Source organism: Lissotriton vulgaris, chromosome 2_2, assembly GCF_964263255.1.
Source record: "Lissotriton vulgaris chromosome 2_2, aLisVul1.2, whole genome shotgun sequence".
Classification (NCBI taxonomy): Eukaryota; Metazoa; Chordata; class Amphibia; order Caudata; family Salamandridae; genus Lissotriton; species Lissotriton vulgaris.
Window position 1 is genome coordinate 301779294 of NC_141688.1, and position 144179 is coordinate 301923472.

Consider the following 144179-nt stretch of genomic DNA (forward strand, 5'->3'; position numbering starts at 1 on the left):
TAGAAGTTCTGAGAGCACCGGCAAGGACGACAGGGAGTTCTGAGGAAAGCCGGTAAGGGTTGAATGAAGGTTTCAAATGTCGCTGCGAGGAATGAAAGCGAGCAATGAGAACAAAGTCAGAATATCAGTTGGGCAAAATCGAAAAATGTGAAAAAACTGACTCAGATATCCTCATAACAGTACTCTCAATGGGAATCAGTCGCTTAGTTTTTTTTCACAGAAAGTTGTATTTCTTCAAAAAATCATTCGATCAATCCATTCCTTGCAGCAAACACAACGAGAGTCCAGCAGAGTTAAAAATGAAGATGAAATCGTATGAGTATAAGACTAAGGTGTAAAATAAATCAAAATTTGAATAAGGGTTCAAGATCTATGAGCTTGCATGGAGATTAAAATAGTTGTCTATTGAAAAGAGAAGGATAGACAGACCAATGCAGTATAGCTCGCAAAAGAAAGTAGAAAAGTAACATATCTTGATGACTTATCTTAGTCTTGGATTCATTTATCTTGGAAGACTCTTCAAGCCGGATCAAATGAAGCAATTCAGAAAGGGCACTGTAGTCTGGCAGTTGTAGGTAAATCTTGAAAAATTTGAAAGTCTTTAGTTGGATGTGGGGCCAAAGAGGGCTGACTTGACCACCTTGTCGCCAAATTTATGTTGCATCCAATGAAGATAGATCCAGTCCAATAGGTTAAATAAGATTTATTCATAAGAACAAGAACAGCTCTCAAACTGCCAGAGTGGCACTCAGTCAAGCTCCAGTCTCAATTGAGCAGCAAGAGCCCCAGCATTCCAATATTGCTAAGCAACGATGACATAGATAGGAATAGCCTAAAGCAGTACAACTTAAAGGAAAACACAATATATGTATAAGATTAACATTAGGACATATATAAACTAAAGAAGACTGAAAGAAGGGATATAACACCTACACAGTGGTAAGTTAAGCTATATGAAATCCTCAGCTAGTCTTAAAATGGTGCTCTCACTTCTCTTATCTGAGACAAAGAGGGAAGGTAGACCATGCCCTTCCAACTATCTAGGGAGTAATTAAAATACTCACAGATAATGCGTAATCGAACCCAGCTGGCGAAAACGAATGATCATGTACCAAACAGGGAGGGGTCATCAGAATTTGCATCATAAACAAAGCAAACAGTAAACAAATGAACCCTTGTTGCAAATGAACTATAGACCATCTTCCTCTAGTCTTAAATGAGGCACGTAAAACTTGCCTGGAGCCAAGCTGTGCAAGTATAGTGCCCCCCCTTCTATATAAACCAGCTGACCAGTAGAGGTCAACACCCGTGGTGTAGCGAAAATTGAGCCCCTCGCCAACCCCCCAACTCACTGTATCCAGTCAGGAGCTCTCAGGCCCACCATGCATACTGCTGGGGTGAGGGGCCCTAAAACTGTGGGGGCTATTGTTACGTCACTGGTAAATACATGATATCATACTTGCTTTACAAAACCTTGTTCTTTATAGCATAGATGCATCTCTAGGAGACAAAATATATCAGCCTAAAAGTCCTTAATTTCCTCAAAAAACAACTGGCATATTTACAAGAAAGTGATTAAGTGAGTTATGAAGCCAAGAAGGCTAACCACATGCTTCATCATTTCAGAAACGCAGGGCTGAACCATATTTACTAGAATATGGTACAGCCCTGCGATTCCCCCAGCGCTGGTGCTAAGTTTAGCTGCCTAGCGCCAATGCAGGCTCCCTTGCACCATAGTGCAAGGGTGCCTGTGTTGAAGGGAATATTTTTAATCTGCAGGATGGTCCCACTCCCTGCACATAAACAATCTTGAAATGCAGTTTTGTAACTTCTATGTGTTCTGCTTAATGCAGCACACATAGAAGTTGCAAAACAGCATTTTTTAAAGTGATTTTTATTGTTTATGTGCAGGAAGGAGAACCTTCCTGCACATAAACAATCATTGGCCAAAGGCAGCACACATAGAAACAGCAAAAACAAGCAGAAATAAAGCATTACTCCTCGTTGTGCCTGTTAACCCGTTCCGTGCTCGCGTCGGCGTGTTGCGCACAACCAACGGCTGATGCAGCACTGCCCACTGCATAGAACTCCTGCACTAAGATGGAATGTCCGCCACGGTAAACTGGTTAATACCAGGTTTTTCCTGGTCTTTTTTTTGGTGCACCCTCCTATATACGCTACTATTGTAAATAGGGAACAGCCTCAAAATCAATGGGTGGTGCGGTGGAACGCCCACCACACCACCCATTGTCTGACAGTTTCACGCTAAGTGTAGCATGAAAGGAGGCCTTTTACAAGGCAGTGTTAAGCCACATTAAATGGCTTAACACTGCCTTGTGAATGAGGAGAAACTCCTAGCACCATCACAACGTCACTAAAAGAGACATTGTGGTGGTGATAGGTGCTTGTATATATGTACCTAAATGTCTCTTCTAGCTTAGTTTAACCCCTTAATACTTTATCTAGGTTAGGCCCTTTAACTCAGCTATTACAGAGAACAAGAGTTCTTTGAAATGCTGCCAATAACATCCTTTGCTTTGCTGACATGTGGCTAGTTGGCTTTCCCTTTTTTTACCTACTCCCCATATGTGCCACATATCCCACCATGACCAACCACAGCAAGCTATATTCCACCTTGGGTAGAAGCCCACCACCCACAGAAATATCACCCCTCGTTTAGGCTGTCAGACCGCTGATAAATACCTTGAATATAGTGACAGCCAAGGGGTGGTCAATCGAGGAACACTGATATGTGCCATGTCAGGAGGATTTACGTCATTGTAAAGACTAGCAGAAGAGTGCTTCTCAAGCAGTCAGTACTGAAGCTATTCAAAACATCTGTGTAGAAAGGATGAGATCTGTTTATTTATTCACGCCCTGATATGATCAAGGTGTCCCATCAGTGTGATGAAGCACTGACTGCTGCTTGTCATGAACACTGTGACAGTACCCATGAAATCTCTTGTCTTTTCATCATGGGTTTCCCTGCAGACACTCATAGCTCTTTCTATTAGTGCGTGTGAAGTCTAGACACCTGCAGAAGTGTGAGCATCATGCCCTCTCCTAGTCAGGCTGACATATGTTATGGTAGCTGCCATGTTTATAGGAATGTTTACAATGTAAGCTAAAAGGTCTGCATCTGAATTGAAATGAGCCACTTATCGCCATACTTATTGTGTCTCATTTAATAGTATCAAACTTTATCAATATGAGATGAAATAGGGAGGCAGATGGTAGGACAAGGACAAGCCCAGGTGCTGACCATGCCTTGGATAGGCTTTGCAACTGACTTATCGGGCCAGAGGTCCCCCAGGCTTGCTGCAAATCAGTTCAGTCGGTTCAGTAATGGCAAAGAGAAGGGTCAGTCAGTCAAGCAAAGAGAAATGGGCTTTGGCCCGGTACTGCTTATCATTTCTGGGCAAGGGCTGTGACAGAAAACAGCTGTTTCATACTGAGGTAGGAGTGCGTGGGTCTGCTACACATCTGGAAATTGAACAGTACTGTAATGCATTGCGAGCAAAATGAGTCCATGTCTTGTATGTATTGTATGTATTGCGTACTTGTGTTGCGCAGACTGTCACCCAAAGGGTATCCTGGCGCTTTGACTTATACAGACCAATACAGAACACATGACTACACTGCCCTGGGGAATAGGTGGGACTTCAGCCCTTTTTTAAATGAAGAGAATTCCCCCGTGCTCCTTTGGGTCATTGGCAGAGAGTTCCAGAGTTTGGCCGCAGTATATCCAAAGGAGCGGCCTCCCCTCCGTATCCTCTGAATCTTAGGGATTGTAACCAAATGTGCGGATGAGGAGCACAACGTTCTGGAGGTAGAGTACCAGGAGAAAAGCTCTTGTAGTGGGACAGGACCCTGATCATGTAGCGCCCTAAACACTGCTCACATACGCAGTTGTGTAAGCTGTTATCATACCAGCACAAGAGTATTGAGCTGTGCTAGTGACAGCATATCCAGGAATAATGTATCTGGGCAAAATATTCATGGTAATGTGGTTACACTTCGGTACCCAAAATCAGAGAAACGGGATGTATGTAGGTTGATTGTTGTAGGTATGAGTAACGAATCTCACAATGTGGGTATTCCTTCCAGGTTAAAAGACTGTTTAATTGAAACATTTTGATTAAGGGGAGATAAGATTAAATATATCCTGCTTTTTGTATCTTTAAAATATTCTTCTTTACAAGTTGCCTGGTAATAGGGAGGCAGAGCCGTGTCTGGTGGCTTGGTGGACCAATGCGAGCCTTTGTTCAACATCTTGGGCACAAGTTCCTAGCAGGTCCACTCAGCCCTTCCTATCTCTTCTGAGGTCTATAAATGAGTATCATTAGTTGGGTAACAATAAACATCTGCCATTCAGCACCAAGATACCCTTGGGTGAGTGTGCTCTTTACAAATGCACATTATGCTATTATTTTCTGCATGTGTGCTGCATGCATGCACTTTGTGCTAATGCTGAGTTGTGGATTGGCTTAGGAATAACTGTGTGAAGTAGCTTCAAACTGCATTTGTGTTGTTATACTACTGTACGGCAGTAACAAATTGGGCTGTGCTTTTTCTTGTGTGTTTTACCAAATGACACCCGAGCTCTACTGAGAAGAGAGTAGCTTTACTTCACGTCCCCATGTATCTATGCTTCCATAGGCAGAACGCTACAGAAAAAATGGCATGAAAAGAACATAGCTGGGGAACCTATTAGTGTTCATAGTCTGTCTGAACCCCTCCAGGCCATGAGGGGTTGAATCAGCCTGCCACACTACTAGGTCTAACACTACTGTAGATTAGCCCATCGGTACAGCTCTCCCCTTCCTACACCCTGGTGTGAGTTGAGTAACCCAAACAAACACATCAGACAACATGCATTCCCTCAGCCTCACTCACCACTCCACGGCAGCTATAACACAAGGCCAACAATCATAGGACAAGAGACTCAAATGTAGATCCTTATGTGAGTAATCTGGAGCCCTTTCTGCTGGCACCCTGGGAAGCTGCCAGACTCTTAAACCCTCCTCCCTGCTACCCTCCCCTTTATAGGACATGATACGTAATTTGTATTGTGTATTCTGAAAACATAGTTCAACTAGTCTTATTTCACATGTCAATGTAACTTTATTTGGATATTCCTTTCTCAAACTCATGTATTACAGTGAAGCAGAGTATACATTTCAGGCCAGGGCTCCATAACTCAAGCTGGGTGATCAGAGCTCTACAAAAGAGGAATAGCACAACAGCACACATTATCAAACCACTAGAGGCTTGTTTCCCCTTGCTGTTGCTCTATTGAAGGCACTGACACTCTGCTGAGATGCTCTGCTGAGTGTGTCCCATCCAATGCAACTGCTAGGAAAATATATTTGCTCTTCAAAAACAAACTCCGAAAGCAAGCTCTTCTTTTTGAAAAACAAAGCACTCTGGGATGTTGAGGTCATGTCCTTGGTTTCATCTCTGAGACTAGAATGATCACCCTAAATGAAGAGTGGACAGTTTGAGACACTTTAAGAAATGGCCTATTTTCCATCTGGTCAAGGTTTCTGCTTGGGGAGCCAGTGGGCGGTCCACCAATGGAAACATGGCAGTTCTAGGACTCTATATAGAGCCTGGAAACTCAGGTTTTGACGGATGGAATATCCACCAATTCTTTTGATCAAGTGTCCCTTCTAACAAACTCTAAATGAGGGCCTCTATTCACAACACCAGGATGAAAAGTCAAAACTATGTGACGTGTCAGACGATGTAACATAAAATAATGTAGGGGCTTCTTCTTTTGAGATGGAGGCTCTGGTAGATTCTTCTCTGAGTCAATGTGTGCAGCATCTCTTCTTAGGCTTACACTGCAATAATAGAGAGGGAGAGAAATGTCAGTTGTGGAGTTGGTCAGGGGTACACCTTACCGGAGAGGGTTCATAATTGTGGTCAGAGAGCTAGTCACGTACGTACAGGTTTAGATCTATTTGACATAAAACATTGTTTCCTCCCGATCAGTTCAGATTTATGCAACATTCAAGTCATTAGGCTTATGATGATTAAAGGCTGTCCACAGTTATTTGACTGATTTCTGCTGAGTGGATGTATCTGAACACCACAGCTCACATATGAGAGTGTTGCATGTGTAAGAAGGTTGTCTTGACCCATTCCAGCCTGAAGAAGGACTCCTTTCCTCCACTTCAGTAAAGCTGGTGTCTACAGACCCCCAGGTTCTTCCCCTTGCCAGAACTTCACTGATGGGGAAACTGCTTCTTTGCAGCCATGATGTTTGCCGTTCGACCACATTTTAAGAAAAATAGATTCACTAGCTGATCTAGGCTGTTTGCAGTTGGGCCAGGGTATGTCAACAAGCACTGGAGTTGTAAGGGGCTGATTCCTTGCCCAGTCAGGCACAGACTGAAGTTATACGTAGCTCCTAAATACCAGGTGCAGCAAAGACCCTCCTGGAACCGGTAAACACAAGTGTGCAGTTAAAACTACTAAGGTGACCCTTAGAGGCTTTTAGGTCAGGCAGCTGAATATGTGAGGTGCAGGGTGGGATATAAAGCACTGCAATGTGTCATGTGACTGGTAGTGAGTTTTTAGACTATAGACTCCATGTAACAGCCATCTTAATGGTAGACTTGGAGCTAAAACTCTTGATCTTTAGATTTAGAGAGAGCGACTGCCCTCTTATTTCTAGATGTGCTACTATAATCCTTTTATTTTTAGACTTTGTGCTACATCCTCAATTCTAGAATTTGTGCTATAACTTTTTCATTTCTCGACCCAGTACTATGTTCCTCTGAGTTCTAGTCTCAGGGCAACAAATGTCTTAATTCTAGACTCAGTGTTAAAACCCTCTTCTATATTCTATTATATGACCCTCAACTCTACACTCAGTGATTTATGCTCTTCTACTACTAATTTCAGTGATACTCTTCTAGCGCCTATAGTCAGTATTATAACCCTCCTAGCCTCGATCTATGCTTTTTAGTCCTCACTTTCCGGTGTCTCATGACAGGTGAAGTAATTTGGTGGAGAAGGAAATGGCTGATGTAGACTGACTAGAAAGAATGCTGAGTTTATCCAGCGATGGAGAGGTAAAGTAAATAGATAACATTGTTCAGTCCAAGTTAACGATCAATGATCCAATGTAGGCAGAATTAAAGCAAAACTAAGTGGTGAAGGGTTGCTCCTGTCGGTGCACTGTAAGAGCTGGCTTCGTGGAACATTACATGAAAAGCTACCTATGCTCCAAAAACGTGTAAGGGACTAGTACCCAACATACTCACTCAAGAACCCTGCTAACTGGACCCTGGGAGCTTTGTGCACTTTATCTACAGTGGAACTTCTTCCGTATATTTCATGTTATGTTATATAATATTGATTTGTATAGCTATCTAATCACCTGAGAGGGTATTCAGACGCTTCCTGATATTGATAGAGCTCAACATCGGAAATTAAATACCTCAAGATACTGGGACTACATGATTTAGCAAATTGGTTTGTGAATTACAATGCCCATAGTGTGAATCCATGTGATTCGCAAGAAGGAAGTGGCATGAAAGAAACATGACGGGGACATGATGGAAGGCTGGGCCGGCTGGAACGGCTTGTGTGTGGGGAAGGGCATGCACTGGAGGGCGGGGTAGATGCGGGCTGCATAAAAAAAAGAATGAATAAAACTTACCTTACCACCGCCTGGTCCACCGTCTTCTTTTCTGCTCAATTGTGTCCCACTAGAGGTCGGAACAGGAAGCAGGCAGCCAGGCTCCCACCCCTAAGCCAATCACAATGCTCTATGGAGCATTGTGATTGGTCTGAGTGCGGCGACACGGCGCTCACCAAGGGGCTGGAGGGGTGGGCATTTTCTCTTGCAGGCTGCAATACAGCCTGCATGGAGAACTGGGAAGTGCGCATGACTGTTTTGAGTGGCCCGAGAGGCCCGCCCAAACAGTCATTGCTCACTCAGGAGTTGGCAAACCACTCCTCCCCTGTCCTGCTCTGAGAGCAGAGCAGCCCCACCCACCCGCCCACCATAAAAAAACATAAAATGGTAATAACTAAAAGTTGTTACCATTTTATGTTTTTGCTTCTCGCACTGCGAGAAAGCAGTGAGGCGATGCTCCTCCGTCATAGCGGAGGAGCCACCACTGATGGAAGGACATGTATCAGTGCTGTGTAATCACAATGTGCACTACAAAGGAGAGGTATCCACTCACAAAGTAGAACCTGACCATAACAGGTGCTTGCACTTTGTGAATGAGACATGCTAATATTGGGGCAAGGAGAGGGAGAGCCGACAGGGGTTCAGGAGCCTGCTGCATGTGTCTCCAAAGTTACAGATTAGTCTGGCTGCTGCATTTTGAATGGACTGCAGACACTGAAATATAAAATCAGCCATTCCAAAAGATAGAGCATTGTCATAATCCAGCTTATTTATAATCAGTGCCTGGATGTCTGTCCTTCATCATTCCACTGGAATCCAGCGAAATATATTACAAAAATGTGTATGGAGACCAAAACATTTGCCACAGTTAGCATTTACCTGGTCCTGCATGGAAAGGGAAACTCCAAAACCAAGAGAAAGGAAAATCAAGAATCACAGATTCTTTGCGGCTTTCCTTGGTTCTGGTACAGTCGCCGTGGTTAAAGGCTGTCACAAATCGTCCCATATACTACAAGCTGCGCCAAACAGTAAGATCTCCGGGGCATATCATCAACGTTCAGTGATAAATATTGCAGAGCGCGCGTAGCAAGATTTTGTTTAACGCCGGCTATTGCCAGATTTGATCGCCGAGATATTGAGTTATTTACAATGCTTATCTCCACAGCGATGAAAAATCCGGCGATAGTGGCGAAATGCAGGTTTATCGCTGTGAATCCAGTGATAAACCTGCATCAATAGAGGAATCCTTAGTGATGGGAAATGTGGATTTTGCAGTACAATCCACCTCCCATGCAAAAGATAGTCAAGTCAGGATTTTCACAGATGTAAAATACCGGTGATAAACGCAGTTAGCGTGGCTTTCAATATCGCTATATTTGTCCTGGGCGAGCTTGTAAATACCCGAAGGCCACATAGCGATATATTTAATGTTGTTTGCTAGGGAACGCCTACTTTGCATCTTATTACAGATGCGATGCAAGGCGTAAGGAAACCGGAGCTTAGACAAGGAAACATGTGCTAGCATGTCCTTACTCATACTGGTATGGCTCTATCGCCCCTTTTCGGCCGAAAACGGCTGCTAAAGCGGCGATATATGCTTGATAATATGCCCCTTCGTCTTTCCTGTATTAAGCTTTAAACAGTGCACTTGCATCCAGGTGGCTACTTCTGACTAACATCCAATGAGGTTCTCTCTGGACCTAATGAGATATGTGAGGGCAGTGGGAGCTCTTCTGTAAATAAATGCAAGACATCTTGCTTTGGAATAGGACAAGAGTGTGTCCGAAGCACCAGCCGGTGCTAGAGGTGCAACTGAAGTATTGCATCGTAGTGTCTTAACATTTGCATTGCATCATAATAGTAAAATTCATGTTGACATTTTATTGGTTTGGGAATAAATATTAAGTTGCTACAGTGTTGTGTCTAGACAACATTCCCTAGTGGGAGGTGTTTTTTCTTTCCTTTTTTTCCCACCTCAGTAAACTGAAACCCTTCCAGAGTCGTCATAGTGATTTGTAGTTCCAAGTATCTGTGGCCAAGTTTAGATAAGAGCATTTCAGTTGTAGGTAAACTTTTCATCTGCAAGATGGCTATCTTTGTGACTATAAAGTGGTCTTTTAATTGTAGCGGAGTCGTGATAAAGATTGGAACATGATAGTGAGTATGAGTTGAGGGTATGAGAGAAGGAATGCAAAGAAGTGCCACAGTCACTTCAGTGATGGTTATGCATGGCTCTCACACTGTTTCACAATCACATTATGGTGCTTCAAGCCTTCACCTAGAAGTAATGGACAGTAGCCAGAGGTGAGCAACTAAGGCCAGGAAGGATATGATGGATCCTCGATCATGGTTTATGGTTCTCATGGATGGTTGAACATGTCCCATTGCCTTGAGGCATGCTCCTTGAAGACCCTGTCCTGTCCTTTTGTCATCAGAGATCTAGTTCAAAGGTTTTTTTGTGAGATGCCTAAAAGGAGTTGCTACGCAGTGGTAGTCCATCGTTTGCAAGTATCATTGTCCTTTGTGCTAAAATATTTTTTGTGAGTGGTGGAGTTCTTTCGATTTGATTTTAAACCCTACTTGAAACATGGTATAGGGACTTTAAGGTGAGTTTCTTTTGCTCAAACCTTCTATTGTAAAGGCAAGTTTAGCTGTGTGATTTTGCACCAGTGATTCTTGTCACATTATTTATCAAACATCAATCGTTGTATTTTATTTTGTGGGTTACCAAAGAATGAAAATTGTTCGGTAGAGTCACCCAACTAGTAAATTGAATTCATGGTTAGTACCTGAGCAGCTTCTGTGGCCATTTGTGGTTAGCTTGGCCTGTTTTTCTTTAAGTTCCAAATGTTCCGGAAAACATTCTTACATGAAACGTGTAATAAAGTACCACACAATACAATACAACATACCAGAACTCAACACAACTTAGCACACCAAAGCATTTAGCACTTACCGAAGGTGTAGGTAGCCTGGAAGCCTTTCTTCTGGTCTGAACTGTCACTGTGGAACTGGAGAAGCAATGAGTTCCCACTGGACACTACTGATGGGACTGGACCTGATCCACAATATCGTCCAATCAGTGGGTCCTTGTTTGTAGGGCCGTTGAAGATGACCAGGTAGTCTGCGCGGCAGGTGGTCACGCTGGGCTCCAAGTCAAAGGAAGTGAACGTCAATGAAATCTACAATATGAGACACAAAAGAGAAGAGGAGTCTTATTCAGGAGTAATGTTGTGTCATCCCAATCTTCTACCAATTGACTCTTCCAGTGCAAAAGTAAAGAGTGTGTTGCGCTACTGACCTTGTTCCCTGATGGGGCAGAGATGTAGTAGGCACAGTCTAAACTGGCTGGGTAGTTCTGAGGATAGTTTTCTGATGTGACGGTACCTGGTGAAGTGCTGTACGCATGGGCACAAACGACTGGAAAACAAAGAGAGACACACCATCAAACATCCAGATACCTCTATGTGCAACCACCAGCTATGTTCCAGCTCCACCGGTTTGTTCCAAACACTCTCCCAATAAGCAGTATGATTCACAAGTGCTTGTAAGAAGTGACATTATTTATTTATCCATTCATTCCCACCTAACCAATTTTTTAACAGGAGTACAGGCTGCATCGTGCTGCTTGGTGACAGCAGTGGCAGGCATGGTATACTCACTATAAGGGTAGCATGTCAGAATACCATTGACAAATCTACTGTCTGACATATATGTTGTGTCTTGAATATTGTTTACAAACATTTCAGATTGAGTGAGATTTTCTATTATGAACTCCAAAGTGGCAATATTTATGTAATTCCAAGGTGATCTGGTATCGTACGGAAGGACTGGGGACACTTCTTTATACGTATGAATGGCGAAAGCCCTGCACATGAATACGAACAATAAGAAGTCGTACTCCGTAACTTCACTCGCTGAAATTTTACTTTGACGCCGTAATCGTCCCTTACAGATACCCACTGCGGGTTGGAAGTATCACCGCAAAATATAAACGACCACTTTACTCCAAAGAGCCTTGAGAAAGTCGTGGGTTACATTCCCAATACGACGAAACACGTGTTGGCTGTGAGAGTTCGAGAATAAACCTTCACAAGAAACAACCCGATGATATTGACGCAATTAATTTTTGAATACAAGAATTTGAAAAGAATTTGAATTTTGACGTGTCCTAGTGAGTGTATGTGCTTATGTATAGGCCCTTGCCTAATTGAGAGGGAGTTGGGGTTCCCTTTACCCCGTAGCACCGTTCTTTGAATACTAACTGCACCATATTACTAGTGAGATAATCTGATTGGCGCCTTAGGAACCTATACGTAAAACCACTGGTCTGGTGTTTTCTTTCAGACCCATGATAATAGCATACACATATAAATTCCATACATGTAAATTCCATCATGTCTCATAGTCTCATAGTGATAGCTTATCCTGGATGGGCACTTTGCCTCGATGATCGTTTCACTCCTTTTTTATTACATGTATCTGTTCTTTCAATAAAAACATTGTATGAAGAATTAGATAGGGCCAATGCTATCACAATGTGTTTTAAAGTGATTCAAATATTAGTCTATGAAGGTGGCATGAGCTAGTTTTCCATTCAAGCACTCGATCACCTAGTGACTATGAGATAAAAAACAGAAAGTCTCCTACCGTTCTGGTAGTAGGCATTAAACCCGCTGGCGGAGATGGCTCCATTGGTAACAAACTGCAGCAGCATGACATTTGTTGAAGACACCACTGGGGGCACACTTCCCCTCCCACAGGCTTTGTTGAGTAAGACAGGGGAGTCTTTGGTCATCCCATCATAAACCCTGACATAATCAGACTCACAGTTTGGAGAGGATTCAATATCGAAGGCATTAAATGTGAGCAAAATCTGGAAGACAAGGTAGAGAAGGGGCTTGGCATCAGGACACTGTCCTTGAGTCTTCTATATCAAGGGAGTCTTTCATATTAAAGGTGCAAACCTCCACCGTCTGCGAGTTTAATGGTCAAACACAATTAACCAAGAAAGAACTTACTGCAGACTTACCTTTGCAGCATTAACTCGAATCAGATAAGAACAGTCAGTATTGCTTGGGTACTGTGAAGGGTAATTGGTAGAGTTCAGAAATCCAAAGCCCACCCTCGAGATTGTGCTGCACATATCTGAAAAGGCAAATCAAGAAAAAAGGGGCCTTTAGAGAGCAGGCCTCAATTACTGGAAAAAGCAGTAAAACACATGGGACAATTAACACTTACATTTTCCTGATGTAGGTATTTCAGATAGAGACCATGATAACACTATCATCAATATCAGGGCAGCAGCAGCACCTACACTCTGTAGCAACGCAGAGGAAACTCTGATAAAAGGCCTAAGTTGGGGGACACAGCACTAGCAGTACTGACAGAAGAGAGTGTTGATGTCACAAGGAGTGGACGGTGCTGCGAACAAGTGGTAGGAGAGAATGTTGAGACCACTAGAAGGGCAAAACGATCACGTCTTATGATAAAAGAAAATACTGCGATAAAATGGAAGGAGAAAATATTCAGATCACATGAGCAGAGAAAATTATTGGAAACAATCTGAGGGCTATATGATGGGGTAATGTGCAGTTTGGGATGTTGGGATCACCTGGTGAGAAGGATCCTGAGATCACAAGCAGGAGATGTTGCTGGGATAACACAGAGAACAGAAACAACGGACAGGATGGTTAGATCAAATGCAGACCACAAAGCTGGAATCACATGGAAGAGAGGATGTTGGGATCACGTGCAGAACGGGAACTCAAGTAGCATGGTGGAAAGGATGCTGGGATCATATGGAGAACATGCTGCTGAGAGCCCATGGAGGAGAATATTCTGAGGCTACTTAAAGAACAATCTGCTGGGATCACATGGAGGACAGGATGGTGCAATCACATGGAGGAGATGATGCTCACCTCACACGGTGCACAAGGAGAAGAGGACACTGTAATCACGTGGGGAAAAGGTTCCTCAAGTAACATGTAAAGGAGAGTGGAGAAGGTGTAGGATCACTAGAAAAGAGATTACGGACACTGCTGGGAAGAGAGGCTGCAAGGATAACACAAGAAGAGAGGAAGCTTAGTTCACGAGGATGAGAGAATGTCAGGGTCAACTGGAGTGCGGGATACTGAAATTAGATTATGGGATCACTTTGAGTAAAGGATGGGCTCTTGACACACATGGAGAACACCATGACGTGGTCCCACAAAAGAGAGGATAAGTGAAGAGAATTCTATGATAAAGAGAGATCATATGAAGTAGAGGATTCTGGGACAAATACCGAGAATGGGATAGCGAGATCACATGGAGAAGATACTGGTCTCAGTTCTCAGGACTGGACGCTGGGATCACATACAGCACAGCGAGCAGAATGTGTTGGCATCGCTTCAACAATGTAATGCTGGGAATGAACAGAGGAGAGAATACAGAGGTAATTCACAGCAGAAGTGGGATCATATTAAGGAGGGTTCTGCGACCACATGAAAGAAAGTGATACAGGATTGCCTGGAGGAGCATATGATGAGATCAGATGAAAGGATCCACAAGAGACGGGGATGATGACCTCCCATAAATGAGAGACTGCTTTCATCACATGAAGGTAGGAGATGCTATTATCACATGAAAGAGAGATTTCTGGGATCATATGAAGGGACAAGATGCTATGATCACATGAACAAGGGAATATGGGATCATATGAAGAGAGAGGATGCTATGATCACATGAAGGAGAAAATGGTAGGATCACATGAAGGGAGATGATGCTACGATCACATGAATCAGTCGATGTTAGAATCTTGTGAAGGAGTAAATGCACGCGAAAGATTCTGATATAAAGTGGAGATGGTGATACTGGGTTCACTTTGGAGAGAATAATGTAGACAGACTGGCCAAGATGATATTGGGAGCACATGAAACAGTGGAAGTTGGGTTCACATAAAGGAAGATTCTGTGATCACATGAAAGGAAGTGATATTAAATTACATGCAGCAGAGGATGTTTAGATGAGATTAGAAGGCATGGAGAATGTTTAGTTAAGGTGTGACTACAAAGAGAAGAGGATACAGAAATCACATAAAGGGAATGATGGTGATCTATGATGGTAGTGAGGCATAGTAAATGAGAATGCTGGTATTTATTTAATCTCCGGGATGGGTGGATACCGCCTAGGAGCAGTAGGAATGACCCTGGGATGCCATAGGTGAAGAAGAATATTGAGCAAATCACAAATATCCAATTTAATCACAGAAAACTGCTACTTACCACAGTTATATAGCCGGTTGATTTTAGCAAGATCCAAGTTGCTGAATCCAACTGTTTGCCCCATGTCTGCATTAGGGTTTTTTAAGGAAACGATTGTTGCCTGTCCGCTGGTCTTAGTGAATGCATACCTGGGGGAAATAAAGGCACAATCACTATACCCTCAGCATCACATTTTGTAGATTCAGTATGCATGCTGGTGCTCTGCGATAGGCTTGAGTGTAGTTTATTGTGATTTATGTAGAAAAATCAAGCTTTTTGCAAGCTTCTATTCTTTACTGACTTGAACACATCCAACATGACGTTCGTCTACTGTCTAACTAAGATAAAAACGTAATCCTACTAGCACCAAGCACCAAGCAGACTTGTTGTCCTCTTCCTGAACAGGCCTGGAGTCTGACCTAATGCACCCTAATAGATCAGTCTTTAAGAAATCCTGGTTCAAAGAAAAACAGATCTGAACTTTCTACATTTCAAACATTTCTGCAGAATCTTTGGCTCCAAATATCCTAAGTTTTCAAATGCGGTTATAACACCATTTATTTTGAGCCTTGTTAAAATACATAACATATATAGTTAATCCATGTTTCGACATCTTGACTGGTGGGATGTTTTTTACCTGAACATTGCCTTTTTCACAAATACATCGATTTTGGGCAGTTTTGGGTAGCACTCAGGCCGCTGGCCTCATAGACAGTTGAGTTCACAAACATGGGTTCACTTTAATATCAGTAAGATGCTCCACAGACTAAATACTCTTCTACTAATATTTGAATGTGACTCACAGAAAAGTTCTTATTGAATTTCTGCATAGTTCCATATCCAAAAGTGATATATAGATATCAAATTGTGAAGCTGTTTCTGCCTGGCATAGCAAATAGAAACGAGTTTTACTGCTTGTTGTAAAATGTATTGGATTCTAATTTTCGGTAGTGCCAATCTATCACACAGTTCTGCAAATTAATAAAATACATCTTTGCTGCTATGCCTGTTTCTTCCTTGACACACATCCTTATTTGTCCTGCTCTAAGACCGATCTCTCTCTTCCCTCCCCTTCTTGATTCCCATTCTCTATGGACATATTGCTGCCCAGTTGAAATGGTACACATTCTGGATTAGCTCTCCATAATTTTAACCTGCTAATTTAGGAAAAGGGCATTCTGAAGTACAGCCCCAGTGAGGGCAAATGGAACAACAGTGTTATTTAACACCATGTGACATAAGGCAAGGGAGTAATGTTCCACTGTACATCTAGTATGTGTGTGTGCATAATATATATAAATGTATATATTCATATATGTATATATATATATGATGATAGATAGATTTTATTTATTTATTTATAAAGTTTTATATAGCGCAAACTTTACCCAAGAGGGTATCAGAGCGCTTTACATTCAGGATCGTTGCGTTAAAATATACATCAGATACCAGAGCATAGTAATATACAGTACACATAAACAATGTTTCAAGACTTCGTAGGAGGGAGGGGAGGAAGGAGTAATAGCGGGGAAACAAAGAGGAACTGTGCCCAAAGTCTGGCTGGGTTGGTGACAGTCAAGGTGGAAAACAAGGCCAATCTCCTCATTAGCTGTGTAGCAGATCCACCGGTCATCAGCCATGTTGCTCAGGTCTCAGCGTTCAGGAAAACCAATTTTCAGTTAATTTGATTTGTGGAAGTTATATAACGCTGTCTAGACCTGGAGGTATCAGAGTACTTAACCAGAGAATTGTTGCATTACAGGGTACATCAAAAAGGATTATGTAGTGCTGGCTAGACCCGGAGATATCATAACGCTATAACAGAGGAACATTGCGCTACCAATTACAACAGTTACAATAGCCTAGTAAGGTACAATAAATAAACAACGAGGTTGAGAGAATTTGTGGGAAAGGAGGGGAAGAAGGAGCCTTAACAGTGAGACGAGGAAGAACTGTGTCCAATGTCCGGCTGGTTAGGTGGTGGTCGAGGGGGAAAACCTGGGACAATCTCCTCATTAGTTGTCTAGCAACTCCACCGGGCATCAGCCATTTTTCTCAGGTCTCAACGTTCAGTAAAAACAGATCAGACGAGGGTTGATGTAAAAGAAGTCCTACTGGGGGTGACATGTTAGGGTAGGGAGCAGCAAGGCCTCCAGTTGTAAAGGGGGAGCACAGGAGAAAGCGCAGCTGAACTCACCGGATGAGCCGTACTCTGTGCAGTCGCCGGTTCTGTTGCAATCCTGGGGGAGCCGATGGGGCTCCGCAGGGCGTGAGGCCTCAAGGGTGACAGAGTCTCCAGAGAGGCAGGTCGAGCATAACTAGTACTGCAAGGCATTAATCTCGCCACTCGGAGCTTTGGTTCGTGCCTGATGAGGCACTAGTTGGAGGCTGAAGAGCACCCTCGAGCTGCGGCTGTCTGGCCATCTTGCCTGGCGTTGTCCTTACATCGAACGAAATGGTAGCCTCACCGAGGCTCCCGCCTCCTGATTGCGCTCTGGCTTCTGACTGTCCCCTGTGTTGGAGGCCCCAAAGTAGCTGGATACCTTGTTAGTTTGCACCTTCTGGGGGGCATATGGTCAGCTCCCAGCCCCACACTTCTCCTTTCACGCACGTGTCTCCTGCTTTGGAGAGGATGGGCCATATTGTCATATGGATAGCTTTGAGGGCCACCGAACTCAGACTCCCCCCTATTCCGTGAGTAGGCCCCCTGATTCTCAGGAACTCTTCGGCAGCGGGTTGCCCCGTTGGTAAAGAGCACTGAGGTAAACAGATCTCTCAGAGTGTGCTGGTGACTAGGACCCAGGGCACAATCTTTAGGTCAGGCATGGGATCAGGCAGGTCCCTCTGGGGATTCCACTTCATCTGGTGCACCCCAGGATCCCACAATGTCCCCCCCAGGCAGTCTATATCCCTATTGCGCCTACTGAGCAGGGGAATCCTCTGTGGTGCAGTGCGTAGGTGCCATCGCATTGCTGGGGTGGGGGCGGTTGCTATCACCAGGGCTCAAGGAGGTCACAGATGCTTACGGGTTCACTCCCGCAATGATCGCAGTCACTGGGGCTCCGTCTCTCGCACCACGATCATCCGCTGGCAACCGGTGCTCTATGCTCCTCCTGGGGGCTCCCTCATCTCCGGGCCGCGTCTCAAAGGAGACTGCCATTTTGCATTGGCAGAGGCGCAGCCCCGCGATGTCCTCAAGCCACCGCCACCTCCTCTTCGCTGTGTGCCAGCAAACTGCCGGTCTCCAAATTACCAGAGGAGCCATCGCCGCATTGTCGTCCCCGCCAGCTGCCAGGTAAAAGATGTCTTTTGGGAGCGGAGCGGAACTATCTGTAGCGGGTGCCCAGCCGCCATGTTGACTAGGCAGCTGCTCTCCTGAGCCATTCTTACTTTGCCACTCCGGGCTCTCCCCTGATAGATAGATAGATAGATAGATAGATAGATAGATAGATAGATAGATAGATAGATAGATAGATAGATAGATAGATAGATAGATAGATAGATAGATAGATAGATAGATAGATAGAGTAAACATTGATTTTTATACTGAAAAACAGCAATGCAATATTAAAAAATAAATGGACTGGAACATTACACCATTACCATCTGTCATATGGTGTTAAATAATACTGTTTTTTCAAAGTATATACATATTGTCAGGGAAAATAAATCTGCTCAATAGCATACAATATTTAAGGCAACTGTGCAAATAAACTTACATTTTTGTAATTATTTCGATAGTGGAATACTCAAATTCAAGGTTCATTTGACATTACCACTCCACCCTACGTTCTTGTGGTTTGAAAATGTTACCAGAACCATTTACGAAAACCCTATATCCCATACATAGATTTCCCATTCATATATATAGATGTGTGCATATTCACTTATAACAAAGGTTATAGTTAGGGTAGGTAATAAGATTTCAGATGACATTTAAAAATTTGTAGAAATTCACTGAAAAAAACACAGTTAAAGTGGATAGTTTCAGATAAAAAAAGGGGCTGGCCTGAGTTTAACCAAGAAATTTCCAACAAAAAATGGGCTAAAGCAAGGATGCGTTCTGGCGCCGTGTCTTTTCAACCTCTACACGGCTAATTTAGAAAACAACCTTAGTCTCATTCATGGAGACCACCCCAAATTGGGAAAGACACCAATAGCAAGTCAGAAATATGCGGACAACATCGTGTTACTATCTCAAACTCCGCTTGGTCTACAGCACCTGATCTCTCAACTAGCAATATACATTTCAAAAGAACAACTGATAATCAATCCAAAAAAATCGAATGTTTTATGTTTTTCCAGCACTCATAAAAAACGCCCCAAATTCATCTGGAGGATAAACGTATTTTATCCCAGGTAGAAGTATATAAATATATGGGGGTTCTTTTAGATCGCCATTTAAGTTTCAAACAACACCTAGACCATGCCAACACAAAAACTAAAGAATTATGCTTTGCTTTCAAAACTTTACAGAGAAGCCTAATAGCAGCTCAACAAACCATCTCCTAAAGGTAGTGGCTGCAAAATGTTTGCCACCGATAAGATATGGCTCGGAAATGCTGAATACTAAGGACTCCCAAATGTGGACGACATTGTGTTACTCTCTCAAACTTCGCTTGGTCTACAGCACCTGATCTCTCAACTAGCAATATACATTTCAAAAGAACAACTGATAATCAATCTAAAAAAATCGAATGTTTTATGTTTTTCCAGCACTCATAAAAAACGCCCCAAATTAATCTGGAGGATAAACTCAAGTATTTTATCGCAGGTAGAAGTATATAAATATCTGGGGGTTCTTTTAGATCGCCATTTAAGTTTTAAACAACACCTAGAACATGCCAACACAAAAACCAAACAATTATGCTCTGCTTTCAAAACTTTACAGAGAAGCCTAATGGCAGCTCAACAAACCATCTCCTAAAGGTAGTGGCTGTAAAATCTTTACCAGCGATAACATATGGCTCGGAAATGCTGAATACTAAGGACTCCCAAATTCTAAATCTAGCCCAGTCCAGATTTTATAAAAAACTGTTTCTAATCCCACAACACATCTCTCAGTTGCAGATACGCCTGGAATATGGATTAACGAACCAGACGCAGGCTAGACAAGATGTCCTGGCCAAATATTAATAGCGTATGAGGGCTGCGGAAGACACCACGCTTGCCCATCACTGTTGGGAGGAGGTAGAAACACAATAAAGGAACAAAAATTCTATATGCCAAATTTTAAAACGAGCGCTTCTAGTGCTAAATCTGGAGAAAGCCTGGCAAACACCCATGTCATACCCTGTATTTAAAAAAATCACAAACAAATCAATAAAAGAATTATTGTTTCAAACTGATAAAACCATATTTGCCGGTAATAGTCATGCATGGTTGGTGATCCTATCCTATAAGCATATGAAACTATAGCCCAATCTGCAAGAATGCTTCAGAGACCACTGCAAGCGGAAATTGACCTTACTGAGATTGGGTTAGTTTTCAAATAAAGATCTCACCCTAAAATGGCTACAGACCTGGCTATCCCTAGACTGCCGCCTCTGTGGCAACGGAGCGGCGTCACTACTACATCTATTGTGCATCTGTCCGGCTCTTCATAACCTAAGGACGTCACTTTTAAGTCCAATCCTAGGAGAAACTCAAATTGGGACTTGCAGAGCGGCTGTCATGAAATGCCCCAGCGGTTCTTCAGTTCAACTGTCTTGTAACACCGTCAAATTTTTAGTTTGTCCCTAGCAGCACAAGAACTAGAAAAGAAAGAAACAGCACAAAACCTTAAAAATAGGAACTTGGCAGTAGGGTATAAAGTAGCCGGCCTAAGTCTTTTTCAGACCAGTTTCTGTACTCCCTTTCTTCCAAAGCCCCTTTCTATGACAAGCCCTAGGCATAAATATGATCTTACCAGTAAATGTTCCAGGATATGAAACTATAGTGACTTAAGAAACTTGATAGAAAATTATTCATGGCAGTTTTAAACTTTGCTCCCTCCCCATTCCTTTGGCATTAGCACTTTAATTTCAACAGAAAGCATGGACATGTTTACATTTCTGTTATAATAATCCGCTGCTCTTTGGTTCCATCCCACACAAGGGTTACGACAACTAAAAATGTTTTAGTGTAATTTTAATTCTATATCTGAATTATGACGTTTACATCATGGCGGTATGTTCCACTCTTTTTTATGATTTTTAACAGATCAAATAAAAGTATTTTTACAGTTAAAGTGGAATTATAAATAGGTATTGTTAAACTATAAACCCTAAAAAAATTTTTTTACATCACTGAAATTTACCAGTTATAGTTTATTGAGCCAACTATAACTTGCACCCACCATTTACTGCTTATGACCTCATATATTACATCAATCATGGCGTGTTAACTAAAATAATTAATGAAATCACTAACGACATCGCAAATTACATCATTGATGACTTCACTGGGCTGCGCATAAGTCCCACAAGAGTAGCAGGGGAAATGTGGCACGAAAACAAAATGGCACTTGGGGGTGGGGGGAATTTTCTCTGAGTCCCCTCAGAAATGCCAGGGGTTGAGGGTGTCCCTTCCCTGCCCCCCCCTTCCTTGCTCCTCCTTTAGTACACAGTTCAGGACATGCAAACTGAATCCCTGTGTCCTGTCCTACAATGTTATTCTTCATCTTCCCTTTCTGACAGATTGCTCTGTTCTGAGGCACTTTTACCCATCCTGAGAGACCAAAAAGAGCAACAAGAAAAAATGTTTCTTAACCAATCAGATCACTCTGTTTTTCAATGTGTGATTGTATTTTGTAAGTGAGCATTTAGGACTCCTTGGGACAGCTCACAGTGTGTCTCGAACCACTAGCTGGCAGTCCAAATTGTGAGACAGAGAACATGTACTAAATTTGTCAGGTTGAAAAGCGCGAGGAAACAGCCAGTAGACCCTTCCTTCAACTGCTGGAAGCAACATCTCAGGGTCCCTTGTGGCTATCAGCAGTGATATCTCAGACTCACCTTCCGTAGTGCATGATAGAGGACAAGTCATATTCCAGGCCCAGGTTATTGGTGTTCTCTTTATTAAAGTTGGCCAGATTTCCTGCAGTGAGGAAGAGATAAAAAGAGACAGCGCTGACAAACACAGTACTCTTGCAAGACCACTGGATCACATTTAAAGAGAGGATTGCAGCATGCCCTCCATCGCTATGAAGAGTTTTGTCTTCTGAGAGGTCTTAAAATGAATGCCGCTAAGACAAAGTTTATGGCATTCAACCAGCAGAGATCGTTCAAAGGGAAAATGATGATAGATGGGCTCCCCCTGGAGAAGGTTGATGCTTTTGGTTTATCTGGGCATCAAACTCCAAAAGGATATGAGATGGAAGTCACATATTGAAGTTATGGCAATAAAGCACCAGCAGTTAGCTGGCACCCTTGGAAAGGAAGTTAAAACTTCCCTGACAAAGCTCGTTAGCTTGTCACTTGAAATTTACAACGTGTCGTGAGTACAGTCCTCTATGAGGCTGAGCTGTGGGGTATTTTTTCATGCGATTACTAGTTTGCCACAGAGGACACCCAACTTCCCCCTAATGAATTACCTAGGTAAGGAAGCCCTGAAGGATTTAGCCAGGTTATGGCCAATTCTATTCTGGCAAAGATTATGGTGCACTCAGGAACTGGCAGTATATACAGAGGGCTTATGGGGATATCATTAATCTTGATCGCTTTCACAAAATTAGGTGGTTGCAAGATCTGAGAAGTTTGATCTATAAAATGGGCTTATCACACTTGTGGTATTCCCCTTCTACCTCAACATTCCCGTAAAAAAAAGCCTTGAAGAAACCTACTGGGAAATGATTGCACATGAAGAATTTAAGCACTATGACCCCACTTCATTCTCTGGGCTCTTTCTCCAAGACAAAACCATGTCCGAGTCTAGAGCAATAATGGGATATTATTAAAAAGCCTTTGGATCGAAAACTCGACTTCCAATTTAGATCAGGAACTTTGCCCCTGAAGTGTTTTTCATCCAAATGGTTACCCACCGGGGACATCAAATGTCATGTGTGCGCCAAATATATAGACTCATATTCACATGTGCTTTTTGCCTGCCCTGCAAACGCTAGCCCGTGCAAAGCTTGGCAGGCCCACTTTTGTAATAATCTGGGCACAAGATCACACAACATAGCCCTGCGATTCCTTTGCTTTGATCCATCACCTAGCTATGCAATCCCGGTGGCAACATTTTTGAGATGGATGTGGTACATTCGTTATAATCAGGGCTGGTAAATGCTCATGATGAAATCCTTTAAGACTGAAGAGGTGCATGTGGGCACATCAGGACTTGTGCGGCCCACCGCGTCTGCTAGGGTGCACGAGACTGTTTGCACTATGTAATGTCTGATAATGAAAGCTCTGATTGCTTCTTTACCCAAATGTTTTATTACAGATTCTAATTTTTGCACTGTTGATCTTTTTAAACCTTTTTTTAAACTTTTATCTGTATGTGCTTTATGACTTGTATAGTGGAATAAAGCTTTTTTGGTGACAAAATAAAGAGGGCCAACAATCATCTCTCCTCATTGAGTAATGCACATCAGTTCAGTCTCACTGCTAGGGGAAACAGAACCCTAACTTTCTTGCAAACTTTCTACTATAAGAACCAGGTGGTTTCCTTCTCGCTTCTGCACTCTGCCCATACAGCACTCTTCACCACTCATGTGATCTAACTTGACTCTTTTACCCCAACATCTGCTACAGAACCAATCTGCAAACTCCATTTGGCAAACCTAATGGGTGTTATGGCTAACTTGTTCTCATTCTAACCAAAAGAACCAGAGCCCAAAGGCAATTAGTGTCTTAATCGGTCTTTCCATACCGTTTACCACCCAAACCTCTATGGGCCATGTGCAGAATAATTTAAATATTTGGCTATTCTATTGCCTCTAAAATTGCTAAAACTTGATCCCAACAGCATTCCCTTTGTTCTATAAAACCCTGAGGGACTGCCTTGTCTCAACCATTAACTCTTGTTTTTAACACTACATAATACATTGCCCCCTGCTTTCCTCAACTTTGCTCCCTGGAAACAGCCCTTACACATGTCTCTTACTTCCTTACTTCTCACCATCATAAACACTTTTCCACCATCCTCATTCTCCTAGTCTTCTCGGCAGTGTTTTACATGATCAGCCAGAAATCTTGCTTGTGTTCCTATCCCACCTAGGCACCCTGGGTAATTACACTGAAATGTGATCTACATATCTCTGATTGTTCTCAGTCTCCTGTTTTTTTTTGCATCACTGCCCTGATCAGTCAGTCTTTCTGCATACCCAAAGGTACAATCTTGGGACATCTTTATTCCCTCCATTTGGGATCATCTTCTCATTCAGCTTCTCATACCACTGATATGCTCGTGATGTACACATTTTTATAACCCTTTGTTAACCCTTTGTTCCTCCACAAACTGTAGCACAACTGTCATACCCTGGATGGTCTCTACTCCCTAAAGGTCAAATCCTGGCTTATCAGCTCCTCTGACACTCTCCCCCCTGTCTTCTATGCCTCTAGACACATTTACACCTTCTCACTTCACCACTATGTCACTGGAGTATTTTACTACCCCCAACACCCATTGGCTCGGGTTCAGCGCCTAAATATCATAAAAATCCACCACCACCAGAAATTATTGGGGAGAATCGATTAAAGCGCTGAATGCAGAAAGATACTGTTACGAGCTCCGGCATCCCCTAATTGATTCGTTATTATGGATATGTACATTTCGGAAAACTCTTGATGGAACAACTGTCTTACTATTATCATAGCCATTGCATCCATATCATGGCGCTTCTATTATTCATTTGCACATCGTGGTTTACCTTTTTCTAAAATTGTGAAAACCAGAATGCTGGGCAATTCTGCTAATCATTTGCACATAGAACGGTCTTGAATTGAATTTGAAGAGATTCAGAAACATAGGAGCAGCTATAAATTCTGGAGAATCTTTTGTTAGGTAGCAGCCATTTTCCTCTTTTGGGATATCAAGAGTTACCATTTTGAGCAGGGCGCTCTCTATTCTCTCGACTCTTGTACTTAAAGAGAGGCGCTGCGTGGACGCAGTAAAGGCTCACCGCCTTTCCTCTGCCAAATTCTTTTTTCGTTTCATGATTTTTTAACCTGTTTTTAAAAACTGTGAAGTAATAGAACCCTGGGCCCTTCTATTATTCATTTGCACATCGTGATTCAACTTGTTTTAAAATTGTGAAAAAACAGAATGCGGGGCAATTCTGCTAATCATTTGCACATTGAACGGTCTTGAATTGAATTGGAAGGGTTCAGGTGGGAGCAGCTACAAACTCTGGGGCATCTTTCGAATGGTAGCAGCCATTTTTCTTCTCTTTTGGAACATCAACAGGTGCCATTTTGAGCAGTGCGCTCTGTGGTCCCTTGACACTGGTACTTAAGTAGAAGCACTGCGCGGACACGGAGTAGACACACACAGCTGGGCGCCAAAGGCGCACCTATGGCAAGTCCATCTGCACCTGTCTGAATCACGGAAGCGACCAGCGCCAGCTACTGTGCCAGTTTTTAAGCAGAACACCTGCCTGAAATCACTATTACCAACTCTCTTATGCACAGCCGAGCCCCTAATTAACCCAGCAGGCCACACTGTCTGCCCTCCATTTTGAGGAATGATCTCCTCTGCACTATCTGCAGTTGGACCACGGAAGCTCCAAACACGAGTAAGTCCACTACCAACATGCCTAGAGGGGGTTAAGAACTGATGAGAATTCAGCGGTTCTTCTAAATGTATGTTCAGTGCAGAAACACAAATTGTATGTTGCTCTGTTACTTGAGGATGAAAAGCCAGACCTTATGTTTCTTACAGAAACTTGGCCTACTGAGTTCTCGAGCCCAACAATAGCTAATGCCATCCCTAGGGGCTGTAAAATTTTCAGGAAAGATTGTGACAAGTGGGGAGAAGAAGGAGTAGCCGTTTCATATGAGTAAATATGAGTGTGCGTCAATTCCTATAGATGGAGTTGAAGATGCGGAATGTCTAGGCTTCTGCTGTTTGCCATCTCCACAGCAATCAGTAGCAGGGGCCCTTAAATAGAGACCCCCAGGACAAACCGAACAGTTTATGGGATGCTTGAATAAGGCATTAGCCTTGCAGTCCCTGAAATATGCTCACTTCATGTCATCAGCAGCAGACTTGACTACGACAATGCACTCTACGCCGGAATAAATAACATCCTCACCCACAAGCTACAATGCATCCAAAATGCCACTGCAAGACAGGTCCTCAACCTATTAAGACACTGCCATATCTCCCAGCACCTACACACACTCCACTGGCTCCCCATCGAGACTAGAATCCCCTTCAAGATTCTCACCCATGCACACAAGGCCCTCCATGACACTGGACCAGCATACCTGAATAGCCGACTCAAATTCCACGCATCCCAAAAAACCCTACGATCAGCCCAGCTCTCCTATGCTATTTTCCCCCGCACCAGAAAGACCAGATCGGGAGGCCTCTCCTTCTCCTTCCTCGCAGCCAGTGCCTGGAACGAGCTACCGCTCCGCCTCAGACAGACAACATCACTCCCCATCTTAACGAGAAGCCTCAAAACATGGCTATTCGACAGAGCCCCTCCTTGATGGACTGGTACCTACACCCCCCACCCCCAGCGGCTTGAGACCCTTATGGGTGAGAAGTCACGCTTAAAAAACATCTGATTGATTGATTGACTAGATCACATTTTTTCGAATATGATAACTGTAACAGCTGACCCATTACTAATGGCCTGGACGGAATACTACTTGATCAAATTCAGTTGGGAGGAACTCATGAATAACCAGCTGTGCTTGAAAGCAACAAAAACCACGACTAGAACTTTTCACAAAATTTCACCGGTAGATTTTGCAGTGCTCTAGAAGCGAGCCCCCCTGCTTTGTCTGAAAATCCTGAATCAGATGCAGAGCGCACTGAGGACTGAATCTGCAAAAATATTAATGACCAAGGGCCATATGTAGGTAGCTAAATACTGGTCGGTAACGGACGAAAATCAGTAATTATCCTGTTACCGGCTGATATTTCGCATTTTCTGATGTAGGAGGCAGGTTTTAAGGATTCGGTAATTTACTGATTTCTTATTTTATGGAATCGGTAAACTACTGATTCCTTATTTTAAGGAATCAGTAAATTACCGAATCCATAAATGCTATGTAGGAGGCACTCAAGTGAGCGCATTTTTGCATTCAGGATTCGTTATTTACCACCAACTACAAGTTGGTGATAAATACCGAATAACTTTGAAAAAGCAATAATTTGCTTTTTTCAAGGTGCCATGTGGCAGACATACATGCCCTTAGAGCATGTATGTACGCCACATGTGCACTCATTCACGATTCAGGGGTGCAACCCTGCCACCCTTCAATATGCTCCCCCTATTACTGATTCAGTATTTACCAAATCGGTAATAACGAATATTACCGAATCAGTAAAATTTACAGAATTATTACCTACATTAAATTTACCGATTCCTAAATACCGAATCGGTAAAATTTGGTATTTAGGCATCAGTAAAATTAGATTAGATTATTATGGCCCTTAGTACCTATCATCAACACACAATCCTCTCTAGCCAAAAAATCATCCCCCCTGGTTCAATGAGAACCTGAGGTCCTGCAAAAAACACTGTAAATGCCTTGAAAGAAAGTGGCAAAAAAATGATAAGGTGTTGGATAAGGACACCTAGAGACAAGCATTAAATGAATGCTATCTCCAGGAAGGAATAGAGAAAAATAATTTCTGTAAAAGGAAACGAAATTTTGAAAATCGTAAAATCATTTCTTAATTGACAGGCGATAATCAATCATCTACATGCTTTAGGCGAATGGTGTAACCAGCTGGAAGAGTATTTCCCCAAGAAAATAACTACAGTCAAAGCTGATTTGAGTAAACACCAATCAGCTAGCAGATAGCACCATTGTAGTGGCAGATTTACACAGACTCAGGAAAACTCAGATGATGACCACGCTTGTCTTTCTCCCTCGGATTTCGATTTAGGAACTTTGAGAGGAACTTAAGTCAGGGCTCCTGTGGATCAGTGACCCCACAGCCTTCTGGCCGAAGTAGTTCTGACCATTAACAAGGTATTGAACAAAGTTTTAAAACCTTGAATCCTAAGGCAATTCATCCCGGATGCTGAACTCCCTTGAATCCCATTGTTCATGACGAGCTCAGCTCGTCATAAGCACACAACCAGTGTACTGCATGACGAGCTGAGCTCGTCATGAGCAGGGAAGGGGTTAAACGAATCATCAATGATTGGCACAATGCTCGTAAATGGAAACATGCAAATATTCTTTCTCTACTGAAAAAGCCCACGGCCTACCCTAAAGTTCATACTAAATACAGGCCAATCTCACTTGTTTCAGTATTCTCTAAAAGCTTAGAGAAGCATGTTAGCTAGCACATTTCAAGTTACCTGGAGAATTGTAATCTCCTCCACCCAAGTTAGTTTTGTTTTAGAGCTAACTGTAGCACAGAAACAGCCTTCCTAGAAATAACTGAACACATTAAAGACACGCTAGACAAGGGGGGCAAGGATGCCCCGAGACTGCTGTATTCATACGCAGCCTTCAATATTGTGCCAAAGGAAAGAGTACTGACCCACATTCAGGATATTGGATTCGATGGTCTAGTCTTGAAGTGGCTTCCCTCATTCTTAAACAACAGGAGTGAAGAGGTATGAATCCCTCCATATGCTGCCCCTATTCGAGAAGAACTATCTGTAGGGGGAACATCACTTACAACGCATTTTTTACAACGCACTACCATTACATCGCAACCATTACAACGCAAACCATTACAACGCATTGCACTGGGGGGCGCTCTAGGATAAGGAATATATTTAATTTACTATCCAACACCTTCCCTGCTATCCACGGGGACTGGAGTTGGAATAGTAAATTAAATAATTCACTATCCAGCGCCTAAAAGCATTATGCGTTGTAATGGACTGCGTGGTAAAAACTGCGTTGTAAAGGCATGCGATGTAAAAGCATGCGTTGTAGTGACACCAATCCATCTGTAGGAGTGCCTCAGGGATCAGCACTGAGTCCCACATTATTTAACGCATATCTAACTCCCCTAGCTGTTCTGGCAGAAGCTCTGGAGGTGAAAGTAATATCATACGAAGACGACACTCATCTGCTTTTTTCCTGTGAAAAGGGAACATAATGTGAGGAAAGGCAATTAAATATTATTTTTACAATGGGTTCAACTAGTTATGACTTCACCAACTTAAATGTAACCCTGATAAAACTGAGATGCTGTTCCTCTGGGACATCTCCGCTGCAATATGGAGAATCTGGTAACCATACGATACTCCTCTCTGGGGCCGTACAACAAAAGTAAGTACAAAATTGGTAAATCAATATGGATAGTGCCCTTTCTTTCCAACCAAACATCTAGTCATTGGTGGACTCTTGTTTTGGGATCCCACGCCCCCTAAAGAAATTATTCCTTTTGCTGTCATTTGAGACTAGGAAAACAGTGACTCTAGCTCAGATAACTTTGTGGCTTAATGATGGAAATGCTCTTTACTGGGGCCTTCCAGACTACTTGCTCAGTTACTTACAAGTAGTACAAAATGAGGCAGCTAGAGTAATTCCTATTTTGGCTCCTAGAACTTGCCCGACTCCTCAGAGGAAGACACTACACTGGTTGCCTGTCAAAAAGAGGATTTATTTCAAATATGGTCCTGACACTTAAAGCTGTCTATGGGAAAGTGGTGATTTGCCTTGCAGAAACAGGCGGAAGATTGTTTTCCTTCCTTGGCCCACAGACCTGGAATAACGTCCTGAAAGAACTCCAGCCCATTTAAGAGCTCCCTGTTTTTAGGAAAAAATTTCAAATGTGGCTGTTTCAGAAAAAGAAATAATACAACCACATTTGTTTTTGCAGATGTCAGATTTCCTTTACACCGCCAGTGCTGAGACACTACTTGGAGTATATGTTTATAATACAAATGCCTTTTTAATTTTTAATTAAATTTGTTAGCAAGATTAAGCCATGGAGCTATCAATTGTTAATGAACATTTTCAGAATTTGAAGCCCTGCAGATGGGTCATGATGCAAACCGTGTTAGCCTTGAAACACTTGCCTAGAGGGGGTTAACACGTTTTGGCATTCCATGGTTTTAAACAGAAAATAGAACTGTAGAAAGAGCTAGCATATTTCCTTACTGATAGGTGATTTGATCACATTTCCTCAGGACTTTGATCAGGTGAGCTGCAGCAGGAGGGATGCCTTTCAGGTGAGCCAGCCAGTCTGGAGTCACCTCTGAATAGGGCTTTGCCTCCATCAAAGTGGCATACAAATAGTTCTTAAAGTGTTGACCTGATTTTCAGTAAGGGTAAGTAGAGTTCCCTTTTTTCAAGAGTGAATGCTATTTCAACACTTTCTTTGTTTTCTTGGCAATACATTAATTTGAAGAAAGGTTACTGTCAAGCTTGAGTTCACATTAGTTATCGGATGGGGAGGAGCTGTGAAGCTTCATCTTTTAGCCAGAATTGAACCAGGCTTCAGTCTTTGGTTGCTGTCATAGTTGGGGTGACTTCGGGTTAGTTGAGGAACATCTATTTCTGAATGAGCTTGAATCAAGATCTGAGTCTTTGAATGTTATCCTGTGATGAGATTATAAAGGAGAGGTTGTGTCATTCAGATGGTTCCTTGAGGTTGGTGAGGTAGGGGATGAACCATAGCAAGATTGTATCAGCAAAGACCATGTGTGTCTTGAGAGGTGTGAATATTGGTATTAACTTTGCATAGTAGCTGTTTCTGTGCTGCAATGAGATCTGAATTTGGATTAGAAACACTGTAAGAGGCTGTTATTGGTTATCTGCTCTTGAAGTTGTAGGGTGACAACATTTAGGATGGTCTTTCCAATAAAATGGAAGTGAGTCATAGGATAGTAGTTGGTAAGGTTGTGTGGGCCTAGGATAGGTTTGTTTAGCAGAGAGAGGATGTGTCCTAGTATGAGGCTCTCCGGAAATGTTTATTAGCTGAGGGAGGCATTGACTGTGTTGATAAGAGGTATGAGGAATTCTCTCTGAAGGAGTGCTGCCTTAATCGAAGTAGCCTTGAATGCACTGAGGATGTCAGTCAGACTGGTGATCAAGAAGAGATTGAAACCTGTGTCATTGAGAATAGAGGCGTATGGGATACCTGGAGTCTTTTATGTCTTTTTTGTGTCGTTGATCTGGCGTTTCTTATGTTTTGATTATAATTGGATTGATGCACAGCTTGTTTTGATTCAAAATCCGTTATTCTCCAGTATTAGGGGTGTCTTTCATAGATTCACATGCTTGAATATTCCCCGTCGTCGAAGTGGGAGTCCCACGGTACATAAAATAGCAGTAATATATGCATGTATATATGAGAAGTATTATAAATAAAATATACATACATATAATGCAATAAAAATGTAAACTTAAAAAAGTACCATAGAACAGAATAGGCCCATTGAAAAGCCCAAGGGAGAATTCACTTTAGTACCTTATAGGAGTCATTATGTGTTGGTCCACATTCCAGCCAATCAGGCTGTAGCCTCCTCTAGAACCTTCTCCTCAGAAGCCCAAGTCCTCAGATTTTCTACCGCACGTCGTGTGAAGGGAGTCTCCCTGAGCTCTGCTCAGTTTCTTCAAGTTTCTTCATATTTTTTCTTCAAAATGTCTTCTTCAAAGAAAACTCTGTTCAAGGCTTGTCCATCCTGTGGGAAACTTCGCCTTTTTCATGAGGATCCACACAGTAAGTGTATTTACTGCCTTTATCCGGACCATGTTGTCTCTACCTGCAGACTCTGTCGCAAATTTCCTCCTAAGACTTTGAGGGACAGAGAGGCTCGTCTCCTTCTGTGGCTACAGAAGTTAAAATCATCTGATAACATCGTGTCCGATGCTGAGAGTATGTCATCTGGTTTTTCGAAAACCTCTCAGAAGCGTGGGTCTGAGACTGAAGTCCCCTCTCCTTTTCTTAAGAAGAGTAAAAAGTTGGGATCTTCCAAGGATGTCTCCTCACAAGAATTGCTACAGGGCGCGCCTACGGGACCTGGTTCTCTGGCGTCTCGCCCCAAGACCATGCCCTCCGTTTCTAAAACGGGCATTGGCTCGTCGACGGGCTCGTCGACGCGTCCGTCGACGTCTTCAGCGTCTACGAAGTCTGTTTTGGCATTTTCCACGTCGACGACTACTTCTTCCATGTCGACTAGTTCTGCCACGACGATGATCATCTCGTCGACGAGCAGCCAGGAGGTGAGACCCATCTCATCCATTATTATGATCTCGTCAATCAAACCGTCGGCGAAGAAACCACCGTCGACGCATCCATGGTCGACGGCTCTCCCGTCGACGAAGACCAAGGCTTCATCGTCGACGACCGGATCCTCGTCGACGACAGCCCCGTCGACGATACCATCGACTCAGACGATGAACCCCCCGTCGACGGCTGCTCCGCCGACGACTTCCTCGTCGACAGCAAAGACTGCGATTCCACCGACGGCCTCGTCGACGGCCTCGTCGACGGCCTCGTCGACGACCAAAAAATCATCGTCTACCAAAATTAAGATTCCTACGCCGGATGCAGCGGCGCCAACGAAAAAATTACTAGATGGTGTTAAAGCTATACAACTCTCGTCGACGGGCTCGTCCAGGACACAGCAACCACTACAATCTGCTACCACCTTCAAAGTGGTTTCTACTTCGTCCCTCAAGTCTGTCCCACTTATACAGTTAAGCCCTATTAGAAGTGGATCGTAACCTCCGGAGAAGTTATTTCAATCTGGAGCAGAGGAATCTGGAAATGATTCAGAAGTGGATCAACTTTATCAACCAGCAACCAGTCCATCGGATTTACACATAAAGTGTCAGGACTACAGCGATGAGAATGAGTATGCGGATAATACCGTTGAAGATGGGAATGTCCTTTTTCCATTGGATACCACACAACAACCAAATTACGAACGCTTTAAACAAATTCCTATGTCTATGGTGAAAAACCTACAACATATGCTGGATGACTACAATCGTAGATTTCCACCATCGCTGCCGCCTTCCCCAGCACCCCAAGTGCAGCGGTCCCAGGCTCCAGCTCCACGCCCTCCGTCTCCAGTGCCTCAACCACAGTCACCAGCACCTAGGCCTCGAGCTCAAGCGACTGTTGCACCTACGTCCCCTTTAGGTGCTGCTCCTGATACAGATAATGAGGGTCAAACTCCACAAAACACTGGAGATAATGACACTGATGACGAGGAAATGCAGGATTGGGACAATTATAGGGCGCAGACACCCTCTACTCCACCAACATCACCAAGAACTTCGCCACCAGTGGATATCGCAAGTTTCCACAGCCTTATGGTTCGTGCAGCAAAGAGGTTCCACCTAACGTTAGAAACGCAGCAAGCAGAATGTTTTCTGTATGACTTTAAAGACTTGCCTCAACGCCAAACTCATACCATTCCTATTATTGACCACATATGGGAAGAGGGTCTGAAGTTGATGGAACGTCCTAACTCCATTCCAGCCGTTCTACCTAGACTGGACAAAAAATATAAAGCGCCGCCTACTTCCCCGGCCTGCTTAGTTTCACAGCCTAAAGCAGACTCAGTGATCACTCAGGCGGCACAAAAAAGGTCTCGAAATCCAGCCATACCCCTAACTTCCCCCCTGGATCAGGATGGCCGCAAATTGGACTCAATTGGTAAGAAATTTACCACAATGGCGGCGACAACGGTAAGAGCTTCCAACGCCTTAGCCATTCTGGGTCGATACGACCGTCAAATGTGGTCCGAGATCGCTGGTCTACTTCCCCAAATGCCCGACTCCATCCGGGAGGAAGCACAGGCCATCATTCTCGAGGGAGAAAAGATTTCAACGGAAATTATCGACTGTGCCGTCGATATAGCCTCTACTGGATTCCGACAATTGGCGGGTGCTGCAGTTTTGCGTCGCCAAGGCTGGCTAAAGTCAACAACCTTCCGACCGGAAGTTCAATCCAGAGTGCTTGATTTGCCCTACGATGGCGAATCTCTGTTTGGTAAGCACGTTGATGATGCCTTGGAACTCATCAAAAAGGACACGGACACAGCGAAGTCCTTAACGACTCTTCAGTACAGAAAGAGGCCATTTCGTGGGGCACGTGGTAGAGGAGGAGGAACCTCTACTTTTCGAGGCACGGGCCAATATAGAGGATACACTTACGACAACAGACAAAGAGGATCCTATCAGTCCCAAAATCGTTCATCCACCTCCAGACCTTACCAGCGGAAGTCCAACTACAGAGGTGGTGCGAACACCAGCAAAAAACAGTGAGAGGATTGTGCATCTTGGAGGTCGAATCTCGAAATTCTTCTGCAATTGGTCGAACATCACCAACGACCGATGGGTCTTGGATGTAGTTTCAAAAGGACACACCCTGGAATTTACGAAATTTCCCCCCGCTCGCCCGCCTTCGGGCCCACCTTCTCCCCATTTCAAGGAACTGTTGGCCCAGGTGCAGCTTCTGATCAGGAAAGGAGCCATAGAATTGGTACCGCAATGTCAACGCGGCAAGGGATTCTACTCCCGTTTCTTTCTAGTGAAGAAAAAATCAGGAGAGTGGCGCCCCATCTTGGATCTGAGGGCTCTAAACAAGTTCATCGCGTCCAAGACTTTTCAGATGCTAACCCTGCTTCAAATCTTGAATTTCCTCATTCCAGGAGAGTTCTTTTCGACAATAGACCTTCAAGATGCATATTTCCATGTGCCTATTCACACCAGGCACAGGAAATACCTTTGTTTTACAGTCGGCCAATTTCATTACCAATTCAAGGTCCTTCCATTCGGCCTTCGATCGGCACCGAGGGTATTTACCAAGATCCTAGCCCCGGTGGCCGCTTACCTGCGCTTACAGAGCATCCAGTTTTATCCGTATCTGGACGATTGCCTCATAAAAGCCAGGACTTTCCAACTGACACAAGAACACACACAAGTCTGCATATCCCTGTTCGAAACTGATGTCACACTTTCGCCCTTCTCAACAACGAGATTTTCTAGGAGCCTCGCTCGATTCTCGGCTAGGGCAAGTGTTCGTTTCACAGGAACGTCAGAGCAGAATGTTGCAGAAAGTTCAGTTCCTGCAGTCAAGACAGTACGTTTCTGTCCGAATGTACAAGTCATTCCTCGGCATGGCTTCCTCGTGCATTCAACTGATTCCCAACTGCAGACTGCACATGAGAGTCCTTCAGGAAGAACTCGACAGCCAGTGGAAGCAGGTATCAGGGTCGTTCGAGGACAAGATACATCTAACGTCCCGCATACAAAGAGCTTTGGAGTGGTGGGCTCATCCTCCAAATATAGCAACAGGTCGTTCATTCAAGGACGAACAACCAACACTGACACTGACGACAGACGCCTCCCTAGAAGGTTGGGGTGCTCATCTCGACGGAATGTCCGTGAGAGGCAAGTGGACGGCGTCTCAGCGCACTTGGCACATAAATCGCTTAGAACTACTGGCGATTTTCTTGGCCTTGAAGTCTTTTCAAAGAGTAGTGCAGGGACAGACATTGTTGGTGAAGACAGACAATACCACCAGCATGCACTACATCAACAAACAGGGCGGCACAAGATCTCTCGTGCTATCACAGCTGGCACAGGAAATTTGGGACTGGGCTCTACAACGTCAAATACATCTCCAAGCTATCCATGTACCAGGTGTGGCCAATGTGCTGGCGGACGCGCTCAGCAGAGCCCTCTCGGACAACCACGAATGGGAACTCCACCAACCAACGTTGGATTACATCTTCCGACAGTGGGGCCGACCGCAGTTGGATCTCTTTGCAACTGTTCTCAACAGGATATGTCTAAGGTTTGCGAGCCGGCATCCACACAAGGAGTCGAGTGGGAATGCCTTTTCAATAAATTGGTCGAACGCCTTCAGTTATGCATTCCCTCCTCTGCCGCTCATTCCACGTCTGTTACACAGAATGAGATTCCAACCATGTCGGATGATCCTGATCGCACCCAAATGGCGAGACGTCCTTGGTTCTCAGATCTCCTCCTGTTCTCTCTGACACAACCGATACGGTTGCATCCTCTGCCACATCTTCTCACAATGCATCAAGGTCAAATATGCCATCCGGATCCAGCATACCTTCAACTTCATGCTTGGAACCTGAGTACTATGAATTTGCACACATGAATATCGACAAGGATTGTAGAGCAGTGCTATCAAATGCTCGAGCACAATCTACTGTCAAAACTTACCAGCTGAAATGGAAGCGTTTCTGCGCTTGGTGTTCCACTAGATCACTAGATCCCATGCGTGCTCAGCCAGAACAAATTTTGCCATTCTTTTTGTCGCTAGCAAAATCAGGACTATCTCACTCCACCCTTAAGGTTTTTCTGGCTGCTATCTCTCGTTTCCGTCATGATGGCGTAACATCTTTGTACTCTTCCATGATCATAAGACAGTTCTTCAAAGGCCTTTTTAGGATGTTTCCTCCAATCCGTCGGCCTCCACCTTCATGGCGACTCAACCTAGTTCTGTCTCAGCTGCTTTTGCCTCCATTCGAGCCCATCCATTCTTCCAATCTGAAGTTCCTCACGTGGAAAGTGGCTCTGTTACTTGCTCTGACCTCTTCTAGACGCGTCAGCGACATTCAAGCCTTTACTATACAGCCACCGTTTTTGCAATTTTCCAACGAGGCTGTTACCTTGAGAACAAATCCCAGTTTTATTCCTAAGGTTCCCAGTGACTTTCATCTCAATGAACCTATTGTTCTTAAGACTTTCTTCCCTGCACCTCAATCTGCAGCGGAGCGCTCCTTACACACTCTGGATGTGAAGCGCTGTCTTAAATTTTACATTCAACGCACAGCTGCCTTCAGAAAGTCTGATCAATTGTTTGTTGCATATGGCCCAGTATGCAAAGGACAACCCGTAACTAAACAGACTATCACCAGATGGAAATCGTCTGCCATATCCTATTGTCATCAACGGGCTGGCAAGCCCCTTCCTGCTCCTGCTCGAGCTCATTCCACGAGAGCTGTGTCAACTTCTGCTGCCCTCTTTGCGGGGGTACCTCTAAGACAAATCTGCAGAGCTGCTACTTGGTCCAGCAGCCATACTTTCACGAAGCACTACTGCCTGCAATCAACAGATGCCGCGGATGCGGCAGTGGGTCAAGCGGTGCTGCAGAATCTTTTCCGATAAAGGTGAGCCTCTGTTGCTACCCGCCTCCAGTCATAAAGGTATTGTCATGTTTTGGTTTTTTATTGCTTATTAAGTGATAAGTTATGCCTAAACTTAATTTGTATCTTCCTTTATGACTAATGTATGTTTTACTGCTTTCTATTCTTATTCAAGCATGTGAATCTATGAAAGACACCCCTAATACTGGAGAAGAACATAAGTTACTTACCTGTAAACTGTGGTTCTCCAGTATTGGTGTCTTTCATAGATTCACATGCGACCCTCCCATCCTCCCCTCAGAGGCTCTCTTCTCCTCAAGCATTTATACTTACTTGTGCTACGAAAATCTGAGGACTTGGGCTTCTGAGGAGAAGGTTCTAGAGTAGGCTACAGCCTGATTGGCTGGAATGTGGACCAACACATAATGACTCCTATAAGTTACTAAAGTGAATTCTCCCTTGGGCTTTTCAATGGGCCTATTCTGTTCTATGGTACTTTTTTAAGTTTACATTTTTATTGCATTATATGTATGTATATTTTATTTATAATACTTCTCATATATACATGCATATATTACTGCTATTTTATGTACCATGGGACTCCCACTTCGACGACGGGGAATATTCAAGCATGTGAATCTATGAAAGACACCAATACTGGAGAACCACAGTTTACAGGTAAGTAACTTATGTTCTTCTTTGGTTTGCTAATGTTTATTTTGGTTTGGTGGTGCTCAGTAAGGAGGCGTCGAGGGTCCAACGACGTCAAATTAAATGTTTGCTATGTGAGGCCAGAGGAACTCTGGTCCCATCCCTAGTTTGGCACACACTTGTTTGCGTTCCCTTAGTTCAAGAAAACAACTTCCATTCTCTGTTCATTATAATTCATTTCATTTATTTCATAATCTTAGTGATGATATTATATCGTTTCAATTCAAATGTCTTCATGCTTATAATCAACATACAGACTCAGGCAATGTCTTTAACGTGTACAATGCATTTCGGGCATTAGTGGCATGCCCTTCATCAGGGAATTGACACTAGAAACAATGATATGAATAAACGTTAGTGTAGAAAATAATGCTCGTAAAATGTCAGTTCAAAACCACTTAGTGAACATGTACTTATAAAATCATGTCGTACTATCCATTCAGAGTGCTAGGTGAAAAATGATTTGAACGAAAAATGTAGAGAAAAATAACATTGTACTGGTACTTGTGAGAATAAGGGTTCAGTTGTTCACTTACATGCCTGTAGTTGAATCGTAGTTGGGAATCTAAGTGGAAATAAGTAAACAAAAAAGGTCCATCAGTGCCAGTGAGCAAAAATGTGTGGCGAGGCTCTCCAGTGTCAGGTTGGTAAGCGGTAGGAACTAACCTGAATAGCTTCGGGTGAAAGATTCTATCCGGTACTCGTCTCCGAAAAACGCCGGTGAAGGCAATGGCTTCCCGCGTTTGTTTAGTTCAAAACATCGAGGTCACGTGTTATGTCACGTGCGATAAAAATGAAAGAAAGACTTTGGTTGTGATCGTTGCGGTGCTATAGGACTCAGGGTTCGATGCTTGGTGGACTATAAACGGAATTGTCAATTCAAGAACCCGTTTTAAAAAAACATAATGTACGGTCAAAAATGTGGAAAATGTCTATAAGAAATTATGGAAGTGGGAAAAATAAATGAAAATCCGAAGGTCGAACTGAAGTGTGGAGTGGTCTGCAGTGCGAGGTGAACTACTCATGTGGTACATAACGTGCAACATTTTGAGATGTGTAGTGTCAAGGGTGTAGGGAACGTACACAATAACAGCAATGTCTGTCTACAGAGCAAATACTTCAAAGATAACATGAAAATTCAATTCTCTCATTTAAACCCATGGGTTTCTGGGTTGACAGTTTATAAATCCAATAGTTCTCTCGTCTCAAAAGGAATTTGTTATTGTCTCTCCCTTCTTGCTTACGTACCGTCTCAAGAATGATGAACTTTACTTGGGAAACATTATGTTGCTGTTCTACAAAGTGTGCAGAAAGAGCTGACTTCAAGTTTTTTAGTCTGATGTTAGATTTGTGTTCAGTGAGACGCACCTTGATGCGTCTCTCGGTTTTCCCGACGTACATCTTCCCACAGGGGCATTTTATCCCATATATCAAGTTGCTGGTGTCACAGGTAGCATTCACTCGAAGTTTGATGGGATTGCCTTGGCTTGGATGATTTATGGTGTGTCCCCTGATGATGTTATTACAGTTACCACAGTTTAGGCAAGGTTTTGTTCCAGTATATGTGGTGATTTCATTGGGTTTGTTTTGTAGAGTTTCTCCCAGATTTTTCGCCCTGGTGTATGCAAATATCGGAGGTTGACTGAATGCATTTCTGAAGTCGGGTTCAAGATTCAGGATTGTCCAATGTTTCATGATAATTTGCTTGAATTTTTTACTACTAGTAGAATATTTTGAGATCACTACCGTCCGTGTTTGCTCAGACTTTATGGTGGGTGTTAGAAGTTTAGATCTGTCCAACTTGTCAATCCTCATTTTGGTTTCATCCACTAGAGTTTTTGGATAACCCCTTTTCAGAAATTTATTTGACATTTCATTCAATCTTTGGTTGAGAATAATTCTGTCTGAAGTGATTCTCTTAACCCTTGCCATTTGGGAATACGGTAAGTTTCTTATCAAGTTGGGTTCATGGAAGCTGGAGTGTAATAACATGTTGTTCCTGTCGGTGGGTTTGACATAGAGGTCAGTGGTGAATCCGTTAGGGGTTACTGTGATTTTAACATCTAAAAAGTTGACTGATGTGTCAGAAATATCCCAGGTTAGTTGGATCCTTTGATCAATGGAATTAAATCTGTTGAGTTTTGCTCTCAATGTTTCCTCTGTGTCCGTCCATATGATGAAAAAGTCATCAATGTATCTCAATATCATTTTCAAATGGTTAGTCCAGTTGGTGTTCTTTAGTATGTGTTGGGTTTCATACCAGTGCATGAAGGTGTTAGCGTACACAGGTGCGGCCGAATTGCCCATTGCCATCCCTGTAAGTTGTTGGTACCATTGATCATGAACTCTGAAGTAGCTATGGTATAGGATAAACTGCATGAGCTCCATAAGGAACAGTTGGAAGTCTTGGTCTAACCAGTGAGGTAGTGTGGCTCACTGGTTAGAGGCGGCAGACCCGAGAGCAGAGGACGGCCCGGGACCAGGGTTCGATTCCCGGCGCGGCAGGTTTCTGGACCAGGGTCAGCGGACTCGATAATTCTCTCGCCTCGGTGCCCACTCTGATCAGCGATCACACTCGGCAACTCTGGGCATTAGCTTGCCTCATCTTCACTAACGGCCCCACCAGACCGCCGGGGATGCCTGGTCTCACCCTGGAGATACCCATTAAGGGACCATCTCTCAGGGAAGCCAGGAAGTGTTTCGCAGCGGTCGAAGCGCCTTGGGACCCTACGGGTAAGTAGTGCGCTATATAAATGCCTATACATTTACATTACATTTACATTTACATATTTAAAAGAGCTGATTCTATTGCTTCAATTCCCATGTCGTGAGGTATACTTGTATATAGACTGCAGACATCTGCGGTGCATAGCAGTATTTTCTCTGTTGGGTTGAGTTGGATTTCTTGTAGCTTCAATAAAAATTGTGAAGTGTCCTTTATGTATGTTTGTGTGGATTGTACCGATGATTGGAGATACCTGTCAATTAATTCTCCTATCGGTTGGTGTATACTTCCTCTGGTAGAAACTATTGGTCTCATGGGAGGGTTTCTGAGATTTTTGTGGATTTTAGGTACCATTCTTAATGTTGGACTCTTGGGATTAATGGTTATGAGAAAGTTCTTTGTCCTTTCTGTGATGGTTCCCTGTTTTTGCGCCTGGTCAATAATGCTCCTTAGGATCTTAGAGTATTCCAAAGTAGGGTTAGAGTCCAATTTGTTGTATGTTGTCCTGTCCGTGACGTGTTCTGTTACTTTGTCGTTGTACATAGGGGTATTCATGATGACGATCGCTCCCCCTTTATCGGCTTTGGTACAAATTATTTGATCGTTAGCTGCTATTCTGTTCAATGTATCCAAATCCTTTTGTGTGATGTTTCTAGTTTTGGGTTTGGTATGTTTGAGTTTGCTGAGATCCTGTTTGACTAAATTCTCGAAAAGATCTAGTGTCTTGTGACTTGTGGGTGCTTGGAATGAGCTCTGTGGACGTAGTCCCAACAGTTGATCTTTCTCTTGTTGTGGTAGGGTGTTGTCAAAAAAGTGTCTGAGTTTAAGTTTGCGCATTAACTTGAAAAAACTGACTTCTTGTTCCAGGTGGTCTGTGGAAGTGGTAGGTACAAACGATGTTCCTTTTTCCAATAGTCTTAGTTCATGTGAATTGAAATGCTGGTCACTGATGTTAATGACTAAGTGCTCTGTGGTTAGTTCTTCTTGGGTTTTTTCTCCTTCTCCTTGGTTGTTGCTGCGGTACTCCGGGTGTTCGGCGGGTCCCGTTCTTTCTCTTTTTCTTTTCCCTCTCCTGGGTCTCCTTTTTGCGCTTGGCCCTGGTCTAAAAAAGGGCTGCTGTCATGTGCTTGACTGGTGGTCGCTTCCACTGTTGGTATTTGTTCTTTCTCATAACCATTAATCCCAAGAGTCCAACATTAAGAATGGTACCTAAAATCCACAAACCGATAGGAGAATTAATTGACAGGTATCTCCAATCATCGGTACAATCCACACAAACATACATAAAGGACACTTCACAATTTTTATTGAAGCTACAAGAAATCCAACTCAACCCAACAGAGAAAATACTACTATGCACCGCAGATGTCTGCAGTCTATATACAAGTATACCTCACGACATGGGAATTGAAGCAATAGAATCAGCTCTTTTAAATATGGATTTAGACCAAGACTTCCAACTGTTCCTTATGGAGCTCATGCAGTTTATCCTATACCATAGCTACTTCAGAGTTCATGATCAATGGTACCAACAACTTACAGGGATGGCAATGGGCAATTCGGCCGCACCGGTGTACGCTAACACCTTCATGCACTGGTATGAAACCCAACACATACTAAAGAACACCAACTGGACTAACCATTTGAAAATGATATTGAGATACATTGATGACTTTTTCATCATATGGACGGACACAGAGGAAACATTGAGAGCACAACTCAACAGATTTAATTCCATTGATCAAAGGATCCAACTAACCTGGGATATTTCTGACACATCAGTCAACTTTTTAGATGTTAAAATCACAGTAACCCCTAACGGATTCACCACTGACCTCTATGTCAAACCCACCGACAGGAACAACATGTTATTACACTCCAGCTTCCATGAACCCAACTTGATAAGAAACTTACCGTATTCCCAAATGGCAAGGGTTAAGAGAATCACTTCAGACAGAATTATTCTCAACCAAAGATTGAATGAAATGTCAAATAAATTTCTGAAAAGGGGTTATCCAAAAACTCTAGTGGATGAAACCAAAATGAGGATTGACAAGTTGGACAGATCTAAACTTCTAACACCCACCATAAAGTCTAAGCAAACACGGACGGTAGTGATCTCAAAATATTCTACTAGTAGTAAAAAATTCAAGCAAATTATCATGAAACATTGGACAATCCTGAATCTTGAACCCGACTTCATAAATGCATTCAGTCAACCTCCGATATTTGCATACACCAGGGCGAAAAATCTGGGAGAAACTCTACAAAACAAACCCAATGAAATCACCACATATACTGGAACAAAACCTTGCCTAAACTGTGGTAACTGTAATAACATCATCAGGGGACACACCATAAATCATCCAAGCCGAAGCAATCCCATCAAACTTCGAGTGAATGCTACCTGTGACACCAGCAACTTGATATATGGGATAAAATGCCCCTGTGGGAAGATGTACGTCGGGAAAACCGAGAGACGCATCAAGGTGCGTCTCACTGAACACAAATCTAACATCAGACTAAAAAACTTGAAGCCAGCTCTTTCTGCACACTTTGTAGAACAGCAACATAATGTTTCCCAAGTAAAGTTTATCATTCTTGAGACGGTACCTAAGCAAGAAGGGAGAGACAATAACAAATTCCTTTTGAGACGAGAGAACTATTGGATTTATAAACTGTCAACCCAGAAACCCATGGGTTTAAATGAGAGAATTGAATTTTCATGTTATCTTTGAAGTATTTGCTCTGTAGACAGACATTGCTGTTATTGTGTACGTTCCCTACACCCTTGACACTACACATCTCAAAATTTTGCACATTATGTACCACATGAGTAGTTCACCTCGCACTGCAGACCACTCCACACTTCAGTTCGACCTTCGGATTTTCATTTATTTTTCCCACTTCCATAATTTCTTATAGACATTTTCCACATTTTTGACCGTACATTATGTTTTTTTAAAACGGGTTCTTGAATTGACAATTCCGTTTATAGTCCACCAAGCATCGAACCCTGAGTCCTATAGCACCGCAACGATCACAACCAAAGTCTTTCTTTCATTTTTATCGCACGTGACATAACACGTGACCTCGATGTTTTGAACTAAACAAACGCGGAAAGCCATTGCCTTCACCGGCGTTTTTCGGAGACGAGTACCGGATAGAATCTTTCACCCGAAGCTATTCAGGTTAGTTCCTACCGCTTACCAACCTGACACTGGAGAGCCTCGCCACACATTTTTGCTCACTGGCACTGACGGACCTTTTTTGTTTACTTATTTCCACTTAGATTCCCAACTACGATTCAACTACAGGCATGTAAGTGAACAACTGAACCCTTATTCTCACAAGTACCAGTACAATGTTATTTTTCTCTACATTTTTCGTTGAAATCATTTTTCACCTAGCACTCTGAATGGATAGTACGACATGATTTTATAAGTACATGTTCACTAAGTGGTTTTGAACTGACATTTTACAAGCATTTTTTCTACACTAACGTTTATTCATATCATTGTTTCTAGTGTCAATTCCCTGATGAAGGGCATGCCACTAATGCCCGAAATGCATTGGACACGTTAAAGACATTGCCTGAGTCTGTATGTTGATTATAAGCATGAAGACATTTGAATTGAAACGATAAAATATCATCACTAAGAATATGAAATAAATGAAGTGAATTATAATGAACAGAGAATGGAAGTTGTTTTCTTGAACTAAGGGAACGCAAACAAGTGTGTGCCAAACTATGGATGGGACCAGAGTTTCTTATGTTTTCACAGAAAAAGTGGTATTTGCTGCTGCATTTGTCACACTGTCTCCCAACATGTCATTCAGCAAACAGAGATGCATAGAAGTCACAATAGCATCTGACACACCATGCAGTAAACAGAAATGCTCAGAGATCACTCTGGTTTGTGGGAGACGTATTCATAGCATTAGACGACACTCACACAGGAGTCAAATCTTGGTCATTAGCATATATAGATGTACTTCTATCTCCTTGTTGTCTGCCAGCAAATCCAAATACACATTGGTCAGGTTGGTGCCTGATGTTGTATTCAAACATTACAGATGCACAGAGTTCACACTGTTGCCTCTTATGCCTTTCTGTTCGTACAGATACACAGGAGTGGATCTGATTTTAGAGATCAGTAAATGGACAAGAACCACACCGGTGCAAAGGACAATGACTCTAGGGTGGGTTCTGAGATAAAAGAGTGCAACTTGTAACTCACCTCTATTATGCCATGCATTAAGCAGTCTTGTTTACAGTCATTGGCCTTTACCTGACCTAGGCCAATAATGTCATAATTACTTCACAAAGGAGAATTTCGCTTTGTTGGCTGTTTGTGATCCTTGCATCACTCTCTAACTGAAAATGCTAGTTAATAACATGATCCAATCAACAACAGAAACAGCTCTCTCTGTTCAGTAGCAGTGATTGGTCAGAGTGGAGAGTTACTTTACCATTTGAAATAAACTCTGTCATGATCTTCACGTAGTCATCACGGTCGCTGCGGCTCTGCTCATGGTGAAAGCCCAATGCATGGTTGAGCTCATGCTGGATGCTTCCTCTCAATAGGCAACCAACTCCCAGTGATACAGATTGGGGTCCGCGAGTTCTTCCCATGAAAGACCAGCAGCTGGGACAGACATGAAGTAAAAGAGAGACAGTTCTAAGAACTCATGAAACCTGAGAACAGTGACCTCATTGAGAGAGTAGTCTCAGCAACACAGAATACTAGATGTGCCGAGACAACAGTATCAGAAGAAGGATGAAAGTCCGACCCACCACAACAGTTGTGCAATTTCTGATACTTTTTACTTTTGTCCACAAAGGTTCCCTGCCTTTTTGTTTATGTGGCACATTGTAGGGTCCCTTCTCCATGTTCCTTATTATCACCCTTTACCCGTTCTAAGAAGAGGAGACCACCTCTCCATTAGTCTCAGCATCCTGTATCTTTGCCTTATCTGTGCATGTTCTGGCTTGTTTGGGTGCTGTCTCTTCGTTTTGGGGTACACAGTTCTTCCCAGGGTAGCAATCTATTGGTCACACTGTGTAAAGTAAATTAAGGGGCCGAGCCTTGAGGCTTGTTTTTAAAGTTTGTGAACATTATGGACATAACATGTTATAATGATGACTGATCATTGGAATATTTGACCTTAGTAAATGCTTCATAAACACTACTTGGGCACCTATTGGTAGGGTGACACATAGACGACCGCAAATATTTCTTCATTTAAGAATGTCAGTTTTAAGATTGAACCTGACATCCATACACAGAGGACTCCACCCCCAACTCCCACTACTTCTTCCTCTGCTGCTTTTTGTTTCAGAGATTGAAGGGAAATCACAAAGGTTCCCACTAGAGCAGCCACATGAAAAGTGTAGCAGCCCTCCCCATACACATCTGCACCTAAACAGCGACCTATACAATGCAGTGTGAGAGAATGGCCTTTGTAGTGACACAGACTGTCAGTGAACAGCCTGTCTACTGCCCGACTTTGCGAGTAGAAGCTGGAGCTGTCTTGCAGCCCCCTGGACACTTTGTGGACATGGATCCCAGTGGACCTGAATGGTCCCTGCAGATGTGGGTGGAGCTGAGTGTGGCCACATTCCTCTTGTATGTGTACAAGTCAGAAGGCCCTGCTGAAGCTTTTACCTGCCATGTGGCTACTGACCTTGCATTTATTAAATACTATGTATACATACATATGTATGTAATATTGGTTTCCTCTGCATGAAAACCTATGGATGTAGGGCCAAGACACGCAGTGCAGTAAATTACCTTGCTATGCAGCACTGAGTGATGGGGAAAGGGCAGGAATACACAGTATTTAAGTTAATACAGCACATTCCCACATGTTCACTGGCACCCATTTGGCTGCCTAGTGGCAACACAGGCACCTATGCACCATAGTGCAAGGGTACCTGTACTGTACGGAGGATTGTTTTTGGAAATAAGCAGCCCCTTTTTGCACAAAAAGAATCCCCTGAGGTTTTTTCCTCTTTCTATGTGTGATGCAGAATGTTCATAAACATATTTATCCTTGTTACAACTAAACTGGGGAGGAATAGGTTTTTGGTACATTACCAGGTTGACAACTTCTGGTACATTTGTGAATGCTTCAAAATCCATGGACATTGTGTGGGAACACCCACGTAAGGCCCATTGAAACTCCTCCCTGCTCACAGCAATGCAGCACAACAATTTGTTCTGCGTTGCATTAGACAAGATTTATTAATCTACTCATGGCCACTCAACATAGCCTTGCTTAGCATGATAAATTTAATTTTTCTATTGCGTCACTCTTGCACCACTCTGCGTAGTGCAAGAGCAGCGCAAAGGGGCCCATAAATAAGCCCCTTATTCTTTTTTCAAGAATACAGACACAATTTTGCAGAAGCCTGTGTTTTTCTCTTTTTAGAATTAACTGTGACTACCAATGCTCTTTGATATGTATACCACTAAGCATCAAACTAAGTTACTTATGGGTTCCTCAAAGCAAGCAGAGTAATGATGACAAACTATGTGTCTACAGTAACAAAACTGCTAAATGGGAACAATTCACAAACACTATGTCTATTTACGTCACAAGATCTAAGCCACACGCAAAATCAAGCTACGACAGATCGAGCAAATTTACTTAAGAGCATAAAGAAAAAAATCAGAGGCACAAAAACATCAATTTACCGTACAATGAGAGAGCTTCAACAGAAACTCATGGATATAGTGAAGCATGACCATCAACGGAAATTAAAATCAAAATTGAAAAAACTAAAATGGGAAGCTAATAAATCCATGGAGGATAATCTATGGGCAAGACTTCACTCTGATATCAAACGAAACGATGGGGCAAGGTTCTGGAAATCCATAAACTCGCTCATAAGACCAACGCACAACGGGGTTTCATCCAATATTACAGAAGAGACATGGGAAAATTACCTCAGAACCCACTTTAACCAGGCAACGGTAAATAACCAGGTGTCAATATCGGATCGCGAGACGATCACTTGTAAAAAACTTTTACCCAACAGCGACATCAGACTCCAAGATGGCAAGTACTCGACTCTAAATGATGTTCTGCCGAATTCACAAAATTCTATCCAGCTCCAAATTAAGAAAGGAAGAAGTGAGGGAGCTCCAGGACCTAATGGAATCCCGCCAATCCTTTACAAACAAAATGGAAAGGGTTGGGCAGCAGCTTTCTGGAGATAAGACATTACAACATCCTGCCAAGCTCCTGGGAGGGTTCTATCATTTCTTCAATTCATAAGGCAGGAGACAAGGCTTCCCCTCAAAACTATCGATTGGTGGCCTTAATTGATAATGAGGCAAAGTATTTCGTGGGCATTCTCCTAGATGAGCTGTTGGCATGGGCCACAGCAAGATCCCTAATCCCGGTCAAACAGACAGGCTTTGCCAAATCAGTAGGTACCATGACCAACATTTTTACCATGGGCATGCTCATAGACAAGGCAGAATCGGATAAAATGCCCATCCATTCCTGCTTTATAGACTACAAGGCTGCATTTGATCACATAAATCAGAATATTCTATGGTTGAAACTGAACGGCTGGGGAATATCGAGACCTCTGTTGGACCTGCTGATCAACCTTCACACAGAGACCTGGGTACAGATAAAGGTGGGGGATGGATCAGTGCTGTCTAGGCGTATACAGACCAACAAGGGCCTGAAACAAGGCTTTGTCTTGGCCCCCACCCTATTCAACCTGTTCTTAGGCGACCTAGTACCGATCCTAAACAGCTGCAACTCCCACGCTCCTAAGCTAGGACGGCTCCAATTACCATGTCTACTATATGCAGACGATATAGTCTTAATAAGTCACACAAAGGTAGGGCTTCAACATCTCCTGAACGCAACACATAGCTACTCGAATGAAAATGAGCTGACAATAAATCTGGAGAAAACCCAGACGATGACCATCAGCAAGAACAAAAGAAAACCAACATCATGGTTCTGGAACAAGACAAGAATCGGAGACACGTCAATATACAAATATTTAGGAGTAAAGTTTGATAACAACGGGCAGTTCTCCACTCAGAGAATGAGCATACGAGGAAAAGGGCTATCTTTGGCAATTTCACTGAAAACACTAAACAGCAAACTTTCTGGTCCCTCTCTTTTGCCACTGTCAAGTCAAGTCAAGTCAAAATTTGTATAGCGCGCTACTCACCCAGAGGGTCTCAAGGCGCTTAAGGGAGAGGAGTTCGCTACTGATCGAACAGCCAGGTTTTGAGTTGCTTTCTGAAGGAGTGGTGGTTCTGTGTAAGATGGAGATGGGTGGGGAGGGAGTTCCAGGTCTTGGCCGCCAAGTAGGAGAAATATCTTCCTCCCATGGTGGCTCTTCGGATGAGTGGAATCGCGGCGAGGGCTTGGTTGGACAATCATAGTTGGCGAGTGGGGGTGTAAAAGGTCAGGCGAGTGTTGAGGTATCTGGGTCCTAGGTTGTGGAGTGCCTTGTATGCATGGGTGAGGAGACGGAACGTGGTTCTCTTGTTGACGGGGAGCCAGTGCATGTCTCTCAGGTGACCGGATATGTGGTTGTGGCGAGGTAAGTCTAGGATGAGTCGAGCGGAGGCATTCTGAATGCGTTGAAGTCTTTTCTGCAATTTGGCTGTGGTTCCAGCGTAGAGGGTGTTTCCGTAGTCCGGTTGGCTGGTGACAAGTGCTTGGGTGACCGTCTTCCTTGTTTCGGTGGGGATCCATCGGAAGATCTTTCAGAGCATGCGTAGGATGTTAAAACATGATGATGAGACGGCGTTGACTTGTCTGGTCATCGAGAGGGAGGAGTCTAGGATGAACCCCAAGTTGCGAGCATGGTCCGTTGGTTTGGGTGCGCTGCCTAGGGCCGGGGGCCACCACGAGTCATCCCAGGCAGAGGGGGATGATCCTAGGATGAGGACTTCCGTCTTGTCTGAGTTCAGTTTAAGGCAGCTGTTTTTCATCCACTCGGCTACGTCTTTCATCCCTTCGTGTAGGTTGGTTTTGGCGGTGGTTGGGTCTTTGGTGAGAAAGAGGATCAGCTGGGTGTCGTCTGTGTAGGAGATGATGTTGAGGTTGTGTTGGCATGCGATGGATGCGAGGGTGCTCATGTAGATGTTGAAGAGGGTGGGGCGAGCGATGATCCTTGTGGAATGCCGCATATGACTTCGGTGGCCTCTGATCTGAAAGGGGGGAAGGCGGACTCTCTGGGTTCTTCCAGCGAGGAACGAGATGATCCAATCCAATGCCTTATCTTGTATCCCGACGTCCTTGAGGCGTTGTACAAGGGTGCGGTGGCAGACCGTGTCGAACGCTGCGGAGAGGTCCAGGAGGATGAGGGCCGCTGGTTCCCCGTTGTCGAGCAGAGTCCGGATGTCGTCTGTGGCTGCGATGAGGGCGGTCTCGGTGCTGTGGTTGGCTCGGAAGCCGGACAGTGAGGGGTCGAGGGAATCGTTAGACTCGAGGATGGCGGCAAGCTGATTGTTAAAGGTCTTCTCTATGACTTTGGCGGGGAACGGAAGGAGCGAGCTGGGGCGGTAGTTCTTAAGTTCGGTGGAGTCTGCTGTAGGTTTCTTCAGGAGGGCGCTGAGTTCGGCATGTTTCCAGCTTTCCGGGAAGGTAGCGGTGTTGAAGGAGCAGTTGATGATGTTCCGGAGATGGGGTGCGATGACGGAGTCGGCCTTGTTGAAGATGTGATGGGGGCATGGGTCGGTTGGCGATCCGGAGTGGATGGAGCTCATCAAGCGGATGGTGTCTTCAGTGCTGATCGGGGTCCAGGCGTAAAGATTGGTGGTGAGGGGTTTCGGTTCAGTGGTGAGGGGAGTGGACTGGTCGCCGAAGCTGTTATGAATGTCTGCGATCTTGCTGTGGAAGAACGAGGCTAGAGAGTCGCAGAGGTCTTGAGAGTGAGTGATATCGTTGTTGCCGGCACTGGGATTGGTGAGCTCTTTAACAATGCTGAAGAGTTCCTTGCTGTTGTGGGCGTTGTTGTCTAGTCGATCCTTGAATGCTGATTTCTTGGTGATGCGGATCAGCTGGTGGTGTTTGCGGGTGGCGTTCTTGAGGGCGGTCATATTGTCTGTGGTTGGGTTTCTTCGCCAGGCTTTCTCGAGGGTGCGGCAGTTCTTTTTGGAGTTCTTGCGGTCATCGTTGAACCAGGGGGCTTTTTTGCTTCCTGGCTTGTTGGGATGGTTTTTCAAGGGTGCTAGTTCGTTAGCGCAGTGGGTGATCCACTGTGCGAGATTGATGGCTGCTTGATTTGGGTCCGTTGATATGGCGGGAGGGTTTTGGTTCAGAGATGTGGTGAGCTGGTCGGTGGTGATTTTGTTCCAGTTTTGCGGGGAATTTGTTGCGGGTGGTGGTGGTGGGTCGTGAAGCTAAAGTGGACGCAGCTGTGGTCTGTCCAGTGGAGTCCCATGATGTGATTGAAGGAGATGTGCTTGCTGGAGGAGAAGATTGGGTCGAGCGTGTGTCCGGCGTAGTGGGTGGGGGTGTTTACCAGTTGTTTGAGTCTGAGATTGGCGAGGTTATCCAGCAGGGTGGTGGTGTTGTTGTCGTTGTTGTTTTCCAGGTGGAAGTTGAGGTCCCCTAGGAGAATGTAGTCATCGGAGGGGAGGGCGTGTGGGCTGACAAAGTCAGCGATGTCTTCTCTGAATTGTGTGCGGGGTCCTTGGGGTCTGTAAATGAGGGTGCCTCTGAGTGTGGTCTTGGGGTGGGTGTGTATCTGGAAGTGGAGGTGTTCGGTGGGTATGGGGGTGTCGTCGAAGTTGGTCGAGATGCGGTTTTGTTCTTGTGGACGATGGCGATACCTCCTCCTGTTTGGTTGATGCGGTCCCTTCGGATGATCTTGTATCCGTCCGGGATGGCTATGGCGATGTCGGGTGCTGCTAGAGGCGTTCATCCAGGTTTCCGTGAGAAAGGCGACGTCCGACGATGTGGTGTCGAGTAGGTTCCATAGTTCAATGGCGTGTCTGTGGACCGAGCGGGTGTTGAGCAGGATGCACTTCAGGTGGTTGTTGTTGGAGCTCTGTTTGACGTTTGTGGGTGTAGTGTGGGTCCTGATGCAGCAGAACTTGCAGGATTGGCAGGTCAAGGGTCCATGGGTGCTTCCTGGGGCGGCTCGGTGGCAGTAGTGGAGGCGGCCGGTGTTGAGTGCGGTAAGGGTTGCGGCGTCGTAAGTTCGGCGGGCGGGATGGCCTTTGCGGGGTCCAGGGGGTCTAGCGCTGGGTGCGGTCCAGGCGCGGATGGGCGTAGACGGGCTTACCTTTGGCGCGCCTTCGGCGCGCTTAAGGAGCGCCCGCTGCGCGTATGTGACTCTGCCATAAGTGGAGAGTGGAGGGGGCGGAGCGAGGGAGGAGCAGCTGGGAGGCAGGAGCGGGGTGGCGAGGTCCGGGGATGCTTGAGGGAACGGGGGTGGGGCCGCGAGGGAGCAGCGGCAGGGAGCAGGGAGGGCTAAGAGCACAAAAACAATGCAAGCGAGATCTGAGCCACAAATAAGTCAATACAGTAAGGCAATACGATACCAATACAAGTAAGGCAATACGATACCAGGCTCTATTGGGGCACAATCAGGAATACAGTAAGGCAATACGATACCAGGCTGGCGATTGCAGGCGAGATCGGCACAAGGAAATGGCAAGGAGGCACAAGGAAGGCCAAGGAGCGGGTGGCGTGACCGTTTCTGACTAGGTCAGGACGGTCACAGCTCTTCACGTCGCGGGACTTCCTTTTTGTTTATCAGTGGGAGGGAGGAGCAGCTGGGAGGCGGGAGCGGGGTAGCGAGGCCTGGGGATGCTCGAGGGAATGGGGTGGGGCCACGGGGAGCAGCGGCAGGGACCGGGGAGGGTTAAGAACACAAAAACAATGCAGGCGAGATCGGGGCCACAAGTAAGGCAATACAGTAAGGCAATACGATACCAATACAAGTAAGGCAATACAATACCAGGCTCTATTGGGGCACAATCAGGAATACAGTAAGGCAATACGATACCAGGCTGGCGATTGCAGGCGAGATCGGCACAAGGAAAAGCCATGGAGGCACAAGGAAGGCCAAGGAGCGGGTGGAGCGACTGTTTCTGACTAGGTCAGGAACAAGTAATCTGTGCTAAACTCCTCCCAACAATCACCTATGCGAGTGAGGTACTTAGAGGTAGGGACACCAAGATCCTCGATAATACAATTACAGCTGCTTACAGAATTATTTTCAGCCTGCCTAAGCGAACCTCACCAGCACAAATCAGGCTAGAATTTGGCATCCAACAACAGCTCATGGCAAGAAAGGGGGCCTATATTTCAGCCTGGAACAAAGTGAGGAAATTCAAACAAGGAACATTAAACAAGCATCTATGGACGGAGCTAGAGCAACATCCATCCTCGCCAGCAGCCAAGTTCCTCACGGGCAGTCTGGCAAACACAGGATTAAAGCAGCTTTGGGACACCCCAGTAAGCCATACAACACTTAATAATCTGGTCAAGAAATCGATCAAACAATTATCGTTGGTTCAAGATAAGGCAGCCCTCTCAAAAAGATCACACGGCTGGATGACCCTGAACTCTTATTGTTATTGTTATTGTTATTTTTGATTTATAGCGCGCTCAATCACCTACAGGCCTCTAAGCGCTCGGGAATCGATGGTAAAACAACAACTTTGACAATACAGAAAGGCTTCCACTAGCCTAAGTGGCTCACACGGACCTCCTAAACAGCAGCTTTTTCAATCCTCTTCTAAAGCGTAGGAGGTTCTCTTCCCTGCGCAGTGGCTCAGGTAGTTTGTTCCATAGCTGAGGAACCAGCACCGAAAAGGCTCTTCCGCCCTTGGTGGCAAGTTTGTACCGAGGGCAGACCAATAGTTGAGAGTCTGAAGATCTGAGAACTCTCTTTGGGCTATACACTGCCAGACGATCTTTAATGTATGCGGGCGCCATACCATAGATGGCTTTGTGGGCTATACACAAGCTTTTAAATTCTACTCGTTCCTTGATGGGGAGCCAATGGAGACTCTGTAACAGGGGGGATGCTTTAGTACGTCTTGGCAGTCTGAAAATAAGACGGGCAGCGTCATTCATCACCACCTGTAGCCTATTTGTCAGAGTTTTTGGTAGGCCAAGATAGAGGGTGTTTCCGTAATCTATTCTTGAGATCACGGTGGCTGCGACAATGGAACGTAGCATAGATTGGGAAATGATAGGTACTAATTTCCGTAGCTGTCGGATGATATTAGTGCAACTGCCCACTACTGAGGAGTTTTGGTTGACCATAGAGAGGTCACAGTCCAATTTGATCCCCAGGCTTTTCACGTTCAGGCTGGGTTTTGGGGCCGGGCCTAGCTCTGCGGGCCAGTAGAGATCACACCATGGTGAGGTGGCGGATGGAATCACCAGGACCTCAGTCTTATCTGGGTTGATTTTTAGGAGGTTTCCTGTCATCCACTGGACCGTGTATCTCAAGATATTCTGAGTGTGGAGTTGAGCGGCACTTGTATTGTCAACACTCAGCAACAGCTGCGTGTCATCCGCATAATTGTATACTGTGCAGCCCAGACTCGCCAGGGAGGCAATCAGAGGCTGCAGGTATAAGTTAAACAGCAGTGGGGATAGGGCCGAGCCCTGAGGCACCCCACATTCTAGCTTTCCCACTGCGGAAGCTTCTTCTCCAAGTTGTATTCTTTGTGTCCTTCCTGACAGAAATGACTGCAACCAACTAAAGGCCAGGCCTTTGATGCCAAAATCACTCAGTCTTTCCAGCAACAACGCATGGCTGACGGTATCGAACGCCGCTGAAAGGCCTAACAGAATCAGGGCGCTCGGTTTTTTACCGTCAGCCAGGCCTCTCAGTTCATCCAGCACCGAGAGCATCACCAACTCGGTGCTGTGATGTGCTCGGAACCCTACTTGTCGTTCGTGAAGCAGGGAATGGGACTCCAAGTACACGGACAGGGATTTTAGTACATGTTGTTCCAGTACTTTAGAGAGGAATGGTAACTGAGAGATCAGCCTGTAATTTTTTAGTATTGCGGGGTCTGCACCTGGTTTTTTTAATAGCGGTCTTACACGCGCTTCCTTGAGTTCTGCTGGTAGTTGTCCTGTTTTCAAAGACCTATTTAGGAGGGAGATGACATGCTCCTCCAATAGGGGACGGGCTGCCTGAAAGACTTTAGGTGGACAAGGGTCCGCTGGGGATCCAGACTTGATTCTATCCATCAACTGCTGCAGACTCAGGGTGTCAATCTCTGGAAACAGTGTGATAGAACAGTCAGTTTGTTTACGAGGGCCTATAGGTATGGCCATCCCGTTAGGCATCCCACTTTTTATGTCCTGGATGATGGTTCTTACTTTCTCCAGGAAATATCCCTGAAAGGAATTGCAGTTTATGGGGGACTGAACACTGTCTGGTTTTTTAGTCAACTCCGACAGGATCTTAAAGGTCTCTTTCTGCACGTTGGCTGCCTTACTTAAATGAAAGCACCACAGAGTTACTTTGGTGTGGGTTACACCAAATCCGCTAAAATGTGCTTCTTAAAGTATAGGTTGGGCTTGCTACCTTTTATTCAAAAATTTCCACACTGGCTCAAAACCAAAGCTGGCTCCCTTTGTCGGTTATGCGGCTTAGCGCAAGAGGACATGCTGCACTTGATATGCTACTGCGAGAACCTGCTGGACGAACGGAAATACCTGTTGAAACACCACTTCAATCGACGAGAGGTACGCACACGAAGGAATGCAGTCCTTGCCTGTTTTTCATCCCAGGATCCTCAGTTGAACTGCAGTTTTGTAAAATTTATGAAGGCAGTGGAAAAGAAGATGCCAACAAACTAATTTCTAAGGGTTTCGATATAGCTGACTAGATATTACACCACCCACTGTCATGGCTGATTTGACAAAGACACCGGGAAATCAAAAATATTTTTAACACAAAACTGAATCAAAATTTTAAAAAACTATTAGACATACTGTGCCTAATTAAACCGAGGAACTGTGACTGCATTATACCAGTTTTACAGAACATGTAGTTTTAAAATTTTTTTTTTTTTAATCTGTTTTATATTGCAATGTTCTAAGTAACTATGCTAAATAAAATTACTTACTTACTTTTGTGTCTACAGTATAAGCTGTGGTGTCAATATCTACCACCTTACCTATCACTCTTAAACAGCTCACCAACCTAGTTATGGACAGGCAGACACTGCAAATCTATCCTAAGTACCAGGGCTTGTTTCTATCTGCACTGCTTTCCAGATCTATATCTATGATTAATCAATGTATCAATTCTTCCATGGACTGTGATAAGATGCAGACCTTGGGCATCCATGTAATAGTGGAATGGCAACGATTTGGTACTAGTGGTGTGTAAAAGAAATGCGCTATAACAAAGGTTTGTTGTGAAGAGTGGTGATTGTGTATGTCCAGAATCACACACTGGTGCCTACTGGACCAAGGACCCCCCCACCATTGATGATACTCTAATATTGGACCTTTATTTTAACGACCCTATGGCAACCATGTTAGATTAAAGCACTGAGAGCGCTGGATCACCCAGGTGAGATAGAGGATACAAACTGATGATGTATTCATGGGGGTGACCCAGAAGCAGGTCCTGTCTTTACCCATCTCCCGGTGAAATCTGGAGGTAGTCCGTTTCCGTGGTGCGGTCCACAAAGCGGATGCAGGTCAATGCTGTAAATTCTGAGATAGCATCAGTGATGATAGTGGATTCGGCATCACCTGTAGTAGAATGGAGAGTTTGTAAGAAAGACAGATAGACCAAGCAGTGGAACTACTTCATCCAGATACAACCTCCACCACCACAGCAGATACTCACTGTAACCGCTGAGAGTGTAAGGAACCTTAACCGTCCCATCGCTGGATTTGGGCCAAAAGCAGCTGTTGTCCTTACATATCATGGCACTGCGGCCAGGTTTCACAGCAATGTCTCCGGCATGCAGGAGCTGTTTGCTTTCTGGAATGAGAGTAGATGCACTGAGTGAATGAATTAAAGCTCCTCTAGTTATATCTAGCAGAAGAAAAGAGGTACAGGGCAAGTGGGATGAAGAAATCTGCAGCATTCTGGGGATCAAGTCATCATGCAATAGCAAACAATCTACAGTGAAAGAACACACACTGCCTTCCATGAGTGAAGCATTAGTGCAGCAGGTACCTTGTCATCAGAGCCTGGGACCTGATCAGCCCACTATTCTGTAAGTACTGCTATCTTTCACTATGTCACTAGTGCCTTTGTACGGGCTGGCACCTATTTTCCTCAAAAAACTTTGATTCCGAGCAAGAGAGAGAGAAACACAAAAAGGGGAAAAAAGCACAAAGATAAAGACAGAAAAAACAGTGACAAGTAGTAAAGCAGTGAGGTATGTCACTTAAAGAAGGAGGTAAAGAGGTCGAGCGCATATGGAGGGTGGAAGAAAGTCATGAGGTGGAATCAAGACTATGCCTCGGTTTTCTGAACATTGAAAATTGAAGACACAGGCGGTGGGCACTGAGCAAATCTTTGGCCTCAGGTACTTACTGCCCACAATACCCTGGCACAAACCCCTTTCTCCCATTCACCAGAGAACACATGGTGGTGAGGGCTTTGTACATGGCCCGATTGACAACTCTGAGCTACTTGTATGTTGAGCGGAAATTTCTCACATTAGACTAATACACTATCTGGGAAAGTATTCCAAGGGTTCTTGTAGGAACCGCTGCAATTAAGACCATTCACCCGGGTAATCAGATCCCCAGATTCCACAACATGGGTTTCTGATTTATACACAATGTTCACAGCACCTAGAGAATATGGCTCCATTCACATCAGACAGGCCTGGGAAGCAGACATCTAAATGGTGCTGAGCAATGCAAATGGAAATATTGTTGGATGAAAACCAAGAAGGTCTTCCAGAATGATAGACAAAAACAGCTTTCGGTTTACATCATGAATAATGTACACCTGACACATCAGGGCCCCATACCTGCCTGCGGTGTCAGGCAGTTCATGCAGGGTTTATTCACATGGCCAGGTCACATACCGATATCTTAGTGTAATGGTGTAGGATCATGTGCAGCATCTTACACTATATTTAGCCATTATCTGCTCTATTAGCCTATGTTAAACTCATTCTACGCTGGGTTAAATGTTTTACCGTTATTGCTCCATCACTTTCTGAATGCAGAATTGTCGTGAATTTCTAGGGGGCATCATTTCCAAAGTAGACAATTGGATGAAAGATGTAGCCAAAGGCAGTGACAGAATGGAAACATATGCTTCACTGCACCCTCTACATTTAGACCTAGAGATTAATGTGGCACACTCAGGGTACATCTAGTTGAGGGTGAGGCATACACTCTGCTCATCCAGGGAGCAGAATCAAACAGATACAGGTGGTATCCCTGGAATATAAGTAGAAATCTAACCCACCTGACATTTGTACACTTATGCGAGCACCTGCCCCATACCACAAGCTCTAATAATGGAGGGGAGAAAGGATCTGGCTAATAGTCAGAGCTACTCCTCCAGCAGAATATACACTTACAGGCAGAAAAGGTTGTATGGGAGGGTTAACATAGGCTTAGGACACTCCTGAGATGTTCTGCGAATTTCTGTTTGAGCGCCTTTTATCCTCTCTTCCCCTTGGGAGATCTGGGGCTGCATTGCCCATAATTAACCTGGAATGCAACGGAATGTGCACCCACTTTTTGCACCTCCAGGGCACTATGGTATTACAGAAAGGGTTGCAGATATTTGTAATACTGAAACCACTGGCTCAGTTGCTAAAGTGCTGTCTTCAGAGGATATTCCCTCATTTGCTTAGAGGCATTGAGGGAATCAATTTGCCTCTGCGCACGTGCAGTATTACGGATGCGGGCCCAGAGGTAAACATGCCCTTAAGGTGGTGCACTGTCAGTGTGTCCCCTGTAGGCAGCCCTGTGGGAGTGGGGAAAGGGGGCCAGATGCACCCCCACACCACTCCTGCAGGAGGGTGACTCACTGCACCCACCTCCAGGGGGATCTCTAACCCCTCTTCGAAATGCAGGTGATTGCGTCTACACAGAGAAACTTAGAGCAGTTTTGTACCAGCTGGTCGGTCTCTTACTGAATGTGCTGCAATCAGGGCAACAGTTTGCGGCTGCCCTGGGGGCAGCATATTCATTGTCCTAGGACACAGTGTCCCTGCTTGCATCTGGCATGCCTGCTTAAAGGTGCACTATGGTACAAACAAGGACAGTGTGCTCTATATGTAATACAGGCTCAATATCAGAGGTAACTGCTGCTGTGATGTAAGGTTTTTTCGATGTTATTTATTACTTGGACCCCTCCGAGCAAATGTAATTGGCATTGTTATGTTCAAATATTAATTCTGAAAAAGGAGAAGCTTCACTCGTGTGGTGTACAGTTCATTTAAGAACCCGTCCAACACAGTAAAGTAACACTAGGATAGAGGGAATTTTGAAGAGTTGTTATTCTTGCATAGAAAGTAGTTTGTCAAAAAAGGATGGCGGGCGTGACTTCGCCAGCGATGTGAACTTACGTGTTCCGGGGGAGCTCCCGCTTACAGCCGCCTATCGATAGCGTGTAAAGCGGAGCCGGGGTGCTCAAAAGCGGCACTCAGGGCGCATCTGAGGTGCTTTTGTTGCAAGGCATCTGGCAGCAAGCTGTGGCCAATTTCGGGGACGGCACTTTGGAGATAACATAGGTCACGGCTATCGGACTCGGAGAGACGTTCCGCCATCTTGCGCGCCCCCTGGTGGGGGGGAGGAGGGGGGGGGGGGCTGTGTCTGCGCCCAGCGCCCTTCCGACGAGACCCGCTGGGAGAAACTGCTTGCTGTCCCCGTGGATGTGCGGTGGGGGGGTCGAGCCCGGATTCAGGGCGCACATCTGCGGACACCGAGCCTGGACTTGAGGCTGGAGGCTGGGGGCTGCGGTCAAAGTGCGGCCGCCATTTTATAGCGACGGACCCGGCTGGCGGAGCTCAGACGAGACCCACTCCTGGGGGGAGCTGACCCTTGTGTGCACACCCAGCAGAGCTGGAGCGGAGGTCGCGGACCCACCAAGGAGATGAACGGACATCCCCGGGAAGGTGGCGGTGGTGACCCCGTGGCTGAGAACTGGTGGATGTTGCCCCTTGCCTGTGAGTCCCGCCATTTTTCTGGCTCAAGTTACAGACCCAGGTCAAACTGAATGACTTTAGAAGCCATCCCAGAATCATCGAATGATCATCCAAATACTCTAGACGTCATTTTGTCATAATCAGACATCATCAAGCTCTTGAAGTCATCAGCAAAGTTTAGAAACTCAGCTTGATGATTTCAGGATGACTTGAAAATGACAGTCTGATTACTTTACAGGGTGTGATTGCTCTTGATGACTTGAGGATGGTTCGGAAATGAGTATCTGATGATATTACTTTGTGGCAAAGGGTAAACCTATCTCATTTATAACACAGAGAGGTATGAATACAAAGTGCACTCCAGTGCTCTTGAAAAATATACTCTTTCAGTACATACTGTTCGAAGTGTTCCCCAATATGTAATTATTATTTTTTGTTGCCTTGAAGAACAGGATAGGTCGTATTGGTATTACGCTTCTAACATCCAGAGAAAACAATGCGTCTAAATCAAATAAAATGTTGCACTTAACATTCAATGCCCTCTAAAGCACGACGGTGCTTCCCCTGTGAGACTAACCTTCAGTGCTCACCGATGCCCTCTCCACTCCCCTTCTGGTGACCTCCCCTCCTCCCGGGCCACCAGCCCCGCACCACCAGTCACACCCATTTATCACCTGCAGCAGGTGGTTAATGGCCGTAATAATCTGCACGTATTAGGGAATTATGTGTGTCATTTCAACTGAGAGTAACGGGTTCGCATAGTTATTCCTCATTCCGTGGGTTTACCACAACATAAATAACCAAGAAACTTTGTATGTGTGTGTGTTTTTTTTTTTTTAGGGGAGAGGGGGAATTGTGCTCTGGCAGGAGAGGGGTGAGGCTATGTTACGTTTTGAGAAAACAGGCATTGGTATGTTTTTTGTTTTGTGCGCGTGGACATCTGCATTTATTAAAATATATTAATACACACTTGCATGTCAAAATGGTCTCAAAGTATAAAAAAACATCCAAAGTGAACGATTACATACTAAAATTTCTCAATCTCCAATACAAGCCAGAATAGAGTCATAAAAACTCCCTTCTGCTAAATAAAGGTTAATAAAATAGAAAAAGGAAATACTTTGAAAATGGATGTGTTTCAAAGAGAAAAACTTGGATCTTAATGTTCGGCAGAATCTGTTCTCGCCGTTGTATGGAACCGAACATTATTTCGGTTTCTTGGCATGTAATCCACGTCTACATAGCACAAGCAAACAAGCATTGGCATAGCCAAAAGGTCTCGCCTTTGGGACCTTATAAGTGTTTAGCCATGCAACAGTTAATGTTGTTGCACCAAGGATATTGTGCTGCATAACTAAATACTTATAAGGTCCCAAAGGCGAGACCTATTGGCTATGCCAATTCTTGTTTAACTCAAGGCTGGCGAGACAGCCAAAACAGCCTAAAGGCCAGGAATAAAAAAAATTCTCAGGTTGAAGACATTTCTGACTAAACATCCAATCCAGTGATAAACTGTATATTGATTTCATCCAGAGGTAAAATTAAAGAGATATTTTTTTTGACGGCCATTACGTTCCCTTTTCTGACGCTGTTCGCCCAATTCTAGCAGAACTTGGCATCAAAATTGTTAGTTACACAAAGTGCGTTTTTTAAGTTTGTGAAAGATTGGCGAAAATACAGTTAAAGTAAAGTTCTAAAATGAATTTAAAAAAAAATTGTAGTGAAGACACTACGCAGCTTGTAGTGTGAGATGTAGATTTATTCACAGGAATTTAATTGGATTATATAGAGAACCCTTAATGCTCTCGCTACTACCAACTGAGTACAGAGAGAGATGGGAGAAGAAAGGAGTGGGAGAGAATTAATGGATTGAAAGAGAGAGATTGCGGAGAAGAGGACGGGGGCAGGTCTAGTTTGACTTTGTTTGTCAAGGCTGCTTTTGCTCCCCAGTCCAGCCCTCCAATAAGAACTGTCAGGAGACTAACGTGGGCGTTGTCTGCTTCACATGAGGTGCAGCTGGCATGTTCCCCCGGGTTGAGGCACCTCAGCCATGCGCAGCAGTAAAGAACTGCTCCCAACGTATTCTGGGGCAATGTGTTGGGATAAATGAAAAATATTTGCTGGTCTTTTGAATAGCACTAACATACAAAGTCTCTGAGAGAGTACAGCAGCCATTGGATGGTTCAGTGGCCCAGAGTCCCTGCCCGGCGCATGCCAGCTGAGACCTGTGCAGGGTCCCTGCCCGGCGCATGCCAGCTGAGACCTGTGCAGGGTCCCTGCCCGGGGGATGCCAGCTGAGACCTGTGCAGGGTCCCTGCCCGGGGGATGCCAGCTGGGACTTGTGCAGGGTCCTTGCCCAGGGGATGCCAGCTGGGACCTGTGCAGAGTCGCTGCCCGGCGCATGCCAGCTGAGACCTGTGCAGGGTCCCTGCCCGGGGGATGCCAGCTGGGACCTGTGCAGAGTCTCTTCCCAGGGGATGCCAGCTGGGACCTGTGCAGGCTCCCTGCCCGGAGGATGCCAGCTGGGACCTGTGCAGAGTCCCTGCCCGGAGGATGCCAGCTGGGACCTGTGCAGAGGCTCTTCCCAGGGGATGCCAGCTGGGACCTGTGCAGGGTCCCTGCCCGGAGGATGCCAGCTGGGACATGTGCAGAGTCCCTGCCCGGGGGATGCCATCTGGGACTTGTGCAGAGTCCCTGCCCGAGGGATGCCAGCGGGCACCTTGCACTGTCCCTCCCAGGGATGCCAGCTAAGAACTCTGTGGAACCTGTGCAGGGTTCCTGCCCGAGTAATGCCAGCAGGACTTACTAAACCCTGACCTTTCTAAGTTCATTTGAATCTGGAAATGGCCGCACCGGTCATTCAGGGTAGAGGTCTCTGTATGGACAGCAGTGACGTAGCAAGTGCGCCACCGACCTCAGAGCAAGCAATGACAACGCCCTTCTACTGTTAATTAGATCATAAATTACAGCATTAGTCAGAGGTCAATGGGCCCCTCAAGCCTCAGGGACCCGGAGCCACGGCCCCTGCTGCACCACTGAAAGCTACGCCCCTGATAGACAGATGATCGTGATTGTTAAAACCGACGCTGCTCTCGGCCCCACCCAATGGCATTCATTTAATCGACCTTAGAAGGATGAAAAGCTGCGAAAGTGCGTCATAATGTGAATCTGTGAAATGTGTGTTACGCAGCGATCGCAACAGCAGCTACAATGCCCAGCCGAGTAGCAACATCAACTTGCCCTAATAAATGCAGCCGCCTTCTGTGAATCAATTATGCAGGAAACGCGTGTGGCCCGTATGTGACCGACCACCCACGAACTCATTTCAGATTTTTTTTGGAGTCGGAGGTGTCCAGGTGCAGTTATAGAAAAGGTTCCTCTTGCATCAAGTTTAAAGCATATTTATACTTTCTAACACCACCATATTCTCAAAGTCAACACTATAAGGGAGCAAAGGTCTCAAAATAAATTAATAGTTTCAGTGCCCTGTTTGATTTCCTGCGTTTAAATGCTGCAAGTCATAGCAGGTAAAGAAACAGATGCGTGTATAAAATATGAATGATGGGCTGTTATAATCGTAACACCTTTCATTTACACCACTATGAACACCTAGGTCCATCAAATTCCTATCACACTGGCTTAATCTTGCGCATTTCACATTAGGCCAAATACTCAAATTTCACCTCAATTTTAAGTCGGAAGCATGACAATCACCTGAACGACCGGAACCAGAGCAACGCTGGTTCTTGGCAGTTGTGTTTTTTGCACCATATTTTTTTTGGGGGGGGGGGGTGGCTTAAAATGCACCCCCACATCCCAAATTGAGGCAAGATCATATTTCACACTCAAATAGAACGCTAGAGGAGTTTTGCTGCATTTAAGTAGTTTTTGGTAATTTCGTGTAACATTTGCGTAATTTCGTGGATTTACACGAAAGAAAATTAGACAAGTTTCTCACACTCAAGCTCCATGTTATATAACAAAAATATTACTGTCCTATTGCGGATTTTCCAGTTTACAACAGTGCACATTTTACTGGAAGTTTGTCGGCCACTGCATGGGCCTATTATCTAAGACGCGTCTGTAACCACTGCCAGCAATCGGGTTAGGCAGTAATGCAGGATATTTTGTGGGTAAAAGAAGTTCAGTCACTAATGTGTGTAACGCTGGCGGCACTGCACGTGTGAGCGAAGCAACAGGGCCTGTGGCATTGAACGTATACTGTAAACTTGAAAGGCCCGTGTCACTGCTCGAACATCTGAAAACCTTGGTGGCACCGTATGGGGTTGTGTGAGGTGTATATTATGCGGTGTGTTTGGCACAGCAAGTGTGAAGTAAAACGCTTTGCTTAGCACAGCTCGCGTGTCTGTAAAGTGTGTGGGGGGGGGTTGTAGACACTGCACAGCTGTGTTGTAAAACTCAGTGTTCATGGCACTGCACGTGGGTGTGACACTTGCAGTTGAACGCTCTGCATGTGTGTCTGTAAATGTGTTGGAAGATGCACGTGTGTCTGTAACCCTTGCAGATGTAAGCGTTGGGGCACGGGATGTTGTGTCGGTGAACCTAACTAGGATGGTGCATGTGTACGTGTGAGCCTGTGCGAATCTTGCAAGTTTGGAGGCACTGTAGACTGTATGCGTGTAAAGTGTGTGTGTCTAAAATGTGCAGGGTTGGTGTAAAATTATCAGATTTGGTCGGACAGCACGTGTGTTTTAAAGCCCGTGGAGGTGGTTACACTACACCTGTGCCTTTGTGACATTTTCGGGGTTGTTGAGCCTGCACATACTTGCCAGTAAAGTTCATAAGGTGGTTTGTGTTCCTATACCCTAACCCGAGCTTAGAAGGCTGGTGACACGGCGCGTGTGAATCTGTAGAATTTGCGGGGTTGATGTCACTGCACGTGGATCTGTAAAACTGGAAGTGTTTGGAGTCCCAGCGATTGTATGCATTTGTAAAGTCTATAAGTTTGAAGCCTTGTGGCGCTGAAGCATGTGTGTCTGTAAACTTTGCAAGGTTGGTGGCTCTGCACATACGCATCTGTAAAGATTACAAACCCGATGACGCAACGTATTTGTGTGCCACTGCTATCACTGTGTATGTGTGTAACTAACACGGGATTGGTAGCATTGCATTTATATCTACATAGCTCACGTGCTACGTGGCACTGCACCCATGTGACGATGAAGACACGTCCACAAGGCACGAGTATGTCGTAAAAAAAAAAAAAATCACAGCGCTACTAGAGTTGCACAGGTGTGGATGGTTAGGACGGACGAAAATGCTTTCGTTTTGTAGTGGATGTTGCCTACTTTTAAGGATGACCGCATCGATTTAAGAATGCACTTAAGTTATAATTGGATGTATTCGATGTGTAGGAGAGTGAAAGTTATTGGTCTGTTGATGGTTTTAACTTTTTCTTTCCGTAGCATGGGGTTTTCTCACGAGTCACTTTCAGCTTCAGTTAATTATTACATATTTGAATGTTCATGGTGAAGTGTAATATTGAACAATTGTGCGGATATGTGCAGTTATGCCGTGCTACCACTGCTCCGGTCTTTTCCATCGTGTTCGAGGTTATTTTTAGAATCTGGCACATTAAATGCATAGGTACATTATTGCTTACTTGCTTTGTATAGAGTTGCACCTTTTTGTGTAATAAAATATATATTTGTTTATTAAGTCACCAGGGTCGTCGAAGGAGATGTCACATTTTTTGGAAGGGGGCTGTCGGATTCCGATTTGTATCTAAAGGAAAAAGCATGAGCCGAACCATCAAGAGATGTAAATTGGGAAGAAAGAATAGGATATAAACTTTAAAATATAATAAAAGTATGCAAATGAGTCGTGTCCACGTTTTAAGTGTGCATTCTAAGAGTTATAGTCCCAATTGTTTAATAAGATAAACATAACTACAAGTCCCAGAATGCAGTGTTGAAGTGCTTTGCTATACATTTCCGTTGGCGCCGGAAGTGACGTCATGTTTGAGCGTCGGGCAGTCGTTAGGTCAACATGCGCGGGTCAGCAAGATGTTTACAAAAGTGGGCGCCTGTTCAACCTCTTCTTCTAGAGCATTGCAGATTTTTTAGCGCTTCTCGAACGCTTGCATGTTGGTGTGAGAGAAACCTTCATCGGGAAGGGAGCAAGAGATCGAATTACTGCTTCTCAGGTAATTGAGGGACATGTGTTTTTGATGATTCAGGAAGGTTTCGCTTTGTTTAGACCGCCCTCTAATGAACCAGTTATGGCTGTGTTTGCTTCCGACCTATGATAAGGGGCCCATTTTCCTTGTATTGGGGCTAATAGCACTCTTGCTACGCCGCTGAGGGCAGGCATCTTACTCCCTTCGGATTTCCCCAGCCCTTCTGTGACACCGTTTTGCCACTTATGAGATCCCGAACCCAGGGAGCACCCCCACCCCGCGTTGCTTTCCATAGGCGGCCTTAAGCCACACTGCCAGGGGGACAAGGTTATAGTTCAGGAGCATAGAAGCGGGCGGGAGGGGGAGGTTGTCTGCCTCTTGCGGAGTCCATTTTGGGCAACGTGGAGGAAAGAGCAAGCAATTGGCTATTTCACTGTAATCTGTGGATCAATTCATTTAAGGCCGATGCCTCGTTATTCCCAGCAGCAGAAGTTCGTTGCTGAGGGTGGACTATATTATTACCATTATTGGCGGAATTGTTTACAACTAGAGGTGGCCAGGATATGCGTATTATTAATTTAAGGGAGAATGACCTTGTTAAGCTGTCTGGTTTGACGCTGATTAAACAAAGGAAGGATGGTTCGCAACTAGTGTTAGATACGTGGGCAGGCAGCTGTATTGTATAGCTGTAGTTTGTGCCTAGGACAGGCGCTTTGAGGCATGCTTCTGTAGACAAAGCCAGGCAAAAATGAAAGAGGGCCGTGCAAGTTATTGCAAAAGTAACACTTTTCAAAATTAAAGAGGTGAATGAATATTTGTTTAGGTCCGATAGTGTCAATTTATCGAAGTTGACAAGGATTATTGGCAATGGTGTGCAACGAAAAGCTGCCATATAAGAGAAGTTAAAGAGGTGACACTGGTGTGGCAGGAAAACCGCTTCCGATGGAGAATCAGGTGCAGGGAAGAGTAGGTCTGAGGATGGTGACCAAGACAAAGAGGAGTTTGTTTCGAGATGAGTGTTTGGGTGTGAGAGAGAGATTGGGCAATGTAAAGAAAGAGCTGTGAAGGGAAGATGAAAGGATGATGTTAGGAGTTAAGGGGAGTCGTTTCGGGGTATGTTACAAAGTTGTGGAGTTTTTGAGAGGGGGGTGTCAGGATTGAATGACGGTTTCCTAAAAGCCAACATGACATGTTAGATTGCTGTAAACTACAGATATGATAATATAATCATGCAGCGTACTGTAAAGTAATCTTTCTTCGCTCTATCACGATTGCTGTCATGTGTTCATAACCAGATAAATACTATGATTTTTGTTACTATATAAATATGTCACTCACCACGATGTTTGCACTTATGTTTTATGCTCCAAAATACTTGGAGACGAGGGTCACCTACGCTATTCACACACACGTAATACTCATGATAGTGTAGATTTACACCGTTTTCGACAATCTCTAGAAAATATCCCCTCGATGTTAATCAGTGTCATTATGTCCCCTTTTAACCTCTGATCCCCTCCCCCTTTTTCAAATTCTTACAATACATCTCTATGCTGGGTGTTATTTAACACGCATATATTCTATTCACTTTCTTTATTTAATATCGGATTTATCTGCTATCGATATTTATATAAAGACATCCAAAACTAAATGCCATCTGTACTCCACACTCCAGTAAGATGAGTATTTCTTCCCTTTTTTTGCCAATTATCAGCTAACATAAGGGAGAGTTAGCGCTCTAGCGTTTATATTCGGAATTCAGGTACTTAAACCGGCCTGACTTCCGGTCACGTGTCCGCCACAGATACGCGGCGCCGGGGAATCTAAAGAGGGGGAACTCTACAGATTAGGTAAGCGAGCCCCCTTATCTGAGTAATTTTAAGTCGTGCAAAACTCTGCACGTCTGGTTGATAAGACGTTTTTCCTCCTTTTTGCGGGGTATAACTAATTACTGCCATTGTACATATTTAGGTGAACTGCCTCTTCGTTCCACACGGCGTACAAGCCAACAGCGAACTGGCTTCTTTTCCCCTCCCGGTTGTCACACTACTCGTAATTAATCGAGGTAGGTCCCCTTATATATTATATATATTTTTTATACTCTCTGTCTCCCATAAATGTCATAGTCTTTATGTACCTTATCGAAGAATAAGAATCTGTTGTAAGTCTCCTGTACACGTTGCATAATTACAGATCCGGCACAGCCTAAACATAGAAATTTGGTAAACCGAACGTAGGATTCCTTACAACGCCCGGACTGGGCTTACCATCGATACTGAATCTTCACCCCTGTCTCGTTTTCTAACAAGGGTGAGTGTCTCTCCTCTCTCCAACCACATATTTCTGACCAAAACCTTGGCAATGCGTTACAGTTGACAACGGATAAATCGGAGAAAACACTGGTTTTCAATTCAATTTAATTTACTTTAATTTAATTTTATCCAACTCCCAAAAGAGTAACACCCTGCATATCCCGACAATATGCGGTTACTAAATTGGATTCAATCCCGTGTTGCTTTGTTGCACTCTTAAGAGTACTTGTGGGTTTTCACACCCAGCATTTCCTTATATCTCCGTCTCCCGTGCCTCATCTATCTTGCCTTTCTCTTATATTTTTCCTCATGTAGATACGCAACAGAATCTACACACTGACCGGCTCTTTCCCCCTAAATCACTAGCATTAAAGGATCATAGGATTAGACGTCCCGATGGAATGTCTTTAATCCTAAAAAGTTTTGAATCAAGGTATGATGACTAACCAACGGAATGATCTTCTTACACATGAGGGTGTGTTTTAAAAATTCAGAAAAAGAAATACACAAAATTCTAGAATATATCTTTAAGTAGATCCAATGATAAATGAAACAATGTGCACATTATATATCGCATTTCTGATTGAAGCTCATGCCGCGTTTATTCGTTGTGTTTAGAATAATATCATCATAAGTCACCTGGGATGCCTTGACATTAATAACAGAACACTTCTTCACTTCGCCACTTCACCCTACGATCCGGCCAGTGTTTGTTTTTCCGTCTTGTTTGGGTATATACTACCCATTGCTTACTCACATATGTCACCTGACTAGTGCTTTTTCTCTTCACAAAAACACAGTCACCCAAATAGCATGCCTTTGTCACTTTGGTTGACACAAATAAGTCACTACATTATATCATCAAAAACAAACATGTTGCCAAAAATGTATTTTATGTTTTTATCCAGCCCTGAAGATTCGCAGTATGTTCCCTGCGATGAAACACGTGTTGGCAGTTGATTTGGAACAATAAACAGAAGTGACTACACCAAGAACAGACTGTTTATCCATCCATGTGTTTTCACTTCTCAATACCTATTCTTGGAGAACCACGAATTGTTTAGATTTGTTCTCATTACCTCTATTGTTGTCCTACCAATACTTATATCAATATTAATCTATGACTGCATGTGTATAGCGCAGGGGCACTGTTGATTCTTCTCAATTGTGTGGATCAGCTCGCTGGTCCTTATTGGAGCGGTTGCGAGGTATTACCGCTCGCCTCATTGCCTACACTGACTACCTTTCCAAATATATCACTTTACGGCCACCCAGGTAGTGCGCCTAGCAATTCTGGAACACTAAAAGACCTCCAAGCTGTTTTTTTCAAGCACATCTGGACTGCAGCCAGCACCCCGAAAACTCCTGTGATGCAAGCTGCACCCAACAAAACACCCATCCTGCAGCTGGGAAACATTCGAAATCTACCCTTAAAAGAAACCCCCATAATATTGTGGCCATACCAAAAAAGGTTGTAGCGGTGACTACATCAGGCCCAGCCCGCAATGCCACCATGCCAAAATCTTCAAGTTAAAATTGCTGTTGTGAACCCTTAACATGCCCTGTGTGCCTCCTGAAACCCAGAGAATACCGCCCCCCCTTTGAACCTACAGAAATGCTGGAGGTGTTAGCACCTTGCACTACTTGTGTGACATCACCGAGAGCACGGCATCTCCTGCTACCATCCAGTGATCTCGACACACTGGTGAACTGTCATTGTGTGATCTTTGGACAAACGGTGCTCACCTGCAGCACCACAGCACACTACAACATCTGCACTGACACTACACTTCTTGGACTCTGTCTGGGGTTTCAACCTAGACCTAAAGAAAAACCTTCTAGACTCACTTTACAATGAGCATGTCTGCCACTACTCTCTAGAATACCCATCCGTGTCCCAGCCGCTCTAATGACCCAGACCTGATCCTACCAGTCACACAGACACCCCACTTCCATCACTAACCCTCTCCTCCTCTGGCCACTGTCTGCTAGATGTGTCTCCCAGCATCTTACAGCATCCCATTATACAGGCCCACAAGACTCCATTCCTGAATCAGCAACGCCAATAAACACGTCTCCCCACCCAGTGACATGTCACTACCGTGAACCCTCACTAGCCTCGCGCACAAACCTGTGCCAATAGCTCAAACTCTGGAAGATATGAGACCTATTGCATTACAAATGCTTGTTAATACATCCAGTCTTCTTCAGCCTCACCTCTTCTCCCTTTCTGTGCTTCACATACCCTTAACATTCATCTCCCCATTTTGCTTACTTCATCTACTTAACTGCTGTGACAAACCCCAGCAAAATCGACACAATGGTTCTCTTCGTTGGTTTTGGGAAATCCTGCAATATATTTCTACGTAATGTAAATCATTTGTATATGTTTTTATAAGGTGTTTGTTTTTATTTCGTATGGCTAATAAATATGTATTTTTGGTTGAGCTTTGGCAGCGCGCAAGCGTTGCTGCAAGCAAGACCTTCTGTAATCGATACAACTGCTTTATTCCTGCCTACAATTGGTTTATTCCAGGGTTTAACTTTTTTGCCGCCTCCTGTCTTGTGTTCACAGCTAATGCCTCACTTCCTTTCCTCTTTATATCCAGCCCGTGTTTAATAAGGGAAACAAAAGAATAATAGTTTTTCCACTCTCCGTCGATCAGATAAATCAGATAAGTAACTATGTCCTTCTAACCATATATAACCTCATCATCCTACCATATACTTGATAGACGAGGATTCTTTGGTGAAATCTATCTTTCTTCTCTCAATGTATTCTGTACAGGATGAGAGGCTGAAGAAATCTGGTGCGAAGAAACAGAGCTACACAAGCAGGTACCTCCAGCGAGTGAACATGGATGCGGACAGGAACCCGGAAGAAGAGATCAACTACCTGTAAGAGGAAGACCCGCGTGAATGAGCCGTAACATGTCAGAGATGTCCAATCAAGGTACCATGTTGCGGGACAACAGGAACCGAGCAGGTAAGTGGACAACACAAAGGGAGTGGGGGAAATGCGAGGCAGATCCGTGACTGAACGCGAATCACGTTCTTGTTACAGACTGACCAATTTATCCACACTTGACTCCACCCAGCACCCTGTCTGCAACAGCAGCGGACTTGACTGACGATGCCCGCACCCTGCTCTTCTTGAGCCTTGTTCTGTCTAATGCTGGGTTTGTAGGGCCTTGTTTTTTGAGAACCAGTTTTTGTGTCATAGATTATGACCATCTTCAATATTACCTGTTCTAGATGTTGAAAGGAGGATGTAGAATGGATCCTTGTTCAATGAATTTGAAATGCTTTGATAGTTATGGAACAGCTAGATCACTGGTATCCTGGAAAGCTATCACTCTGCCCTGATAGTATTTCCAGAGGCATATTTGTTTGAATTAGTGGTGAAGGGGCTTGGTGCCACAGCCATGAAACTGTAAAGGGACAACATTGAATCAGTCAACTGTTAAATGCCGAACTTGTCACTTCCCCAAGCTGGAAAAGAACACACAGGATATCTCTCTTGTGTCTCTGGATGTCTTAGACGTCTATTTCTGACCTGCACCATTAGTTGGCCATGTGAAATCCACTGCAACCGTGGCTGTGCATTGAGATTTAGTCTTACAAAAATGTTTGACCCCTTGCAGCAATAACCTTACCTTTCTGATGCTACCTTGACAAAAATATTAACGTATGTCCATGTGCTAATATATAGTGAACCCCTAGATTTTCCAAGTTTTTCTCAGTCAGTAAGACTAAGCAACTTTCCACCTGAAAAAAGAAATAGCAACAGGTGACCTGACATTATATATCCATTGTCCATAGTCTGGATCACAGAGTTGTGCCCTGTTCCTTATAATCATGAGTCCATTAAGTTATGTGGTCAGTGCCCCATTCCGATTGGCGGTGAAAAGTGCCATGGAGCAAACTTGCCTTGCTCTTACTAGGCATGGCCTCATGGCTCTGTTTGCATTTGTGAACTGGTATTGGGGGATTCTGTTGCCCAAGCTGAACCACACCCAGCCACTACTGGCACATTTTGCACTCTGATTGATTTAGGACTATGAAAATACATGAATATGCATACAGCGTTAAAATATATGTTTGCATATGTGGTCCTGGATCATATCATTGTACATGGACTCCTTCACACTTAACTAACAGAGTTCAGGCTCAACATGGCTGCCTCCATGATGGTTTTGTAAATGAAATCTGGTATTGATTGCTTTCTGTTTGCAGAGGAAGTGTGACAGCGCCCGGTGAACAGCAGCAGTTTCTTCACTTGGACAGGTGAGTCTTCTTTACCTCCTGCCTACCTCTTCATCGATGCCTTGCTCTCACCATACCTCTTTGACCAAGTAACCTTAATGTTAAACTTATGAACCCTTGTAAGCATATCTCATCGGGCACACTATATGAAATAAATGGATTGGAATATTTTAAAGGCAGCCCGTCCTATTAAAAACCTAAAATAGTGACGTTAACATGATACTGATGTATGTTAATTTTTTTTTCCTCCAGAATCTTTGAAGTCTATGTGCACGGATAAAGGCTGGCCATCACTGGAAAACAGAACTATGAGAAGGAAGCTGGCTATAAAGATTTGCAATACTGGAAGAGGACTAAAGAGAAAACTGAATCTAAAAACAAAAATTGAAGTTGCTGGCTTTCATTAAGCCTTTTTGTTCTTTTTGTATTATTCTGGCATTTTCCCCTCTTGAACAGTGTCCAGGACTTTCTCTATGTTCTCTTGTTCAGTATCCTGGCTCGTATGAGGCCAAAGGTGTGTTTTAGAACAATAAAATTACATCTTAACACATCCCCTTTGATGCTTTTTAATTTAACCATTACTTTTTTCAGTCTTTTGCCACTGGTCACCACATTAAACAGCTTCAGCTAATGCTCTGTACCTCAAAGTAAGGCAAGTCCCAGTGAGTCAGGAGTATGGGAGTAGCTGCACAAGTTGTTAATCTTATCTGAATGCAAAATATAACATTGTTGAAGCCACAACTTTTGTATCCATCTGGTCTTGCTACAGCACAAAGCTAGCCAGAAGGAATCTTTCTAAGATTTATTTTGTACAGTGCATTCATCTCACAGTAGAGTTTAAAAAATAATCTTTCCAGAGTAGGAGAATATTAATGTTATAATTGGGACCAGATTTATGGAAGTATTGTTTTTGGTTTGCTTAAGCTTTATAATGCGGACTTGACACACAATCTTTTCAGGATTTATAAACCAGAGCAAATTGGTATTTGTTACAACACTCATCCACATGGGAAAAGTTTTCAGGTTTTTCTAGGCATAGTATTTTTTGTACTGCGAGGGGGCCCTTCCAGTAAAAAACCTAAGCTAGACACCTTTGCACCATAGTGCAAACGCATGTGCATGGTTCTCGACTGCCTAATGGTGCAGTGGTGCAAGGGAGAGGGGTAGACATGGCACTTTCCTGCTCTCTCCCTGTGATGCAACGCAGTCAATTTGGGTGTTGTGCTGTGTTAAGTGACACTTTTGTAAATCTAGGCCTTACTTTAGAACTCATGGCATTGCGAATAATTCATGGTATTGTATAAAGAGGGCATATTGCATCGCAGAGGCCTGTTTTTGACAGGAAGGTTCATTGAGGAGGTGATCCTCTAAATATTTCCCTACCACCAAATCCATATTCCTAAACTAATAGTGGGTCCCTGCAAGGGAATACTGGCAGTCGGCTAATGTGCTTGTAACATGGTATTTTTAAGGTGTAATCCAGCCCGTAATGATTTATTATTGATCCACAACCACTCTAAGTTATTCATTAAATCACCTGGGAGCTATCTACACTTGGCCTGCCGTTGGTATAGAAACCTGCAAGAGTTTTTCATAGCCATCTTAAAGCCCTTATGTAGTCATTGTCTAGTAATCCACGCTCATTCTGTAGTTGTCCTAATATAATCCTAAAGAATCTATGCTCATTTTTGAGTTATCATTAAATTATCCTGGAGTAGTCCACACTCATCCTGAAATTATCATGGGGTCATTCCAGAGTAATCCACTTCCATCCTAAAGCGGTAATAGGATCATCCAGGAATATTCCACAATCATCCTTAAATTGTCTGGAGCCCATCCTGGAGTAATTCACACTCATCCTAAAGTTGTCAATTAGTATTCGTGGAGTTGTAAAAGGTAATCACTCCCTGCCAGTGGAAGTCATCAGAACACCATCCTAGAATAGTTTTTGTGATTACAGTAAGAGTCATCCCAACACCATCCTAGAATAGTTGTTGTGATTACAGTAAGAGTCATCCCAACACCATCCTAGAATAGTTTTTGTGATTACAGTAAGAGTCATCCCAACACCATCCTAGAATAGTTTTTGTGATTACAGTAAGAGTCATCCCATTTACATTTTTTTCCCTGTGGGCAGACTTCAGGATGGTTTGGGATGACGTCCCTAGATAATTGCAGGAGAAGTCATCCAATGACTTCGGAATCACTCCAGGATGATCTTCCTTTTTGACCAGGGGAGGGCAAGTGTGGGGCTTCTGCGGCAGCGGGCTCTACTCCCTCTGGCCCCACTGTTTCCCACTGGGCTTGGGGGCACACTGGTACACACAACTTGGGCCTGCAGGACTGCTCACAACTTGGGCCTGCAGGACTCCGCAAAGCGGTGGTGGCTGAAAGCGGGTCCCCTGTGGCGTCCTGAGAGGGCGGTGAATGACGTGTGTGCCGGCTGGTACGAGAGGGCTGCCCAGTGGTGGTGTGACTGAAAGACCCTGCCCGGCGGAGCTCAGCATCCAGTGGGCGATTGCGGCGCTTCGCCTGGAGATATTCAGAGGCGGCATGTCAGCGACTGTCTAGTCGGGACCTGGGAGGGGAGGAGAGGCCCTACCCGGCGGTGTCTGACGGTGCCTGGGCGGGAAGTGGAGGACTGCAGCGCTTGGCCTGGGGACTGAGTGAAAAGGAACAGGAGTGAAACCCATAGACCAGACTGGGACTGGGTATAAAGGATATATAGGAAACAATGTCCCACTAGGTATAAGTAACAGAGACAGTTTGAAAATTGCATACAATACGTATTACAGAAAAGGAACACAAGGAGTCTCAGTACATTTGTGAAAAGGTTATTAATCACCAATTTTCATGGAAATGGAAAGCACAGTTAAAAGGCAGCACAACACATGAAGGTCATTCATGGAGCAACCCAAATGGCACTTGGTGACAAGGTGATAACAAAGTGAAAGTGACGACGCAAGTGAACGTGGTGAACAGCGTGGTCGGCGCAAAGTGATAAAGAGCAATCAAACATAATACGTATTGCATGCAATTTTCAAACTGTCTCTGTTACTGATACCTAGTGGGACATTGTTTCCTATATGGCCTGGGGACTGGGCGCGGCGGCATTCCGGAGGTTGTCTGGAGGGGGCCTGAGCGGTGAGAGGCACACTGCAGGTGCGGGGCAGAGGGACAGTAGCGGCCTCCCTTCTGCGGGCGCTGCTTACACTGTGGACAGCAAGGGGTGATGGCGGTGAGTCTTGGGACGGCATTGTGACCGGCTGAGGAGACAACAGTGTGCATGGGGAGGTGGTGCCTCTAGAGACTGTGGGCGGCGGTGTCCGGGTGCTGGGGTGCGTGCTGACCCTGCGGGTTCACCTCCCCGCCATTATTGATCTCTGGTGCTGGACAATTGCGGGGTGGCGGCCCTTTAGTGCTTTGGGGGCCCCACTACGCATACCTGGTTTGGAGCCCTCATCCTGTCCTGTGCAGCTGCCTGGGGGTATTAGAGGCGGCCTCCGGTGGAGAAAAGCTGACGGGCCCATTGGGGAGGAGTGGTGAGGCCTGCGTGAGGGAGCCACCATTTTGTGTCTGTGTGCGGGGAGGCCGGTAATCCCTACCTGAGCGCTATAGCTGTTTTGCACCCCCCATTTGGTCCTCTAGCTGGCGCGTATGTCGGCCAGGCTGCCTTGGGGGTGAGAGAGACTTTGGACAGTGCTTGAAGCTTCCTCTGTATCACTGTGGAGGGGTGGCTGCTGGGGGCATCTGCGTGGGGGAAGGTGAAGGACGGGCTTTGCCTGTGATCGGATCGCCATCCTACATGCCTCAGTGGGGGGATCCTGCCATTGTGTCTTTGCTGCGGGGCCTCCTGGCGACTAGTGTTTGAGTTGCCTGGGGTCCTGATTTGTGGTGCTCTGGGGGGAATGCCAAGAGGACTCTCCCCCATGATCTGTTTGTCACCTTCAACAGCCCCGACTCCGGCCCTTGAGGTACTAGTAGGCCGGCTGGGTCACATCAACGCTGGCTATGACGCACTCCAAAGGGGGCAAGACTGAAACAACTGTGTCCCCCAGGGACAACTCAGTGGCGGCAATGTGGGGCAAGACGGGGGCCGGTGGCGGAGGCGTCGAGGGCCTCGGGGGACACGGCCCCGGTGACGCAGGCATGTATGACATCCTTTATGTGGGAACTGAAAATGGAGATCGTCTCCCCCCCCTCTGAGGTCCACACTTGTGAGCAGGAGATGCGCCGGGAGGTCACGGACTGGGGAGATCGCGTGGACGGCCTTGAGAAGACAGTTGATGCCCGCACTGAGGACCAGGAGCTCCTGTGGCAATGCTTGGCAACGCTGGAGGAACAGCACATCGAGCTGCAGGTCAAGCAAGAAGACCTGGAAAATAGGAGCCGCCGGAATAACCTCCGCATTCATGACGTGCCACTCAGAGAGGAAGGGAAGGATGTCCTGACTTTCTTGCGCAGCTCCTCCATGAGGTTTGGAGTGACAGTGATGCCTCGCCACCGACCCTATATCGCGCTCATCGGGTCACCGGACCGCCGGGGCACCCAGGACTTCTCCCGGATATCCTGACGAGGGTCCACTTCTTCAGAGACAAGGAGGCCATCCTGCGGGCGGCGTGAAGCAAGCCGGACCTTACTTTTAGGGGTCACAAAAATCAAATTTTCCAAGATCTAGCGCCCAACACCCCCAGGGGCGGTGAGCCTTCAGACCGGTGACTGAAAAGCTGGGGGACCTGGGTATCGCTTACCAATGGGGCCTTCCCTTTGCCCTTATCTTCCAGTGGGAGACCAAACGGAGAGTTGTGAAGAAATTCGCTGAGGAGGCGCAGCTTCTGCAGCTTCCGACATCACCGTCGGCGAGTCCGATGCATCAGCGGAGGCAGGAGCGCATCCCGGCTAGACCGTCCTGGACCACAGTCCAACGCCACCGCCGCTCGCCACGAGTGGATGAGCAGTCTGCCTCCCAGACCAAGCAGTACATTATTGCCCACATCAATTCCCTGGAGGGAGACCGAGAGAAGGCTACATCTCCACCGCCAACCCCGTGACCTTACAGGAGACTGATCCAGACGGCTTATGCTCTACTTCTTTGGGGGGTGAGTGCTCTACCCCCTTCCCTCGGGACGCCACTGAGGACGACTGCCCTATCTGGTTCTGCACCCCGGCTCCTATTTCTAGGGGGGGTGGCGCTGGGGCTCCTACCCACGATGATCCCGAGACCGGCTACGCCCTTATCCCTGGTGATCCCTGAGGGAGTGACATCCCTGGGCATATCCGAACCCCAGGGTGTAGGATCCCCATAGGCGGGATTAACTTGACTTGGCCCTGTTGGCCTTTGTTGGACCATATCTTTTCTTCTTGTCTTTCTCTTCTTTCTGGCCCTCCTTACTTTCCTTCCCTCTCCTTCCCTTCTTCCTTACTTGTGCGGGGTGGGGGGTGGTGTGACGATGGCACTTGGCTCCAGTTGCCCTGGCGTGGGGTGTTTTGTGCTGCTGGGCGGCTGCGGGGTAGGGTTGGAGGGGTGCAGGCGACTCCCCATAGAACTTCAATATGACTGTCCCCTTGCCTAGTCCCCTAAAGGTCCTGATGCTTAATGTCAAGGGCCTGAACTCCCCTAATAAGAGGTGCCAGACCTGGCCTTACCTCCTGCAGCAGAACCCTGACATCATATTTCTACAAGAGACCCATCTTCTGCAGGCAGACGTTGGACGCATGGCGCACCCCAGATATCCCCTACAATTTTGGGCTGCAGCAAGCACTAATACATCAGGCTCGGCGATTCTATGCAGACAGGGCATCACACGGGGGAACCCAAGCCCTTCAGGAGTGACAACGGGCGCTTCCTCAGGGTGAGTGTGGGCGTTGGCCGATGCACCTTTACTTTATGTAATGTTTATGCACCCAACCTACTGCAGGATCGGTACCTACGCACGCTTTTTAGCACACACGTCCTGCGGGGGGACCCCTCCTTGATCTTAGGGGGTGATTTTAACCTAGTCTGCGACCCAGATGATGATCGTAGCGATACCTCGGCCTTCGGCTCTGGGGCCACGTCCTACGCGCTGCGTACCCAGATCAACCTGGGACTCTATGATGTATGGCGCTACCGATCCCCAGGATTGAAAGATTATTCGTTCTAGTTCCATGCCCACCACTCGTACTCCTGTATCGACTATTTATTTATCTTTCACGCCCTGCTGAGGGATGTCCTGGGCTCTTCCATTTCTGCCATCTCGCTATCGGACCATGCGTACGTTGAATTGCTGCTACAAGATCCGGTCGTTCACCTCGCTCGAGAGGCGCCATGGCGTCTACCGCCGAGCGTCCTGAGGGATGCGGCCGATGTGGATAGCAAGAGGGTGGCCATAGACCCCTACTTCGCTAGCAACAACCTGCCGGAGACACCCTTCCCTGTCGTGTGGGACGCCTCCAAGACGACCACACGGGGGCACATCACCACCCTCTCGATTGCACGGACTTGTGCGGCCAGGACCGTCGAGGATAATCTGGAGAGAGATATAAAACGAGAGGAACAGCGGGATCATAATAGCACCTCCACTGTGTCTAGATGGCGGTTGGCCAATCTCAGGGGACAGCTCCCACTCTTGCACACCAACAAGGCGGAATATTCCCTGGTGGCCTTGAAGCAGAAATACTTTGATGGTGGCAACAAGGTGGGCAGCTTGCTGGCAAGGTGATTGAGGGCGCGGGTGGCCAGGGCCCACATCGCCAGTGTTCAGCTTCCTGACGGGACGAAAGCCGTCTCAGAGAGGGGTAAATATGAAGCGTTCCAAGCTTACTAAACTGCACTCTATCAGGAGAAACCGCGAGACCCAGGAGCCGCGGCGGAGGTCCTACAAGCCTATACAGGGACGCCGCTCCACCCGTGCCATGAAACGGCCTTGGTAAACCCGATCGTCCAGGAAGAAATAGCAGCCTCCATGCGGGATCATCCCCTTGGGAAAACTCCAGGACCGGATGGTCTGCCTCTATCCTTTTATCGTATGTTCCAGGCGCAGCTCGGACCTCACCTCTTGAGACTATTCAACTCCTTTACCGATGCGAAGGGCCCGTCTCGAGACAGGGGAATGGCGGAGATAGCACTGATTCTAAAGCCCGGCAAGGATCTGATGCAGTGCTCCTCGTACCGCCCCATAACCTTGCTGAACACTGACTTTAAGATCTACACCAAACTCCTGGCAAAGCGTTTGGACCCCCCACATGCCGGGTCTGGTAGACCCGGATCAGGTTGGCTTCATCCGTAATCGGCAGGGGGCAGACAACGTTCACAAAGTAGCTCACCTGGTAGGGAATATGCAAACACAACAGGTGATGGACCGAATGTGGATCAATGTCACACACTCAACCCAGTCCAAAGATCTGGGCCCAAATCCATCGTTTTTTTGCACTCCACACCACCCTGGGTTAGACAATGGCGATATGCAAATCAGCTCTGACCCTGTGCCCCATGGGAACAGTCCAGTCCGAACTACAAAAGCCATGTCCTTCCCAGAACGGAATCAAGCATCCGAGGACCGGACCGGTTTCGAGGTAACACCTCTCATCAGCCCGGCTAGCTTGACTCCAGTGGTGTGGAGTGCCTGGGACCCACGTCTGGGCATCCCCAGCGCACTTAGGGCGGAATATGCAAACACAACAGGTGATGGACCGAATGTGGATCAATGTCACACACTCAACCCAGTCCAAAGATCTGGGCCCAAATCCATCGTTTTTTTGCACTCCACACCACCCTGGGTTAGACAATGGCGATATGCAAATCAGCTCTGACCCTGTGCACCATGGGAACAGTCCAGTCCGAACTACAAAAGCCATGTCCTTCCCAGAACGGAATCAAGCATCCGAGGACCGGACCGGTTTCGAGGTAACACCTCTCATCAGCCCGGCTAGCTTGACTCCAGTGGTGTGGAGTGCCTGGGACCCACTTCTGGGCATCCCCAGCGCACTTAGGGCGGAATATGCAAACACAACAGGTGATGGACCGAATGTGGATCAATGTCACACACTCAACCCAGTCCAAAGATCTGGGCCCAAATCCATCGTTTTTTTGCACTCCACACCACCCTGGGTTAGACAATGGCGATATGCAAATCAGCTCTGACTCTGTGCCCCATGGGAAAAGTCCAGTCCGAACTACAAAAGCCATGTGCTTCCCAGAACGGAATCAAGCATCCGAGGACCGGACCGGTTTCGAGGTAACACCTCTCATCAGCCCGGCTAGCTTGACTCCAGTGGTGTGGAGTGCCTGGGACCCACGTCTGGGCATCCCCAGCGCACTTAGGGCGGAATATGCAAACACAACAGGTGATGGACCGAATGTGGATCAATGTCACACACTCAACCCAGTCCAAAGATCTGGGCCCAAATCCATCGTTTTTTTGCACTCCACACCACCCTGGGTTAGACAATGGCGATATGCAAATCAGCTCTGACCCTGTGCCCCATGGGAACAGTCCAGTCCAAACTACAAAAGCCATGTCCTTCCCAGAACGGAATCAAGCATCCGAGGACCGGACCGGTTTCGAGGTAACACCTCTCATCAGCCCGGCTAGCCGGTAGGGAAGGCGCGTCACTGGAATATTCCGGCCTGCCTCCTCTCGCTGGATGCGGAGAAGGCCTTTAACCGGGTGGGCTGGATTTTCTTGCGGGTGGTCCTTGGCTAGCTTGGACTTGGACTGGCCATAATCACTAGTATCATGGCACCATACCTCGCTCCGCAGGCCCGGATTCGGGTCAATGGACAGGTCTCGGCACCGTTCCCCATCTGCAGGGGCACCCGACAGGGGTGCCCCCTATTACCCTTGCTCTTCGCCCTAGTGGTAGAGACGCTGGCGGTGATGATCCGTCGGGCACCCGACATCTATGGCATCCGCATGGGGGGCTGTGAGAACAAGGTGGCGCTGTTTGCTGACGATCTTCTCCTCACCCTTACCCGCCCTGACAAGTCTCTGCCGGCACTCCACTCTACACTCACCCTTTTTGAGCGGGCCACTGGCCTTAAGATTAATCACAGCAAGTCCTGGGCCCTCAACATCACAGTTCCGGAGACAGACATCCCTCGTCTGAAGCAGTCGGTGCCATACCAGCGGGCCGCCCAGAGCATCCGTTACCTCGGACCGCAGATAACCCCTTCCCTAGACATGTGGCCACAAGTAAACTGGCGGGAGTGTCGGCGATCGGTCCTGGAGGAACTACGGCAGTGGAAGCCCCTGATGCTGACATGGCTGGGCAGGCTCAACGCTGTCAAGATGTCAATCCTTCCTAAAATCCTGTACCTATTTCAGTGCTTCCCTACGCCCATCCCGCTCTGCAGCATCGGTGCTCTTCAGCGCGCCCTCACAGCCTTAATCTGGGGCGGTAAGGGGCCTTGATTCTCCCAGAAATTGTTAATGACACCGCGGGATGGGGGGGCTGGATTGTCCTGATTTACTGGATTACTACTGGGCCTCGCACCTCCGCTTTGTGTTGAAGTGGGGAGTGAAGGAGAGTGAAAAAGGATGGCTTCACATGATCGGGCTGTGACGGGGCGTACCATCTTGGACCTAGTCTGGCATCAGCGAGCGGCATGCCCTAAGAGCGCCTATCTGGCGGTCCCGACAAAGACGGTGCTTGACATCTGGGATGCGATAGCTGTGCGCAGAGGCCTTACAACTTTTCCTTCACCGCATACCCCGATCTAAGGGAATCCGTCTTTTCTGCCGGCCCACCAAACGCAGGCCTTTGCAAAGTGGACACAACAGGACTGCAGGGTGGTTACGGACTTATTCGAGGTGGGCATACTAAAATCCTTCAACCAATGTAGAGAAGAGTTCCGTGTCCCGGTGACGGCACAACTGCAGTATACCTAGCTGCAACATTGGGTGACTGCAGACGCAATCTACCAGGCGGCCACGCGTGCCTTTACCCCGTTTGAGCGGCTAGTCCGCCAACCCATCGAATCCAAAGAACTGGTATCTCCTATCTACCAGATCCTGCAACACCCGTGGACACCACCTTCCCAACCCTATCAGGGCAGGTGGCAGGCATTGTCAGACACGGACATTACCCCTGCGCAATGGCATAGGCTTTGGCGGGACATCCCCAAAATATACCGTAGCATCCCACAGCGGGAAAATGCCTATAAATTAATGACTCAATGATATTACACTCCTCAGCGCCTGTACCACATGTTTCCTGCCTCCTCGCCCCTGTGTTGGCGGTGCCGATCTGCTACTGAGGATCTCATTCATATCTGGTGGGCGTACCCGGCACTAACTCTCTACTGGAAGGAGGTCCTTAGCCACATCAGGGAGGTGTTGAGATTTCCCCTGCCTGAACTCGCTACCACCATCCTGCTGGGTGTTAAACCTGCTGCTCTAAAGGCCCTTACCAGGAGTGATTGGATCCTGGCGCTCCAAATGCTGGGTGCTGCCAAACAGCTCATAGCCTTATACTGGAAGAAGCCCGAAGCTCCCCCAATTGCGGCTTGGCTCGTATGCCTCTGGAATGTCCTTATGATGGAGCTCTTCACAGCCCGCCTGCAGGCACGTAATACCCGCTTCTAATTTGTATGGCAGCCCCTAGTCAAATACCTTTGTGCAGTTGAATGGGCGCGCTATGTACCTACCAAACTCAGGGCACTGAGATTGTTTGAGGATGCTCTTGCCCCCCCTGACCCGAGCAGATTGCTACCATGACTGCCCCCCTAAGATGCGCTGCACCGCTATTTTCAATGGACTGGAATATCGAGCCCCCTCCCACCCCGTCCCCCGCGTGCCATTTCTATTCTTGCTCTCGTATCCCAACTCCTTTTCCTGCTTGTCTTTCTCCACTTGTCCTTCTTCTTGTTCTTACTGTCTGTTTTTCGGGCCCAATGCCCTGTTGAAATGGTTATTCCACTCCACAGGCCTACCTAATGTTGTGCTCTGTCATTTGATCACGGCCGACCCCTCTGGGATGTAGGCGCAACGTTGTGTATAACACCCCTCCCCCCCCCCCGACTTCAATGCCATCTGATATGCTCTTCTATCACGCGGCCCGGCCCTGAATGGGGTTGTAGGCTTATCGCTGTGTACATGATTCCCTTGTGGAGTGTAACCCTTTTCCCTTGCTGAAAAATAAAAACAGATTTGAAACAAAAAAAGGATTGCCTACAGTAAAAGCCAATCATGTTTTAGCATAAACCTCCTACCTACTATGTTAGTCACTCGCTTGAACAAACATGAGAATGTAGCACCTGCGTCCTGTTTGATTTTGATTTGATTTATATTTGGAAAGCGTTGCGTATACCCTAAGGTGTCTTGGCGCTATGTCTGCACTTCTTACAAATTGGAAAAGACCACAATAGAAGTACAGGAATTGTTTAATCCAGTGACACAAAAGGCAAGTTTTCAAATGCTTTCTGAAGATCATCAGATTTGCATGTGGGCATTTTGTTCCAAAGAATGGGAGCAGTGTGACCAAAACATCCGCCTTCCCAGGAGGCTCTACGGATCTTAGGAGATGCCATGGTTTCAGAGTAGATAGAATGCAGGTTGCTGCTGGGGCTGTGCCATGACATTTTTTCCCTCAGACAGACCGGGCCCGTTCCATGCAGGGATTTGTGCGCCGTACAGAGTGCTTTAAAAGCCACCCTGCTCTTGATCGGCAACCAGCATAGCTCCTTGAGCACCTTAGCTATCTACTCCAATGCTTGTTTTTTTTGCTATGGTTTTGTTGCCTGGTTCTATAGACAATCATCTGTTTCATAAAGGGTTTTGAATCTAAACCCCATCCATAGGTGCACAGAGCCTGTCCGCTATTGAGAAGATCATCCAGTCCCAGTAGTGTCAGTGCCCGCAGAAGACAACAAAGGGGTCTGTTTGAGCATCAGTTGCAGGATTTGGGGCGGAACGCATGCAACTTCAGCCCTTGCAGTGCAGGGTGGCCCCAACACTGTATGGGGCTTTTAGGAAGCCACCATTCACCCCAAAGGATAAGAATATCTGTGAGATACTGAAGACTCATTGGCCCCTCATCACGTTCTGCAGGGGCCCCCATCATCTTGTGCTATGTCACTATGCAGGATGGGTGGACCCGTAGGCTTTGACTCGGTCAGTAGGAGGCAGCAGCAAGTTGTCTTCCTGACCAGGATACCACTGAGTGGCAGGGGTAGACAATAGATTTCAAAGGAAGACAGCAATGGGATGGTTCCCTATCAGCTTCTGCAAAGCGTTTGACTAAAGGTCCATCTGATTTAAGGTTGGAGGGTTCCAGAAGTGAGAAGAATCAAAGAAGGAAGTTACAGCAGCACTTGTGGGTGGACAGAGTATGAAGTGTCGTTGATATGAGCATGAATGTGTGGTTGTGTAGCTTAGGTGTAGAGGCACAGACACAGATAGCCCTGATGTTCACCTAGAAAGGACATTCTGAGCATCAGTGAGGCAGCCATTGTGGTGCCAGCACCAAGAGGGAACAATGGCTCCCAGGAGGTTAAATGGGTTTGGACTGGGCAGGCTGTAGACCTCATGGTAGGCCAGAAAGTGCACCACGAGAAAGATGATAGGTTTAAAAAGCACATGAGCTTACTCAGCAGCAGAGCAATGATGACGTGTTGCGATACATGGCTTTCAAACCTAGATGCTTCTCTACTATTCTGCTGTACCTTTGACTGAGTGTGTTCGCAGCACTGTACATTTGTGTGTATGTGTGTGGCAAGCTATGGTAAATGTGTGTATCCTAAGGCTCATTTGGAACTGGCACCATGTGCATGTACCTCCTTCCCTGGCTCCCAGAATGCCCTGTTTTTATCTTACCCTCATTCTCTTTGCTGATGATCTCAAAGATGTCCAAGCTCTCAGCTGCAGGAGGGTGTTCTGCATCTGGAAGAAAAGGCACATTTCCATACCCCATCAATACTGAATCTGTTGGTCACGTAAACATTTCATACCCAGTCATGAGTAATATATTGTTACTTACCATGATGTGACTCCGGTTTTTCAAAGAATACCTGAAGAACAAAAGGTTTTAAATGTTTAATTATTAGGCTATGTTTAAAAAATGTCTTGGATGTATTAGAAACAAATCTTGCATTCATAAAATAACTTATATTAATGATCAGATGATAGGCTTAGGTGTGTCTGCAAAGTTTTCAAAGCATGTTAGAAATTGACAGTCCTAGTTAAGCTAAGGCACAAGCAAACCCCAAATTAATCTGTGCTTATCCCCCTGGTCACTTGGCAAAGAGTAGTCAGGCTTATCCAGTCAGGTTTACCTTAGAGGCAATGCGTAAAGTATTGCTACCACACTTCAAACAGTAAAATAGTTAAAACACTACACAAAAATATCCTAGACCAGGTTTGAAAAACAGAACTTAATTTAATAAATAAATCAAGACCAAAATGGAAAAAAAATCAAATCAGTATTTAAGTGCTACTTAAGTGGGTGGCACAATAAGTGCTGCAGGCCACTAATGGTATTTCATTTACAAGCCCGGGGCACATGTAGGGACACTTTCTAGGGACGTACAGGTACATTCAATATGCTGCTTGGTTATAAGCCAATGGTCCCATGTTTTAGGGAAAGAGCACAAATGCTTTCCCACTGGTTTCAATAGTAAAGTATGCAGAGTCCTAAGGCCACCAAAACGAAGCAAACAAAAACAGATCTGTAGACAAAAATATTTGTGGGGAAACCACGCCAATGTTGCCAGGCCTAACAAAGCATAAAAACATTAATGCACCTTTTAGAATATGTATTTACATATGCTCAGTTTACATAGGTCATGCAAGGTGTAAATGCACGAGAAGTAGCCCCACATTATTTACAGATAGTAAGTGCACCAGCACCATCTGCACACTAACAGAAAGGTGTTGACATTCATACACACTTTGCAGAAGATGTAACTGCGCTTGTGCCACGTAGAAGTTACAAGGACAGGTGTAGAGGAGATCATTTTAATACTGTAGAGTTTCTGCCATTTTGGCCATTACAGGACACACCAGGTGAACATAGGTGTGACGCCCTTCTGCCCAGAACTTCATCACTGCCACGCTCTGCAGCCAAGATGAGTTACAGGTCTATATAATTCAGTTGTTGCACCTCTCACCTATACACATGGTTAAACACACATGAGAGTATTTATATGTTGCAGGTCTCCATAAATAGTTACTGTCCCTCACTGGTACAGGTGCACTCACAGTGCAGCTCTCCTGAGTGGCTTCACCTGCACATAGACCTATATAACAATAATAATGAGTCTCTCACCTGTGCAGGGGCACTCAGGGTGAGGCACGACAGAGGCTTTACCTGCGCACATCTATAACTCCCTCTTATTGTAGTGTTCCCTTCTACAAGTGCACCCACAATGAGAGACAGCTGTGATTCTTTACATGCACCCAGGTCTTACTCTTTTATTGAGTCCCTCAGCTCACCTATATAGGTAAACACACAGTGACGCACTAATGAGATGCTGTAGCTGTGTCCAGGTCTATAACACACTGTACTACAGTGGTCACCTCTACAGGTGCACACGTAGTGATACACACCTTGGATTCTTTAACATCACACAGGTCTACATAACTCTGTTTAACATATGCACAGAGCTCTATATAACAGCATTACTACACCTGTACCCTGTGCCTGTGCACAGGCTAATATAACACTGATAGTTCACCTCTCACCTGTCCAAGTACATTCACAGCATTAGACACCTGAGAGTCTGCGTTTGAATACAGGTGAATGTAACACTATTTCCTCCTTTCTCACCTGTACAGGTACATTCCCAAAAAATAGACATAGAAGAGTGGGTACATAAACACAGGTGAATATAACACTGTTACTTCCCTTCTCCCCTGTACAGGTACACTCCCAAAAAATAGACATAGGGGAGTGTGTACATAAATACTCTGTTTCTTCCCTTCTCACCTGTACAGGTGCATTCGCAGAGATACACAGGTGGAAGCCTGCACTCACACACAGGTGAAAATAACTCTGTTTCTTTCCTTCTCACCTGTACAGGTGCATTCACAGAGATACACAGGTGGAAGCCTGCACTCACACACAGGTGAATATAACTCTGTTTTTTTCCTTCTCACCTGTGCAGATGCATTCACAATGATACAAACCTGGGAGCCCTCACTTACACACAGTTAATTATAACACTGTCAATTTCCTTCTCACCTGTTAACGTGCTCTCACGGAGAAACACACTTAAGAGTCTGCACTTACCCACAGGTGAAAATACCACTGTTACTTCTCTTCTCCCCTGTACAGGTGCACTCACAGAGATACACACCTGGGAGCCTGCACTCACACACAGGTGAATATAACACTATTACTTTCCCTCTCACCTGTACAGGTGCACTCACAGAGATACACATGTGTAAGCCTGCACTTACACACAGGTCAATATGACACTGTTAATTAGACCCCCGTCTAACATGCACACAACACTAGTGAAAAGGTCTCACCTGTACAGGTGAGCTCCAGCAGGTGCCCAGCAGACACACTGCGACCAGGGCCCATGCTCTTCCGTCCATCCTCAGTTCTGGGCAGTGCTCAAGTCACCAGCAAACAATGTTTCGTCCTTCAGGTCGATGCTGTATTGACCTCAGACTGAACCATTATATACCCTGAAGAGGGTGAGCATCCTCCAATCCAGTCTCAGGACTAAGGATGACACGAGCTTCTGCAGATCACAAGGTGTGTCTGTGCTGGAAGAGCTGCCCCGGGACCTCGTCTGATGTTGTGAACGCCAATAAAATAATAGGCAGGTTTGCAGTGCGTAAAATGTTGGATGTTACAGACCATGCCCCGTAATAACATTTTTTATTAAACACACACACACACACTGTTTATTCCTTCTGTATAGAGGGCGAGTCTGTGATTGGACACAGACGCCCATCCCAGGGTTCGGCTCCTCAAACACCACCCAAAGTCCTCGAGACATCAAACGACGAGGAGCGGAGAAAATCGCCCGTGAAGCAAGAAGTGCAACTGATTGACAGGTCCTGCATCTGAGGACGATATTGAATTCATCTAAACAAAATGTAATTCACATTTCCAATTTCTGCAGATAGGCATGAGTTATACAGACGGTTGGCCGGGTTTTTGTGGATAGATGGGTGGATGAATAGCTAGCTACACGGATGGATGGAAGGACGGACAAACGGAGCTGAATGGGTCGGTGATTGAGTAGATGAATAGGGTGTCTGGATGGATGGATGGTTGGATGGATGGACTGAAGGACGGACACATGAAGTTGGAAGGGTGGAGGAGGAGGGTGTGTAGATGGATGGACAGACGTATGGATTGTAGGACGAGCACATGGATTGGGAAGGGTGTATGAATAGGGTGTGTGGGTGGATGAATAGCTAGCTACGCGGATGGATGGAAGGACGGACAAATGGAGTTGAATGGGTCGGTGATTGAGTAGATGAATAGGGTGTCTGGATGGATGGACGGACGGATGGATAGACTGAAGGGCGGACACATGGAGTTGGAAGGGTGGATGAGTAGGGTGTGTGAATGGATGAATGGATTCATAGACAAGCAGACAGACAGACTGAGAGATCAAAGAGAGCCAGATATGGGCATCCGAGCAGGTAGAAGAATGAACAAAGAGGGGGTTCGCTTTATCTGCTGAACTGGTTCCTGTCTTCGGCTCCCCATCAATCTACTTCTCTTTCTGCCCTTGTCTGTCTGTCTTGCAGTGCTTCTCTCTGTCCATCTGTCTGCTCATTATTTTATCCTTGTGCTGTCCATGGGAATACACGGAAGAATTCAGAAAGCCATGTTGTTGATGGAAACGAAGTGTGCCCTTTTATACCGTCCTTTAGACTGGGGGTTTGCATTTGCTAGGGGTTACTTACCTGGTGAGGGAACAGGAAGGGTGATGCTGCTCATGTTAATTAATAATGTCAGGGATAAGGCATTATGAATCTATTATACATACACACCCGCCAAGTCTAGGGATGAGCATTGTAGGGTATCTTGGCTTCCTACAAGAGTCAAGAAGGGACTGTAACTCATCTTCACAGAGAGAGCAAAGCGATGACTCTGGGACAGATATCAAGCCCCAGGAGCCTCTGAGTGTTAGAGGAGGGATGTTTGGGGTAGTCATTCTTGGGGTGTTACAAGTACCACGTCAGAGTACAGACACTGCCTAGGTATTTATTTATTTATTTATTTATTTATTTTAAAGGTTTTATATAGCGCTGCTGGACCCGAGAGTATCAGATCGCTTTACATAGTGATGACACATGAACAGAGCAAGTACATATTAAGTAAAATATACAATTAAAAATGGGCAAGAGAAATTGAGAAAAAAAGCAAAAAAAATGTATAAAGTGGTAAGTTAGAGAAAGTGGTCGGTAAATCAGAGTAGAGGCGGTGAGGGGGGAGTTGAAGATAACGCTGAGGGTGAGGAGGGGGGTGGGTGAGATGAAAGGGGAAGAATGTTGGGTGACAGAGAGAGAGTGATAGAAGGGTGGGGTACTACAGCTACGCATAGAGCCTACTATGAAACGTTATTTAAAGTAACGCTTTGCCGTGTATCTATCCACTACGCCCAACACCCCACATTCTTGATAAATATCCGGGGAGTGGAAATAACATGGTGGCGCTCCTTCACACATGGCTGTCTATAACCTTCCCAGCGGCACAATTCTCTGCGTGCTTTGTCATTGAAAGAGCGCATAGAGCACTACTAGCAAAACCTCCGGAGGGTGCGAGACCTAGACCGGTTATCGCGCGCTTTCTCAATTTTGCTGACAGGGATTTGATACTGCGGGAAGCAAGGAAATTGGGAGAGATTCGATTGGAGAACACTAACATAATGATCTTCTTGGATTACAGCCAGGAGGTGCAGAAACAGAGACGCTCCTTCGACAGGGTGAAGGTGAAACTCAGGACAATGAACATCACCTACATGCTGCTTTTTCCAGCAAACCCACTTAAGGTCATATACAAAGAAAAATCAATATTCTTTAACCACCCTGAAGATGCCTGGCAGTGGCTCGAGGAGAGACCGATCCTAAATAGCTGAGAAGCGGCCGGACGTGAGGAAGTGGACAGGTCCCTAAAGGAGAAGGCACAGTGGGGACTTCCTAAACCGCAAAGACGAGGATCTAGACGGATACATTCCCACATGCCCGGGACACCGTACCAGGCACGCACCTCCACGGGAGTGAGGAGAGGGTGATCGGAGTCGCCGGGGGAATCATCCACAGCGGGCTCTAGACAGCAGGGTATTCGTCAGCAGATATGCTCAGAAGGAGAGGAAGAGGACGATGTAGACGGTGGAGCTTCGGAAGCCGAGGAGGATGAGCAAGGAGAGGGACAGAACTCGATGCATCCACTGGTGAAGGTGATACGCAACCTAGAACAGGACTCCTCCGACAAGAATAGCGGGACTGATACAGCTACACAAGATTCACATTCATGAACGATGATGGAGTGGGTTACCAGAGACAACGGCCGGGGTGACCGGAGGCACGCAAGTTGACACTGCCCCTTGTTTTTTATCTTCTAACAGTTTGTGTTTTTGAGTTGGTTTAGTTTCCGACTGGGCGCAGAGTCTGGACTAGTAACCTCACAGCATTCTACTTTGGGGGAAGGGTGAGGTGCAGTTGAACAATGGGGGGTAAAGGGTGGACGACAGACCGGCTCCCGCTGAAAGCTCTATCCTATACTGGGATGAGTCTGGAAGGGGAGGGTGGAGCAAGGGGGTACAGTGTTACAACAAGTTGGGGATGGGGGGAGCAAAGTTGGGGGGGGAACAGTGGGGGGAGAGCTACAGACATACACTTCGACACACCGTTCCATACATCCACCACCAGTACCAACGGTAGATGAGAATCGATCTTCACAATGACAGGCACATTAGCTGCACCGCAACAGGAGGACAGGGGAGTCACTATCTTAACGTGGAACGTGAACGGCCTGGGATCAAAAATTCAACGGGACTGGTGAATGCATACCTTAAGAGAACAGCACCGGATATCATTCTATTGCAAGAAACACACCTTCGAGGGGATAAGTGTGCGTTCATAGCGAGAGGTCGACACAAGGTCTTGGCACATGCAGGGTACACATCGGACTCCAGAGGGGTAGCAATCCTAATTAAAAAGTCATCCCTATTCTGTACCACACGCGCATGGAGTGACCCTCAAGGAACATATGTGGGAGTGCAAAGGACGTGGAGGAGACATAGGTACACTATAATCTCGGTCTATGCACCACCGAAACTCCAAGCCCGCACGCTCAAGGCAATCACGTCCATTCTCTTAGATACAGCAGACACCATACAAATAGTGGGGAGCGACTTCAACGATGTAATGTCTGAAGAGCAAGATAGTACGGGGCAAGCACGTAGAGGGGGAACACAGACAGCACTGTCACAACAGATGACTAATATAGGACTCACTGACATATGGCGGTGGCGACATCCTCCACAGACCGCTTACTCATTCTACTCCGGGACACATAAGGTCTTTTCGAGACTCGATTATATATTCGTAGCGAGGCAATACCTAACAGCAGATGATGTGGTAGAATACAAAGCGAGGGGAATCTCGGACCACTCGCCCCTATATGCAAAGGTGGGAGGGGTGAGGGGGAGGAGAGGTGCTGAATGGCGTCTGGCGGCTTGGAATCTCCAGACGCTGGAGATTACACGTGGCATTAGGACAGACATTAAGGTGTATGTAGCTGAGAATGAAGGATCAGTTACTTCAGGGACAACCGTCTGGGAGGCGATGAAGCCGGTACTACGGGATAGAAGACAGAGGAGGTTGGGGGCGGAGCGACGGAAACAACAAGCAGAGGTAGCAGACCTGGAAGCCACTATTTTGAACTTGTAAGAGGAATATCAAGCACACAAGGGCGCGGAGACTCTGCGACATCTGCTTAATACTCAACAGAAATATAGAGAGGTGGTCTCAAATGAGGCGCCGACACAATCCCTGGCAACCCTCCATCATCTGTATGATGTGGGGGATAAATCTGGTAGGCTCCTGGCAGGGCTGAGTAGGAAGAAAAGGGCGGCAAGGTGGGTGGAACAAATTAAGTCGGCGGAAGGGGGACTGGTATGCAAGGATGAGGAGATAGCGGAGGCATTCTTGTCACACTACGAAAGCTTCTATGAAGCCAAAGACCTGGGGGATACCGACGTGGCATTGCAATATATGGAACGGACGGAGGTACCAACACTGTCCTCCGAAACTTGCACGGCTCTGGAAGCGGATATCACGTTAGACGAGATGTCAGAAGCGATAACCAAACTGAAAACGGGTAAGACACCGGGACCAAACGGGTTCCCGGCGGAATTCTTTAAACGGGCAACCGATCTCTTGACGCGACACCTTAAAACCCTCTTCACCGAATCATACCAGGAAGGTACCCTGCCACCAGACCTCGCACTGGCCACCATTGGTCTGATATATAAGGAGGGCAAACCAAAGGATGAATGTGCCTTCCTACCGCCCCATTTCTCTCCTTAATATGGAGGTGAAGATTATAGCAACTATCTTAGCTAATCGCCTGAGATCGGTAATCCCAGACCTCGTACATATGGACCAGTCGGGGTTTCTGCCGGATAGAGCAACCAAGTTAAACCTCAGGCGCACGCACAATTGGCTGCAAGAAGTCAAGGGAAGGAGTGAACCCCACTGGTTTCTTTCCCTCGACGCAGAAAAAGCGTTCGACGCGGTGCACTGGCCCTTTCTCATGGCGGCGCTCCAAAGGTTTGGCATTGGCCCAAAATTTCGGGGGTGGGTACAGCTCCTATACACTACACCGAGTGCGCGAGTGAGGGTGAATGGGAGACTATCCCGTGAATTCCGAGTTGAAAGGGGTACACGCCAGGGGTGCCCGTTATCCCCCCTTCTATTCACGCTAACCATCGAAATCCTGGCACTGAAGATAAGACGGAACCCAGATATTCATGGCTTCTCGCGAGAGGCCTCAGTTACCGTGCAAGAAAAAATATCACTCTATGCCGATGACATACTACTGTACATTACTAAACCCGAAATTACGGTGCCGGAGTTGTTTAGGGAATTGGACTGTTTTGGAGCGAGAGCGGGCCATACCATAAATTGGCATAAGTCAGTTATATATGATCCTCAGGGAATGGAGAAGTGGGGGAACTTGCCTGAGCGACTGGTCACCACCGCGGCAGGCTTTCAGTACCTGGGCATTTATATTACCCTAGACAGGAAACTCTCATTCAGCAAAAACATAGAACGGATTATGGGGGACGCAGTGGTGGACATGAATAGGTGGAAGCAATTGCCGCTTACCCTTCTGGGTCGGGCGGCAATGTACAAAATGATTACCCTACCTAAGTTCCTATACGCGCTTCAAAATGAATACTACCCACTCCCGACCATGACGATACCGAAGATCCATGCGGATCTTCGTACCTTTCTGTGGTTAGGAAAGCAACCGCGGATAGCCCTGAAGACTCTCCAATGACACCAATACAGTGGGGGGATCTCACTACCCAACCTAGAGGCCTACTATTGGGCGGAACACTTGACTCCGATAAACGATTGGATCCACACTCTGGCGGACCACCCGACGTATGCGCTCGAAAGGTACAAACTGTCACCCAAAAACATACTGTACTATCTATATGGTGGTAAGGCAAGGAAGTCGCTCCTACCGGCGACGGTAATCACACTGAGAGCTTGGCTCAAGGCTACAAAACGTATGGGATGGGAAGGGAAACCCACCAGACAGACGCCGTTATGGCACTGCCAATGGTTAAAAGAACTCTGTAAGCTGAGGGGCTTCCAAAGGTGGGACGACATCGGCATATCGAGCATAGGGGACGTGATCTCCAGGGGAGAACTGAAGTCATTCCAGGCACTTCAGACTGAGTTTGGGCTGCACCACTCACAAATGTTCAAATACACACAGCTGAGACACGCTTGGCGGGCACAAAATATCACGCTCACAGAGATGCCGGAATACTCGCCACTGGAGGGCAGACTCCTCCAGGAACAGATAATGGGCCAGGCGGTCTCCCTCACATACAAAACTCTGACTAATAACATGCTAGGTGACTTGACAAAACTTAGGGGCATATGGGAGGCAGATGTGGGGGTAATGGAAGATCTGGACTGGGAGATCATTCTCATGCATCCCCGGGAAGTAGCGATCAAATCAAGGCTACGCCTCATTCAGTTAAATGTGCTCCACAGAACGTATTTCAATAGAATACGACTCCTTAAAATGGGGAAAATAAATGGCCCGGCATGCCTTCGGTGCCGCCAACAACAAGGGGACTTCTACCACACCATATGGCCCGCAAAAATACAAACCTACTGGTCACACATCTTCACTGAACTGGGGGAAGTCCTAGGGGTGGAACTATCGCAGGAGCCTAAGCTGGCCCTACTGGGCATAATGAACGTGGTGGACCTGCCACGCCCACTACTCATTTTCCTGGTACTAGCACTGGTAGTAGCTATAAGAGACATAGCAAAATACTGGGGGGCCACAGAGACACCAGACATTGAGGAATGGAGACGGGGTCTAGACCTTTATATGGCAGCAGAAAGGGTGACCTATAAAGCGAGAGGCTGCCCCAAAAAGTTCCACAGAGTATGGGCCAAATGGAGGCAGTATCATGGATTGGAGGGGGGGCAGTGAGGGAGGACACCAGGGGAGAGGGGGGTGCGAGACCGCAAATGTAATCTAGAATGGAACTGAACGGACTATAAAGCCTCATGTGAGATCATTGGAGGGCTGGAGTGCAATCCGAGAAGACAAGGATATGAAGAGTACGGTTTCGTGTTGGGGGGTGTTGGGGCGGGGGAAGATGGGCTGCACACGAGTATGCATGTGTATTTGGAGAAATTACCACGAATGCAGCCGGAATTGTAGGATGTGGCTAATTACATGACTGTAGCACTGGTTTCAGTTAAAATGAAAAGTTGGGGGGGGGATGGGGTTAAAAGAAAAAAAAAGCAGAAGATTGACAGGATTTTGAATGCCTAAACTGGTTCTTGTAGGTATGCCTTCAGCGTGCAGTCTACACTTGCCGCCCGACCTTTGGGGTGTGGGCTGAATGGCCGTGTGACACTATACTAATCATTACAACACTCCCTAATATGGTTCAGCTGAAGTGCTCCTTGTAGGCTGGTATTTTCTGTGTTTCTGCAATAAAAAAATGTATAAAAAAAATAAATATCCGGGGAGTGCCTGTGAGGCTTATAATTTTCAACACTGAAGAATTCAATATATTTTGAGAGCTGCCTATATGGAATGGTAATTTAGTTGGGAAGCTCTTTAATTTATATGTCTTGATTTTTAAAAATGTTGATTTTTAAATTCATTGGATTTATATTTATATATATATATATTACCTACTGGCGGTCGCGAGTAGGTAGTTATAGTTAGGACCTAGTTTCCATAGGAAATCCGCAACATTCTATTTGGATTAACATTGGCCCCGGTGGATGAATCTTTGCGAATTTCTCAAAGAAGATGGCTCAGTCCGCTGCGCTCCTTCCCTGAAAGTTTTGGGGGGATTCGTCAAGTGGGGGCTGAGATAAAAGGAGGGTCCCTAAACGTGTTTTCCCCATGGTTTTTTCCATAGGACGTTTAGGCACGGCTACAGCTCGAACGGCTGAATGGATTTATAAGAAATTTGGCAAAAAGGTAGAGTCCGGCTCGCAGATTACGCTTTTGTTTGAATGGTGTAAATCCGTTCAGTAGTTGCTGAGAAAATTAAAGTTGAACTCAATTATATATCTGTAAGCACGCAAGGGTGCGCGCACTAATGCGGCTGTGCGCGAGCGGAATTTTGTTTTGCTGTTTGACGGCTGTGAATGTTCGAATCGGAGGAAATCAGTAAGTGTTGACCGCCATTTTGTTAGTGCGAGTGAATATATTGTACATTTCAAAGCGTTGGAACATGGAAAGGGGACAAGGTAGAGATTGTCTGGCCGCGTAGGTTTTCGCAGTAAGGCCCTTGAACGCGAAAATATATATATTTTTTTAAAGAAAGTTGCGGGGTGCGCGCACTCAGTCGCGCACACCTATTTACAAGACTGTAAAAAACTATAGTGTAGAGCATGGAAAAGGAGCAGGGTGGAGAGTGTTTGATCTGGTAGGTTTCTTCAGGGGTTTATTAAGGTTGCAGAAAGTCTAAAAGTAGCTTTATTTTTTGCAAAAATGTAGCAGGGTGCGCGCACCCGGTCGCGCACGAAGAACAAAAATAAAAGGAAAGTTGGAGATAAATCAGAAGTTTGAGTGTTTAGATATAAGGTGGCTCTTAAAAGAGCCCCTGTGTTAATTGAGTTTTTTCTGCACTTATAAGTAAGTACCGATGCAGAGTCTCATGTTACAGAGGAAGATTCTGTTTCCCTCATCCATGAAATGCACACCATCTCTCCTATAGATGCCTTGCATGTTGTAACGCAAGTTGTTGTGGTATATAGAACCCATGCTATCATCTCTGAGGAAAGCAGAAACAGATTTATTTACATGTTTCCTTGCTTTCTCAATCTGTGGACAATGTTGATTGGACCAATTCCATTTTTGTCTTTGGCATATATTGGAATAAACCAAGGCAGTTCGAGGAAAAAGTGTCATCAATTGCCGAAAGGTGTCCTTTAGAAGCATTTCCAGACCTACCCCAGTCAATGTGCCTAGATCGTTCCCACCACAGTGCACAATTATAAGGTCAGGTTCTGGGAGATTCATAAAAGTTTTCTCCTCTCTGGCCAATCCACGTTGTCTGCACATTTGGTAAATCAAGGTTGGAAATTCGTCTGTTTGCTGCATATTTTCCACTCCAGTGAATATAGCTGTGTCCTAAAAGCCAAACCTTCATTTTCAAGGCAGATGCAGTAGTACTCCGATTGGTTCTGGAAGTGGAATGGCAGTTAGAAGCTGAAAGTCAGGATAAAAAAGTGGACGAGGCTTGGTGTGGTTGAAAAACTAAAAATGATTGGTTGATTCTAATACCTCAAGATTGAAGACTACGTTGCATGTTAATGTTTATGTAAAACGAAAAGTACTATTGGGTGTAAAAAAAAATGACATGTAACAAAGGAGTGGATAGAGAGGTGTTTTTGGAGGGAAATCAGCATTCTTGGTTTGATGTAGAACGTTGAGATATGAACTTTTGACCTGTGCCTTCAGCCAGGTGCAGAATGAGGAATTACCATGGAAACAGCCAGAGAAGGCAGAGGGTGATGGGTGACCTTTATGTGACTTTGAAAATATTGAAAGGGACAACCAACTGAAATGTTAATTTGATTTTAAAATTGTGCTGGAACAAATATGATTGGTTGAAGAGACATATATGAGTCTGTCAGGATATCTGTGCCATTGAATAGAAGCATTATTGAGAGTTCCGTCAAACGAATATCTGTTTTGTGACTGTCACTGTTCTACATCTTACAAAGCATTGGTAAAGGTAAGTCTGTAACTGTTTCTTTTGTCATGTACCGTAAAATGTGGTTCAGTCACTATAATTGGTTCATTTCCCTCACAGTCTCTGAATAACGTCAGAGACTGTGACAATGTCTTGTATTTTTAAAACTATTTTTCCATTTCGTTTCATCACTCTTTAACGACATTATTTGTTTGCAATTATTAGTTTAAAATTTTGAATAATAAATTTCAATAAGCTGAATGGTCTTCAGTCATGTTCTTATGTAATCTTTTACTGTTAGTGTTTTTAATTCACTGTCAGTCAGAGACGAAATTGGAACAAAATTTTGGAGGGGGCAAATTAAAAAATCTTTGTTAGGCGTACATGAATGTTTAATTAGTAGGCAGAGTAAAGCTTCAGGGGCTTTTAGAAGGGGTAAAACAACTGCAAGGCCTAATTAACATTCAAATGGATGTTTACAGAGATGTGAAACGTTCAGTAGCGGCTGTGTGTGTATCTGGAATATATATGTTACCTTGGGCTGCCACACCAGACGGGAGGGAGGTCGGGCCTGAAGTCCTGTGAATTTAATGGGGGTTGCGCGCCTTTTCTTCACATTCTTTCAAGTGTAAATTATAGTTTTGTATATAATTTTGGTGTACAGCAAAAAATGGAATATAAAATATGTTTAAAATAGACAGTAATTATTTGTGTGATTTTGAAGCGTTTCCATATAATCAGAGAAGTTGGTTTCGAGATGGAAAAATGGTATTAGCAGAGACACAGATAATGCAGATAGAGAGAGAAATGGTACATTACATGTGATACCGTCGTCAAAAAGTGCTAATGCTAAAGGTATTCATAAACTTTCTGTCAGGCGACAGAATTACAGTGTGATTTGTGGCCGCCGGCTGCACTGGTGGGGGTGGGGTGAGAGGGGGAGGGGGCGGAGTAAAAAAAAAAGAAAAGTTGTGACCATGAGGTTGTACACAGGTTTGTGCAGTACATGTCTTCATACATTGAGGTAGCAGACTGAGTATACATAGACCTCTCTCCCTCCTGCCGTCTGACTCCATCTTTATCTCCCTCCTGCTTTCCGTCTCCGTTGCCCTGTGTTATCTTAGTGTGTGTGTGTCTGTCTGTGTCTGCTTTCAGTTCGGGCTGAGGAAGTTTGCTCTGCAGGCACACACAGATAGTCGCATCAAAGTACTTGGCAGGTTTTCAAAAAACTATTTATATAACTGAGATGATTTTCTGAAGCGCTAGTGAATGTCTACTTTCACAATTACCGCTCGGTTGGCTCCACAGAGCAGAGGGTATGTCGTATTTGACTTCTTAGTGCCTTCGCTTTTCCACTCTGTTCTCTGGTGGCTGGCGGAGAAGTGTTTGTTATAGTGGAGATGAAAGCGTGGTAAGTAGTGAAATACGACATATCGTCTGGTCTGTAGAAGCGGGGGAGCAGTGATTAACACTGTGAGTGAAGCAGAACTGTGGCGGTGCTTGGTAACAGTAATAAATTATTTTCTTACCAGAGGTACGATTGTTTGCATGGTCCGCGACCCGCTAAGAAAGGCTTGACGGGCCGTCATAGGCCTGCGGGTTCTAGTATGAGTAACTCAGGTTGACAAAAGAAAACATGAACTTAGTACAGCTGAGGTTACGTGGAACACATGAATACTCTTTCAGTATACAATCATTTCAGTTCAGAATATGGATTAAAAGAGAAAATGTGTATATTTGAAATGTTTATTCAGTAATGCACTGATTTCAAGGGAAGTTTCTTATCTAATACGAGTACAGATATTGTAAGAAACAAAGTAATCAGCATAGTCAGCATAGTCACTAGTCCATAGAATACAAATGGTGCAAGCATAGTATGATGTAAAATGAATACGGTTTAGCAAAATTTATTCTACACCGTTCTGAGGAAGTATATTACATTTTAATAAATCTAAGAAGGTGTCTTGACTTTAAGTTTAGCAACAATACATGAAAATGCTAGTGGTTAGACATCAGCTCATTAACAATCAGCTCTCTGCATGCGAAGCACTATCAACTTTGTGTTATGCTATTGTGTAAGTAAAAAAAAGGCACCAAAAGTGACAAGTTGGCTGGAGCTGCATGTATGCTATCTGTTGGAACGTTCGAAAATCAGTCTTGAGAAGAACTACTGTATTGACATATCTTTTGAAGGTTTCAGTACTCCATCTGAGATACAGCTCGAAAAGTAAGGCTAATATTAGTGTAAGAACATATTTTTCTCGTATGAATTGAAAATATTTCAGTACATGGAAAACTAAAGCAGCAGAGGTGTGTGAGGCGCAAATAAGCAGCTGAAAGGGAAAATGGTGTTTAAACTTATAAAAAACTCATGCTAACTTTACACATTAATCAGGGCACATGTAGCATATATTACCCTGCTTTGCTCCGAGTACGTTTCAAAGAAGATAAGATATGATATGCAACTGAATTGTTGAAATTAGAGTTCAATAAAAAGTTTAGTTTGAAATCGAGTAGGTGAGGAAAAAAGATTTAGTCCACATAAAGCACGAAAATCTGACCAGTACGAAATTGTAATGTCCACTGTTAGTAAAGCCAATAGGTCTGTTCATATAAAAAAGAAGTCCAAGAAAACATGAAAAAGATAGGGAGGGAAAAAAATGTAGACGTCAATGGCCTGCATAAGAGTCATCCAACAACTGAGTAGGCGAAATAAGCAGCAACCGCTTCTAAAATGAAGTCACTGTTATCATCCGAAAACATGTCAGCCATCCAATTGAAAAGAGGAAAAGAACATACATGCTCTTGAATTACCGGAGCCTCTAGTACCATCAGAGGACAACTCGGTGGGTTTTCAATATCGCTGTGTGCCAAAAAATCTTGCGCCGCTGCGAATATATTCCAATGACCCAGAACTCCATGTATCGCTGCAAAGGCCATAATCCCTCCGTCGGAACAAAGCTGTTCATGATCAATTAACGGATTCATGAGATGATTGTAATTCACTTCAGGAGATACCAAATTGCAGAGACAAAAGTCCAGGGCCCACATGAAATCACAGTTCAGGCAATGAAATACAGGCTGCACACAGGTGAAATAGGAAAATCGAAATGATAATGCATATGATGCACTCAAAGTCGCAAGGAGCAGGATGCCATAGTATTCCAGCATCCTCTGGCAAAATAGTTCTAAGTGCTCCGGCTCGTTTGCGAAGACAGGACGGACATCCACTTTCTAATAAGCAAAATAGGAACACAAAAGCAGCAGGCACTGGTAGTAGAACAGGAAGTCCAGAAAAATAGGTCGGCGACTATGGAGTGAAGAGTAGCAGAATGACTTCAAATAATTTCTGGCAAAGAAGTCACTAAACCATTGCTTAGTAGTTATAAAAAAAATAGGCCTGCCCTGAAGTGGAGGATGCGTTAAAGATTATGGGAGTCACCTCAGCAAATTGTATAGGAAGGTCACTATTTTATAAGGAATGCACTTCTCTGTGAATATTAGATAAGTGAAAGAGATATGTTTGTGAACAGATGGTAGGGCAACTTGTTTTTGTGACAATAAGGCTCTTGTTCATGTCTTGTGATTCAACTTTGAATTCAAGGCCGGAATTCGCGGCCAGATGGAAACATCAAGGTTCCCATGCAGGGGTGGATAAACTACATTCTTACAGGGAAGCATATGCAGAGTGACTATTACCGCGTAAGCTTTGTCGTTTAAAAACTCATAATAATTCTCATTACAAGAAAAAAAAATAACCACTGTTGAAGAATAAGGAAAAAGTCTGCATTATAGCAGGCACTGGTGTATCTTTGAAAAGACATGCAACATTACAGCGCTTCTAGTTAAATAAGTAATGTAATTGAAAGTGCCTGGATGTGAACGACTAATTACATGTTTCAGTACACTCATCTGTATACAGATATAGGGGCAGAATAACATGCTCCGTGCGGCACTTTTGCTTCACTTGTCCCATGTTAAAAGTGACGCTAAAGTGGCGTAAGGGGCTTGTAAATCTGCCCGACATTTTTTTGCCGTCTCCAAGGCATTTGTAAGTGAAAGGGAACGACTTGGTTTTATGACTGTAGGAGGTACTGAGCCGCTCGTATCTATTCATGTGAAGAAATGTATAGAATTTGAACACTGAAAAAACTAATTAATTTGTGCATTAGCCATGTTGCAGTTGTGGCTTCGGATACTAAAAAGGGAAAAGTGTCTAGGCGTTGAATGTGGAACACTGAAAAAAAAGCATGTGTCATGGAAAGCAAACGTGGTTTGAAAGTGAAATGTGAAGGTTTAAAGAGAGAGGAGACATTAAGATAGTTTCAGGGATTTAAGTTGGCCGGGTCTCTTCGGGTCTCAGCACAGGCAGTTTCTTAAAGGTAGGCTTGCTGTCTATCGGGCTCCACTTTTGAGCCCTGGCGTAGGCAGACTGTTTACTTAACTTGTGCAGCTATGAATCTGTGTCAAAGGTATTAGTACTCAGTTGCTGTAGGTATGATGTTACGTGTTGTACCATACCTACATGCAAAAATATGGAGGGCAAAATTTACAGTGTGGTTTGTGGCCAAGAGCTTCACTGGTGGGTGAGAGGTCAGAGGGGAAAGGGTTGGGGCTAAAGGGAAACAAAGAGTTGTGAGTATGAGGTTATGCAGAAGTTCCTGCAACAGATACGTTCTTGCACTAAGTTAGTGGAGTCCGTATACATATATCTGTGTTGCTGTTTTCCTTTTCTCAACATAGTTTTTGTGCTGCTTTCTTCATATATTTTAGTGTGTCTGGCTTGCCCTCTGTATCTCTGTCTACTGTGCAGTTTTTCTCCATGTTGGCTATCCTCTGTTTCTAAAATGTCTCTCATACATTTTCTCTCTATGCAGTACTTGTTCTCCCTCACTCTGTGTCCTATTCTTTCTTTTTCTCTTGCTCTCTCTGTCTTTGTTGTGCTTTTTACTATATTTTTTTCATTTCTGTCATTCTTTTCTTTTCTGGCCTGAAACCACTCTTACCTTCACTCTCCCTTGTGATATCTCTCTCCTTCTCGTGCTCGTTTTGTATCTTTCTCTGTCTCCTGTTCTCTGTCTTCCTCCTACATTGTCTGTATGGTGGTGTATATCTCTCTCCCTCCTATTCACTCTTCTTCTCTCCATCTTTCTCTCTCTTCTGCTCTGCTTGTCCATCTCTGTGTTCCTTCTGCTCTATCTCTTCCTATTGTACTGTTTGCCTGCTGTCTTCTCTGTCCCTGTGCCTCCTGCCTTTTGTCTCCTTTGTGCTCTGTCTGTTATTTATACTCTGTGACTCCCTTTCTGTGTTCATCTTTTACTTTAATGTACCATCCTTCTCTTTCTTGACTTTTCTCTGCTCCTGTTATTTTTCTATCTCTCAATTTGTGCTTAGAATGCTGGTCTGTCTCTGCATGTTCCTCTCCCTGCTACTGTCTCTCTGTCTCTTGTAGTCTGTATCTCTCCTGTCCTGTGTCTCTTTTCTACTCTATATTTAATATTTTATTTATTATTTAGTTATTTGATGTGGTGAAAAAACAATTATTGAACTTAGTTAGGCATTAGGATATCTAATGGTAGAGAATCTTAGGGAATTTATCTGTTAGGCTTGTTGTTTGCTACAATGGGTGTATGTTGTGTAATAAATATGTCTGTAATATGTTAATTACATTTAAGTATTTCTATTTTTTATAGTGTTTGGTGCTGAACAGCAACAACCTGTATTCCACGTTATCGAATTTTCAGCAATCACATTCTTTTTTTCAGGTGAGCTGGTATTTTTGAAAGGCAATTTTTTTGGGTGCAGATTAAAATAATAAGCAAGATCTTTTAGAATATTTGCAAAGTTTCGGTTTGGTACATGATTTTATCTTCTATTTTTGCCTTGCTGTATCTGCTTGCACTAGATATGTATTTTGAGATACTTATCCACTGTCTGTTGACACTATCTTTTTATGATCCTGGTCCATGTGTTCTTTTCGATGCAGTTCTGGTTTATCTATCCTTTGACTATAATTCTTTGCTGTTTCCATGGAATAATTCTTGCTAAGTCTTCATTATTTCTCTAACTCATGCTGTATTATCTTTGGCAATCTTTTTTCTTCATTTACAGAGGTGTATTATGATATGGCTCTTGGTGTGATGGGCATATTTTCTGCATATCTGTGACTGTACTATCTGTGTGCACCGTTTTACATACATTTGCAGAGCTTTATTATGATGTGCTTCCTCATGGTTAGCATGAAATTTTGTACATGCTATGAAATTCACATGCTGAGTATGCTGTTGAAACATAAAAGCAACTGTCTCTGTGGGAAGTAGTAATCTGTTAAGTGAATGTTATGGTTTGTACAATGTGAGCCCCCCCTTCAGACTGTATATAGTTTGAATAGCAGTTTGTAGTGGTGAACTCAGAAAATGGATCCCTAAAAATCAATTATAAAGTATATCAATAGTTGTGATATCCAGAAAATCTGAAATTTTTTTTTACAGTAAGATGTCTTTTTACAGCAGTAATTATTTAATGAAAAAAAAGGAACAGTGTTAATGTCTAGGCTCATAGTGTCAATTTATTTTCAAACAAGAGGTAGGTGCTATCTTAACCCCTTCCGTGCGGCCGCGATTTTCCCCGTGTGCGGCCGCCGGCAGAACACGGGCGGGCCATGACGAACCCCAGCCGTCATCAGCACACGAGCACTGTAGTGCATGACGGCTGGGGTTCGTCACCAGCATGGAAGGGGTTAATATATGTACTTAATGAGTTACAAAGTATAAAAATGTATGTAGTTTAAAAATTAGTAAAGGTAGTTTTAAGTTATCTATTGATGAAACAAATATAATTTAGTCTTTATATTTTTTTAAAGGGATACAGAAGACACAAAAAAGATTACAAAAATGGAGAATTATTCTGAGAAAAGTAAATAAAATGTTGAAATTGCTAATGAACTAGTGGAGGAATTACTAGATGGAGTTTTTGAGGAGGAAAATGATACTGAAAATGAGGACTTTATGGATAATACATTGGACAGTGCCTATTTAGAGATGGTGGAAGGGGAAGAGCAGAGTTTGGAGGATGAGAATGTTGATCCTGAAGAAGTACCCGATGAAATAATGCTGCAAGTCCTTTTAGAATATGAACTTTTAAATAAATAAAATTATTTTTGATACTAAAGCATTCTTGAAGGCAGTTTTTTTGTACTATTCGTCGTTGATCTGCTTTATGAGAGTGACAATACATGTTCTCATGAAGTGTATAAGAGATTATAGTAAAAAAAATAAATTAAAAGCACTAGGATCACCGACAGTTCTTGAAAAACAGTGTACTGTTTGCATGCCTTAAAAATTAGAATCAGAAAATACGTCTATAATGTGGACACAGCTATGGACTGTCATAAATTTAGAACCAACATTCACTACAGGATTTCCTACTCTGTTCAGAGACTGTTTCTTTGTCTTTATTCTACTTATAAAATGAACCTGTGGTTATAATTTGTATGTTATATGCTAGTAACGGTCTATAATATTTGTTATCTTTGTTCTTTACAGATTGACATTTTTATCAGAAACATAAATTAGTATGCCAACCAGAAATGAAAAACGACATACCATTTGAAGAGGAAAGAATTAGAAGAATTATCAAAACAACAAAGGACGGATAAAAAGAAGAGTGCTCCTGGTAAGAAAAGCAAGGATTTCTTAAAAAGATTATGTCAAAGGAAAAATGCAAAGGATAATCTTCAAAAGGAAAAACAGTTATCAGTATCTACAAGGAGAAATGCTAGAAAAAAGCAAAATGTTTCTCAAATCAGCAGAGAGGAAAATATGTACAGGAAAAGACGTACGAATCAGTTTACGGAAATCAGGAAGCGTATGTTTTATAACAGAGTAGTTTCGAATTTATTAAAAAAGGAAAAAGTTTCTAAAAGAAAATCTGCTTTTTATAAGAAGAAAAAATATATAGAGGATGTTGTAGAGCGCGCGTTTGAGACAAAAAGAAAATTATTTATTTTAGTATTTAATAGAATAAATACACTAAATAAGGCAATCAGAGTTTTAAAAGCTAAGAGTAAATGGAAGAGACACATAAATAGAAGAAATTTTTGTAAAGTGTTTTCTGGGAAATGGATGCATACTTCAACTTCTGAGCCATTTTTTAATGAAGAGAGTTACTTAAAAAGTAACGATTTGTTGCATGCAGTTGACACCAGTGGTCGAGCATATGACGTGAAGGATGGTTCTGCTATTGAGAAAGAGAAAATTGTGGTTAGAAATGCAGAAGAGGTGATAGCTGGAGAGGTTTTAGAGGGGCGTCCTAATGTTCCTGTTTACAGTTGGAATTGTAGTAGCATTTGCAGTGTACGACAGGATTCAATTGATTTCTTTCGCAATTTCTTACGTAAGTACACTAAGGAAAGTCTTAAAAAAAATTGTAATGTTGCAAGAATTAGACCATTGCAGAGTGCGAGAAAAAATAGGTCTCCAAGGCCATTATCTGGCTTGTCTTTCTAAAAAAATATGCCAGAGTGTGTTTCATCACTTCAGGATGTTAGCAGTGCATCATACGAAATGAGAAAATTAGTGAGAAAGTTGTATTATGCAAAACGTCCAGCACTTAAACTTAAACAGTTAAATAGTGCTCTTTTGCATGGATGTGAATTAGATGTTAAGAAGATTTGTGCAGAAATTGAGGTAAGTTATTTTGGTCCAGATGAAGACAATGCAGAAACTGATATAGGTATAGAAGGAAATGTGTTAGAAAATGTTGGAAATTTTAATACTGAAAATTTTGAAAAGGAATTAACAAAGTTTAGGGTCATTGCAGGTAAAAAACCAAATTTTCCTTGTGTATGTTGTCGACGCATTCATTACAAATAAGCATGGGCGGAAAATCCGTTACGCTCGAGGATTTTGCGGATTTTCGGTAAATTCGCTATCCGCGAACGCTCGCGACTTTACCGGAAATCCGCAAATTTGCACGCAGCGTTTTTTTTTTTCTTGGTGATACAATTTTGCAACGCGCGGCGTTTACTTACCGTCATTCAGCGTTTGCCGAGTTGTTTTTCTCGATATTTTGCGAGTGCTGCGCCATTTTAGATCTTGCTGCGGGATCCCGCGGGAATTTGGCGAGCGCGATTACGTAATCGCAGCTTGCCAACTTGCACAGCGAGAGTTTGTCAACGCGAGTACGCCGTGATCACGTATCGCGGGACTTCGCAATTGCAAGCTTGTAGATGCGGCGAGCAGCAACAATCTCACACTCGCGAAAATAGAAAATTTGCAATTCTGCACAGAAATCCACCAGCAAGCAGCATAAACCTTCTGGAAATGATGATTTTTATCTGAATAACTCCTCAGGTTGACATTTGCCTGCACTTTTTTTGCGAGGAGTCCATTTTGGGGAGGGGGAGTGGGAGGAAGGAAGTGCCCCACAGTCTTCAACTTCCTGTTCCTGTCCTCCCAGTGCTTTGTCCATCTCCTGGTCACTTTTCATTTGGATCTGGAGCTGAAAGGATTACTTTTTGTGGATGCTGCTGGATATTTGGATTTGAGGCCTTTTTGACTTTCTTTGGATCACTTTTGGATTAGAAATTTCACAAGTAAGTTTGTTTGGGCATTACAGTTGCTGCAACTACAATTTTGGAATTTTCGATTTTTGGGCTGTTTTGGGGCCTTTTGCCCAGGGGTACTCAGTGGTGGGTGCACTGAGTCTTTATGTGGGGTGTTTTGAATTTAAAAATCATGGAGGGGCTGAATGGCTTGGGATTGTGCTGATTTTTAAGTGATTTTCGTTTCTTTGGTCTGTTGTTGTGGCCTTTTCACCAGGTGTAGTGAGTGTTGCATGGGCCTAGTCTTTCTGTGGGGTGTCTTGAATTTAAACATCATGGAGGGCCTGGATGGTTTGTGATTGTGCTGATTTTTCTGTGTTTTTCGATTTTTTGGGGTGTTCATGGGGACAGGGCATGTGGGTGGGGGCCATTTTGAGTGCTGGTACATGCAGGCCCTGTGCTGGGAGGCAAGTGGCCATTTTGAATGCAGTCAGTGTTGTTAGGCCTGCAACCATTTTGCCTAGTTTTCAACCTTTATGCCCAGGGGTAGTGACTGTTGCATGGGCCTAGTCTTTCTGTGGGGGTGTCTTGAATTTAAACATCATGGAGGGGCTGGATGGCTTGGGATTGTGCTGATTTTTCTGTGATTTTCGTTTTTTTGGCCTGTTGTTGTGGCCTTTTCACCAGGGGTAGTGAGTGTTGCATGGGCCAAGTCTTTCTGTGGGGTGTCTTGAATTTAAACATCATGGAGGGCCTGGATGGTTTGTGATTATGCTGATTTTTCTGTGATTTTCGTTTTTTTGGCCTGTTGTTGTGGCCTTTTCACCAGGGGTAGTTAGTGTTGCATGGGCCTAGTCTTTCTGTGGGGTGTCTTGCATTTAAACATCATGGAGGGCCTGGATGGTTTGGGATTGTGCAGATTTTTCTGTGTTTTTCGATTTTTTGGGGTGTTCATGGGGACAGGCCATGTGGGTCTGGACCATTTTGTGTGCTGGTACAGGCAGGCCATGTGCTGGGAGGCAAGTGGCCATTTTGAATGCAGTCAGTGTTGTTAGGCCTGCAACCATTTTGCCTAGTTTTCAACCTTTATGCCCAGGGGTAGTGAGTGTTGCATGGGCCTAGTCTTTCTGTGGGGTGTCTTGAATTTAAACATCATGGAGGGGCTGGATGGCTTGGGATTGTGCTGATTTTTCTGTGATTTTCGTTTTTTTGGACTGTTGTTTGGGCCTGTTCACCAGGGGTAGTGAGTGTTGCATGGGCCTAGTCTTTCTGTGGGGTGTCTTGAATTTAAACATCATTCCGGGCCAGGATGGTTTGTGATTGTGCTGATTTTTCTGTGATTTTTGTTTTTTTGGCCTGTTGTTGTGGCCTTTTCACCAGGGGTAGTGAGTGTTGCATGGGCCTAGTCTTTCTGTGGGGTGTCTTGAATTTAAACATCATGGAGGGCCTGGATGGTTTGGGATTGTGCTGATTTTTCTGTGTTTTTTGATTTTTTGGGGTGTTCATGGGGACAGGCCATGTGGGTGGGGGCCATTTTGAGTGCTGGTACAGGCAGGCCATGTGCTGGGAGGCAAGTGGCCATTTTGAATGCAGTCAGTGTTGTTAGGCCTGCAACCATTTTGCCTAGTTTTCAACCTTTATGCCCAGGGATAGTGAGTGTTGCATGGGCATAGTCTTTCTGTGGGGTGTCTTGAATTTAAACATCATGGAGGGGCTGGATGGCTTGGGATTGTGCTGATTTTTCTGTGATTTTCGTTTTTTTGGCCTGTTGTTGTGGCCTTTTCACCAGGGGTAGTGAGTGTTGCATGGGCCTAGTCTTTCTGTGGGGTGTCTTGAATTTAAACATCATGGAGGGCCTGGATGGTTTGTGATTGTGCTGATTTTTTCTGTGATTTTCGTTTTTTTGGCCTGTTGATGTGGCCTTTTCACCAGGGGTAGTGAGTGTTGCATGGGCCTAGTCTTTCTGTGGGGTGTCTTGAATTTAAACATCATGAAGGGCCTGGATGGTTTGGTTTTGTGCTGATTTTTCGATTTTTTGGGGTGTTTATGGGGACAGGCCATGTGGGTGTGGGCCATTTTGAGTGCTGGTACAGGCAGGCCATGTGCTGGGAGGCAAGTGGCCATTTTGAATGCAGTCAGTGTTGTTAGGCCTGCAACCATTTTGCCTAGTTTTCAACCTTTATGCCCAGGGGTAGTGAGTGTTGCATGGGCCTAGTCTTTCTGTGGGGTGTCTTGAATTTAAACATCATGGAGTGCCTGGATGGTTTGGGATTGTGCTGATTCTTCTGTGATTTTTCGATTTTTTGGGGGTGTATAACTGAACTGATGTTCCTCTGTCTTCCATTGCTTTTAGGTGCACAAGACTCAAGAGAACCACCAGTGCCAGGAAGAAGTCCTGCAGCGGTGTGTGTGTGCAGCATAACGTCACGCGACGTCACGTCTGGCTACAGACAACTCTGCAACTCGTGCAACTACGGCCTGCTGTTCTGACCTGCTCTGAAGAAGATGGCCCCAAAAAGAGTTCCCCGTAGCTCCTCTAGCAAGAAAGTTGCCAGTAAGGAGCAGAAGAAGCAAGTTACCAAGGAGGCTGGTGTGCCGGCCGCCGCGTTTTTTGGGAGTAAAAAAAAAGTACGCCTGCAGCAGCAGCAGGATCTGCTGGGGACCAAGCTGGGACCAGCACCCCCGCTCCATTGGGCTCAGTGCCGCCGCCACCACCACCACCACGCCAACTTAAGTCCAAGCCCTTGAGTGCTGCAGAGGCAGTCAGTGTACTTCTTCAATCACCATCGACCAGTGATGTTGGCTCATCACAAGAAAGTAGCAGCAATGTCTCTGAATCAACACAGGTTGTTGTAACTCATCTGACGAGTGTTGAACAACCACAGCCGCAACAACAACCACATGTGCAAGTAGAAGCCCAAGTACATGTGGAAGGAGAGGCAGTGCAAGGAGATGCGCAAGCAGAGGTGCATGGAGGGTCACAAGTGCCCACAATAGTTGTTCCTCCCGAAGTAGGGGCAAATCAGGAAATCGACAATCAAGCCGAGGTATCATTTGAGGAAACCACTCCTCCTGATGATCATTCATTGTCTTCCACATCCCTAGCAAGGAAAAGATCAAGGGGGGTGTCTACATCTTCTTCAAGCCCACCTCCTTCTGATGAACTGGATGAAAATTGGGAACCACCACAGCCGTCTGAGAGTGAGGCACACCATGATCTGACAAAGGTACTTAAGCGTAAAAGGAAGGTCGTCGAAAGACTCATAGTTATGGAGTATGATGAGGCTCAACCAGAAGTGGCGGATACTCCTGCTGATGAAGACTCTCACGACGACGACGTAGTCATCATAAAGATCACTGCAGCCCCAGCGGGCATGCAGCAAAAAGACATTTTGACCCTAGCCCGAGAAGCTGCTGAGCGTGATGATGTCGACGAGGAGGCAATGGAAGAAAGACCACAATCATTGGAGTTAACTAGTACACCAACACCTACCGCTTCCATATTTCTTGCTCGCCAGAAGGGACCTCCATCCACCTCGACCTCAATTAGTGGTGGTGAAAGTGCAAAACGTACTGAAGATCGGTAATCCACATCCTCCACTTCATCTGGCATTAGCAGTAGGACCACCACCACCAGTATCGCCACCTCCTCCGGCCCCCAAAGACATTTCAAGTCCGCAGTTTGGGACTTCTTTAGTGTTTGCCCAAAAAAGGAAAACTTTGCCATTTGTAGCATTTGTAAGTTGGCAGTTAGTCGTGGTAAGTTTGGTTCCAACTATGGTACCGGAGGCCAGAGAGGTCATCTTGAAAGAAAGCACGCTGTCAAATGGTTTGCGCACCTACAGGCGATCAAGGAAGCCCGAATTGCACGTAATGCTGTTTCATCTGATGATGACGAGGAGGAAGAAGACGTGTCAAACACTTCACTTACACCCAGAACCCCTGTCAGCAGCACACACTAAGAGTGTGGGAGAGAGTGAGACACCAATGCGAAAAAGTTCATCACCGAGCGTAACTTGGTCGAAGATATCATCATCATCATCATCCCGTAAATGCTTGGTTCAGGGCAACATTAAAAAGATGCTGTTTACAGAAGCGCAATATGAACGCAACCACCCACTGACGCGTCTGTATAACACTAAGCTGGCTAAAATGCTAGCTCTGGACCTTCTCCCTTTTTCTTTTGTAGAAGGTGTTGGTTTTCTAGAATTAGTGGCAGCGCTCTGCCCTAAATGAAAGGTTCCTAGCCGGGTCTATTTTGCCAGAGTTGCGGTTCCAGCACTACATGAAGATGTGCTGGAGGTGATTGGGGCAGCTTTGCAGAAGAGTGCTGTTCACACTATAAATCTGACAACAGACATGTGGACCAGTGGCGCAGGCTCTGATTACATGTGCATCACTGCACACTGGGTCTATTTTTCAAGGGTTAAAGCAAAGCTAAGCGCAGGTGTTGACCCGGACCATGTTTTTAAAGCTGCTCGGAAACATGCAACACTAGCCATGTTTGGTTTGGAGAAACGTCACACAGCACAAAACATTTTGGATGAGTTTAACACAAAGGTCCTTGACTGGCTGTCCCCAAAAAAACGCCAGATTGGTTATGTTTCCACGGATAATGGCGCCAAAGTAGTTAAGGCCATGGATCTGGGTCGCTATTTCAGAGTGCCGTGTTTGGCGCACTGTATAAACCTGGTTGTCAAAAAATTCTTGAGTGATAAAGACAGCCCAGCGTACGAGGTAGTGGACACCTGCCGAAAAATGTGCAACCATTTCAGCCATTCTTTTAAGGCCCGGAAGCAACTGAGGAGCCTTCTACATGAACGTCGAATGCCAGTGAAAGCACTCATCCAGGAGGTGGCAACACATTGGAACTCAACCTTCTACATGCTTGAGCGTCTGTATGAGCAGTATACGGTACTCGATCACTATTTCTTAAAACAGGGTACAGCTCAGAAGGACCTGAGGATGGGTGCGGCGCAATGGGACATAGTTAAAAGCTTGACACGCATGCTTCGTCCTTTTGAGGTCTTCACACGTGCAGTCAGGAAGGAGGACTGTAATTTGGCAAAAGCTATCCCATTGTTGTACATGCTGGAGGACCAACTGAAGGAGGTGTCTTCTGTGTTTCAAAAAGATGAAAAAAACAAAGACCCTTTTGTTTTGGCGGAGACATTATTAGAGCGCCTACAAGGTGATGAACGTCTTCAATTGATCCACTCAGACCAGCATTACATTTGCGCTACTATTTTGGATCCACGCTACAAAAAGGCGCTGGCAGGCCGAGCATTCTTTCCTTTTACTGATGAAGATGTTACAGAGTACACACGTTGGCTAGCCTTGTCAGCCAAGAGGTTTGAAAGAGAATGGCAGAAAATTGATGGAAAAGGCAGTACATCAGCATCAGCATCAGCATCAGCAGGCCATCCCCAGTCAAAACAATCCACTTCTGCACCTGTGGCTGTGGCACAAGTGACCTCTCAGCCGTTAAAGACACCGGCAACCGGATCATCTGTACCAGACACAACAGAAACATTGGCTGCTGTAGAGGATTGGCTAAATCGGCTTGGGTTTGGTTCTCAAAAGGTCACAGCAAAAGCTAAGCAAAGTGGAGGAACCTTGGAGGACCTTGAGTCGATGGTGCAGGACTATCTGAATGACTCAACAGAGGTCTATGTTAATGCTGAACCATTGGCGTATTGGCATGGGAAAAAAGAATTGTGGCCACAGCTCTCTAACCTGTCTTTAAACTACTTGTCTTGCCCACTCGCAAGCGTGTCTTCTGAACGTGTTTTCAGTGCTGCTGGTGGCATCGTAACTCCCAAACGGAGCCGCCTCTCGCCCAAAAATATGGAGAGGTTAACAATGATCAAGATGAATCAGCACCTCATACCACCGGATTACAGAGTACGAGAAAGCACGCCTGATGAAGACGAGGTGGACAGCAACGTAGATGAGGGAATTTCTTCTCTGTCAGGTGTCAGTGAGCTCACCCTGCCTGGATTTGCAGAGTATGATGACGAAGCCTTATTCTTATTCCTGGACCCTGACACCGAGCCCTGAAAATGAGACAATGAATCAATAACTTTCTTTTTCGTCCTTATTCACTTTTAATCCTGTGAGTCTGTCTTTCTTTGTTGTGCACAGTTAATATAATTCAAACTTTAATCACCTAATCACAAAAACAAGCCCATCAGCAGAACTGTCTTCACTTGTTTGCTTATTGATTTGAAGGTGCCGCAGTCTGCATTCCTCAGGTTCACAAGTTCAGAAGAACATGCTCCTTTATCCTCCTCCTCCAGACTCCTATTTCCATCAAAGCAGTGGGCTGGATTACGCCCAATGAAGAAAGACTCAGCACTTGTGGGGGTGTTCTACTTCTTTGTGGGTGAGTTGACGGCTCTGGGGCCATTGCTGGGAAGCTCTAATACCGGATAAAAGTGGTTTGGACCAAATCGGAGGCGGAATTTTTTTGTGTTTTGGCTGACTTGCTTGCCTTTGAGGAGCTCTTTGGGGGGTTTCCGGCTGTTTGTGGGTTGGTTTCGGGGTCTGAGAGCACTGATGGGACACTCTAATCTTGATTGCATTTGCTTTTCAGGAAATCCGTGGTGGAAAACTGGAGTTATGGCCTAGCTGCACAGCGCGTTTGGACCGAAGGCCGAGCAATATTGTAAGTATGAGATTTTGCTTTTGGGCTGTTTGGGGGTGTTGTGCTTTTTGGGGGGTGGGTTGGCGGGTCTTGGGGCATTCCTGGGAAGGTCTAATACCGGATAGAAGTGGTTGGGACAAAATTCAAAAGGAAAAACCTTTTGGCACTTTTTGTAACTTAGAGTTTGTTAGGGTTAGCCCTAGTATCAGGATTGCATGTGTTTTGGGGTGTTCTAGATTTTTGCAACTGAGTTCTGGGATCTTAGAGCAGTCGTGAGAATGTGTAATTTTGGTTGCAAGTCATTTGAAGAAAATCCATGGTGGGAAAGGGGGGATTTGGCATAGTTAAAGAAAGCCTCTGCCACTATTCTTAACTTAGGGCTTGTTAGGGTTAGCAGTATTTCTATTGCATGTGTTTGGGTGGGGGGGTTTTTGAGTTTTGGAGCTATGCTGGCTATGGATACTTTTGCTTGCTTGCAAGTGGTTTGAATACAATCCACAGTGGGTAAGGGGGTATTTGGGCCTACTTTTACTTTCAAAGTACGTTTTGTCACCAGTTTTCTGCTAGGCCTCGTTTTTTGAGATCTGATTGGGGGTCTTCTACATTTTTGCAACTGGCTTTAGTAAGGGTGTGGGTGGAAGCACTGCTGGGAAGGTCTAATTTTGTTCTAAAACACAGTTTACAGTAAGCCTAGCTTGAGGGGAAAGATCCGCTAAATTAATTTGCCCATACTTATTTATCCTTCAAAAGGTGACTCAGACAGAGTACGCACTTTCAAAAATGTTGTACTGTCTATTAGGAAAATCAAAGTGTTACTTTTTGCACTACACAGCGTACATACCTTATATTTATTTATCAGTGCTGTTTTTCGTTCAATAATTACAGGCCGGGTTTCAGTCTGTGCAATGTGGAAAAAAGGATGGAGTCAGGCTTCACATTAGCGAGCCGCAATTCAGCATCCACCAGGCAGGCAGTGGACAGGGTGTCTTCTGGTCACCAACATTGAAGGACGAAGCGTCAGCTGGAATGGAGGAGTGCCGCTAATAAGAGGAATTGTTTGCTGCATGCAACTTACTTACCAAATTCAACAGGACAACTACTACAATACAGATACAGTATCCATTCTTTTCTTCAATGAGTGTGTGTGACTGCATTTCTTGGATCTCTCTCTGCTTCTAAATTGATCCCTTCAGCCATTCTATAGGTTTTACTTCAGCTATTTTTTAAACCTAATTTAATGTAGCCCCGTACTGTCGCATTCTGTCATTCACGGTTGTCGAAAGTACTACTTACTTTTCTGTAACAATGCATTCAGTAGTGCATGCACTTCCTTTATGTCACATAAAAGATTTATGGTTAGCTTTGTACCCAAACATTTATTTATGTTCAATTATTGTTTGTCCATGCTGTGCTTTTTTTTTCTCTCAACAAAACCTACCCAAAAAGAAACCCCCATTCCCATCCATTTTACAAACCCTAACCCTCTTCCCCCGGGTTGTGTGGTTTTGCTCGATGTGTGACTAAATGACATCAATAATTCCACACACTTGCTGGGGGGGATAAGGTCATAGCAACAGGCTGGTGAAGGAATCCGAGGATATATTCTAGACTTACTCAGCTTCAGTACTATTTCTTGTAGTAGTAGCCAATGTCAAAGAAATCCTACACAAGTACAAGTTATACTATCAATACTTTACCATTTGTTAGGCTACATTGTGGCACTGTTGAAGTCTAGTGTACTGTCACCTGCTATATTCTCTATTGTACCATTGTAATGCTACAGTAAGGACAAACAAGGTTTCATTTTCTTTTTTCCATAGCCATGCAACTGCCACTGTGTCACACCACTAGTACCACCGCAATGAGGAGGAAATTTCAGCCGCCCTGGATTGCAACCTTAATCGCCATTTCCCGTGGAGCCATCCCTGGGCCTAGCCCTACTTTCAAACAGAAATTACAGGTAAGATAAGCGTTGGGTTGGAGGTAGTATAATGGAGTATTAGGAGAGACGAGAGATTGACGGTAGTACTTCTAAAGTCCTAGGACTATTCAGGAAAACAAACTTACTGTTAAACCCCCACCCATCAGACTCAAAAGCAGTAAAAAACAGATATGGTCAGATAAAGTTTCAAAAAGTATATTTTTATAGCCCTAACAAAATAATCTCCCGCAAGACCCTCCCTAACCCCAACGATTGTCCTTCAAAAGTCCCCAAAAAACCCAACTCCCAATTCCCACCCCCCAAAAGTCTCTAAAAAAGGGGCAAGGGACACTACGGCAGGGTGCTGTTGACTTTAGCAGCCAGGGCATCATGCTCCTTGCGGAGGGTGGCATGTTCAAAGCGGAGGCCCTCCACCAAGTTCTTATAGTTCAGGACCTCCTGCTCCAGGTAGGACAGTCTGAGGGATAAGCGGCGCCGGCGTGCCTTGCAAATCCTGTGGGGGGCAGCTGCTGTCTTTGCTGCTCGGCGGTGGCGTTTGGCTTTGGTAGCCCGGCTCCGTACCGCTGGAGCACTGCGCTGGCTGGCAGCCCGCACGGATGAGGATGCAGCTGTCCCAGTGGACGTTGTTGTAGTACCAGACTGCGTCTCCTCCTCCTCCAGGGCCACCAGCTGCCGATATTCAGCGACAGTGGCATCCAGCCTCCGTTGCCGGGCCATTCGAGCCAGCTACCTCCTCCTTGATGATCTCTTGGATTTGGAAGGAGCAACTATATGAAGAAAGAAAGACATAGTCTGTAACCAATGCTCCTTAAGATTAACACAAAATGATTGAGCAGAAAGTTGTGTCACAGTACAAGTAGCAAATTGAAAGCACAGTACATAACTATTGAGGACAGTATCTATGTAACCTCCTACTTCTTCATCCTTGCTCTAACATTAGTGGGAGTTTAAGGAACAAATTCTACGAGCACTATGGACTTCCATTACAGTCGACTATGACAGTACACCAGTCTTATTCTTCTTCTTATCTCTTGTTTAGGAAAATTGGTACGTTATCTTATGCCAGCCGGCAGTGCTTATTATTGAGTGAACAGTGATACACCCACACATGAATGACGTACTACTACTAAACTAAAGTTATTAAGAGTGGTAGGGAGTGTCCACCGTAATAATCGGATATATGCTGTGCTTGCAGTTACAATACAAACTACTGCTACTATTCATGGTAGTATTTGTACAAAATTACAACTTCTTTTCCTTGCCTTTCCTACACTGGAACGGACGTGCGGGTGCGGTGTTACATGCTCTTCAAAGTAACACTTAGTTCATCCAGTGACCGTCTACTCTCTCTAGATACACATATGCTATCTAAGAGTCAGATAGTACCATGAATGATCCAGGCATCCATCCATTCAAAGTATATGCACACATACAGTTTCTATTTCACCCACCCAGGCTGTTCTCCTTCCACCCATCCTTGCTTCATCATTCAACCAGCCATGCACCATACCATATTTATTTATTTATTTATTTATTTCGGCCAGTTGGCCATAAAAGATACACATATATACATACATTAACCAGAGGCTCATACAATGTACATACGCAGATACGTTAGAAACAGTCGATTTTTAAAATACAGTACAAACTTAGTTACCAGCACCCTCTTATTAGCACATTTCGTTTGTCAGTTAAAATAAAAACATATATAAAATTCCTACTCAAAGCATCTGGCCCAATTTCCTGCGAACAATATACACAGAGTAAAGGAACCTACTAATGCTGAATACAATAAACTGGGCAGTATTGGTTTTGATAATCCTGTATGCCGTCATACAAGATCTTGTTCCTAGGAGAGTGCACATGGGTTTCAACCATCTCTTTCGAGCTTTCGAATATGCTTTGCATATAAACAACATGTGAACCTCATTCTCCGTACAAGAATCTAAGCACATGGAACATTTCCCACTTATAGCATTCGGACATTCCTTTTTTCTCTTGGACCAGCGTTCTATATTGAAATTCAGCATGAGGTTACCATACCTAAATTTCAGAAATAAAGACTTCGCAATGGGCGGCTCTATTTCGTCCAAGAAGAGTTCAAAGCAGGGTTCATCTTTAAAAGTAAAAAATTCTTGGATTAAGGACCCAGTTCTATTTTCATATACTAGCCTATTAGTCATATAGGACCAGAAGGCTCGCTTAACTAAAGACTTAGCGAAGGGTGGTAAGTTGTCTGGATTCTCCCACAGCTGGGGCAAGCCCATTATCGAGAACCATTTTTTAATATGTCTAAGCCATAGAATAGAATGGAAGGAGTCTAGGTCCAATAACTCTCGAAGGCCGTTCCTATATTCAAATAGTTCTGGGGTGTACCACAACCTTATCCAAAACATTAGTGGTCTAATGGTAGTAAAATAATCAGTTCTTTTAAAATTCTAATCAAATTGGAGAGGGATTAACGGTGTACTAGTGGGAACCCTTACGATTGCTCTCATAAATTTATTATCCAGACCTTGGAAACTGTCCCTGGCCCAGGGTCCCCATATCTCAGCCCCATACAGGGCGACCGATTGGATTTTAAATTTAAAGAGTTCAAGCACAGGTGTCACACTCTTACTTGTGCAGGCATTCAGTTTGCTCAAAATCAGTTTAACATTATGAGCATATGACACCTTGCTTTTCTCGATTTGGGCCTTCCAAGTTAAATTTGAATCGAGTACTACCCCCAGGTAGGAAAAGCTGTCCACAGTTCCTAAGGTTTGACCATTTAAAATTAATGCCCCTCTATCCGGTTTGCTAGGGTTCAATGCCATACACTTAGTTTTGTCAACATTTATTTCTAATCCTTTCATCACATAGTAGCTACTAAATGAGTTTAGGAGTGCCTGGAGGCCCTTCTTAGTTTGGGATATTAAGATGGTATCATCCGCGAAGAGCAACGCAGGCACCCTTTCTCCGTTGAGCTGAGGAGAGTCATTAATACAGCCATTCAGGTGATCAGGAACATCGTTGACAAATATGGAAAATAAAGTGGGGGCCAAGACGCATCCTTGCCGGATACCACGCTCAATTGGGATGTTACGCGTCAATTCACCATTTGGACCCCACCTAATGTTGGCATGATTTCTAGCATGTAGCTCAATTATTTGGACCAAGAGACACCCTGGCAGACCGGCTTCACTTAAGGATCTCCAGAGCAAGTTGCGAGGGACAAGATCAAATGCCGCTCTTAGATCTACGAAAGCTACATACAAATGGCCTTTCCTAATGTGCACATACTTCCAATATATACAACAAAATCTGAAGACCTGGTCTATAGTGCTCCTAAAGCCTGCTTGAAATTTGGAAAGTATTGTTTTTTCCTCCAGCCAGTCATTTATCGGAAATAATAGGTGTTTAGCATAGAGTTTTTGCAGGGTGTCCATTAAGCTAATTGGTCTATAATTTGAAGGTACAGATCTATTTCCCTTTTTGAAAATTAAAACAACTTCTGCTGCACGCCAACTATCCGGAAATTGGCAATTTTTAGACAGAGCATTAAACAATCGATTTATATATGGAGCCCAAACTTCGATTTTGTGTTTATACAGGTCGCCCGGTATTTTATCAGGGCCAGGAGCTTTACAGTTTTTTAGTTCGTTGATTGCCCTTTTTGTTTCATCCAGTGTAAAGTCAAGGCATTCAATAGATGGAGGCAGCCATGGGCTCTCATCAACACCACTATCATATTGTTTATAAAGAGATGTGAATTGTGTCACCCAAGTCAATTCATCTAAAAATGTGTCCTTCACAACTCTGCCTGCGTGACCCTTATTTGCAACCAGCCTCCAAAAGCCAACATTGTCATTAGATTTGGCAGCAACCAGCATGTCAGCCCAGATCGACTCTTCCCATGTTTTTTTTGGAAATTTTTTGGACATGCTTGTACTCTTTCCTTGCAAGTCTAACATCTTCCTTTGATTTATTTTTAATAGCAAGCAGAAGCTCCCTCTTGGCCAACCTGCATGAATGGTCATACCATAGTTTGCCATGGCATCCCACTCGTACATTTTGTTGCTTTTTCTTTGGCATTTTGGACAAGCAAGTTTTTAGCTCATTGAAGAAAGTCTTGTGCAGTTCAAGAAAATGATCATACTGGTCGGGTAGGAAAGGTTGTCCAACTATAGGGCCGAACATAGTCCCAAAAAGTGTATAAACCGAAGCTAAGGCCTTACCTTCGGCTAAAATGTACGGCCATTTTAGTGCACGTCTGTTATTGTTAACATGTACCTGCTCACATATTTTACGATTGGCAGACTCAGTCGATGAAGAGGCAGAGATATCACTGAACATGTGTGCGTCGATATACAGTTCAAGGGGATAATGATCACTCTCATCCCTATTTGCCACCTTGAAGTCAACCATGAAATGCCAAACGCTTAGTGAAACAAGTATAAAGTCTAGATTCCTTTTGGACTTCGCGAAGGTTGGCTGTTTTGTTAAATCCGATGGAAGGCGTCCGTTACATGCTCTGAGACCATGATCTACAGTTAGCCTCATTAGTTGGACGGCCAGAGTAGAGCATTTAACGCAGTTTGAAGTCTCTAGCTGGGGGATATTATATGCTTGATCTTCATCCTCAAAAATGTCCATGATACCAAGGACCGGTTCAAAGTTGCAATTTAAATCACCTCCCAGAATCACAGGGACATCACCAACCACCCTTTTCAGAAAGGCATCCAAAGTTTCCAGAGTAAGTGAAACCTTGGAGTGACCAAGGGGTCTATTATAAACATTGACAATGTAATATTCATCCCCATTAAGATTTACAAGTTTTATTGCCAAGATGTCAGGGGTTCCTGTATCTACTGGTTCGACCCTTATTTTCAATGTAATTTTGAGCCAAATGATCAGACCCCCAGACGGCCTCCCCCTATCGGACTGAACCGCCTCATTACCAAAGGTTTTATATCCTATCCTATGCGGAATATCCATTGCCCATGTTTCTTGCAGTAAACAGAAATCACTGGAATGAACATAATCAGCCCATTCTGGGTCTTTCAAGTTTTTACCGACTCCAGCAATGTTCCATGACAGAATGAGTAACTTTGGGGTTGGCCCATTACCAGAACAGGTGGAGTCATCGATAGACGGCACTGGTACCAATGGGAGATTTACACTGTCTAGCTGTGAGTAAGCTATTTGGTTCTCTACTTCGGTTATCGAAACCCCTACTAAAATGCTACTTCCTTCACCAGGACAACCCTCATCCACATCGTAACATTTTGGGTTCACAGCTGATGCACTTTCCTTATTCTGGGAATCCCACATTTTACCAAAGTTGTTAGTTCCCACTCCCTCACTCTGTGGTATCTCACTATTTCTAGTTCTAGGGTAGCTGTTCCCATCCCCATGTGTACAATAGGTGTATTCTGAGATGCAGTTTGGCAGGGTCTCAAGTCAGTCCACTGCATCTAAGCAAGTGAACCTGTTGAAGGTGGGAATTCCATTCCACATATTTTGGTCAGCCTGTCTGACCATATTGGGTGCATAACCATAGTGATGTTTAACAGTATTCCAATTGGATCCATAGTTTGGGGGCCTAGGTGGAGGATAGAAAAACGATAAGGGCCTGGCTTCAATAGATGAAGCGTCTCCATATGATTTCCATGTGCATATCTGATGGGCACTGTGGGGTTCCTCAAATGAGATAACTATACAGTCACCCGGAATTGATTTGGCTACTGGACCAACCCATGGTACTCTACGGACCATAAGAATTTTACTTTTCATATGGTTTGGAACAGGTTTGTTTGAATTTAACCAATAAATCACCTTATTTTTTAGGGAAAAGAAATTCTCTTCAAGTTGGTTTTCCAAATCGGGCACCCCAGTAAGGACAACTACAAAGGGGCTGGCATTGGGAGGCAGGTCTATAAATCCTTCCTTAAAGTTGTTATAAGCATTGGTTGTTTGGTAGTTAAGTGTGTTTATTCTGTTGGCAGAAGATCTATCAGCCAGGGATTTATTTAGACCCAGAGTAGTGTGTATAGGGGGAGGTATTTGAGATGAGGACTTCTGTGGAACGGGAGTCTTAGGGGCAGAAGAATGAGAGACAGCAACATTTGCCATTTGTGACTTCTTGCTTTGTGCAAGACCCTTCGAAGAGGGTTTGCTAGTAGTATTAACAGATGGCAGGTTCGAGGGTGTGGCATTAGATTTTATTTGAGTATTCGTTGTCGGAATAGTGCTTATATTATTTACTACTCCCTCTTTTTGCTGCTGTGTACTAGATGGATTGGTGTTTGAGGATACCACAGGGGCCATAGTTGGAGCCTGCCTGGATTTACTGGTACATCACTGCCATTAACACTTAAACTAGATAAGGTTATAACACTTTTTTCTACCTCAAGTAGCTGATTCTCAATGCCGGTTAATCTAACTTCTAACGGCCTGAGGAGTTTTTTAAGCGTTTCCCATACGAGTTTCAAAAACTCTTCCCTATCCCCTTCTGGCTCAATCATAGGTGTGGAAGTTTTCTCGCCCTCATCAATGGGAAGGGGAACCCTTGAGTCCGAGTTTGACGCCTCTATGTTATCATTACTAGTTTGTACGGTTAGAAGCGTCTGGTCGGGCCCATTTGTAGCAAAAGTTAGTTGGGATACCCCCCCTATGATACACTGTCTTGAGGCTACCTTAGCCTTTTTCCTGGCGTATACAGACAAAGTTTTCCGTTTTCTCTTTTGTTTGGGTATTGCCTTAGCGACTCCCTGGTTGTTTTTAGAAGCTGCTTTCCCTGCCGACTTCTCCCCCTCAACATTCTCTGCCTGAGGATCAGGAAACAAAATGCTTTCTGATACACCACTGACGGACAACTGCGAGGGGTCTAAGTCATGGTTGTCAACGGGAGCAGTTTCTTCGGGTATAGGATGTACTTCGGCCAAGGTGATAATAGGTATGGGGCCGGTAGTGCGCTCAGGAGTTTTCGAAGAGGCAATGCTACCTAATGAAGATTTTTTTCTTGATGCTATATCTGTAGACAGCCTTCTGGCAGCCTCCAACTCCAGGGACACTCTATGCTGAAGTTTTGTGATCTCATTATCAATGGATAAGCTAGTCCTTGTAATAAAGTCATCCAGGGTCCCTGTAGCCTTTTTCACGGGCTTTGTGGCCTTACTCCGGGTTTCGCGCACCGACATTTTTTGGTGGGAAAGTTGAGGAAGTTAAGACACAATTGAACAGAATACCGTTACAGATGCAGCCAAGGGAGATGGCCCGGTCCGGTCTTACTCGGTCTGGAACGGCCTGAAACGGCCCGGTCTTTGCCCGGTCTTCGCCCCGTGCTCTGTCCCGCGTGCGTCCCGCGTCGCGGTAGAGCTCAGGCCGGTAAAGTACGAGGAGGCTAGGGGCGTGGCCGCCGGGGGAAGAGGCACCAGCTGTGTGAAGCTGAGGCTGCTGGTCCTCGCAGTCCCCCGGTAGGCTCCACGCACTGTGCACTTGCCAAAGGGCTCGACCTGGGAGCGCGTTAGCTCTCCACCGACTGTGGAGCCGCTCACACCAGGGAGCACGGGGTCAGGGGGCAGATGAGCGGCACCCGCGGAGCGGGTGTCGCGAAAAGTAGCAGGATTAGCTGGGCTAGAAGCAGCGCAAGTCTATCTCTCTCCACGGAACAAAGGTGAAATCCCAAAAGGCACCCACTCAGCAAGCAGACCCAGGCGTTGATATTGCTGGAGGCTGGGGGCGTGGCCGCCGGGGGAAGAGGCACCAGCTGTGTGAAGCTGAGGCTGCTGGTCCTCGCAGTCCCCCGGTAGGCTCCACGCACTGTGCACTTGCCAAAGGGCTCGACCTGGGAGCGCGTTAGCTCTCCACCGACTGTGGAGCCGCTCACACCAGGGAGCACGGGGTCAGGGGGCAGATGAGCGGCACCCCCGGAGCGGGTGTCACGAAAAGTAGCAGGATTAGCTGGACTAGAAGCAGCGCAAGTCTATCTCTCTCCACGGAACAAAGGTGAAATCCCAAAAGGCACCCACTCAGCATGCAGACCCAGGCGTTGATATTGCTGGAGGCTGGGGGCGTGGCCGCCGGGGGAAGAGGCACCAGCTGTGTGAAGCTGAGGCTGCTGGTCCTCGCAGTCCCCCGGTAGGCTCCACGCACTGTGCACTTGCCAAAGGGCTCGACCTGGGAGCGCGTTAGCTCTCCACCGACTGGAGCCGCTCACACCAGGGAGCACGGGGTCAGGGGGCAGATGAGCGGCACCCGCGGAGCGGGTTTCGCGAAAAGTAGCAGGATTAGCTGGGCTAGAAGCAGCGCAAGTCTATCTCTCTCCACGGAACAAAGGTGAAATCCCAAAAGGTACCCACTCAGCAAGCAGACCCAGGCGTTGATATTGCTGGAGGCTGGGGGCGTGGCCGACGGGGGAAGAGGCACCAGCTGTGTGAAGCTGAGGCTGCTGGTCCTCGCAGTCCCCCGGTAGGCTCCACGCACTGTGCACTTGCCAAAGGGCTCGACCTGGGAGCGCGTTAGCTCTCCATCGACTGTGGAGCCGCTCACACCAGGGAGCACGGGGTCAGGGGGCAGATGAGCGGCACCCGCGGAGCGGGTGTCGCGAAAAGTAGCAGGATTAGCTGGGCTAGAAGCAGCGCAAGTCTATCTCTCTCCACGGAACAAAGGTGAAATCCCAAAAGGCACCCACTCAGCAAGCAGACCCAGGCGTTGATATTGCTGGAGGCTGGGGGCGTGGCCGCCGGGGGAAGAGGCACCAGCTGTGTGAAGCTGAGGCTGCTGGTCCTCGCAGCCCCCCGGTAGGCTCCACGCACTGTGCACTTGCCAAAGGGCTTGACCTGGGAGCGCGTTAGCTCTCCACCGACTGTGGAGCCGCTCACACCAGGGAGCACGGGGTCAGGGGGCAGATGAGCGGCACCCGCGGAGCGGGTGTCGCGAAAAGTAGCAGGATTAGCTGGGCTAGAAGCAGCGCAAGTCTATCTCTCTCCACGGAACAAAGGTGAAATCCCAAAAGGCACCCACTCAGCAAGCAGACCCAGGCGTTGATATTGCTGGAGGCTGGGGGCGTGGCCGCCAGGGGAAGAGGCACCAGCTGTGTGAAGCTGAGGCTGCTGGTCCTCGCAGTCCCCCGGTAGGCTCCACGCACTGTGCACTTGCCAAAGGGCTCGACCTGAGAGCGCGTTAGCTCTCCACCGACTGTGGAGCCACTCACACCAGGGAGCACGGGGTCAGGGGGCAGATGAGCGGCACCCGCGGAGCGGGTGTGGCGAAAAGTAGCAGGATTAGCTGGGCTAGAAGCAGCGCAAGTCTATCTCTCTCCACGGAACAAAGGTGAAATCCCAAAAGGCACCCTTTCAGCAAGCAGACCCAGGCGTTGATATTGCTGGAGGCTGGGGGCGTGGCCACCGGGGGAAGAGGCACCAGCTGTGTGAAGCTGAGGCTGCTGGTCCTCGCAGTCCCCCGGTAGGCTCCACGCACTGTGCACTTGCCAAAGGGCTCGACCTGGGAGCGCGTTAGCTCTCCACCGACTGTGGAGCCGCTCACACCAGGGAGCACGGGGTCAGGGGGCAGATGAGCGGCACCCGCGGAGCGGGTGTCACGAAAAGTAGCAGGATTAGCTGGGCTAGAAGCAGCGCAAGTCTATCTCTCTCCACGGAACAAAGGTGAAATCCCAAAAGGCACCTTCCCAGCCACCTCGGGGACCAAGCAAACACATATCATTCTTCTTTGCCAGTCATCATTACATTTCTCGTCCTTCCACACTTATTAACACCCTTCTTTTGGTTTTCGTTCATCCCATCCATCAAGTTCATCTCAGATCTGATTTGGATTCTTCTCGCCAAAAACTTCACAGCTAAGTCAAAGTACATTTAGAGGAGGCTACTACCTGGTTTATTTATAATACACTCGTGCAAAAACCACACTCTGCAGTCTTCAATCTCAATAAGTAAGGAATATATAGCTTACCTCTGCCCACCACCACCGTGTCATCCCCCACAGAATTGTCCGGCACTTCCACCGCCTCCTCCCCAGAGTTGTCCTCGTCCAATGCCACCACCACCTCCGCGCTGGCCCCGCCTCCAGATGTTCCACCTACAAAGTACATTTAATAATGTTAGAATACACCTCTCACTACTATATAATATTTGGTCTAGGAGGAAGAAAGAAATGTGAAAAAAACAGTATACAATTTAATAAATTGTGACTGTCTGCTCTAAAGTAAAATTGTCCCTTTTTCCAGGGAAGGCTGTTGTCTTGCTGCACTTTTTGGCACAACTGATGAATGCTTGCTTTTTATTTTTAACACGCACCACTTTTTCTCCTAACAGACAGAAGCTTGTCTTCTAAGAACACAAGCAGGATCAAGTTCAAACCAGGTGAGAGCTCGGCTCGACCACAAGAAATGTGTCCAATTAATCGTCAGCACTAAGCACTTTTCCATTTTCAGTTAAACGTTTACTTTTATGACAAACTTGATTTAATAAATGTGTTTACTTTTAATAAAGCTTTTAAAATTAAATAGACTCTGTGGTTTTTGGTCCTCCAGACTAGAGTGGATGAGCTAAAGGTTTTGCAATTTTTGCAAGCATGAGTCCGTGCCTCTGACATCATTGGGGAATAATCATCGGTGACTTTGGGAGCTAAATTACTCTGCCACACTATCTAGTCAGTAAGGAGATTGGGGGGTTCAACTACAAAGTTTGTTATCACTGAGGTATGTGGAAAGTCTAACAGCACCTATTATAATTGATAAGCTAAGCAATGCATTATTTAGTGTCCATAGTTCTGTTTGCGCAGATTTGTCCCTGCAACAGTAGTAGAATGGATTGTCCTCCTATCCAAACCAAAAGTAAAGTAGTATCTTATTCTTTCTTGGTGGTCATTCACCTTTTTATTGTTGGAAATTGTCAAAGCATAAACATTTAGAAGACTTGAAAAGAGATTATGGACAATCCCAGAGGACTGCACTCAGTGCATAGAGGTATTGCTGACTAGAATGGGAGTCCGATGGAATTGCCAAATGTGCAATCTTAGTTAGCTACACAGACAGACTAATAAGAATAATCTAGTAATACCACACAGAGTCATAGTCGAGGCAGAATAAGAATTTAGATCCAGTCTACAAGAATATCAAAGACGATTTAGAAAAAATCGAATGAGGAACGCTGGGAAAAAATAAGTACTCTATATTAAAATTAAAACTTACTGGGGCCAGCAAAGGAGCCCTTGCTTGCCCGATCCTGGCCTGCATCCTGAACAGCACCCTCCTCCTGTGTCCTCCTCTTGCCCATGGGGGCAGCTGATGCACAACATGAAAGAGAGAAAAACAGAAAACATGGATGATATTTGTCAACCAAATCAAACATTTCAAAAGAACTAACAAAAAATTTGGCGAAATAGCAAATAGACAACTATTCCACGGGATATATTATTGACCAATCTCATGTGGTCTACTACGTTATTAGTATTGCTTGATTTGCGGACCGTCGAATTGGAAACTTCTTATGTAACTCACTACACAAAGTACTAAAAAGGTTTGCCTAGGATTGGCAGGCAGCAGTCCGCAGCACGCGAAGTGACAGCCACTTGCTTTGACTCTTGCCATTTTCGTGGAAGGATTCCCGCTGCCTACGGAGGGTTAATTATCAGCAAAGGCTCACTTTGGAGGTCGCGCCGCTGGTGGGAGCTTCTCCGCAATCGGCGGACTGCCTGCAGGCTCCCAGCGTGCGCTTGACCACAAACTACCTGCTGCCTTCACCGGGGGACTGCGAGGACCAGCAGCCTCCACACCTCTCAGCTGGTGCCTCTTCCCCCGGCGGCCACGCCCCCCACCGGCCGCTATTTACCTTTCGCGACACCCGCTCCGCGGGTGCCGCTCACTTGCTTTGACTCTTGCCATTTTCGTGGAAGGATTCCCGCTGCCTACGGAGGGTTAATTATCAGCAAAGGCTCACTTTGGAGGTCGCGCCGCTGGTGGGAGCTTCTCCTCAATCGGCGGACTGCCTGCACGCTCCCAGCGTGCGCTTGACCACAAACTACCTGCTGCCTTCACCGGGGGACTGCGAGGACCAGCAGCCTCCACACCTCTCAGCTGGTGCCTCTTCCCCCGGCGGCCACGCCCCCCTGCACGAAACACTATAAATTTGAATAGTCCTTCCCGCAACTAGGGACGCGCGCGGGACAAAGCGCGGGGCGAAGCCCGGGCCAAGGGCGGGCCCGTTTAAGCCCATTCAAGACCGGGCAAGACTGGACTGGGCCACCCTATTTACTTCTGCTTCTTCCCCCTTCATCACTTCTATCACTGTATGTATTACTAAACAACCGGATTCTAGTTTGCAGTCAGTACCCCCAGTATCTCTTTTTCACAACAAAATACATTGTATCATGTCCCCCAGAACCACTAGGAATACTGTCAAAAAACAGGCCCAGGCTGCTGCTGAGGTTATCGGGCCGATAGACCAATTCATAACTAAAGCCAACGAGGCCATTGAACAGGGTTTTACCCTGTTGGAATGGAGAGTTTCACAGGACCTGGCTATTGCCAGATGCTCTTCCATGGGCTTATTGGCTACTGCAAAAAACCCCCAGCGTCCTGCAGAGTTACCCCCTCCATTGACAGAGCATGCAGAGATTCATACTGTCCCCTGTACAGTGGATCTGTCCGCATCCCTAGATCTTTCTGAATCACATCTGTCACTAGAAAAATCTCCAGCCATTTTCGCAAGCCAAACTGGTGTTGCCCCTTCTCCAACCGCAGACAGGGGTTCACGCGAAGGTGCAATCCCTCCAAAAAAGAAGAGGAAAACTAGTAAGTCTCACCATTCTGCTAATTCCCCCCCCCACAACTATCCTCACAACCCCTCCCACCTCCCATCCTCCCATACAGACCATTAACCTTGTTCTAACTCCCCACCAGCTACCCTCCTCTTCACTTGCACACGCAACGAACTTTACCACAGATAACCTAAACATTAGCTCTAGCAGCTCTAGTAGCTACGACAGCGAAGGTGGTATGGTTAACGATGGTAATTTAACTACTAACACCTGTAGCAACGACAGCTTACTGCTTAGCAAAATTGGAGATCTAATTAGGTCCTACCTAAAGCCTATAGAAAAGTCACTGCATCAGGTTGAATCCCAACTAACTCAACTGTCTTTAGCCCTGAATTCAAGTAAAGTTACCATCAAAGATTCCAATTCAGCTCAAGGGAGGCCCCTTAATCAGAATGCAAAAACATCTAAGTCAGGCTCGACCATACTGAATCCCTCTAACACTAACCAAAAGGCTCCACAGAAACCCATACAAAAACAGCCACCACCAACTACAACCAAGGCCCACGCACCCCCCAAACCACCTAACCCCTTACCGATCCAACCCTCAACCAACTCCAAGACACAGTCGTCCATCCAACCAAAACCTCCTCCCGTCCCTCCTATTCCGGCCCCCATCCTCCCCAAACACTCTGTTGGATTTAACACCATCCCGAGAAATAGAAGGAGGAGGGGCCATCCTATCCATCTTCCGCCTGAGGCATCCCCCTACGTAGTAATTATGACAGGTGTCCCGGAACTCTCTCCCAATCAGGACGAACCGGTCTGGTCATTAAAAAACAAAGTAATATACTGGCTGTCCAACAATAGACCTTTACCAACTTTTTTGGACAACAGAGTCACCACTGTGCGTAGAGTGCCCTGGCTAGGTACCTAGCCTAAAAGCATTCAGGGTGATTGTGTCATAGTGAACTTCGCCGACCCTAACACAGTTGAGCATATCTGCTCCTGGGGAGACCACACTTCTACTGAAGGAATAGCCACCCATAATCTGTCATATTTCTACCCTCCGGCCCCACGACATAATGCCGGTCCCCCTTGGAGCTGGACGAGAGTGGGGAATTGGGATGGGAACAGAGACCAAGGCCACTGGGCAGGCTATGGATTCAGCAATCCAGCCCCTGGTCACTTTACTAATTGGAGAGGCCCACCGCTATCCAACAGATATGAATGCCTGGATATGGTTGACTGACCATCAGTCCCCTTCACCAACACCAAAGCCAGTAATAACACTCAAATGCAATCTAACCATATCCCCAGAAGAACTCTGCTGGCAGGAGCTATCCCACCATCCCCGCCTGGCTCTCATATTGAGCCTTGTACCCCCCTGCTAAATTTACCCCCTTACCTGACAACCCCTCGGGACCAAGATCCCAGCCACGTTCACCATCCCTCCCTGATGAGCCACATATGAGGCAACAACACAACACCTTAACCTCTTGTGATTCAAAACTCTCTTCTTCCACCCTTATCCCAATCACCCAGACCTGCGATCCACCATCCCTTGCTCATCCACAGATCTCAAATTCCACTTTACCATCAACCTGGGATCTTCCAGTCATTTACTGGAATGTAGCGGGCCTCAGATCCAAGATACATCTTCAGTCATGGATTGATGTGATTAACAAGCATAAAATAGTTTGCCTCCAGGAAACCTGGGCTATTGACCCTATTCACATTCAGGGCTATAAAACTTTCCATATCCCTGCCATTCCGTCCATCCATGGAAGACCCAAGGGTGGCTTAGCTATCTATCTCTCCAATCAAATTTCGTTTACGACTATAGAGGTACCCTTAGTGTCCCCAACAGTTCAAATCCTAAAGCTAGCCTCCGACAAAAGGTCCATTTATTATTTTATCAACATGTATAATAACTCCCCACCTGCTGATTGTGTAAAGTCTCTGATAGAAATCACTTTATATCTGCATGAACAGAAAGCTAAGAAACCGCAGTTACAATGTTATGTTGTGTGGGGAGGGGATTTTAATGTTTATCTGTGTAGCAACTATAAAAAAGGTATCTGCGGGCTCCAAGATGAACATGATTCCCCTATCACCCACTTTACCCACTCTAGTATTGGGACTACTTTAAACAACTGTCTTTTTTCATTAGAACTTGAATTTGCGAACGAATCAGTGTGTCCCGTTGTCGAGTTCAAGCCGACCTTTCATGGTAGAGGTCTCTCTACCACCATTGACTACATCCTCTGTTCGCAAACCCTAAATAATCGTTTAATATACTTCATAACCGGTACTGATCCCTCAAGCGATCACTACTCCAACAGTATCACCATTATATTTAATTCAGCTTCCTCAACCCACAGTAAGTCCAGTCTTTTAACTCAGCAATCTCTGGTGATGGATAAAACCAATGGCTATACAGTAAAATGGTCAAAGATCAACCCCAATGAGGTCACCAATAAGATTATTCAAAAAACCCTCCCCCTAATATACACCTGTTTAGAGGAGACCTCATCTCATCAGATGATCCTCTCTAGTTTCGTTAATATCTTAGAAGCTATTCGGCAGGAGCTCACTCGCCAACATAAGACACACGATAAGGACTCCCGGGGGTGGTTCGATTCCCATTGCCGCAAAGCCCTTAGTGCGCTAAAACGAGCAAGATAGGGACATGGCCTTAATAGCCTCATTAAGAAGGAATTATAAGCTGGCCCAAAAAACCCGTAAACGGGAAATAAAAAACATCCTTTGGGCCCAACTGCATGAGAGCACAAGGAGCATGGATAGCTCGCTGTTTTGGCGAACAGTCAAGTCCCCCTTTTTAGCGGACGCCACAGCTGTTCGACACCTAGACGTGGCCGTACCTGCTGAAAAATGGGTAACTCACTACTCACAGATCTTTGGGGATTCCCCCTCAACAACCGTGGCCTCCAGAATCGGGGAGGCGGTCCTTACTATGGATAATATCTATCCTATTGACCTCCACTTCGTCCTTGCGGAGGTGACTGCTGCGCTGACTTCCTCGAAGACCGGGAAAGCTCCTGGCCCTGACGGAGTTCCACTTGACATCTTATTATTATTAATATTTATTTTTTGTAGAGCGCGTAGTCACCCGGAGGTATCCCAGCGCTAAAAGATCCTAGCTCCTAAGTTAGGAGGAACAAGGGAGAAAACGAGGGAGAAGAAGAGGAAGGGGAGGGGGGGCAAAGAAGATCAGGGTTAAGGACATGCAAGATTCACTGAGGAAAAAGGTGAGTTTTGAGCCGCTTCCTGAAGCGGAGTAACCTAGTGAGTAACCTTTGTGAGTAACCTAGACTTATGGTCCCCAATTGTCACGCAAGTTATGTCCGCAGCTTCACAGGCCGGCCTAATTGACTCTTGGTCTACATCTGTGCTTCTACCCATTTTTAAAAAGGGAGAACGCGATAACCCGGCCTGCTACAGACCCATCTCCCTCTTGGACTCGCTGGGTAAGGTCGCCGGGAGGCTAATCCTGGAGCGTCTCCAGGATTGGGCCAAAGAGAAGAAGATCATAACCGACCTCCAGTTAGGGTTTCAAGAGGGATTGGGCACTGTAGAACAGGCCCTTCATTTGACACTACTTATGGGTAAATATGCTAGGGCCAAAGGCGGTAACCTTTATCTGGTCTATGTGGACCTAAGTTCCGCATTTGACTGCGTAATCCACTCTAAGCTGTGGGAGATTCTGAGCAACCTGGGAGTAGATCCTCCACTTCTGAAATTCCTTCGAGAGCTCTACACGGATGCTAAAGCATGTGTGAGGTATGGCATTAATGGAGAGCTATCGGATTCATTCAGCATTACAAAAGGCGTCAGACAGGGGTGCGTCCTTGCTCCTTTTTTATTTAATATCTATACAAACGGACTGGAGCAAGCGATGCTGGTAGGCAATAAGGATCTCCCCTTCATAAACACCCGGCCAATCCCTGCACTACTATATGCACTACTATATGCTGATGATTCCGTCATTCTAGCGAGAACACCATATCAGCTCCAGCTCCAACTGGACAAGTACTATCAATATATGCTTTCTCTTGGCTTAAAAGTAAACAAATCCAAGACTTTTGTTATGCATATTGGCAAGAAAGCTCAGAAATGCAAACCTCTCTATATTGACAATACTAGATTAGAAAACGCTAGAAAATACCCTTACTTGGGGATCCTCATCGACGATCAGATCTCCTGGAAACCTGCCATCACCAGCAAGAAAATGCAGTTCCAGCGCACAACAGCTGCGCTGACCTCTTTTTCAAGGAAGTTGGGCAAGCCCGCTCCCGCTGAGATACTTAAAATCTATCAAGCCAAATGTTTGAGTGTGGCTACTTACGGAGCGGGTGTATGGGGCTATGCTCCTGCCGGTGAGCTCCAAGTAATCGAAAATGACTTCTTGAAATATGTATTGGCCCTCCCCCGAAGTGCTCCTAATTACGGCAGCCATATTGAGCTTGGTTTGGATTATCTATCTGACACCATTAGATACCAACCGATCCTCCTCTGGCACCGTATATGGACCAAGGAGCAATGCCTTCTTACCCGGTTGCTAATAACCGATTGTCTGACACTGACCCACTGGAAAAAGATTCCTTGGTTACTCTATGTCTTCAATTTTCTGAATGATTTGAATTGTCCAGCTTTTTTCACTAACCCTGTCTTACTAATGGATATACCCAGAAAGACCTTGAAGAATCTATGTGCCACCCATTTAAGAGACCTTCGCATGTGCTCTGAAATTGGCAAACAATCAAATACTCAATTAATGGCGATTCAATCCTTCCCTGGCATACAACCTTATCTGTCTTTTTACCTGTCAAACTATGATAGATATGTTTTAACAAGATTTCGTTTTGACTCTTTTTATCGCCTTGTCACGTTCCCTGAGCCCTCAGACTGGACGCGTGAATTAACTAGATGTCCCTGTGATGACTGTTCTCCCCTGTCTACTTTGCACGTAATTTTATTCTGTCGTTTCTACGAGACCCCGCGTAAACGCTGGTTGGTCCCACTTCTCCGACAAACAGGACTGAGAAGATGCAGACCTGCTCTTTTGGCACTACAGTTTCTAGACACTCAATTTGTTGCCAAATGTATAGCTTGCTTCTTAAAGGCATGTCTGAAAATCCGATCTCAATTAACTGTTTCTGCATTGTAAATTTTTATGTGCATAACTTTTATCAATTGTCAATCAGGGTATCATTGTATAGACGATTCTTTTTTAAAGATTAATTTAATGTTTTAGTCAATATTGCACACATGAAAATTTTTATAAATTTGTTGCAAATATTTTTCTACAATGTACTTTTATGATTGTTGAAATCAATCGAAATAAAGTTTCTTTTGACTTTGACTTTGACTTTGACAGCCAAAGTCCATCGTGATCGCAGATCAGCGACAACACTAAAGTTTCCTACTACATTAACCAGTCATTGAAATACTCAACCTATCAATCCACCACCACTATTTCTTCTTATCTCCATGTGTACAAAGGAAGGACTGGACTTGAGTATGTAGGGGCTGATTTAGAAGCCCCTTGCGGCTCTTTTGCTCCATTGTTGCGTGACTTTTGTGACACAGCGGCAGCACAAAAGAGGCACAATGGTGCGGAGTATATTAACAACGTGACGCATATGGGAGATGCATCACTTTGTAAAGCCCTGCGCCATCAGGGGTGTTCCGGCGCAAGGGAGGGCGTTCCTGCGCAGGAACGCATCCTAAAAGTGGCTGAGGGAAATCTACAAGATTTCAATCACTCACTTTAACGACAATGATGCGTGACTCAAACCCTGCGCCTGCTTGAAGCAGACGTACGGCTTGACGCAGCATTGGGGAGATAGGGCACCCCAGAGCATTGATGGAGCTGCGCCATCGTTGGGACGCAACTCCAGCAATGTGCCGCCCTTACGGCACAGATGCGTAACGCTTTGGTGACGTTTTGGGCCCATGGTGCGCCGCATTGTAAATACGGCACACCATGGGTGATAGTGGCGTGGCGCACAATTACTGGCGCATCCCTGCTACTTTGCAGGGATGCGCCGGTAATTAAAAATCTGAACCTTAGTGTGTAGCATTACGCAGTTCTTTAAACTACACTCATACATAATTTCACAGGCCAATGAAATGAACACAAAATCGAAAACAAATAAACATAGTAGCAACACTACTGAGAAGGAGAGCAGTGCACCTGAAATGCACAGAAGATTTTGAAATATAATTTACCTACAATGTAATGAGCAGCATTATTGCTCTTGGTAAAAAATAAAAATTTGCAATATAATAACACAGCAGGAGAAAACAGAGTAGTAAAGAAATAGCTACTACTACTCACTAAGCCCGGGGATCTCGAGGCCAAGCATTGTCGAGCAGATCTCGTTCACGGGTCAGGACATCCGTCCAGCGGTGGGTGGCCTGGTTGTAGGTGCGCCGGACCCGAGAGTGGTGGTACATGGCCCGGCTAACCTCCTCCCACCGCTTCCGGCGCTCCCGCATCCCGTACCCGCCTCCCATCTTGCCGCCTGCCATGATGGTCCTGGGGAGGTGGCGCTGTACATAGAACACTAGTGCGGCCACCTCCTCCACGCCAAAGATCTCCCGTGGCATCACTAGCTCCCCCCTCAAACGCCCGCACGGGAGCCGGGCACGGGGTGCGGGACCCTTCCCCTTCTCGGGATGCTTCCCGACTCCCTTCACCATGGTCTGGGCGGAAAGGAATAAAGAAAATAGAATAGGAGAGAGAAGAAAAGAAAAGAGTTTAAAAAAGTAGTTTAAAATTAACCAAAAGTAGCAGTAAACACAAAAATATAGGGCTAGAAAAATAGAGGGATAGATAATAAGTAAAATAGATCAAAAAAACTTCAAACAAGCAAAGGATGGCAGAGATTTAGAGAGGATACAAAAAGCATGCCCAGAACCATAGCAATGAATGAGAAACAAGATGGCCGCGCCCGTTCACGACCGCGCGGGTAAGTTCGCGCGAGATGTTCCTCGCAAACACTTGCATAATTGTACTGGCGAGCCGCACACTTTGCGAGATTACACTTCGCGCCCGGAAACGGAAATACGTCATGCAAACAAGATGGCCGCGCCCTTGAACGACCACAAGGGTAACTTTGCGCCTTGCGCTACAAGCGGCTCGCGAAAACGCACAAAACCTTGCGAACTAACACGCCGCAAAAAAACAAATCGCATATTCGCACAAATTCGCGGCTTCCGAATCCGATCTCGCGCGTGTTCGCACCCCGCGAAACCCGCGAAATTGCAGAAAAATGAATTTTGCAAAACTGAAAGCACTCGGCAGGTGCAAGAGTTCAAACTCATCATTAGTAACCATTGTAGTGCTTCCTGACTGGGGCCCCTCCAGAGTTCAGTTGCTAGTTGCAACAATTGTATGACCCTGCTCTGACCCTCACAGCAGGCTCATAGAATAGCTACAAGTAGGCCACAAAGGTCCTGGAAAAAAAATTGCACTGCAACAGAAAGCAAATTACTGATAAGGAAGCAGGTGCCAAACCTGGAATTTTAAAACAGTGACACATTAATAAACTAACCCCAAATTAATTCATGTCAGTTGAAGCAGGGCAGGTGTGCTTGCTTTCCCCCCCCATAATCTACAGTAATGATGAACCAGAGGGTGGCATTGATGTAACAGAGGGTGGCATGGGTGAAACAGAGGGTGGCAGTGGTGAAACAGAGGGTGCTGGGAACCTGTAATGATGAACCAGACGTAGAAACAACATAGTCGCGACTGTTGCGAGCCGACAAGTAAGTTCGCAATTGCGAACTAGTACCAAACCCTCGCGAACTGGCAGAAACCCTTGCGAACACAAAAAAAAATTCGCCAGAATTCGCGGATTTTGCGGATTGCGAGTTCGCAAATTCGCAAAATTCGCGAACGCCAGATTCGCAAAATTCGCCCATGCTTAATTACAAAAGTCAAACTAGGTTAGTTGATTTATATTTAAAAAGTGAAGATGAAAATAATAGTCAGTTGAAAGATTTTGCAACTTATTTGTTGGTAGAAAACTATTTTGATTTGGGTTTTGAGCAAAGTATTTGTAAGTATTGTCATAATAAATTAAATGAAAATAGAATGCCTGCTAGAGCTGTACATAATAATCTTGAGTTGATAAATATTCCATCGGAACTGATGGATTTACATACTTATGAGACTATTCTGATTCAATGTGTACATCCTTTTCAGGCTATTGTTCGTATGGAGCCTAAGACTGGCAAATTAAATCCTTCAGATTTACAAAGATTTTAAAGGGTAGAGTTGTATGTTTGCCACTAGATTTAAAAAACAATAAGAAGACAATTGGTGTTGAAAATGTAGAAGAGGAACCTCTAGTTATTCTAGTTAATGATGTACCTACAAAGAGTAAGAAAATCTGGCAAGATTTAGTGGATGTTAGAAAAGTCAAAAAGGCAACGTTGTATTTAGTCAAAAACAATAAATACTATAAAAATGTATGCGTAGAAGAAGAAGAAGTAAATGAAGAAGAGGACAATGATTTGTCTATTGGACAAATTGAAAAAGTTGACTTATCCAGAAGTGAAGAAATTTATGAGCATTACAGTGTTCATCCACCGCATTCCAAAGAAGCAATAGGGAATGCTATTGAATTATTTCAGATGAAAAAACAAAAGGAAGTCCTATTAGTGTATGGGAAGAAAGTTTGGAAGGTCGTTGTTTCCCACAGTTATTCCCTAAAGGTGAAGGTACATGATATGATGATCGACCTTTGCAGATTCCTGCATCTGAGTACCGGACAACAAGATTATATGCAGAAGATCCGAGATGTTGTCAATGTATTCCATATTTGTTTCATCTTCTGTTTGAGAGTGAATTATCTGGTCTTTCTTATGCAGTAAACCATATCTTAAAAAGTGGAGTGCATCTGCAAAATGTTTCAGCAAAGGAATTTATGGATAAAGTGCAACAGAAAGATAGTGTTTTGGATTCACACCTAATTAATTTAATGGCTTGTCACCGTGGTACTAATGAGTATGGGTACCGTCGTCATGGAGATTTGAAATGCATGCTTAGAAACTTAGGAGCACCTACATGGTTTTTAACTCTAAGCTGTGCAGAGTATGCTTGGGAAGATTTGCTTGAATTTCATCGGGAGGCGAATGCAAACATGGAAAATATAAACTACAAAACACCTGGATAACTGTGTTTGTTGGATCCGGTTAATGTTTGCAGATATTTTAATCATAGATTTGAAGCTATGATGTCTTGATGTCTTTTATTACAAATAAGACAAATCCACCTCTGATGAAGGCTGATAGCCAGAAACCGGTCCTTGGATGCTTGATTCCGGTCAGGGAAAGACTTGGCTTGGTAGTTCGGACTGGACTGTTCCCATGAGGCACAGGGTCAGAGCTGATTTGCATATAGCCAGTGTCTAACCCAGGGTAGTGTGGAGTGCAAAAAAACGATGGATTTAGGCCCAGATCCTTGTACTGGGGTGAATGTATGACATTGTTCTACATTCTGCCCATCAACTGTGTTTTTTGCAATTTTCACCCCGAGTGTGCTGGGTATACTCAGACGTGAGTCCCAGGCTCTCCACACCACTGGAGTCAAGCTATCCAGGCTGATGAAGGCTGATAGCCAGAAACCGGTCCTTGGATGCTTGATTCCGGTCTGGGAAAGACATGGCTTGGTAGTTCGGACTGGACTGTTCCCATGAGGCACAGGTTCAGAGCTGATTTCCATATAGCCAGTGTCTAACCCAGGGTGGTGTGGAGTGCAAAAAAACGATGGATTTAGGCCCAGATCCTTGTACTGGGGTGAATGTATGACATTGTTCTACATTCTGTCCATCAACTGTGTTTTTTGCAATTTTCACCCCGAGTGTGCTGGGTATACTAAGACGTGAGTCCCAGGCCCTCCACACCACTGGAGTCAAGCTATCCAGGCTGATGAAGGCTGATAGCCAGAAACCGGTCCTTGGATTCTTGATTCCGGTCTGGGAAAGACATGGCTTGGTATTTCGGACTGGACTGTTCCCATGAGGCACAGGGTCAGAGCTGATTTGCATATAGCCAGTGTCTAACTCAGGGTGGTGTGGAGTGCAAAAAAACGATTGATTTAGGCCCAGATCCCTGTACTGGGGTGAATGTATGACATTGTTCTACATTCTGTCCATCAACTGTGTTTTTTGCAAATTTCACCCGAGTGTGCTGGGTATACTCAGACGTGAGTCCCAGGCTCTCCACACCACTGGAGTCAAGCTATCCAGGCTGATGAAGGCTGATAGCCAGAAACCGGTCTTTGGATGCTTGATTCCGGTTTGGGAAAGACATGGCTTGATAGTTCGGACTGGACTGTTCCCATGAGGCACAGGGTCAGAGCTGATTTGCATATAGCCAGTGTCTAACCCAGGGTGGTGTGGTGTGCAAAAAAACGAATGATTTAGGCCCAGATCCCTGTACTGGGGTGAATGTATGACATTGTTCTACATTCTGTCCATCAACTGTGTTTTTTGCAAATTTCACCCCGAGTGTGCTGGGTATACTCAGACGTGAGTCCCAGGCTCTCCACACAACTGGAGTCAAGCTATCCAGGCTGATGAAGGCTGATAGCCAGAAACCGGTCCTTGGATGCTTGATTCCGGTCTGGGAAAGACATGGCTTGGTAGTTCGGACTGGACTGTTCCCATGAGGCACAGGGTCAGAGCTGATTTGCATATAGCCAGTGTCTAACCCAGGGTGGTGTGGAGTGCAAAAAAACGATGGATTTAGGCCCAGATCCTTGTACTGGGGTGAATGTATGACTCTGCATTACTCGCCTGAGGCTTGAGCCGGGCAGTCTTTCTTTACCCTGACAACTCTTTTCTACTGATTGCACTTGCCCTGTTTGTCCGCTCCCCCCCAGCACCAGTGCGCCGATTTTAAACGCGATGCTTGGCATCTCAGCGATTTGAGGGTGCAGATAGCATTTTAAATTTGCTGTTATTATAATAATTTTACTCACTTTAGTCAGCGCTGCCTCCCCCAGAGGGTCCGGCCGATTCTAGGGCTGGGCTTCCTGGGTCTTGGGTGGAGCAAATACGGCGGCCATCTTAGGTGAGTCAAGACTATAAAAATAAACGTTCATGGCTCCGCGCAGCGGAAGCGTTCAGTGGGCGCGCCGCATTCCCGCCGGAGTCAAGCCAGAGTCCAGCCCGTCTGCGCCCGTCCGTGACAGACCGGGACGTAGGGCGACCCCCCTTAGTCCCCTGACACCACCTGACACCATGGATCCGGCCAGGTACCACTTGCAATATACGAAACAAGAGTTGCTCCTCTTACGTCCTATTGTGGCTAATTACTGTGATCACAGCTACCAAGTCGATAAATTACCAACTGCTTGTGACTCATGCGACCGCACTTTTCATTTACCTAGGATTAACATACAGGCAACATCTAAACCCAATATGATACTACTTAATTGCAGGTCATTAAAAAAACATAAATTGGAAATATATGATCTAATAACTACAAATAAGCCCGACGTGCTTTTTTTACCCGAGACGTGGCTGAATAAGGAATCTTCTCTGGAAGTGCTTGAAGCTACCCCCCCTGGCTACTGTCTACTACGTTTAGAGAGACAAAAACAAGGAGGTGGAGGGATAGCCCTCATTCATAAGGCTGAGTTAGCATGCACCTTAGTTAAAGCCACTCTATTGTACAGTGAAAGCGGCTTATTTACCATCAAATTAGGACCAAGAAACATCATCAATGGCATGTTGGTTTATCGCCTGCCTGGAGCAGCTGGACAATTTGAGAATCAGCTCTTAGACTTTATAACAGAACCAGCTCTCCGTTACAAAAAGTTCATCATTTTAGGTGACTTAAACCTTCATTTTGATGATAGGGAATGTAAGGAGGCACAGGAGGTGGCAACAGCTCTGTGTCATTGGGGTTGAATTTACTCTCTACTGCCCCATCACACCAACTAGGCCATCTCCTAGACCCCATCTTTGCCAACTGGGAGGGCATTACTGCCTTCCCCCCGGTTAGAATAATTTGGTCAGACCATTTCGTCATCCCGTTCTTGGTTGATAACTCAACAACAGAATACAGAGTTCTGAAACCCACTTCCCTAAAACGTAGAAATTGGAAGAAGTTTAACCAAGAAGCCTTTAGACATGCCCTTCAAAAAAATCCCCCTCCGCAAAGCAACTCTCTTCAAGAGGCTTGGAAAAATAATGAAAATTGGCTGTCCAATGCTCTGGATAAGATAGCTCCCTGGACCTCCAAGCCCCCGGCCAGGCAATCCAAAACCGCCCCCTGGTTTTCGGAAAAATTTAAATCTGCCAAAGCCAGGTGTAAAACCCTAGAGCGTAACTGGAGAAAACACTACAAACTAGAGGATAAACTACTATACAAGAGCGAACTAAATAAATACCATTACTAATGAGATAGGAAAAAAGCTGCCATCTCAAAAATTGAATTGATTTAGCGGACAACCCCACTAAAGAATTGTTTTCTATTGATGAAGAACTCACGATTCCAACCAGATTGGAGGCTCAAGATACTCCTTTGAAAGAATTATGTGATTCCATTGCAGATTTTTTTGTACATAAAATCGATAAAATTCATGCTACCTTCAATAAGGATGAGGCCAGTTCTAGTAAACTCGCAGAAGACAACAACAACAGAAACACGGGGACCTCTTACCTCACGTGCTTTACTACTCCTGACAAACAATAGTTACTTAGCATCGCAAACAGCATAAAATCTGGCTCTCCCAGCGATGTCTGCCCGCCTACCCGCTGTAGAGGAGTCATGGAGACTACAATAATTGACCACATTAGTCTTATTGTATCGCTCTCCTTTAAAGAATGCAAGGTATTAGATGCTTGGAAAACCGCCCAAGTAATCCCCCTTAAAAAGAAGGCCAAAATCCACATCTCCCAATTCCAGAATCTCCGCCCCATCTCACTCCTCCCTTTTTGTGCTAAGATTGTGGAGAAAGTAGTGAATAGGCAGCTCATGAGTTATCTGAAAGAACACTCTCTCCTGCATTCCACTGATTCAGGCTTTAGAGGTGGATACTCTACTGAGTCAGCCCTACTTTTTTCCACCGAGAGACTTAGACACATAGTTGATGAGGGAGAGACAGTGATGGAGCAAGGATTCGCACGTAAAGCGCCTTGCTCTAATACAAGAACCTCGCCTAATGTATAATCCTATTAAACCAGTTGTTCGTCATTTATTATACGTTTTCCCAAACACGCGGGTGTCCCCAGGATGCTTGCTCGTATGTCTTTTCCATATTAACGAAGCTTGCACTAAAGAATCGGCTGCTTCGCTGAAATTCAGTCTGCGCATGCGTCGGTCATACCCATGTGATGTGACGCACTCGCATTCTGGAGGGATTGTATTGCACATGCGCACTGATGCAGAAATGGCCGCTTGTCTCTCACCACGCTCTCTGCTTGCTATCGCCGCTTCAGCCTATCTGTCTTTCCGCACTAAACAGTAATGCTATAGTCATTATAGAATAAGGGTTGTTTAGAATTTCATCACGGTATACAGTGTGACCATTTTATGTGTGATTTTAATTTGTTCTCGCTTACTTTGCATGTATCACGTCTCTGGGGGCTGGAAAATTCATAACCGGCGCCATGATGAGGCTCCTCTGAGTATTTCCATGTGACCTGGGAGAAACTCTACTGCGCAGAAGCTGAAATCAGCCAGCTGGCTCCTGAAGCCCAATGCGCCTGAGAACCCAGCACAAGATGATGAAACTCACCTTGAAACCCCGAAACTTTGTTACTATGCCTTAGACACTCTATTTTCTATTGTGTTCTATGGATGGGAACGTGAACCCAAGGGGTGGGTGTGCAAAATTGAATGATAATGAGGGGAACACGGAATTCTAGGAGGTGGTAATGACCGCACCACCTCTCCTGACCAATCATAATGTGGGAAACTGTCACTTGCAACATTAGTGGGTGGTCTAAGGTACCCCAAAACAGTATAACTGCCCTAGTTTAGCTTAGGAAAATTGTCTGACTTGTCCGAGTAGCAGACCTGTCACTGACCCTACGAACTCTATAGGTGCTCAATCTGAGAGTGCTGCGGAGCACTCTGTCCATACTTTCCACAAACTCCTAAGGGGTGGAAATAGTCCTAAGTGCTGGCGAAGCACTTTGCTGGGAAATTCGAAAACCCAATCGGGGTTACTGGCGGATTACTTGCAGGAGAGGGGGTAACGCAGGCGTTGCTGTCCGAAGCTGTGGGTGTTGGTCGTACCCTGGGTGGCCCAGTCTTGACCCAGAACCTGAGGGGTATCCTGTCCTGATCTGTCCGTGGGCTGTACCTGCTCACATCCTGGTATTTCCAATTCCTTGAGGGTCCTGTCCCCGTCTTTCCGAACTGACCCGTGGCCAGGGTTAGTCTTCGCTCCTATCTAGGTAAATATAAGGGGTGGGTTTGCGTTTTCTCATAGTCTTTCCTCACTTAAACTCAATTCCTTCTTCTTAAAGGGAATATTCTTTGATTTTTGATATTCATTCTTGAAATGCCAAATCATATATGTTTTGCTTATTAGACTTGTTCCACATCTCTCCCTTCCTTTAGAACTTGCTGAACTGTCAAATTATTAGTATGTTCCTATTTTTCCCTTTCCTTTAGTACGATTGCGGTGAAACCTAGCAAGAATAGTTTAAAGATTTTAGGTTAAGTATATGTTTTAGGTCCCATTCATACTCTATGTCCTAGTATTAAATTGCAGTGACTAGTTTTGTTCTAAAATTCCTACCTTTAGTCTTCCCATTATACTTAAATGGTCCTAGTCTTAATGCACAGTTATCTGGTATTTTTGATTTTGATGTGTGACGTATTATTCTGCTTATCGCTTTTTACCTTGGCATATTCTCTTTGAATTCATACATAAAACTTTTAACTTCATCAGGTGTCTGTGGTCATTTTACAGGAAAATTGTGGATAAGTATGTTTTGAAACATAAAAAAGTATTTTTCCTAGGATCACTGTCTACTATTTTCCCTAATAGCTCCAGATCTGTCATATGTATTTGTGCCTGGGGTAAGTCAGGTACATGGTAAGCAGAGGTGTAAAACCAAACCTTAATTGCTCATAGAAGCGTGCAACAGAAACCATCACCCAGTTCACCCCAAATGTCAATGGTGTATTAAATTTGTGCACGCCAGGGCCCAGTGCGTGTAAGTAATTGGTGAACTCGGTGACCTGGGGGAACTGCGCGCTCTATCAGTAATTTTCTGGTAAGCAGAGGATGGTTTGGACTAGTTAGATTAGGTAGACAGGATAGCTGATAAATAAACCGTGAATATAAAATGTGCTGATGAAATTTCTATGCTGCTGATTTTTATTACATCGATTTAAAGATTTTTTTGAAATGTTTTAAGGATATATATGTCTATGTATATGAATATTGCATTGCTGCTATTAGTGTGTATGCTATATTAACCGAAAAATTGTTTGTAAGTGTTCAGTGTAGTCCGAATCCCCGGGGAAGTATTTAGCTAACGGTGA

General features: G+C 45.2%; 1 protein-coding gene and 2 long non-coding RNA genes across 3 annotated transcripts; 2 read left to right on the forward strand and 1 right to left on the reverse strand.

Annotated features, from left to right (window-relative positions):
- Positions 1–5107: 5107 nt before the first annotated feature.
- Positions 5108–59295, reverse strand: LOC147729351 (embryonic protein UVS.2-like). The gene is made up of 11 exons (XM_086959918.1): positions 59078–59295; positions 56377–56514; positions 56162–56279; positions 45018–45193; positions 21891–21972; positions 14917–15044; positions 12684–12799; positions 12302–12527; positions 10953–11071; positions 10608–10833; positions 5108–5846 (listed from the first exon to the last, which is right to left on the reverse strand). The coding sequence occupies exons 2-11, from the start codon at positions 56456–56458 to the stop codon at positions 5842–5844; spliced, it is 1278 nt and encodes a 425-aa protein (XP_086816044.1). The 5' UTR covers positions 56459–56514; positions 59078–59295; the 3' UTR covers positions 5108–5841.
- A 303-nt stretch (positions 59296–59598) lies between these two features.
- Positions 59599–105419, forward strand: LOC147729352 (uncharacterized). The gene is made up of 3 exons (XR_015309216.1): positions 59599–59677; positions 103439–103510; positions 105290–105419. It is a non-coding gene; the product is annotated as an uncharacterized LOC147729352 (long non-coding RNA).
- LOC147729353 (uncharacterized) lies at positions 65795–72874 on the forward strand. The gene is made up of 4 exons (XR_015309215.1): positions 65795–65822; positions 70896–71093; positions 72344–72394; positions 72626–72874. It is a non-coding gene; the product is annotated as an uncharacterized LOC147729353 (long non-coding RNA).
- Positions 105420–144179: the final 38760 nt, after the last annotated feature.

Bases quoted from the DNA above. Each gene is read 5' to 3' on its own strand.
- LOC147729351 (XM_086959918.1), bottom strand. From the start codon at position 56,458: ATGATATGTAAGGACAACAGCTGCTTTTGGCCCAAATCCAGCGATGGG. The intron at 12,528-12,683 runs GTAAGTCTGCAG...CTTGTCTTCCAG, and splicing joins TTCGAGTTAATGCTGCAAAG to ATTTTGCTCACATTTAATGC. The intron at 10,834-10,952 runs GTCAGTAGCGCA...CTCATATTGTAG, and splicing joins CTGCCCCATCAGGGAACAAG to ATTTCATTGACGTTCACTTC.